This window comes from Phyllobates terribilis, unplaced genomic scaffold, assembly GCF_046119375.1.
Source record: "Phyllobates terribilis strain yellow unplaced genomic scaffold, ASM4611937v1 Scaffold_2__4_contigs__length_985480577, whole genome shotgun sequence".
NCBI lineage: Eukaryota > Metazoa > Chordata > Amphibia > Anura > Dendrobatidae > Phyllobates > Phyllobates terribilis.
The window spans coordinates 426182912-426327090 of NW_027362762.1; the positions used below are offsets into that span (position 1 = coordinate 426182912).

Genomic DNA, 144179 nt, shown 5'->3' on the forward strand with positions numbered 1-144179 from the left:
TTTTCCAAGGGGCATTGATATTGTCTTTTTATTCCACTGCAACCTCCACCATTCTTCCAAGGGGCATTAAAACCGTTTTGTTAAGCTACTGCGACCTCCACGTCTCTTCCAAGGGGCATTAAAACCATCTTGTTAAGCTACTGCGACCTCCACCACTTTTACAAGGGGCATTTATATTGTCTTTTTATTCCACTGCGACCTCCACCATTCTTCCAAGGGGCATTAAAACCATCTTGTTAAGCTACTGCGACCTCCACCACTTTTCCAAGGGGCATTAAAACCGTCTTGTTAAGCTACTGTGACCTCCACCACTTTTCCAAGGGGTATTAAAACCGTCTTGTTAAGCTACTGCGACCTCCACCACTTTTCCAAGGGGCATTGATATTGTCTTTTTATTCCACTGCGACCTCCACCATTCTTCCAAGGGGCATTAAAACAGTCTTGTTAAGCTACTGCGACCTCCACCACATTTCGAAGGGGCATTGATATTGTCTTTTTATTCCACTGCGACCTCCACCATTCTTCCCAGGGGCATTAAAACCGTCTTGTTAAGCTACTGCGACCTCCACGTCTCTTCCAAGGAGCATTAAAACTGTCTTGCTAAGCTACTGCAACCTCCACGTCTCTTCCAAGGGGCATTAAAACCATCTTGTTAAGCCACTGCGACCTCCACGTCTCTTCCAAGGGGCATTAAAACCGTCTTGTTAAGCCACTGCGACCTCCACCATTCTTCCAAGGGGCATTAAAACTGTCTTGTTAAGCTACTGCAACCTCCACCACTTTTCCAAGGGGCATTGATATTGTCTTTTTATTTCACTGTGACCTCCACCATTCTTCCAAGGGGCTTTAAAACAGTCTTGTTAAGTTACTGTGACCTCCACGTCTCTTCCAAGGGGCATTAAAACCATCTTGTTAAGCTGCTGCGACCTCCACGTCTCTTCCAAGGGGCATTAAAACCATCTTGTTAAGCTACTGCGACCTCCACCACTTTTCCAAGGGGCATTAAAACTGTCTTGTTAAGCTACTGCGACCTCCACCACTTTTCCAAGGGGCATTGATATTGTCTTTTTATTCCACTGCGACCTCCACCATTCTTCCAAAGGGCATTAAAACCGTCTTGTTAAGCTACTGCGACCTCCACGTCTCTTCCAAGGTGCATTAAAACCATCTTGTTAAACCACTCTGAACTCCACAGCTCTTCCAAGGGGCATTGAAATGTTGTTTTTAATTAACTCTAACCTCCACGTCTCTTCGATCGGGCATTGCAATTCCTCCTAATTTTAGTCAGCTTTTGCTTTTCAATGCATAGGCGAACACTAAGGGAGACCCACTCCCCAATAATGGGTAGAAGGTTTTTAGTACGCTGTAATCCACGTCTGTTTCAAGGGGCATTGCAGTTCCTAATAATTTTTGGAAAGCCTTCCATTCACTGCTTAGACCAACAGTGCACTGGAGACCCAGTTGCTATAAATGGAAGAAACGGTTTAGTTAAGGCCCTCTGACCTCCATGTCACTTCCAAGGGGCATTGGAGTGCCTCGAAATTTTTGGTAGGCATTGCACTCACTGTATGCCCTATAACTGTGTAGCCGAACCGCTCCTTTTGGTACGGAAACATATCCTGCAAGACATGTGTGGTTGACTGGCCTGATATTGATGTGAATGGTCCCTGTTCCTCCTGCTCTTTCTCCTTTGCCACCACCTCATCCATCATTCATCACCTGAAGCTTTGTTTTAATGGGAATCATAGAACTGGGATAGTAGCGGGAAAACATCCAGCAATCCTCGGAGGAGGTAGGATATGCGCCAAAACACTGACCACCTCAAGTCTAGCCGCTACTACATACATGCGCTTGCATTCCAAGAAAACAAAGAAGATGCTAACTTCTATCATCATCATCATGCTCCTCACCTTGGCACTCTCAACTCACCTGATGGAGAAGCCAGGGCCCACCGGAGGAGTCTGGTTCTCTAGTGGGCTCGTTCAATGCTGCCCTAAACCAGGCCAGGCTAAGAAAAGTGTGGGGGAAGTTGACAGGAGAAATAGAGGCGCCTGGGGACCATTCATGGACACCTGGCCGCGGGGCGGCTGGGGACCGTGTGTGGACACCCGGTCGCGGGGCGGCTGGTGACCGAGCGTGGACACCCGGCCGCCGGGCGGCTGGGGACTGAGTATGGATACCAGGCCGCCGACGCAGCCATGACATGGTGGCCGACGTCTGCCTCCACATGCCTAAAAGGCTCAATTTCAAGTGCAAACAAGCTAGCAGCATGGTATTGCAGCCTGGGGGTGGGTGGGTGGCAGGTTGCACACTTACGCTTGCATTCCAAGAAAACAAAGCAGATGCTAACTTCTATCATCATCATCATGCTCCTCACCTTGGAACTCTCAACTCCCTTGATGGAGAAGCCAGGGCCCACCGGAGGAGTCTGGTTCTCTGGTGGGCTCGTCCAATGCTGCCCTAAAGCAGGCCAGGTTAAGAAAAGTGTGGGGGAAGTTGACAGGAGAAATAGGGGCGCCTGGGGACCGTTCATGGACACCTGGCCGCGGGGCGGCTGGGGACCGTGTGTGGACACCCGGTCGCGGGGCGGCTGGTGACCAAGCGTGGACACCCAGCCGCCGGGCGGCTGGTGACTGAGTATGGATACCTCGCTGCCGAAGCAGCCATGAGGTAGTGGCCAGCTTCGGCCTCCTCCAAACTAAAAGGCACCATTTCAAGTGCAAGCTAGCAGTATGGTATTGCAGCCTGGGGGTGGGTGGGTGGCAGGCTGCATACTTGCACTTGCATTGCAAGGAATGGGGGAGGTACAATTGAACACTGCCCTGGGACAAGGACTTTCACGGGGATAGTTGCAAGTCTGCATCTTCTGATGCGGCAAGGATCACTTTTGATGGGCATACTTTTAGGCAGTGACCTGGGTGTCAGAGATGCTTCCAGGGGCCTTCCCCATGCTGTTCCCATGTCTTTTCAGCACTGTATGTATGTGTCACACAGCACATGGCCAGATAAGATTGTAAAATGTTAAAATGACATTTCCCGGTGAATGCATTTGTCACGGTTGAAAGCAATACAAAAGTGCAAAAACGCATAAAAAATGCTACTTGTGAACATAGCCCAAGGTGTGGAGGAGTATTTTTGTTTTTGATTATTTATTTTACATTATACACAAGTCTTTACCCTGGAAAGGAAGTTCCTTAACATATTTCACAGGAAAACCGTTTCAGTTTCGTTTTGGAACGTTTTATTGTGAGCCCGTAAAAGTGGTTTAATACCTCTGACCACGTTGTTGACAGCAGTGACCTAGGGAGGGGTCAGAAATGCTTCCTGGGGCGATCCCCTTGCTGTCCCCATGTGATTTGAACACTGTCACTATCGTTTTGGGCACTTTTTAGGCTTTCTACAGACTGCCGGAGGTGCCGCCGCAAAAATGCTCGGGTCTCCCATAGACTAAGGTTGGGCTCGTTGCTCGAGTCGAGCACCCGAGCATTTTAGTGCTCGCTCAACACTAAATGTAATCTAAGTAAAATTATTGGATTGTCCTTGAAATGGAAAAATACTTTAATTTGTGAATTTAAAATTATTTATAAAAATTAATACATACTGTACTTTTATTTAGGACCACATCTATTCAGTTGAATTATATCTAATTGAGAAAAGGCTGCAAATCTCATTTATTTGGTCAATAAAAGCAAAAATCATGGACTTCTAAGGGGTATTTGGCTTTTGTTGTGCCCCCTTAAATAAAGGATACAGTGGTCCTTGGTGAATGGATGATTTCTGCTGTCCCTATTTAGGGATACTGAAATTAGTTTGATGGTTATATTCCAAATGTTTGTGTGTTTGGTGGCTTCAAGCAATCACAAAAGGCAACAACTTAAGCTTCCTGCAGTTTACCTAACCTACTACCAGACTCCTCAACAACTGTTCAGGCACCAGTCTCTATGATGGCAAACTTCTTCACTCACAGGTATTGGCATACATTCTTCCTCTAGTATGGCAATCCTCATAGTAAGAAATAATCCCTTTTGCTCTCCTCTGCCAATACTAAACTTATTATATTTCACCATTATGGTGGATGCCCATGAATAAACCTCTCTGCTCCCTTCAGTGATGGATATCCTCAACCTTTCTCAGATGGAAAATACTCAAGTGGGCTGGTCTTCCTTACTTAAGACATTCATTGGGATGGCAGTACATGCTTTGTTTCTCATTGGCCTTTTAACTAACCAGGGTAGTACTCCATATATTGTGTTTGCTACTCACCCCTACTTCTAGCTATCTGTGATGCAGACACTTTCCACTGGATGGAGCAACTCTCCTTCTGCCAGACTGTCTGTCTGCATGGTTCTTCTGACCTCTACTGGAGGGAAATATGAACCTTTTGAAATCTTTCATATTACCAGGGGTAAGTGCATGTATTCTAATGTTGACCCCTTGCTGTTCTTTGTCAAGTAGGGTCAACAGCAATTAGGTGTAGCATGTTAGACGTTTAAACTGGTATCAGTAGCCTTCTCGTCTCACAATTGACCTAGGACAGGTCAACCAAATACGCTTATTTATATTCATGTCCATTTCTCTAAATTATGACACAACGTTATGAAAATGATGCTGCACATCTGTTGCATCTAAGTCACAATGCCGCTCATTACACAGCAGAAATAAACAATGCAATATACAATATCATACAGAAAATATTTATATACATTGGACGAAACATGCAGATGTAACGGTAATATCCATTTCAATAATGAACAACTACCTAAGAGCTTAAACAGGCCCAATATTAGGTCACACATTGCCTGGCTATGAGTCCACAGCAGGGGAGTACACAAAATAAATAAATTAACATTATAATGCCAAATGTTGCCTAGACTGCAACAGGGTCAACTACACTGTGTGCACAATTATAAGGCAAGTGACTATTTGGTCATATCATCATTTTTATAAAGACTTTCCAACTTCAAGCTGTATAAACTTAAATACTTATTGGATGAAGCAGATCAGGTGTTATGTATTTGTGTAATGAGGAAGGGTGAGGCCTAAGGATATCATCACCCGTTATCAAGATGTGCAGAATTATAGGCAGATAGTTTTCTTCTGGCAAAATGGGTCAAAAAAGAGATTTAATTGACTCTGAAAAGTCTTACAATTGCAGCATTCTTGAAATTGCTAAGATATTGGTGTGTGATTACAGAACCATCAAAAGTTTTGTTGCAAATAGTGAACAGGGTTGCAAAAAATGTGTTGAGGTAAAAAGAAAGTCTATATTAGCTGCCAAATATTTGGGAAGAATCAAACGTGAAGCTACCAGGAACCCATTATCCTCCAATGCTATCATATTCCAGAACTGCAACCTCCCTAAAGTGCCCAGAACTACAGTCATGGCCAAAAGTATTGAGAATGAGACAAATAGTAATTTTTCCAAAGTTTACTGCTTCATTTTTTGTAATGGCAATTTGCATATACTCCTGAATGTCAAAGAGTGATCAGCTTAACAGCAATTACTGTACTTGCAAAGTCAATATTTGCCCAGAAAATAAACTTTAACCCCCAAAACACATTTCAACATCATTGCAGTCCTGCCTTAAAAGGAGCAGCTAACATCGTTTTAGTGATTGATCCATTAACACAGGTGTGGATGTTGATGAGGACAGGGCTGGCGATCAATCAGTCATGATTAAGTAAGAATGACATCACTGGACACTTTAAAAGGAGGCTGGTTCTTGGTATCATTGTTTCTCTTCAGTTAACCATGGTTATCTCTAAAGAAACACGTGCAGCCATCATTGCACTGCACAAAAATGGCCTAACAGGGAAGAGTATCGCAGCTACAAAGATTGCACCTCAGTCAACAATCTATCGCATCATCAAGAACTTCAAGGAGAGAGCTTCCATTGTTGTCAAAAAGGCTCCAGGGCGCCCAAGAAAGACCAGCAAGCGCTAGGACCGTATCTTAAAACTGTTTCAGCTGCGGGATCGGACTACCAGCAGTGCCGAGCTTGCTCAGGAATGGCAGCAGGCTGGTGTGAGTGCTTCTGCACGCACTGTGAGGCGGAGACTCTTTGAGCAAGGGCTGGTTTCAAGGAGGGCAGCAAAGAAGCCACTTCTCTCCAGAAAAAACATCAGGGACCGACTGATATTCTGCAAAAGGTACAGGGAGTGGACTGCTGAGGACTGGGGCAAAGTCATTTTCTCTGATGAATCCCCTTTTCGATTGTTTGGGACATCTGGAAAACAGCTTATTCGGAGAAGAAGAGGTGAGCGCTACCACCAGTCTTGTCTTATGCCAACTGTAAAGCATCCTGAAACCATTCATGTGTGGGGTTGCTTCTCAGCCAAGGGTATCGGCTCACTCACAGTCTTGCCTAAAAACACAGCCATGAATAAAGAATGGTACCAGAATGTCCTCCAAGAGCAACTTCTCCCAACCGCCCAAGAGCAGTTTGGCGCCCAACAATGCCTTTTTCAGCATGATGGAGCACCTTGCCATAAAGCAAAGGTGATAACTAAATGGCTCATGGAACAAAACATAGAGATTTTGGGTCCATGGCCTGGAAACTCCCCAGATCTTAATCCCATTGAGAACTTGTGGTCAATCATCAAGAGACGGGTGGACAAACAAAAACCAACAAATTCTGGCAAAATGCAAGCATTGATTATGCAAGAATGGACTGCTATCAGTCAGGATTTGGTCCAAAAGTTGATTGAGAGCATGCCAGGGAGAATTACAGAGGTCTTGAAGAAGAAGGGGCAACACTGCAAATATTGACTTGCTGCATTAACTCATTCTAACTGTCAGTATAACCTATTGGTACTCATAATATGATTGCAATTATATTTCTGTATGTGATATAAACATCAGACAAACACTAATAAAAACCAGAGGCCAGCAGATCATGTGAAAATATAATTTTGGTGTCATTCTCAAAACTTTTGGCCATGACTGTACAATGTGTTCAGTGCTCAGAGACCTGACCAAGGTAAGGGAGGCTGAAACCCGACCAGGACTGAGCAAGTTTCATAAGTTCATGAAGTTGAAAAGTCAAGACTGGGAAATTAAATATCTGAAAACAAATTTTTGAAAAGTTTTACACACTGATGAGATGAGAGTGACTCTTTATGGACCAGATAGATGGGTCTGTGGCTGGATCAATAGCAGGCATAGACATCCACTTTCGATTCAGATATCAACAAGGTGGAGGTAGGGTCCTGGCTGGTATTATTAAAGATGAAGCTAGTTGGACCTTTTTGGTTTGAAGATGGACTCAAAATCATCTCCCAAACCTACTGCCAGTCTTTAGAAGACACTTTCTTCAAGTGGTGGTACAGGAAAAAGTCTACATCTTTCAAGACAGGCAAGATTTTTATGCAGGACAATTCTTCATCGTATGCATAAAAGTTGCCACTGCTTGGCTAGCCAGTAAAGGCCTTTAAGATGAAAGAATAGTGACATTCCTCATCTCACCTGACCTAAACTCTACTCTATTTCTTTATTTACGGTGAAGGAAAACAGTACACCTCTCTGAACAGTGTCTCGGAGGCTATAGTTGGTATTGCCCAAAAAGTTGAATGTCAAAAGAAAGAAACTGACAGATTCCATGTTTGGAAGGCTTTTGACTGAAAAGAAACGTGGCTGTATTGGTCACTGATATTTTTTTAAATGTATGAAATTTATTTTTGTACATTTTGAGTGGCTTGATGATTCTCACATTAATAGATGGAAATAAACAATTGAGATGGTAAAGTGTACATTTTTGTACATTTTTCATTCAGTTCTATAATATTTCTACACATTAACAGTGTCCAATAATAATGTACACAGACTGTACATACAGTTGTGCTCAAAAGTTTACATTCCTCGGCAGAATTTTTCCTTTCTTGGCCTTGTTTCAGAGAGTATGAATGATAACAAAAAAACTTTCTCCACTCATGGTTATTGGTTGGGTGAAGCCATTTATTGTCAATCTACTGTGTTTTCTCTTTTTAAATCTTAATGACAACCAAAAACATCCAAATGACCCTGATCAGAGTCCTGAATTTCAGCTGATGTTATTTGTGGGTTTTTCTTTGCAGCCCAAACAATTTTCCTAGCAGTTGTGGCCGAAATTTTTGTTGACCGTGGTTTGGTTTTTACAGAGCCCCTGATTTTCCATTTGTTAATCACAGTTTGAATGCTGCTGACTGGCATTATCAATTCCTTGTATTTTTTTTTGTATCCCTTTCCTGTGCTATACAGTTTAACTACCTTTTCCCGTAGATCCTTTGACAATTCTTTTGCTTTCCCCATGACTCACAATCCAGCAACGTCAGTGGCTGGATGAAAGATGCAAGAGTCTGTCTGGATCCCAGAAACTCACTCAGCTTTTATGGTCTAAGGGGTAGCGTTTCTCCTTATGGATAGTGACACACCAGCTCTGGGTTGATTGTGACTTGTAGGATTGCTACTTCCAATAGGTGGCGCTATAGAGTACAAGTCCTCTTTTTCTCTGAAGAGGCCATTTGCATATCAGCTTTTATGCACACTCACTGTTTACAAGCAAACAGGTCACAGGTGAGGATGTTACCTTTAGTAGCCATTCAAACCCATTTGTGTCAAATTCTGTGCATGTTATCAGGCCAAAATCACCAGGGTATGTGAACTTTTGATCAGGGTCATTTGGATGTTTTTGGTTGTCATTAAGATTTAAAAAGAGAAAACACAGTAGATTGACAATAAATGGCTTCACCCAACCAATAACCATGAGTGGAGAAAAAGTTTTTTTGTTATCATTCATATTCTCTGAAACAAGACCAAGAAGGAAAAATTCTGCCGGGGTATGTAAACTTTTGAGCACAGCTGTATCTCCTAAGAAAGACAAAACCTCACTTTTACTTTCTTAAATATTCAAGTTTCAGATTTATTAACCTTTTGGATTAACCAACAGCTCAGTAGTAGTTGAACAATAAAATGGAAATTCAAAAATTCAAACTGCCTAATAATTGGGCACAAAGTGTATAACGTATGGCAACAGCAAAGGGCATGTGAGTATTTGACAATCCATAACATATGACCTGGGTTTGGGTAGCACAAGACGGGACTCCAAAATTTAATGATATGTAATGCTCTGAATAATATTAACTATATTTACTGTTAGCTGTAAAATTGTGATAATTACAATTATATAAAACCTGCATGACCTCCCCAAGTTCCCAAAAAATATTTTTGTTTCAATTTTTATTCTGGACAATGTTCTTGTGCTGCATTTGCATTGCTGTTGACTAATGCTAACTGTATAATTTGATAGGAAATTTGGACTTCACGCAGTATAGATGTTGTCTTTTGTCAAGAACCCCTGTCCACATGGCTTTTAAGGACACAATAGAGGCAGGTCCCCTGCTTGGAGGGCTGCTATATAAGAGAGAGGGGCTTCCCGCCTGGCAATCCTATATATGTTACATGTTCGGCCATTTTTTGGAGTAGCTGCTGCAGAAGAAAAGTATAGGCTCATGTACTATGCACCAATAATTTGTCCCAAATCTTGATCCGCCATCAAAGATACCGCCACTTTAAAGTGGATTATCATAAATAAAATGCTGATTTTAATGACAGTGCGGTTTTGTAAAAAACATTTGGCCATTACCAATAAACGGTTAATTTACATTCAGTTCAAACAGTTTGAAAGTTCCCGTGACTTTTATGACAAAAGAGCATCGTGCATCATTGCAGTGACATGCAACATGATGATCCTATATTGATCCAAGGAAGACCCTATATTAAGTAGTTAAATCCTGAAGAAGGAAAGCAACTACTTTCTGCATCAAATGCTTTATTGGTCACAACAATGCCTTAAAACTCTGGAAACATTTGTGCAAAAATATTGAAAATAATGAGAGATTGGCTGAAATATGTTTTGTTAGTCCCTTATCTTTTCCTTATCCTGTTACTCCCTGTTTCTTGTAGATATGTGCCATACCATGGGTAGGAGGCGAAAGACTTTTGTCAAGCTTATTTCAATACAGTATTATAGTTAACTGATTATCTGTAAAACACAGGGTCAGTCATAATGGAAATTTCATGGAAACAATACTATATTTAGAATATATGAGATATTTGTAAGAATGGAACTATTTTAAACCATATTTGCTGTAATTACCAAGTACTAACTTCACGAAAGCTCAGGCTCACACATGTGTCACATCACTGCTATATAGACACATATATTAAAACAAACAAACAAACATTGCAACCAAAAAGTTTGTGTGAAAGGATTAATGAGTTATTTATAAAAAAAAATCCCCAAAAACTAATTATCCTCTATCCTTTGTACAGGAGATAACTTGTTTAATCACTGAGGTTCTTCTACAGCCTCATCTTGAATGAAGCAGAGGTGTGCATGCTCGGCCTCAGCTCCATTCATTGTCTGTGGGATTGCTCAGCTATTTCTGGCAGTCTCATAGACAATGAATAGAGTAGCGTGTCCTCAATTCAGGACAGGCCTCAGAGCCTAGGAGTTTGAGAGCTCCAATCTTGGGATTGCTGTGGGTCCCAGACGTTGGAACCCCAGTAATCTGCAACTAGATAGGGGATGATTTTTTTGGGGGGATGACCTTTTAAGGAATGATGTTTTTCCTTTCCTTATAGAGTTCAAAATATCTACTTATACTTATGCTTAGTGGTTGTACGGTTAATTATTACCAATACATTATATATTAGTAACAGTTACAATATAATAGGACAACCTTCACTACTTCACTATAATAGTGGTGGTTTTTAACAATTCCTCTTTATTAAGATTTAATACACATTACATTTTCAAAGTGGACCTAGGTGTTATGTAGACTAGGTTTTTTTTGTTGTATTATAGCCATTTTTGTGCTTTTTGAACGTTTTTAACTCTTTTTGTGGCGTGTCTTGTTTTTGATAAAGTAAAAATTTATGGGAGGTGATCACTATTGTCTACATATCTCTTGTCATCTTTTTTGCTCAAATGACTTCCCCATTGCTGACGTGACGTCAGTACTAGTGTTGAGCCACCCCCGTAGTGTTCGAGTTCGGTTCGGTTCGTCGAACACCCGTGTGTTCGCCGAACTGTTCGTCGAACTGTTCGTCGAACACCTTCGAACACCGTTAAAACCAATGGCAGGCAAACAAAAACACATAGAAACACATAGAAAACACCTTCAAAGGTGTCCAAAAGCTGACAAACTGCTCAGAAGACACAACTAACACATGGAAAAGTGACAAGTACATATAGTCATGCGAAAATAAAAGAGGTGGAGGAGTAAAAGGAGGGGGAGACACAGATATAGGCATGTCATGCCCTTCTAAAATCCAAAAAGTGAGAAGCCGACACGGCCAGTCCGCTCCTGCCCGTGCCACCTCCGTGTCGCCGGGTTTGTGCCAGAGCCGCGGTGAACCCTGACGGCCAGCCCCCCTCTCCCAATACTGGTGCCTGTCCGCTGGTGGGTCGAGAGAGCCCCCCTGTGGTGGAGGCAGCTCTAAGCTTTTTAATTTAAATTGTCTCTCTAATTTGAATGAATACACTTTAAATCCATTTACAAGGATCTATTGGAGGGCAAGTCTCATGCCAGCAGCCGCGGTAATTCCAGCTCCAGTAGCGTCCACTAAAGCTGCTGCAGTTAAAAAGCTTTTATAAGGATCGAGCTCGGCTGTCCACCGCAAGGCATCCTACTGCCAGTCCCAGCCCCTATGCCTTGGGGTGCCTCCTGATGCTCTTCACTAAGTATCCCATGGTCCCGAAGCATTTCCTTTGAAAAAATTAAGTGTCTAAACTACAGGTGGTGCAGCTTGCTTAACGGCCGGGATAATCCGCTCACTAGCAGACACTGCTATTAGGCACAAAGTATTTCCTGGGCTAGATGCAGTTAAAAATTTGTAATTAGATACTCTCGTTGGATGCTGATGTAGCACCCTGAGGATTCGGCTGCTACAGGGGTATTGCACCTCAACCCAGAGGTGTGATATTCCACTCCCGGGTAAGGATGGAGTGTGGAACTGAGCTCAGATAGACTGCATGCACTACATACATCCCATTCCAGAGGAGCAGGCCGACGGCACTCCCACTTAGAAATGTGCAGGTGCGACCGAGCCTGTTCCTGGCTGGAGTGGGAGGGGGGAGGAACATCCCATGTAGTGTAGGGGCAGATAGGGGGAGCAGTCTGGGTAGTGGTAGGAGCTCATTGGGTGCTGGTCACCTGAGCTCACACATAGAGGGATATATAAGGAGGGCACCAACTTAGAATCAGGGTCAGACGCAGAGAGCCTGTCAGACGCAGAGAGCCTGTCAGATGAGGAGGAGCGGAAGCTGGCAGAGGAGCAGCTGAAAGAAAGAGAGGCCCTGAAGAGAGAGAGTGGAGTGAAGAAAGACCCAGAGGGGGGACAAAGAAGGGACCCAAGAACCCAAATAAGAACACCGGGTGAGGAGTCAGCAGAAGGGTACCGGAACCCAAGCTGGTGGGGGCAAAGACATTCCCCAGCCAGAGACCGGAGACCGTGGGCAGTGTCTGTCACGGTCACCCACTACATTCACCCTGAAGGCACACCACAGGAAGGGTCAGGGAACCTTAGGCCAAAGGTTGCCCAACAGAAGGCCCGAGGGAGCTGGACTTAGGTGAATCACTGGTGGGGACGGCTGAAGTAAGGACAGAGGGAGAGCTCAGGGCCACGCTCCGGACTTGTTTGGGGGTTGGCCGGATCCAGGACCTGGTGGACGCAGCACGGCTCGGGAGGTCACTTGGAGCTAGAGTGACCAGGAACATCTGCAGTAAGTAAAGACCCTTAACTGCACTACCCGAGTCTGTCATCATTACCGGCTGCACCGCACCACCACAACCCCCATCCTCTGCGCCTGTCCCCTCTGAGGCTATACCCCTCCCGTTGGGGGTTATCCCACCAAGCTGCGCATCCACCATCAGCCTCAGCGGACCCTGCTGCAGCGGCGGCCACAGTGACCGCATCACAACGGGTGGCGTAGTCGACACAACGAACTTTAATAACACATAACCCTGAGCTTGACGCCCTGGGCACGGGACCGGGTCACAGCCGCTCGGAGACTACAACCCCCCATCTGATCCGGTGCCGGGTATTCCCCTCAAAAAGGAATATGTCCCAGGGGGCGCGTCAACTTTGGCGTAGTCGGCAGGATTACGTGCCCGCAACACCCGGGTACTGCGTGCCTGAAGAAAAGTGCAAGTTTACCTCAGAAAGAAGTCTCCTGCCGGTTCCGGAGGGTCCACGCCATCGGACTCCATCACCAGTCGTTTCCCGCCGATTGTCCGCCATTTCCAGCTTGTTCCCGCCATCTGCAGAGTTTCCCGCCACTGGGCGACGCTTCCCGCCAAAACCGCAGATTTCCCGCCTTGGAAGAGCAGCGGACGCCATTATGGGCGTGCCAAAGGAGGGCAAGAGGCCACCTCCCATCGTGGGCCGGGACAGAAAATGGCGCCAAAAGTGGAAACCGCCCCCACCAACAGAGACTGTGATGTTGGAGGTGTCTGTCAGCGTGAAAGAACTACCCCTGGAGCTGACAGTCACCGAGTTGCCCCGGGACCGCCCTCGGAGGGGGAGGAGACGAAAGAGAAGAGAAAAGATGGGTGTCGCTTGGAGCAGTCTAGAACGAGCGCACCCGGAGGCAAGGTGTCCAGAGCGAGAGCACCCGGAGTCGAGGAGAGGAAGAGTAGACCCGGGAATGGAGCGAGAGCAGCGCAGCACCGGCCCGCTGGCCAGGAGCCTGCAGAAGGAAGAAGGAGGAGAGCAGAGCAGCACCGGCCCGCTGGCCAGGAGCCTGCCGGAAGCAGAGCAGAGCAGCACCGACCCGATGGTCAGGAGCCTGCTGGAGTCAACAACCCCGCTAGGCTTAGCGGAGATCCTGGCGCAGCTTCCCCGAGATCGGGAGTGCGCGCGGAGTGCCCTGGAGGGCCTCGCGGGAAGGATGGCCCGAGTGCAGAGGGAGATCCTGGCGGAGTGGGGCCGGGAGATGGCCCAGCAAGCTGGAATCCGTCCACGGAACCCGCTCCCTTGGAAGAAGACACCGACTACCTCTGCGGATGACGCGGGAGGACCCAAGGCCGGAGACGGCGCAGAAGAGGGAGCGAGACGTATGGCAGCAGGTAAGGGGGACGCCTATACCCCATACCGGAAGACCGCCCACCTGCCCCAGCTCCCCGTCGCAGAGCCCGAAAGTCCCCCTGCCGTACCCGAGACCGCCATGACACCGCCACCGACTAGGCCCCGACCGGAAGCCGCCGTCGCGACCCCAGTGACGTCACGCGTCATGACCCGGAGCGTGGCGAAGGAAGGGAAGCCTCCGGCCTGGTCGCAAGGCCTAGCGTTTCCGGGCGCCGCATCCCCAGCAGAGCCATCTACCTCCGCGGAGCCTCCGGCCTGGTCGCAAGGCCAGGTGGCCCAGGGTGCCGCCGTGTTAACAGTTCCATTTACCTTCCAGATGCCCCCGGCCTGGCCGCAAGGCCTGGGTAACCTGGGCGCCCCCACCATCGCGCCCGCACCCGTAACATCAAGGGTGCCAAATCTGGGAGAGGACCCCTTCAGCCAGCTAGCGTGGCCGGACGGGCGGCCTTTCATCTGGCCCAAAGAATTCTTGGAACTGGAGCGACAAAAGAAGTTAGGTCCCCTGTGTGAGCCCCTGATCCCGGCTCCAAAGCCCGTGACTCGGGTCTCGCCTCCACTCGAGGAAGCCCAGTTCGTGTGGGACCCCACGGGAGAAGATTTGATGGGGTTCACCGGAGAGACTCGGGCAGCTGCAGCAGAGCGTACCGAGTGTTGCCGTCAACAGCTGGCAGAGTTCAAGAGAGAGCGGGAGGAGAGGCGGGCCAGAGAGCAATGGGCCCGGACCCGCAGCGCGGAGCAAAAGAGTCGGACCAGAAGGGACCCCTATGCAGCAGATCGTCCCCGTACCATCGGGACGGTAATAAAGTTTAATGCGCAGCATGGGTGGGGCTTCATAAAGGACCGGAACACCATGGGTGACGTCTTCGTTACCCGACGGGATGTCGAGTCTCACCTGCCAGAGGGTCACAAAGGCCGTGACCTCTACGTCGGTGACGAGGTAACGTTCACCCGGCACAAGTGTGCCAAGGGACCTTACGCCCTCCACGTGCATCGCCTGACAGAGGAGGAGTTGCGGTGTAGGGAGGAGGAGCCAGAAGACCCGGACGGGTTCAAGGCTAGAAGGTACTATGACTGAAATAGTACAAAGGAGATGTAAATAGTTACCCGTCGGGGTACCCAAGTAACCGTGGCTGCTTTAAAGTTTAGTCCCCGTTGGGACCAGTGAACAGTTTAACCCGTGTGTCCCCTACCCAAACCAGGCTGAGGACTGTGAGCAGCCATCCCATTCCCTTTACTTGGCCGGGGACTGAGAACGGCCAAAACTTCCCTGTACATAGTTGCGCTTCCTAAGGCGCCCCCTACTGGTTTTATGAGAAACTGCTTATCAAAAGACTGTCGCACTTTACCTGGTCACGAGTTGCACGGTGACCAGAGGAGGAAGAAAGAAAGAGACGACGAGAATGTTATAATGATGTCTATATGAAAAAGTTATATATATATAATATTTTATATGTTTTATATGTTTATAAAAATTTGTATGTTTTGGTGTTTTTGTCTTTGCAGCCCGAGGACGTGCTGTGATTTACCAGGGGGGAATGTAGCACCCTGAGGATTCGGCTGCTACAGGGGTATTGCACCTCAACCCAGAGGTGTGATATTCCACTCCCGGGTAAGGATGGAGTGTGGAACTGAGCTCAGATAGACTGCATGCACTACATACATCCCATTCCAGAGGAGCAGGCCGACGGCACTCCCACTTAGAAATGTGCAGGTGCGACCGAGCCTGTTCCTGGCTGGAGTGGGAGGGGGGAGGAACATCCCATGTAGTGTAGGGGCAGATAGGGGGAGCAGTCTGGGTAGTGGTAGGAGCTCATTGGGTGCTGGTCACCTGAGCTCACACATAGAGGGATATATAAGGAGGGCACCAACTTAGAATCAGGGTCAGACGCAGAGAGCCTGTCAGACGCAGAGAGCCTGTCAGATGAGGAGGAGCGGAAGCTGGCAGAGGAGCAGCTGAAAGAAAGAGAGGCCCTGAAGAGAGAGAGTGGAGTGAAGAAAGACCCAGAGGGGGGACAAAGAAGGGACCCAAGAACCCAAATAAGAACACCGGGTGAGGAGTCAGCAGAAGGGTACCGGAACCCAAGCTGGTGGGGGCAAAGACATTCCCCAGCCAGAGACCGGAGACCGTGGGCAGTGTCTGTCACGGTCACCCACTACATTCACCCTGAAGGCACACCACAGGAAGGGTCAGGGAACCTTAGGCCAAAGGTTGCCCAACAGAAGGCCCGAGGGAGCTGGACTTAGGTGAATCACTGGTGGGGACGGCTGAAGTAAGGACAGAGGGAGAGCTCAGGGCCACGCTCCGGACTTGTTTGGGGGTTGGCCGGATCCAGGACCTGGTGGACGCAGCACGGCTCGGGAGGTCACTTGGAGCTAGAGTGACCAGGAACATCTGCAGTAAGTAAAGACCCTTAACTGCACTACCCGAGTCTGTCATCATTACTGGCTGCACCGCACCACCACAACCCCCATCCTCTGCGCCTGTCCCCTCTGAGGCTATACCCCTCCCGTTGGGGGTTATCCCACCAAGCTGCGCATCCACCATCAGCCTCAGCGGACCCTGCTGCAGCGGCGGCCACAGTGACCGCATCACAACGGGTGGCGTAGTCGACACAACGAACTTTAATAACACATAACCCTGAGCTTGACGCCCTGGGCACGGGACCGGGTCACAGCCGCTCGGAGACTACAACCCCCCATCTGATCCGGTGCCGGGTATTCCCCTCAAAAAGGAATATGTCCCAGGGGGCGCGTCAACTTTGGCGTAGTCGGCAGGATTACGTGCCCGCAACACCCGGGTACTGCGTGCCTGAAGAAAAGTGCAAGTTTACCTCAGAAAGAAGTCTCCTGCCGGTTCCGGAGGGTCCACGCCATCGGACTCCATCACCAGTCGTTTCCCGCCGATTGTCCGCCATTTCCAGCTTGTTCCCGCCATCTGCAGAGTTTCCCGCCACTGGGCGACGCTTCCCGCCAAAACCGCAGATTTCCCGCCTTGGAAGAGCAGCGGACGCCATTATGGGCGTGCCAAAGGAGGGCAAGAGGCCACCTCCCATCGTGGGCCGGGACAGAAAATGGCGCCAAAAGTGGAAACCGCCCCCACCAACAGAGACTGTGATGTTGGAGGTGTCTGTCAGCGTGAAAGAACTACCCCTGGAGCTGACAGTCACCGAGTTGCCCCGGGACCGCCCTCGGAGGGGGAGGAGACGAAAGAGAAGAGAAAAGATGGGTGTCGCTTGGAGCAGTCTAGAACGAGCGCACCCGGAGGCAAGGTGTCCAGAGCGAGAGCACCCGGAGTCGAGGAGAGGAAGAGTAGACCCGGGAATGGAGCGAGAGCAGCGCAGCACCGGCCCGCTGGCCAGGAGCCTGCAGAAGGAAGAAGGAGGAGAGCAGAGCAGCACCGGCCCGCTGGCCAGGAGCCTGCCGGAAGCAGAGCAGAGCAGCACCGACCCGATGGTCAGGAGCCTGCTGGAGTCAACAACCCCGCTAGGCTTAGCGGAGATCCTGGCGCAGCTTCCCCGAGATCGGGAGTGCGCGCGGAGTGCCCTGGAGGGCCTCGCGGGAAGGATGGCCCGAGTGCAGAGGGAGATCCTGGCGGAGTGGGGCCGGGAGATGGCCCAGCAAGCTGGAATCCGTCCACGGAACCCGCTCCCTTGGAAGAAGACACCGACTACCTCTGCGGATGACGCGGGAGGACCCAAGGCCGGAGACGGCGCAGAAGAGGGAGCGAGACGTATGGCAGCAGGTAAGGGGGACGCCTATACCCCATACCGGAAGACCGCCCACCTGCCCCAGCTCCCCGTCGCAGAGCCCGAAAGTCCCCCTGCCGTACCCGAGACCGCCATGACACCGCCACCGACTAGGCCCCGACCGGAAGCCGCCGTCGCGACCCCAGTGACGTCACGCGTCATGACCCGGAGCGTGGCGAAGGAAGGGAAGCCTCCGGCCTGGTCGCAAGGCCTAGCGTTTCCGGGCGCCGCATCCCCAGCAGAGCCATCTACCTCCGCGGAGCCTCCGGCCTGGTCGCAAGGCCAGGTGGCCCAGGGTGCCGCCGTGTTAACAGTTCCATTTACCTTCCAGATGCCCCCGGCCTGGCCGCAAGGCCTGGGTAACCTGGGCGCCCCCACCATCGCGCCCGCACCCGTAACATCAAGGGTGCCAAATCTGGGAGAGGACCCCTTCAGCCAGCTAGCGTGGCCGGACGGGCGGCCTTTCATCTGGCCCAAAGAATTCTTGGAACTGGAGCGACAAAAGAAGTTAGGTCCCCTGTGTGAGCCCCTGATCCCGGCTCCAAAGCCCGTGACTCGGGTCTCGCCTCCACTCGAGGAAGCCCAGTTCGTGTGGGACCCCACGGGAGAAGATTTGATGGGGTTCACCGGAGAGACTCGGGCAGCTGCAGCAGAGCGTACCGAGTGTTGCCGTCAACAGCTGGCAGAGTTCAAGAGAGAGCGGGAGGAGAGGCGGGCCAGAGAGCAATGGGCCCGGACCCGCAGCGCGGAGCAAAAGAGTCGGACCAGAAGGGACCCCTATGCAGCAGATCGTCCCCGTACCATCGGGACGGTAATAAAGTTTAATGCGCAGCATGGGTGGGGCTTCATAAAGGACCGGAACACCATGGGTGACGTCTTCGTTACCCGACGGGATGTCGAGTCTCACCTGCCAGAGGGTCACAAAGGCCGTGACCTCTACGTCGGTGACGAGGTAACGTTCACCCGGCACAAGTGTGCCAAGGGACCTTACGCCCTCCACGTGCATCGCCTGACAGAGGAGGAGTTGCGGTGTAGGGAGGAGGAGCCAGAAGACCCGGACGGGTTCAAGGCTAGAAGGTACTATGACTGAAATAGTACAAAGGAGATGTAAATAGTTACCCGTCGGGGTACCCAAGTAACCGTGGCTGCTTTAAAGTTTAGTCCCCGTTGGGACCAGTGAACAGTTTAACCCGTGTGTCCCCTACCCAAACCAGGCTGAGGACTGTGAGCAGCCATCCCATTCCCTTTACTTGGCCGGGGACTGAGAACGGCCAAAACTTCCCTGTACATAGTTGCGCTTCCTAAGGCGCCCCCTACTGGTTTTATGAGAAACTGCTTATCAAAAGACTGTCGCACTTTACCTGGTCACGAGTTGCACGGTGACCAGAGGAGGAAGAAAGAAAGAGACGACGAGAATGTTATAATGATGTCTATATGAAAAAGTTATATATATATAATATTTTATATGTTTTATATGTTTATAAAAATTTGTATGTTTTGGTGTTTTTGTCTTTGCAGCCCGAGGACGTGCTGTGATTTACCAGGGGGGAATGTAGCACCCTGAGGATTCGGCTGCTACAGGGGTATTGCACCTCAACCCAGAGGTGTGATATTCCACTCCCGGGTAAGGATGGAGTGTGGAACTGAGCTCAGATAGACTGCATGCACTACATACATCCCATTCCAGAGGAGCAGGCCGACGGCACTCCCACTTAGAAATGTGCAGGTGCGACCGAGCCTGTTCCTGGCTGGAGTGGGAGGGGGGAGGAACATCCCATGTAGTGTAGGGGCAGATAGGGGGAGCAGTCTGGGTAGTGGTAGGAGCTCATTGGGTGCTGGTCACCTGAGCTCACACATAGAGGGATATATAAGGAGGGCACCAACTTAGAATCAGGGTCAGACGCAGAGAGCCTGTCAGACGCAGAGAGCCTGTCAGATGAGGAGGAGCGGAAGCTGGCAGAGGAGCAGCTGAAAGAAAGAGAGGCCCTGAAGAGAGAGAGTGGAGTGAAGAAAGACCCAGAGGGGGGACAAAGAAGGGACCCAAGAACCCAAATAAGAACACCGGGTGAGGAGTCAGCAGAAGGGTACCGGAACCCAAGCTGGTGGGGGCAAAGACATTCCCCAGCCAGAGACCGGAGACCGTGGGCAGTGTCTGTCACGGTCACCCACTACATTCACCCTGAAGGCACACCACAGGAAGGGTCAGGGAACCTTAGGCCAAAGGTTGCCCAACAGAAGGCCCGAGGGAGCTGGACTTAGGTGAATCACTGGTGGGGACGGCTGAAGTAAGGACAGAGGGAGAGCTCAGGGCCACGCTCCGGACTTGTTTGGGGGTTGGCCGGATCCAGGACCTGGTGGACGCAGCACGGCTCGGGAGGTCACTTGGAGCTAGAGTGACCAGGAACATCTGCAGTAAGTAAAGACCCTTAACTGCACTACCCGAGTCTGTCATCATTACCGGCTGCACCGCACCACCACAACCCCCATCCTCTGCGCCTGTCCCCTCTGAGGCTATACCCCTCCCGTTGGGGGTTATCCCACCAAGCTGCGCATCCACCATCAGCCTCAGCGGACCCTGCTGCAGCGGCGGCCACAGTGACCGCATCACAACGGGTGGCGTAGTCGACACAACGAACTTTAATAACATCAGTAAAGACTGCCACATAACCCTGAGCTTGACGCCCTGGGCACGGGACCGGGTCACAGCCGCTCGGAGACTACAACCCCCCATCTGATCCGGTGCCGGGTATTCCCCTCAAAAAGGAATATGTCCCAGGGGGCGCGTCACTGAGAAAGCATTCCATAGAGTCTCCTGGCACGCCATATATGATTCTCTTAAAAAGCTTGGGGTAGGGGTCTAGGGGACCCTTTTATAGCCAAAATCACGGCCCTGTATCGCAATACGTCACCTAGGCTGAAGATAAATGGAACTGTAGCACCCTGAGGGCTCGGTTGCTACAGACGTATTGCACCTCACCCAGAGGTGTGATATCTCACTCTCAGGTAAGGATGGAGTGTGGATCAGGACCCGACACCTGCATGCATTACACCACATTGCTGTGGGGCAGGGCGACCAATATGCCCCTGAGATGGCCACGACAGTCCCTGTCCCTGGCTGGAGTGGGGGGAGGGAACACTGAGGAAGGGGAACCCTGTAGTGCATGAGCAGGGAGGAAGCAGTTCCTGGGTGCATTGAGAAGGGAGTATAAAAGGTGGGCACCATCTTAGTTCAGTGCAGAGAAGTCTGAGCAGAAGTGGCAGGGAGCAGGGGCTCTGCATGAGCTCTGCTCCGGAGGCGGGCCTAGTAACAGAGGCCCAGGCCTGGAAGAGGGAGAAGGAAGGAAGAGGAGCGGAGAAGGCTCCAGGAACAAGGAATGAAGGGATCCCAGGGGTGCGGACGGGCGAGTCGCCACCGCACGCCCGAATCCACCTGCGTGGAGGGGTCAGGCCAAAGGGGGAGACCGGTCCCCGAACTAGTGGAGGCAGGAAACGACCCTCAGCTAGAAACCGGAGGCTCTGACATTTTATGTGGCGCAGCCCCTCGCTACACCCGCTAGGAAGGCACCACATAGGGTCAGGGAAACTGGCGCCAAGTTTACCAAGAGGAGGCCCGAGGCAGCCGGACAGAAGTGTTGGTAAGAGAGGCCAGACAAAGGACACACAAAGGGGGTCCTGTGAAGTGCTCCAAAGTTATCTGGGAGTTGTCTGAGCCCCTCACCTGGTGAGCACAGTACGACGTGGGCAGCCGTTACCTGCAGACGTGGTCTGGATAATAAGAACTGTGAGTAAAGGCCCTGAACTGCATCACTGACTCCGTGTCGTTACTGCTGCTGCCCTGCACCATCACCCCCATCCTCCGCATACACTGCCCTGAGGCTATACTCCTTCAGTGGGGAGTTATGCTACGCTCTGCTGCACCCACAACACCAGCCTCAGTGGTCTGCCCTGTAGCGGCGGTTCACTCTGACCGCAATCCACGGGTGGCGTAGTCGGACATTTAAACATGAAAACCACATAAATAGTTCCGCCACTGGTTTGACCGCCCTGAGCCACGGAACTGGGTCGCCGCCACGAAGACTACAACCACCAGCATCCACCAAAAAGGGTCCGGCTCCGGGTGTCCCAAGGCCCAGGGGGTGCGTCAGAACATTTTCATCACCTTTCACAATCACCAATGGGACAAGGCAGTGATGTCCTCTGTCCCCTCTCTTATACATCCTAGTGACGGAGCACCTGCTCTCATCAATTCGCCATAACCCCAATATTAGGTGGATTGAGGTGGGAGGCACCGAGTACAAGTGCTCTCTATTTGCTGATGATGTCCTAGTATATATCACTCAATCACATATATCCATCCATGCTGTTATGGCTGAAATAGATCACTTTGTTACATGGTAAAATTTTAAAATCAATGCAGCGAAGTCTGAGGCCCTCGATGTCTCCCTCCCCAAATCCATATAGGATTCCATCCAGTCCAACTTTCCCTTTGCCTGGCCCTCACAGGGTATCAAATACTTAGGAATTCCTATTCATAGAGACCTCTCCCATCTATGTTATCTTAATTTTGGGCCCTTTATTGAACAACTCCATACAGACCACGGTTGGCAAGTTAGAACTGTAAGATTCACTACGTGAACCACTGGTGTTTTGTGGAAAAGCACATGTACACTGCGTTCCAAATTATTATACAAAAAGTGTTTAGGAGTGATAAGGGAAGAATTTGTTTGTTTGTCAGTTAAACTCATTGATGGTGATGTGTGTCAGGGCTCTTTATATCACTGTAAGCAATTGCAGACACCTGTGCTAATTAGTTTGGCAGGTGTGTCCAATGAAAGGCAAGACTACTTAAGAAGGCTCTCTCACATTATTAAGCAGCCTACATTTTCTGCCAAAATGGGAAAGAAAAAGGATGTGTCGGCTGCTGAGAAGCAACAAATTGTGGAGTGTTTAGGTCAAGGCATGACTACAATCAACATTGTGCGATGATCAGGATGAAGTGTCTTGGCAATCAAGAAGTATGTAGCTGATTCACAGTACACACGTGTGCGTGCTGATAAGGGCAAATTGAGGACTCTTTCCTACAGGCAATTACGTCAGGTTGAAAGAGCAGCGGCAAAAAAGCCTTGTCATAGCAGCAGACAAGTTTTTGAAGCTGCTTGTGCCTCCAACGTCCCCCGAACAACAAGATGCAGGGTCCTTCAGAGGTTTGCAGCTGTGCATGCGCCATCCTGTCGACCTCCTCTATCCACTTCACACAAGCAGAAACGGCTCCAGTGGGCCAAACATTACATGAAGACTGATTTCAAAACTGTTTTGTTCACGGATGAGTGCCGTGCAGCGCTCGATGGTCCAGATGGATGGAGTGGAGGATGGCTGGTTGATGGACACCCCACGCAAACACGGCTACAGCGCCAACAAGGAGGAGGTGGAGTAATGTTTTGGGCTGGAATCATGGGGAGAGAGATTGTCGGCCCCTTTAGGATCCCTGAAGGCGCTAAAGATGAACTCCATAGTGTATGTGGATTTTCTCAAGCAGCACTTCCTGCCATGGTTCAAGAAGAAGAACCGTGTATTTCACAGCAAGATCATTTTTCTGCATGATAATGCACCATCTCATGCTGCACATAAAACATCTGCATCTCTGGCTGATATGGGCATAAAAGGGGACAAACTTATGGTGTGACCCCCATGCTCCCCTGACCTCTACCCCATTCAGAACCTTTGGAGCATCATTAAAAGGAGTGTCTATGATGGCGGGAGGCAGTTCACATCTAAGCAACAGCTCTGGGAGGGTATTCTGTCCTCATGCAAAACAATTGAAGCAGAAACCATCCAAAACCTGACAAATTCAATGGACGAGAGAGTTCAGAAGCTCCTTTCGAACAAGGGGTCCTATGTGAAAATGTAACATCACCTAGAATAAAGTTTTGAGTTGAAAACTGTTTGATTTCAGTTTCTAACAACCTGCTAATGCTTATAATTTCAAAAATGACCATTTTTTTGGTCTTTATTAAAATGAAAAGGTTGATCGAAAAGTTTGGGGGATCTAAGAGTGTGGCAACCCAGTAGTCACGATTACTTCGAATTCTGACAATATGAGGGTCATGCTGCAGGTAGTGCAGCAAGAAGGCACTTATGTGCCTTGCGCATCTCGGAGCCCCAAAATTATTTTCCGGGCTAGATGCAGCTAAAAATTATTTTTAATTTTAAATCTGGTGAAGCTTTAGTATAGATGGCCTAATAGGATCAGTGCTGCACACTGCTACAAAGCCCAAATTATTTTCCAGTCAAGATGCAGATAAACATGATTAGTAATTTGAAAGCTTAAAACGGTTGGTAGGGTGATTTTAACCAATCATCAAGCTTTTACTCTCCCCAGGATGACACAGGGGTAGAAAAGTCATTTCGGATCCATGATTTGTTCATCTTTATGAACGTGAGTCTGTCTACATTATCAGTGGAGAGCCGCGTGCGCTTATCTGTCAGCACACCACCAGCAGCGCTGAACACACGTTCAGACAGAACGCTGGCTGCGGGGCATGACAAGATCTCCAAGGCGTAAGTGGCTAGCTCCGGCCATTTATCCAGATTGGAAGCCCAAAAAGAGCAAGGGTCCAGTGACACAGTCGTGGCTTTAATGTTTACTTGGAGATACTCCTGTACCATCGTCTCTAGGCGTTGACTATGTGTCAGACTTCTTGTCTCCTGTGGCCTTGCAAAGGATGGGCTAAAAAAGTGGTGAAATGATTCCGCAAAATTGATGTTACCAGCAGATACTGTGGTTCTGTTACGGTTTGAGTGCTGAACACTTGACGGTCCCACGGTTGGCAAGTTGGAACTGTGAGATTCACTACGTGCACCACTGGTATTTTGTGGAAAAGCACATGTAAGATTCTGCAACAGTCTCTGCTGATACTCCTGCATGCGTGCATCCCTTTCTATGGCAGGAATAATTTCTGCAAATTTACTTTTGTACCGGGGATCTAACAGTGTGGCAACCCAGTAGTCAGGATTATTTCTAATTCTCACAATTCGAGGGTCATGTTGCAGGTAGTGCAGCAAGAAGGCACTCATGTGTGTTGCGCATCCAGGAGCACCAAGTCCCTGTTGTGTTGGTGGCGAGGTAACAATCATGCTTTCTTCCTCTGTCCTCTCCCCCCAACCTCGCACAACAGAAATGTGATCAAGGTCTCCCTCATCTGATGAGTCTTCCATCAGTTCATCCTCCACTTCTTCCTGGGCTCCTGCACCTTCCTCACTAGTTTGGCTGCTACCATGCGCCCTGGTAAAACCATCTCCCCCACCCTCACATGCCTGCCGCCTTGGTGCTGCCGACCGTCTGGACCTTGCAGATGTTAGCCCTTCCGCATACAACTCCTCCTCCTCTACTTCCTCCACCTCCTCTTGTGCCACCACCTGACTCCGAATTCTGTTTAACATGTGCTCCAGCATGTAAATCACCGGAATAGTCATGCTGATAATGGCATCGTCAGCACTAAACATCTTCGTCGCCATTTCAAAACTGTGCAGAAGGGTGCATAGGTCCCTGATCTGAGACCACTCCTCCAGCGTGATTTGCCCCACCTCTGAATCTCGTTGGCCCAGGCTATACGTCAGAACGTATTGCACCAGGGCTTGTCGGTGCTGCCACAGTCGCTGCAACATGTGCAGAGTTGAATTCCACCGGGTAGGCACATCGCATTTTAGCCGGTGAAGTGGCAGGCCCAACGACTTCTGTAGAGATGTAAGTCGCTGAGCTGCGGGATGCGAACGGCGGAAGTGAGCACACAGCGACCGTGCCCTCTGCAGAAGGCCATCTAGTCTGGGATAGTGGGCTAAAAATTGCTGGACAACCAGGTTCAACACGTGAGCCATACAAGGCACGTGTGTGACATTGCCCCGGCGAAGGGCCGCACCCAGGTTTGCAGCATTGTCGCACACGGCCTTCCCTAGTTTCAGGTCCAGTGGAGACAACCATTCATGAAATTGGTTCTCCAGAGCTGACCACAACTCCTCAGCTGTGTGACTCACATTTCCCAGACATTTCAATGTAAAAACCGCCTGATGACGTTGAGCCCTACTGCCAGCATAGTAAGGAGGTGTGCAGGATCCCTTCTGCGCAGTTAGAAAGCTTGTGGCATGACCAGACAGGCTTTGGGTGCAGGTGGAAGACCGAGAGGAGGTTGAGGAGGCAGAAGCAGTGGAGGAACTTTGACATAAAGAGGATTGACGCACAACTCGTGGGGACGGCAAGACTTGGACAGCAGCCCCTTGTCCTGCTGTCACCATAGTTACCCAGTGCCCAGTCAGCGACATGTAACGCCCCTGTCCATGCCTACTCGTCCAAGTGTCTGTGGTGAAATGCACCCTGTCACACACAGAGTTTCTCAAAGAAGCGGTGATGTTGTGTGCGACATGCTGGTGGAGCGCAGGCACACCTTTCTTTGAGAAGTAGTGCCGACTGGGCATCTGGTACTGGGGCACTGCGACGGACATAAGGTCTCGAAAATCCTCTGTGTCCACCAGGCGGAAAGGCAGCATTTCTGTAGCCAAGAGCTTGCAGATGGTGAAATTCAACCTCTTAGCTTTCTCATGGCTAGGAGGAAATGGTCTTTTACTTGTCCACATCTGAGGGACCGAGGGCTGGCTATTGTGCTTAGACGGGGTTGATAAGGGTGTCCCCGGCAAACTGCCGGTCTGTGAGGAAGATGCAGGCGGACATGTTAGGTTGCCTTGATCCAAAGGTGGTGCTATCGATGTCGGACAGCGCTCAACACCAGCTGGTGTTACCACCTCCAAAGAAAATGATGACCTGCCAATCACGCTGGCTGTTGCGGGTAAAGAGGTGGCAGGTCTGCGCCCCAAAACAGGTGTGACTGCTGTCCCCCCAGTCACAGAGGATGAAGAGGCCGCGGATGCACAAGATATGGCAGACGGTGATTGGCCCGGCCGGCTAGGCCGCATTGTAGCACACTGAGCTTCCCACTGCAACTTATTCTTCATGTCCATGTGCCGGTTCATGCATGAAGTACTCAAACTATGTATTTTTTGGCCTCTACTTAGCTTTTGCTGACAAATGTTACAGATAACACGAGTTGGGTCATCTTTATCGATCTGAAAAAATGCCCAGGCTATGCAAGGCTTAGCACCCATGCGACCTGAAGAGCCACCACGACTTGTGGTGAGAGGCAGAGTTGTGTTTGAGGATGCAGTTGTTGACGTGCTTCCAGTACTACGTCTCTGTCCAGGAAGGCGCAACCTGACCTCGTCGTCACTAGCATCTTCCTCCACCTCCTCTGCTGACCTCATCTCTTGGCTGACTGTGGGTTGACAGTAAGTGGGATCTCCGACCTCATCATCATCACCCTGTGCGTTATCACACCCGTCGTCCTCAGAGCCAACCTGTTCCTGCCCTGACAAAAAACTAAAGTTGTCGCTCCAATCAGGTATTTGAGTCTTATCATCGTCTTCCTCATTGTCTCCACCAACAGGAGTTACAGTTTGGGAATGAGGGTCTACATTATGGTCAGAACCTTCTGCGTCTGGTCCTGGATCCGACTCATAAAGATTCTGGGCATCAGTGCAGATCATTTCCTCGTCTGGATTCACAGAAGCGCTGGAGTCGACCTCTGATTCCCAGGCTATAGTATGAGTAAACAGCTCTGCAGACTCAACCATCTGTTCTACCTCATACTCAGACGGGCAGCTGGAGATTTGGGAGCTGTGAGGAAGCAAGTGCGATTTGGGTGACACCTTTGAGGACTGGAGTATTTGTGATGTTGAAGTTGATGTGGAGGAGAGCCCACTTAAAGGAGCACTTGATATCCGTTGAAGCACCTGCTGTTTTTGTGCCTCATCTGGAATTTGTAGCGATTGGCGTGGCCGTAAGAAAGGGATCTTATCACATTGTCCGCTAAAAGAAGTAGACATTTTAGTTTGGCTGGAAGATGGTCTTTCTTCTGCAGATGTTACTGTTGCTTTAACACCTACCCCACGGACACAACCTTTTTTCCCCTTCCCAACACGCCTATTCCCCTTTCCACCAGCAGCAGGCCTTTTTCCACTCATTTTGGTGGTTAACTAATTCACAACTCTGGAGTTGTTTGCACAAAAAAACAATGGATGGTAACCGAGCAGAGCTGAGTGGCCAAACTGTGGTATTAGGCCAAAACTATTGGCTGGGTTAGATGCAGAAAAAAATTATTTTGAATTTGCAACCTGATGGAGGTCAGTATAGATGGACTAATACAAATAGTCCCACACACTGCTAGAAGCCCAAATATTTTTTCAGAGGTACTGTAGATGCAGATAAAAATTATTTTTAATTTGCAACCTGATGGAGGTCAGTATAGATGAACTAATAGACCAAGTCCCACACACTGCTAGAAGCCCAAATATTTTTTCAGAGCTAGATGCAGAAAAAAATTATTTTTAATTTGCAACCTGATGGAGGTCAGTATAGATGGACTAATAGACCAAGTCCCACACACCGCTAGAAGCCCAACTATTTTTTCAGAGCTAGATGCAGAAAAAAATTATTTTTAATTTGCAACCTGATGGAGGTCAGTATAGATGGACTAATAGACCAAGTCCCACACACCGCTAGAAGCCCAACTATTTTTTCAGAGCTAGATGCAGAAAAAAATTATATTCAATTTGCAACCTGCTGGAGGTCAGTATAGAAGGACTAATAGAACAAGTCCCACACACTGCTAGAAGCCCAAATATTTTTTCAGAGCTAAATGAAGAAAAAAAATATTTTTAATTTGCAACCTGATGGAGGTCAGTATAGATGGACTAATAGACCAAGTCCCACACACCGCTAGAAGCCCAAATATTTTTTCAGAGCTAGATGCAGAAAAAAATTATTTTTAATTTGCAACCTGATGGAGGTCAGTATAGATGGACTAATAGACCAAGTCCCACACACCGCTAGAAGCCCAAATATTTTTTCAGAGCTAGATGCAGAAAAAAATTATTTTTAATTTGCAACCTGATGGAGGTCAGTATAGATGGACTAATAGACCAAGTCCCACACACTGCTAGAAGCCCAAATATTTTTTCAGAGCTAGATGCAGAAAAAAATTATTTTTAATTTGCAACCTGATGGAGGTCAGTATAGATGGACTAATAGACCAAGTCCCACACACCGCTAGAAGCCCAAATATTTTTTCAGAGCTAGATGCAGAAAAAAATTATTTTTAATTTGCAACCTGATGGAGGTCAGTATAGATGGACTAATAGACCAAGTCCCACACACTGCTAGAAGCCCAAATATTTTTTCAGAGCTAGATGCAGAAAAAAATTATTTTTAATTTGCAACCTGATGGAGGTCAGTATAGATGGACTAATAGACCAAGTCCCACACACCGCTAGAAGCCCAACTATTTTTTCAGAGCTAGATGCAGAAAAAAATTATATTCAATTTGCAACCTGCTGGAGGTCAGTATAGAAGGACTAATAGAACAAGTCCCACACACTGCTAGAAGCCCAGATATTTTTTCAGAGCTAAATGAAGAAAAAAATTATTTTTAATTTGCAACCTGATGGAGGTCAGTATAGATGGACTAATAGACCAAGTCCCACACACTGCTAGAAGCCCAAATATTTTTTCAGAGCTAAATGAAGAAAAAAATTATTTTTAATTTGCAACCTGATGGAGGTCAGTATAGATGGACTAATAGACCAAGTCCCACACACTGCTAGAAGCCCAAATATTTTTTCAGAGCTAGATGCAGAAAAAAATTATATTCAGTTTGCAACCTGATGGAGGTCAGTATAGATGGACTAATAGAATGATGCTATGCCCAAAAGATTTTACTTCACTAGGTGCAGTAAAAAAATTGGTATTCTATACACAGGTGTTATATCTTGCAACACAGATAGGCTACTCCACTGACTAACACACTCTGCAATAGGCCAAAAAGGATTAGCTTTGCTAGATTCAGCCAAATGCTGTGAAAAAAACTTGCACAGCACTGGCACAGACCTGCCTGGCAAAAACTGATAGAAACTCATGTAACCTAGTCCTGAAAAGGACTCCAATTACAATTAGTCTTTACTCCCACAACCTATCTATTTAAGAGCACAGACCTCCCTGATAAAAGTCGTAGGAAATGCTGTAACCTAGTCCTTAAAAGGACTGCAATCACAACTATTCCCTACTCCCAAGCTATCTGTATATTTGTGCGAAAATTGGCTTGAAATTAACAAGGTATAGCGCACACAGCAACAGCGGTGCCGTCTAACACGCAGCTGCAGCAGTGAGAAAATGGTGGCGACGGGGAAAATGGCTTGGTCTTATAGGGCAAGGACATGTGACATACATTGCCAATGACACATGCCCTTGCTTGTGTGAAAAAAAGCACTTCGCTCCGTGTGTGCGCTGCTGATAGGCTGACAGATTGCACCTCCCCACTGTAAATGCGGGAAAGAGAAAAAAAAATGGAGATCTTCATTGTTCCTGCAGAGATCCATCCCCTGCCCCTCCCCCCACCCCGCTGTACACTCAAACTGCGTATTAACATTAATTTTCATCATTACTGAGAAAAAATCCAGTTATGATTTTGGTGCACGAACAGTTATCGAACATAACCTCGAACAGCCGAATTTTTCTCAAATTGTTCGTGTTCGCCGAACGGCTCGAACACCGCCCAAAACAGCTCGAATTTGAGATTGGCGAACAGTTCGAGTAGAACAACGCTCATCTCTAGTCAGTACTGCAGCCAATTCCAGGCATTGGGAGCAGCAGCCGAAACTCAATGGTGGACCCTGGACAGTGAGTATAGGTTGTTTTTTTAATACCACCCTTCGCCAGAAGGATGAAGAAGATTTCTTGAAAGGGGACAGCTCCTTTAAGTGGTCCCTTGTTTTTGGCTCTAATCTTTTTATCATCTTACTAAGGGCACATGTTGTTTAACAGAGTATACACCATTGCTATATAGTTGGCAAACAATTTATTTATTTTCTAGGGTAAGCCAAGCCACTCTGATTCTCTGTAACCTGGATACACCTATTTAGTTAAGGTGAGGCAAACAATACTTAACAAGTGACTATACAGAAACACACAGTTATAAATACCAATAGTTTATATTAAATACATAAGCAAAGAGAAAGTCTCATTTCTAAAAAGAAAAGAGTAGTTTTAATCAGAATAATACATTTTAATTTTTATATTACTTTTTCACAAATGATTGGATTGGTAACTTTATTTTTGTTTTAATAAATGTGGTGGGTACTTGGTTTTCTGGCATTAAGTAATTTATAAATGTTAGAGATTTAGTGCTGATCTCTTTTGCAAAATGCTTCTCGACTGTTAGTGACACGTTTCTCACAGACAGCAAATCACTCCTGCTTTCCAAATGGTTTCTGGTGGAGGAGCAGGTGAACAGACATATATAGTGGACCCCGACCCCTCCTTTAAAGGGGCATTCATGTCAACAAAAATGATCACCTAATCATTGAAAAGATCAAAGTGATGGGACTCCCACTAATTGCTAGAAGAGTAGAACTTTGACCCTCACCATGCTATTACCACTTACTAAGTCAATATGTGACATTTATGTAGACCTTTAACATACATACTATACTATCTATATACTAGTTTCAGGTGCCACAGCTTTTTATGTTCTAAATCTCAAAAAAGCAATGTTGTATAAACAACATTTTGATACCTGATCCTCATTGTTTTAGGCCTCCTTCACACGTCCTGGTGATTCCTGTACAGGAAAAACCAATACTGGTGAGATCCATGGTCTGTGTCCATATACCATCCGAATGTCCTTTTCTGACATCCATGTGGCATATGTGTGACATCTGTGTGTCCGTATGCCCATGTGACACATCTGTGTGTCGTCTTTGTGTCTGTGCTGATCCCAGGTACCGGCTGCTCAAGGCAGCTCTCATCATTGTCCTCTAATCCCGCTGAGATCAGTGCCCGCCGAGTACATCCATTGTAAAATGAAGAACTAAATAAAAAAAATGGCGCAGGCTCCTGCGTCATTTTCATAATCAGCAGAGGGAAAGCCGACCACTGGGAGCTGATATTGCTAGCCAGGGAAGGGGCCATTAGGCCAACATGTTCCCTGGCTATTAATAACAGCTCACAGCTGTTTGATTAGAATTACAGGGGAACCCTAGAAAAAAATTGACGTAGGGTCCCTCTATAAATTCTAAATAGCAAAGGCTAAATAGACAGCTGTGAGCTGATATTAATAGCCAGGAAAGGGACCATGGATACTGGCCCCTTCTGAAGCTAATAGCATCAGCCCTTAGCGGCCACAGAAATGGCGCATCAGGAAGATGCGCCAAATCCGGCGCTTGGCCGTGGCTCATACCACTTGTCTGGGGTAGTGGCACGTGGGGTAATAGGGTTGGGGTTCATGTCAGCCTTGTACTGGCAGCTGACATGAAGCCCAGGGGTTAGAAATGGAGAGGTGTCTATAAGACACCCCCATTACTAACCCTATAGTAAAAGATGGGAAATAAACACACAGCCTGAATAAAATCCTTTATTTGAGATAAAAGTCCACGCTGTTTTACACAATTATTTAAAAAATTTTTTAAAAAAATTAAAAACTCACCTTATGCCTATTCCTCTGAAGCTTGTGTCCCCTGTAAAAGACAGAAAATAATAAACAACAAAAATGATCACCTTACACCTAACCAATAAAACTCTTGTAGCCTGTAAAAAAAACAAACAAACAAAAAAACCAGCCATATCCTTCACCTGTCCGACATATTGTCCCATGCCGTAATCCATCTGTGCTATATTTGGTTTACAACCTGAGCAGTAGCATGATGTTACCTTCCAGGCTACACACCATAAGACAATGAGCTGCTGTGAGTGCAGCTTCAGTGATTAACGGTGACATTATAGAGAGTACAGCCAGTCACTGAAGCTGCGTTCCCACGAGCAGTTCACTGCGAGCCGGGACGATGAAATGCAGAGAACTCAGTGAGATCACCGCTAGCACCGTGAGAAAATTCTCACGGTGCTCGTGGTGATCTCATTGAGTTGACAATGATGAGAGCTGCCTCCAGCAGCAGGCGCCGGGGATCAGCACGAACAGTACCGCTGATTTTCAGGCGCCGGTACGTGTCATGCTGATGACACATGGATGTCATCCGTGTGTCATGAGTGTGCACGTGTGCAGCATGCATTTTGTGCATGTTACGCAAAAAAACTGACATGTCTGCGGGTTTTTCACATGACATGACATGTGCGCACACTAATTGAGTACAATGGGTGTGCTTATGTCCGTATCTGCGGTCCTTAAAAATCAGACCGCATACAGACATACAAAACGGACGTGTGAAGGGGGCTTTAAATATTTTTAATATTCTGAGATACGCATGCCTGGTTCATGTATGCTCCTGATCTAGTTATCTGTATATTTTCATTGGTTCTGTTTAAAGGCTATGCCAACCTTCACACATAATTTTTTTAGTTGTTCATTTGCTTCCTAAATGCAAAGTGAAAGGGCTGTTCTGATCTATTTACTGGAGCATTTCAGAGAAAAATATACTTGGCTGCAGTTGTGCAGCCAGGCTCTGATTCGTGCTGTCTGTGGTTTAACCAGCATGAATCAGCTGACAGCTTCCCTTTAATCAATGTGTTTAAAAGTGCATGTACATCCAATACTGGAGTTTTTTTTTTACATGGAACAACAGTGGTGCTGAATTCACAACATTATCCCATCCTTTGATGAAGCCGTGTATTCCGTGAAACATGTCAGGGGGACATGTGCTTTATGTTTACGGTTTAGCCAATCAATATTTGCCTCTCTATCTTTGAATGACACTCCAGAGTGACATCAATAATTTCATAATAGGGCAAATATTTAGTATTTTATCCTCACCCCATTGAATAACATATATGTTTTAGCAAAATGGAATAAAAGATACATTTTAGAACTTGTTAGTGAGGGTTAATATCTAGTGGGGCTTTGCCCTTTTAGGCAATTGAAATATGTTAATCACACAATTAACTAATTTAAGAATCTATATCAAATACCAAAAAGGGGCCATAACTCAAAAAAATTCACAGAGCCTAACCACGGGCACTCAAAGAAGCCCAAAGAACCAGAGTATATTTTGACCAAAATACTTTATTAATCACATATAGAAACACATTAAAATATTTAAAAAAAAAAAAAACACATAGTACTACTAAAAAATGAGGATATATAATCCATATAACATGATTACACTAGTTAAAATTACCTATATGCTAGGTTATTCATAAACAAAATTGCAGTGACAAGTACAAAACACTACCAACTGATATTAAATGATTACACTACCCCAAACTCATTATCAACAATCTATAAAGTGGAAAGTGCATGCAAATAGAACTAAATATAAGTGAGCCTAGATTTTAATCCAAGTGAATATTTAAACCAAAAGTTTATGAACAAGCACCATTGACTATTAAGACAATTGTGTAACAGAGGGGGTTAGTTAAATAGAATTTCAATGGGCATAAGCAAGAGAAAAATATAATTAATGCGAAAATCGCAAGATCTCCAACCCATACACAACTAAATCAATTAACTGTTAGAAATTAATGCACTTATATGTATGTGTACAGCATGGAGTGAAATCCCTCGCCCCAACGCACGTTTCACCCTTTCTTCGTCAGGGGGCGTGTTTTAGGGAACAGGAGGGCTCATTTAAATAGGGCAAGCCGTCCAATAGCGGTAACGATCTAATAACCACCCCGGTGTGTTGTGTGTCGTGCCGAAATATGTATTTCATGAGGCACCTGTTATAAATGGAGCATGTGTCGTTGCGGCCAGTCTCCCATAGGGACACTTCCGCCGGCCGACCGTGGACCGCAAGCCAGCCAAAGGTCCGGAGATGCCGGAAGCAGGCATGCACACTGACCAGCGCGCTGATAGCAGATGGAAGTATGAAGTGTCAGCTAAGTTAGATCGCATCTAATATAGATCATGCTGTGATTGCCAAATAAGGTGAATCTATGGGACTGTTCAATGGAATGTATGAAATAATCAAGTAAGTATAGAATGAAGAGATATAAAGTGCAATGTAAAAGGTGCAAGTGCCTAAAATACTTGATGTGCATTGTAAGTAATAATAATATTTATCTACAAGTGCAACGTTAGCAATTTAAAAAATAAATAAAATCCATACATAAATTGTTAATGTCAAGTGCAGTATGTGAATAAACTGCACTAAAAACAGTAATCCATCAAAGTATAAATGGTGATTCTAATCATTAAAAATTAGACAATGTGAGAAAATGACAATTGAAAACTTATAATAAAATCATATAGTTAAACTAGGACTAGTAGATAAAATAATTCAAACATGATAGTGATCAAATAATTTTTCCACTTATATATTAATAGACTATTTTCTTAATTATTTCATAGAACAAAATATCAATATAGTTTATCAATCAATCTCGCAAAATTACTACAAAATAAATTTTCAATCCAGAATTAATCCAGTAATTCAATTATTACGTCAACATAGTCCATAACTTTGTTCCGAACACCTAGATAGTGTTTACCAATCTTCTCTGTGTTATAAATAATGATAGTTTGTGTATATTTATCCCACTAGGAGACAAACTGAAGATTGGAGCATCAGACACCATATGGCTCGATCCTGGGCACTTGGAAGGTAAGAACTTGTAAGTCATACACACTCCACATCAAAGCAGATGTGAGAAGAGTTTCTGGTAATAGGAATATGTCAGGAGATAAGCATATTCATTGTAACCGGGATGAAAAGATCTAAAAAATAAATAAATGCAAGAAAAATATTAATCACTGTTAAAATCACAACCCTAATTAAAGACAACACTTAAGGAACCCATAAAAAGTGCCCACACATCTATAAGAAAGACCCGAAACCAAAGTTTTCATTGAGGCCAAAGGGAACTATGGTATTGAGCTTGTAAATCCAATGGCTCTCTACCTGTGATTGGATCTTAAATAGATCACCATCTCTCTAATCCAGCAATACCTGGTCGATTGCATTGATTTTCAGAAGTCTTACATCAGAGTTATGGAAGTTCTTGAAGTGCCTTGGAAAGGTTTTCAACTCTCCATCATCATGTATATCTCTGGATTTTTCAATATCCCTTATATGTTCCCTTACTCTGATCCTAAGCTCACGGGTAATCATGCCACTGTATATTTTCTGACATGGACATTCGGCGGAATAAATCACTCCCTTTGAGAAACAAGTAAGAAATCGTTTTAGTGTAAATTCCTTGGTTTTGTCAAATTTATGAAATTTTTTACCCTTGGTTAGATTCACACAGGCCTTGCAATGCCTGCAGGGGCAGAATTCTTGAATATTATTAACAAAAGAATTATCTTTATTCCTATGTGCCTGGTAGTGATTTCGAACCAGTAGGTACTTAAAATTTTTAGATCTTTTTGCCATAATGCAAGGTTGATCCTTAAGTATCTTGCTAAGAATTTAATCTGTTCGAAGTACACCCCAGTGCTTGCGTATAATGTTGGTAAATTTTTTTCACTGATTATTGAAGGGTGTAATTAGACGTACTTGGTCAGGTTCTTCCATCTTCTTCTCTTTGTTGTTGCTATATAGCAATTGATCTTTGGATACATTTTTAGCCCTTCTATACCCTCTTCTAATTGTTCTGTGCCCTTATCCTCTGTCCCTGAATCTCAAATAGAGATCAGTGGCTTGTTGTTCAAAGGCTTCTTATGTAGAGCATATTCTTCTAGCCCGCAGGTATTGACCCATCGGGATTCCCCGAATCATCGAAGGGAGATGTGAGGAGTCAGCATGTAAGCTAGAATTGGTAGCAGTGGGTTTATGACATATATCAGTTGTTATCAACCCATCGGTGGTCATTTCAAGATCTACAGGGTGGGCCATTTATATGTATACACCTAAATTAAATGGGAATGGTTGGTGATATCAACTTCCTGTTTGTGGCACATTAGTATATGGGAGAGGGAAAACTTTTCCAGATGGGGGGTGACCATGGCGGCCATTTTGAAGTTGGCCATTTTAGATCCAACTTTATTTTTTGTGTGTCAAGAGTGAGAGAAGAGGGTTGCATTGACAATCCAACACAATGGGCAGCACTTTGAACATATTTTATAAGTGGTAATAAACTTGTAAAAAACTCATGAAAGAATTAAGTTACATTAAAACCAAGCACACCATTGTTTTTCTTATGAAATTCTCAATAAGTTTGATGTGTCACATGACCCTCTTTCCACTGAAAAAAATAAAGTTGGATCCAAAATGGCCGACTTCAAAATGGCCGACATGGTCATCACCCATCTGGAAAATTTTTCCCCCTCCAATATACTAATGTGCCACAAACAGGAAGTTGATATCACCAACCATTCCCATTTAATTTAGGTGTATCCATATAAATGGCCCACCCTGTATATCGAGAAAGCTTAGTTTTAAACCACTTGTATGCGTCAGCCTGATATTAATGTCATTATTATTAAAAAATCAACATAAGTTGGCTTAGTTCTTCACTTGATCCACCCCAAATAAACAGTATGTCATCAATATAGAGCATCCAGTTGTGGACCCTGTTAAAGCCCACAACTGGAGCGCTTTGAAAGATCTCCCTCTCCCATGCGCCCAAAAAAAGGTTTGCATAGGAGGGGGCACATGCCACCCCCATTGCAGTTCCCTGTATCTGAATGAACACCTGGTCATTAAAGATAAAACAATTATGGGTCAGAATGAACTCCAAAAATATCATACTGACCTCAATAAGAGGGGGATCCAAATTACTGTTTGTCAAAAACCTACAGGTCGCTTTCAGTCCATCAGTATGCTTTATTGATGTGTATTAAGGATTCCACATTGGCTGTGACTAAAATCATCTCATCCTCCAAGTGTAGTTGGTCCAATCTTTTTAAAACAGCTGTTATATCTTGAATATGAGATGATCTGTGGATACGATTGGCTTTAAGAAATAATCAATCATCTGACAAAATGTTTCGCAGAGGCCTCCATTCCCGGACACAATGGGGCATCCAGGTGGATCAGTCATATGTTTATGAATCTTCGGAATGAGGTAGACCGTCGGTATGCAAGGCTTCAATGTAACCATAGTATCCAAGAATTTCTTAGGGATGATGTTGCTCTCATAAGCTCTCTGTAATATCTCAATTAATTCATTTTGGAATTTGGTTAATGGGTTATGCAATAATTTACCATAACAATTTTTATCCATCAATGATTTATATGCTTGCTTTTCATATAAAACACGAGGCCATATCATAAGTTTTCCTCCCAAATCAGCCATCTTAATAACTACATAATTCCAAGAATGCATTTCCTGTATTGCCTGCATCTCCTGTCTATTGATTTTGTTAGGGAATTTTGTATGTTTTAATTTTTCTACGTCAGTTGTGACCAGTTTGACAAACATATCAACTGCAGGACATGTAACTATGCTGGGAAATTTCTTGGATTTGTTACAAAGATGGACTGGAAACTTACCATTTTAACAAGTTCTTCCTCAGCGCTAGATTCCTCAGCTATAGATTCAAGGATAGCCAATGCCGCTTTTTCTTCCTCAGTGTCCAGTTTTGGGCCCATATTGTTTTTCTCATGGAACATTTTTAAAATCAATTTTCTGGCGAATAGGTATATGTCCTTTATGGCCGTGAAGGTATCTATAAGTTGGGTAAGAGAGAATGTTAAACCTTTCTCAAGGATATTGATTTGCGATTGAGCAAGACTATGAGACGATAGTTTGGTTACTTTGGGTTGGTCATGGCACCCCCTCCCATAATTCCCCTTCATTGGACCATGGTATTTTCTTTTTACACCATATCTGGTTCTTATTTGGCCAGAATTTTGAGGTACTTGATCAAAATTGGTAGGTGCATTGTTGGACACTGAAGATAATGATGTAGTCGATGGATTTTTATTGATCAGTTTATTCTTATTCTTAGGTTTATATTCCTATCGAAAAATTCTCTTTGATTCATAGTCATTGACATCTCTTACATACTTTTTCTTTTTGTCAGCACTGATATCCTGCTCCCATTTTTCCATATCTAGTTCTAAATCCTTATAAAATTTCTCTAGTTGTTCAGCCTGCATATCCTGAGTCATCTGAATTTGCAATACATTGATCTCTTCATCCAATTCGTCCCGTAAGCAGGTATTATTTTCATTGATGATTTCAATGAAAGTTAGTGAACATGGGGTGGCCACTATTTCGCATTTAAGTATCAGGTTGGGGTCCTCCAGATCAAAAGTTGGATAAAGTTGAACTCTAAGGCCTCTTGGTATACTCCTTTGTTAACTATGATTTTCTAATGACGCTTTCGTCCACCATATTCGGGTTTATCTTTGCAACAAGTTTTTATACTTTCGCATTAATTCTCTGTTGTACGTGTGAGTACTATTAAAACCATTAGCAGTACTTTGTTGTAAAAGATCAGAGACCTTCTCCTGCCAGGTTTTTTCCCTAGCTTTTAAGTCCACAATGAGTGGAAGAATAGTCTGTTGTAAAATAGAAACAGCATTAATCACACAATTAACTCATTTAAGGATCTATATCAAATACAAAAAAGGGGCCATAACAAAAAAAAATCGAATATGTTAGTATACCCCTCCCAGGTTAGTGAATCTCTCTAGGGTATTTATAGTCTTAAAAGGGTTGTTATTATTATTATTTATTATTATAGCACCATTTATTCCATGGTGCTTTACATGTGAAAGACGTATACATAGCAAAAACAATTACAATTACAATAATTTTGAACAATACACATCAGCGACTGGTACAGGAGGAGAGGAACCTACCCACGAGGGCTCACAGTCTACAAGAGATGGGTGAGGATACAGTAGGTGAGGGTAGAGCTGGTCATGCAGCGGTATGGTGGAGCGGCGGTTACTGCAGGTTGTATGTGTAGCACCCTGAGGATTCGGCTGCTACAGGGGTATTACACCTCAAGCCAGAGGTGTGGTATTCCACTCCCGGGTAAGGATGGAGTGTGGAGCTGAGCTCAGTAGGCTGCATGCACTACATACATCCCATTTCCGGGGGACAGAACTACGGTACTCCCACCAAGTATATGTGCAGGTACGACAGCGTCTGTCCCTGGCTGGAGTGGGAGGGGGGTGGAACATCCCAGTAGTGTAGGGGCAGATAGGGGGAGTACTCTGGGTAAAGCTAGGAGCTCATTGGGTGCTAGTCACCTGAGCTCACACATAGAGGGAGTATATATGGTGGGCACCATCTTAGGACAGGGTCTTTTTAGCCTGAGAAGCAGAGCAGAGGAGTTCAGCCAGGAGGGCTGACAGGGAGCTGTGGCTCCGGCTGGGCCCAGCTCCAGAGCCAAGCCTGCAGAGGGAGAGAGGAGAAAAGAAGGACCCAGAGAGAAAGACAAGAAGGGAACCCCAAGACCCCAGAATAAAGACAAAAGGGTGAAGGGTTGGCGGACAAGGGTACCGGATCCCAAGCTGGCAGAGGCCAAAACAAACCTTAGCCAGGAACCGGAGGTCGTGGGCAGGATCTGACACGACCCTCACCAAATCCACCAGAATGGCACACCGAGCATAGGGTCAGGGAAGCCAGGGAAGGTTCAACCAACAAGAGACCCGAGGGAGCCGGACACAGGTGGATCCCTGGTGGGAACGGCCAGAGAGAGAGAGAGAGAGTCAGAAGGGAGCTCAGGACCACGCTCTGGAATCGCCTGGGGGTTAGCCGAGTCCAGGACCTGGTGGACGCAGCACGGCTCGGGTGGTCACTCAAGGCCAGAGTGACCAAAAGAACACCAGTAAGTAAAAACCCTGAACTGCATCTCCTGACTCTGAGACTTCTTTCTGCATCATCACAACCCCCATCATCCACACCTGCTGCCCTGAGGCCATACCCCTCCCGTTGGGGGTTATACCATCACTGCTGCACATATACCACCGGCCTCAGCGGACTGCTCTGCAGCGGCGGCGTCAAAGCCGCACTCAACGGGTGGCGTAGTCGACAATCAAGTTAACATCTACTGCCATAGACTGCCACTTAGTTTGACACCCTGGGCACGGACCGGGTCACCGCCACAAGGACTACTACCCCTATCCAGATCCGGCTCCGGGTATCCCTTGCACATGGCCCAGGGGGTGCGTCAACTTTGGCGTAGTCGGCAGGATAACGTGCCCGCAACCACCGGGTACTGCGTGCCTGAAGAAAAGTTTATCTGTACCGTAAAAAGAAGTCTCCCGCCAATTCCGGAGGGTCCCCGCCATCGGACGCCATCACGGGTCGTTTCCCGCCGGTTGCCCGCCATCTGCAGCTTTTTCCCGCCATCCACGGAGTTTCCCGCCACTGGGAGACGATTCCCGCCATCTGAGAAGATTTCCCGCCCTGGCAGAGCGGACGCCATTATGGGCGTGCCAGAGGGTGGTAAGAGACGACCTCCCATCGTGGGCCAGGACCAAGAATGGCGCCAAAAACGAAGACCGCCCCCACCAGCAGAGACTGCAATGATTGAGATGTCCATCAGCGTGGGGGGTCTGCCCCTGGAACTGACAATCACCAAGTTGCCCAAGGACCGCCCTCAATGTGGGCGGAGACAGAACAAAAGAGAGAAGATGGGAGCAGCTTGGAGAAGTCTGGAGGAGCCGTACCCGGAGATGGAGGGAGAGGCAGGCAGCACCGACCCTGTGGTCAGGAGCCTGATGCAAGCAACCACCCCACAAGACCTGGTGGAGATCCTGGCACAGCTTCCCCGAGACCGGGAGCGTGCACAGACCGCGCTGGAGGGCCTCGCACGGAGGATGGCCCAAGTGCAGCGAGAAACGCTGATGGAGTGGAGCAGGGAGATGGCCCAGCAGGCTGGAACCCGCCAGCGGAGCACACCACCCGCAACGAGGAGCACGCCTGCCCCTGAAGAGGATGCAGAAGGGACGGAGGCCGGAGACGACGCCGCAGAGGGAGCTGAAGAGACGGAGGCAAGTAAAGGGGACGTTACTACCCCGAGCCCAGCCACCGTAAGCCTACCCCCGCTCCCCGTCGCAGAGCCCGAAGTCCCACTGATCGTGCCCGTTGCCGCACCGCTACCGCTCCAGACTAGGCCCCAAGCAGGAGCCGCGATCACGCCCCCTGTGACGTTACGCGCCTCAGCCCTGAGCGCGGCCAAGCAGGAGACGCCACCGGCCTGGTCGCAAGGCCGAGTGCCCCCGGGCGCCGCCGTCTTCACGGTGCCCTTTACCTTCAGGGTACCCCAAGCCTGGTCGCAAGGCCTAGTGATCCCGGGCGCCGCTGCCACCACCGCGCCCTCAACTTCCACTGTGCCGCACCTGGGTGAAGACTTGTTTGCCCAGCACACTTGCCCAGATGGGCAGCCCTTTGCGTGGCCACCGGAGTACCACCATCCCCGACTCCGGAAAGAAAGACCCCTGGATGAGCCCCTAATCCCGGTTCCGGCGCCCGTCAAGATGACCCCGCTCTCGTTAGAGGAGGCGCAGTTTGAGTGGGACCCCGCAGGAGGAGACCTCATCGGGTTCACTCAAGAGACCCGAGCGGCTGCAACTGAGCGTGCGGAGTGCTGCCGCCAGCAGTTGGAAGTCTTTGAGCGAGAACGGAGAGAGAGACGGGTCCGCGAGGAGCGGCTGCAAGTAAAGAGTGCAGAACAAAAGAGCCGGACCCGAAGGAACCCCCGTGCAGCCCACGGTCCCCGTGCCACCGGGACTGTAATCAAATTCCAACTGCAGCACGGTTGGGGCTTCATCAGAGATCATCACACCCCCGGCGACGTCTTCGTGACCAGAAGAGATGTCGAGTCCCACCTACCGGAGGGACACAGAGGTCGTGACCTTTACCTGGGTGATGAGGTCACCTTCACCCGGCACCAATGTGCCAAAGGACCCTATGCCCTTCATGTACACCGACTGACAGAGAAAGAGCTGAGGTGTCAGGAGGAGCAAGAGGACCCGGATGGGTCTGAAGGGTACAGGGAGGAAGCATCAGGAGGACGCCGCTACTAAAGTACGGTAAATGGAACTGTAAAATAGTTACCCGTTAGGGTACAATAACTGTTACCATTATAGTCCCCGTTGGGACCAGTGAACTGTTCCAGTGTGTCCCATCTCCCCACAGGCTGAGGACTGTGAGCAGCCATCCCTTTTCCCCACTGGCCGAGGACTGAGAGCGGCCATATCCCTTGTATATAGTTGCGCTTCCTAAAGTGCCCCCTACCGGTTTTATAGGAAACTGTTTTTTTTTTTTTCTACCAGAGACTGTGGCACTTACCTGGTCACAATTTGCACAAGTGGCCAGAGGTCAAAAATGTTTTATATGAAGAGTATTATGCTGCTGATATATATATAGTGTTTTATATGTTTATGATGTTTTTGCAAAAATTTTGTATGTTTTTGGATATTTTGCTCTTTTACAGCCCGAGGACGTGCTGTGATTTACCAGGGGGGAATGTAGCACCCTGAGGATTCGGCTGCTACAGGGGTATTACACCTCAAGCCAGAGGTGTGGTATTCCACTCCCGGGTAAGGATGGAGTGTGGAACTGAGCTCAGTAGGCTGCATGCACTACATACATCCCATTTCCGGGGGACAGAACTACGGTACTCCCACCAAGTATATGTGCAGGTACGACAGCGTCTGTCCCTGGCTGGAGTGGGAGGGGGGTGGAACATCCCAGTAGTGTAGGGGCAGATAGGGGGAGTACTCTGGGTAAAGCTAGGAGCTCATTGGGTGCTAGTCACCTGGGCTCACACATAGAGGGAGTATATATGGTGGGCACCATCTTAGGACAGGGTCTTTTTAGCCTGAGAAGCAGAACAGAGGAGTTCAGCCAGGAGGGCTGACAGGGAGCTGTGGCTCCGGCTGGGCCCAGCTCCAGAGCCAAGCCTGCAGAGGGAGAGAGGAGAAAAGAAGGACCCAGAGAGAAAGACAAGAAGGGAACCCCAAGACCCCAGAATAAAGACAAAAGGGTGAAGGGTTGGCGGACAAGGGTACCGGATCCCAAGCTGGCAGAGGCCAAAACAAACCTTAGCCAGGAACCGGAGGTCGTGGGCAGGATCTGCCACGACCCTCACCAAATCCACCAGAATGGCACACCGAGCATAGGGTCAGGGAAGCCAGGGAAGGTTCAACCAACAAGAGACCCGAGGGAGCCGGACACAGGTGGATCCCTGGTGGGAACGGCCAGAGAGAGAGAGAGAGTCAGAAGGGAGCTCAGGACCACGCTCCGGAATCGCCTGGGGGTTAGCCGAGTCCAGGACCTGGTGGACGCAGCACGGCTCGGGTGGTCACTCAAGGCCAGAGTGACCAAAAGAACACCAGTAAGTAAAAACCCTGAACTGCATCTCCTGACTCTGAGTCTTCTTTCTGCATCATCACAACCCCCATCATCCACACCTGCTGCCCTGAGGCCATACCCCTCCCGTTGGGGGTTATACCATCACTGCTGCACATATACCACCGGCCTCAGCGGACTGCTCTGCAGCGGCGGCGTCAAAGCCGCACTCAACGGGTGGCGTAGTCGACAATCAAGTTAACATCTACTGCCATAGACTGCCACTTAGTTTGACACCCTGGGCACGGACCGGGTCACCGCCACAAGGACTACTACCCCTATCCAGATCCGGCTCCGGGTATCCCTTGCACATGGCCCAGGGGGTGCGTCATATGCTTGTCGGAAGAGGTAGATCTTCAGGTTCCTTTACAATAGAAATGTATAGAAAGAGTCTTTCAAGCATCTTTGAGTGATTTTTCAGGCATATTTATATACGATCATGGCCGAAAGTGTTGGCACTCTTGAAATTGATCCAGAAAATGAAGCATTTCTCCCCAAGAAAATATTACAAGTATACGTGTTTTATTATACACGTTTATTTCCTTTGTGTGTATTGGAACAACACAAAAAAATTTTAAACATTTTTTTAAATTGAACATCATATCACACAAAACCCTAAAAATGGGCTGGACAAAATTGTTGGCACCTTTCCAAAATTGTGGGTATACAACTTTGTTTCAAGCATGTGAAACTTGTTCAAACTCAGATGTGGCAAGTAACAGATGTGGGCAATATGAAAATCACACCTGAAACCAGATAAAAGGGGTAGAAATTGACTCAATCTTTGCATTGTGTGTCTGTGTGTGCCACACTAAGCATGAAGAACAGAAAGAGGAGAAGAGAACTGGGACCTGAGCGCCGAAATTGTTGAAAAATATCAACAATGTCAAAGTTACAAGTTCCTCTCCAAAGATCTTGATGTTCCTTTGTCCACAGTGCGCAACATAATAAAGAAGTTTACAACCAATGGCACTGTAACTAATCTCGCTGGACGTGGATGACAGAGAAAAATTGATGAAAGGTTGGAACGCAGGATAGTCCAGATGGCGGATAAGCAGTGCTAATAAAGTTACAAAGAAATTCAAGCTGTACTTCAAGCTCAATGTGCATCAGTGTCAGTGCGAACTCTCACTCGACATTTGAATGAAATGAAACGCTATGGCAGGAGACCTAGGAGGACCCCAAAAAGCTATACTGCAGTTTTCCAAAATGTATGTGTGTAAGCCAAAATCCTTCTGGGAAAGCGTCTTGTGGACAGATGAGACCAAAATAGAGCTTTTTAGCAAAGAACATCATTCTACTGTTTACTGAAAATGGAGTGATGTCTATAAAGAAAATAGCACAGTACCTACAGTCAAATATGGAGGAGGTTCAAATATATTTTGGGATTGTTTTGCTGCCTCTTGCACGGAGTGTATTGACTGTGTGCAAAGCATCATGAAATCTCAAGATTACCAAAGTATTTTGGTTTGCAATGTAGTGCCCAGTGTCAGAAAGCTGAGTTTGCTTCCTAGATCATGGGTCTTCCAGCAGGACAAGGACCCCAAACATACTTCAAGAAGCACCCAGAAGTGGATGGAAAAAAAGTGCTGGAGAGTTCTGAAGTGGCTAGCAATGAGTCCAGATCTAAATCCCATTGAACACATGAAGAGATCTTAAAATTGCAGTTGGGAGAAGGCACCCTTCAAATATGAGAGACCTGGAGCAGTTTGCAAAGGAAGAAGAGTGGTCCAAAATTTCAGTTGAGAAGTGTAAGAAGCTTGCTGATAGTTATGGGAAACAATTGATTGCAGTTATTTATTCCAAAGAGTGTACAACCATATATTAACTTGAGGGTGCCAACAATTTTGTCCAGCCCATTTTTGGGGTTTTGTGTGATATTATGTTTAATTTGCCTTTTTATCTCTGTTGCTTTTGTGCTGGTCCAATACACACAAAGGAAATAATCATCTGTATAACAAAATGTTTATTTGCAATAATTTTCTGGGAGAAATACTTTATACCTTATTTTCTGGAACAATTTCAAGGGTGCCTAAACTTTTGGCCAAGACTGTGTATATATATATATATATATATATATATATATATATATATATATATATATATATACATACATATATACAGTACAGACCAAAAGTTTGGACACACCTTCTCATTTAAAGATTTTTCTGTATTTTCATGACTTTGAAAATTGTACATTCACACTGAAGGCATCAAAACTATGAATTAACACATGTGGAATTATATACTTAACAAAAAAGTGTGAAACAACTGAAAATATGTCTTATATTCTAGGTTCTTCAAAGTAGCCACCTTTTGCTTTGATGACTGCTTTGCACACTCTTGGAATTCTCTTGATGAGCTTCAAGAGGTAGTCACCGGAAATGGTCTTCCAACAGTCTTGAAGGAGTTCCCAGAGATGCTTAGCACTTGTTGGCACTTTTGACAACATATATATATATATATATATATATATATATAGTAAAATGGCCACCGGACATGTCCTTGAGGGGAGATAGGTATCGATGAGGTTGGCGACTTCAGTGATATAAAACCAGAAAAGCATGCTCCAGCACAAGTAGTGCTGAGAGGGTTGATTAGGTGTATCGAGGCTATTTTTTTCGAGCAGTCATAAGAGATAGGGGGGATTGGCTGCTCACATATCCCCATCCCCAGGACGTGTGTATAAAATGGAGACCAAGTGTTTCATTCAGTGTCTGTGGCTGGAGGTGTGGAGACCTCCAGAGTGTTTGTGCCAAAAAGACACTGACCGTGACCGTGAGCGGGTGAACCCGCCATATTGTATTGGACTGTTTATTTTCTATTTTTTGTTACACTGTGCCAGACAAGGCTTTCTTTTGTTTACTTCTGAAAATGCGGTTTCTGCAGCATCATAAACCTGCCTTGGACATTTTAAAGAGACAGTGTCCCGTGCCTACCTCTAACACGGCTAAGTGAGTACCAAACCCCACAATATATATACAGCTGCATCTCACTAAATTAGAATATCATCAAAAAGTTAATTTATTTCAGTTTTTCAAAAAATTAAACTCATATATTATATAGAGTCATTACAAACAGAGTGATCTATTTCAAGTGTTTATTTCTGTTAATGTTGATGATTATGGCTTACAGCTAGTGATGAGCGAGTATGTTCGGTTAACCCTTTTGGCGAGTATACTCGGGCGAGTGCATAGTATCTTCAGCGTACTCGGTGATATGTTTGAATCACTCCCTTGTGCATGATTTGCGACTGTTTGACAGCTTTAATACATGTGAGGAATGCTTGTTTCTTTTGCATTCCTCACATGTATTAAAGCTGTCAAACAGTCGCAAATCATGCACACAGGAGTGATTCAAACATATCACAGAGTACGCTAAAGATACTCGGTACTCGCCCAGTATACTCGCCGAAAGGGTTAACTGAACATACTCGCTCATCACTACTTACAGCCAATGAAAACACAAAAGTCATTATCTCAGTAAATTAGAATAATTAACCAAAAACACCTGCAAAGGCTTCCTACACATTTAAAAAGGTCCCTTAGTCTGTTTCAGTAGGCTCCACAATCATGGGGAAGACTGCTGACTTGATAGATGTCCAGAAGGCAGTCATTGACACACTCTACAAGGTCCCAGAGTTCCAATTTTCATTTGGAAATCAAGGTCCCAGAGTCTGGAGGAAGAGTGAAGAGGCACACATTCCAAGCTGTTTGAGGTCTAGCGTGAAGTTTCCATAATCAGTGATGGTTTGAGGAGCCATGTCATCTGCTGGTGTAGGTCCACTGTGTTTTATCAAGACCAAAGTCAGCGCAAGCGTCTACCAGGAAATTTTAGAGCACTTCATGCTTCCATCTGCCAACAAGCTTTTTGGAGATGGAAATTTCATTCGCTAGCAGGACTTGGCACCTGTCCACACTGCCAAAAGTACCAATACCTGGTTTAAAAGCAACAGTATCACTGTGCTTGATTGGCCAGCAAACTCACCTGACCTTAAACCCATAGAGAATCTATGGGGTATTGTCAAGAGGAAGATGAGATACACCAAACCCAACAATGCAGGCTGAAGGCTGCTATCAAAACAACCTGGGCTTCCATAACACCTTAGCAGTGCCACAGACTGATCGCCTCCATGCCACGCCGCATTGATGCAGTAATTGATGTAAAAGGAGCCCCGACCAAGTATTGAGTGCTTTTACTGAACATACATTTCAGTAGGCCAACATTTCGGATTTTAAAAACATTTTTCAAGCTGTTGTTATAAAGTATTCTAATTTAATGAAATAATGACTTTGGTGTTTTCATTGGCTGTAAGCCATAATCATCAATATTAACAGAAATAAACACTTGAAATAGATCACTGTGGTTGTAATGACTCTGTATAATATATGAGTTTCACTTTTTGTATTGAAGAATTGAAATAAATTAACTTTTTGATGATATTCTAATTTAGTGAGATGCACCTGTATGTATTGTAAGAGATTGTGGTAGACACTGGTTCACATACAGGATTCCGTTTGTCGATTTAAAAAAACGGGCGGTTTATTAAATGTTCATAAACTGTCTGGTTTAACAAAATAAAACATAAAACAGCCTGTTCCGAGTACAAAAAGATATAACAGAACAAAAATGGAAAATAACCAGTCAATATAAAGCACAAGCTCAGTCGTTTAAATGTCAGTTCTTTACTCTCAGACTCCAGCAGGGTCTGAGCAGCAAATGCAAGGCCTCCTCACCTTGCACACACACAGAGTAAGACAGCACCAGCTGCCTTAAATTGGCTATCCCAAGACCTGGAATGAAGGTAAGTGAGCAGCTGATCCCACCCAGCTCTTTCAGCTGCTCGTGAAACCCGGATACATAATCCGGGCCCATTAAAACACTTCTTAGCACTTTGTGTGATGGAGCCTGCTTCTCCGAGACTTGGCACCTTGGGGACACATACCTCCCGTCCAAGACCTGTCCAGCTGCCACCTTACAATATGTGTATATATACACATACATATATATACATATATATATATATATATGTATGTATACACTGCTCAAAAAAATAAAGGGTACACTCAAATAACACAGCCTAGATCTGAATGAATGAGATATTCTCATTGAATACTTTGTTCTGTACAAACTTGAATGTGCTGACAACAAAATCACACAAAAATCATCAATGGAAATCAAATTTATTAACCAATGGAGGCCTGGATTTGGAGTCACCCCCAAAATTTAAGTGGAAAAACACACTACAGGCTGATCCAACTTTGATGTAACGTCCTTAAAACAAGTCCAAATGAGACTCAGTATTGTGTGTGGCCTCCACGTGCCTGTATGACCTCCCTACAATGCCTGGGCATGCTCCTGATGAGGTTGCGGATGGTTTCCTGTGGGATCTCCTCCCAGACCTGGACTATAGCATCCGCCAATTCCTGGACAGTCTGTGGTGCAACGTGCTGTTTGTGGATGGAGCGAGACATGATGTCCCAGATGTGCTCAATCGGATTCAGGTCTGGGGAACGGGTGGGCCAGTCCAAGCGTCAATGCCTTCATCTTGCAGGAACTGCTGACACACTCCAGCCACATGAGGTCTGGCATTGTCTTGCATTAGGAGAAACCCAGGGCCAACCGCACCAGCATATGGTCTCACAAGGGGTCTGAGGATTTCATCTCGGTGCCTAATGGTAGTCAGGATACCTCTCGCGAGCACATGGAGGGCTGTGCAGCCCTACAAAGAAATGCCACCCCACACCATTACTGACCCACTGCCAAACCGGTCATGCTGAAGGATGTTGCAGGCAGTAGATCGCTCTCCACGGCGTCTCCAGACTCTCTCACGTCTGTCACATGTGCTCAGTGTGAACCTGCTTTCATCTGTGAAGAGCACAGGGCGCCAGTGGCGACTTTGCCAATCCTGGTGTTCTGTGGCAAATGCCAAGCGTCCTGCACGGTGTTGGGCTTTGAGCACAACCCCCATCTGTGGACGTCGGGCCCTCATACCACCCTCATGGAGTCGGCTTCTAACCGCTTGTGCAGACACATGCACATTTGTGGCCTGCTGGAGGTCATTTTGCAGGGCTCTGGCAGTGCTCCTCCTGTTCCTCCTTGCACAAAGGTGGAGGTAGTGGTCCTGCTGCTGGGTTGTTGCCCTCCTACGACCCTCTCCACATCTCCTGGTATACTGGCCTATCTCCTGGTAGCGCCTCCAGCCTCTGGACACTACACTGACAGACACAGCAAACCTTCTTGCCACAGCTCGCATTGATGTGCCATCCTGGATGAGCTGCACTACCTGAGCAACTTCTGTGGGTTGTAGAGTCCGTCTCATGCTACCACGAGTGTGAAAGCACAACCAACATTAAAAAGTGACCAAAACATCAGCCAGAAAGAATTGGTACTGAGATGTGGTCTGTGGTCCCCACCTGCAAAATCACTCCTTTATTGAGTGTGTCTTGATAATTGTCAATAATTTCCATCTATTGTCTATTCCATTTGCACAACAGCATGTGAAATTGATTGTCAATCAGTGTTGCTTCCTAAGTGGACAGTTTGATTTCACAGAAGTTTGATTTACTTGGAGTTATATTCTGTTGTTTAAGTGTTCCCTTTATTTTTTTGAGCAGTGTATATACACTGCTCAAAAAAATAAAGGGAATACTTAAACAACACTATCTGACTCCAAGTCAATCACACTTCTGTTAAATCAACCTGTCAAATTATGAAGCAACACTGATTGTGGATCAATTTCTCCAACTGTTGTGCAAATGGAACAGACAACAGGTAGAAATGATAGGCAATTAGCTATAAAGGAGTGGTTCTGCAGGTGGTGACCACAGACTATTTCTCTGTTCTCATCCTTTTTGGCCATTGGTTTGGTCTCTTTCGCATTTTGTCATTGCTCTCACCCCTAGAGATACAGTAACATGAGGCGGTGTCTACAGTACAACCCACAGAAGTTGCTTAGGTAGTGCAGCTCATCCAGGATGGCACATCAATGCGAGCTGTGGCAAGAAGGGTAGCTGTGTCTGTCAGCACAGTGTCTAGAGAATATAGCAGATACCAGGAGACAGGCCAGTACACCAGGAGGCGTGGAGGGGGCCGTAGTAGGGCAACAACCCAGCAGCAGGACTGCTACCTCCTCCATTGTGCAAGGAGGAACAGGAGGAGCAGTGCCAGACCCTGCAAAATGACCTCCAGCAAGCGACTAACATCCATGTGTCTGCTCAAACAGTCAGAAACAGACACCATGAGGATGGTATGAGGGCCTGACGTCCACAAGTGAGTGTTGGGCTTACAGCCTAAAGCCATGTAGGGCGATTGGCATTTGCCAGACAACACCAAGATTGGCAAATTCGATATTCGCGTCCTGTGCTCTTCACGGATGAGAGCAGGTTCACACTGAGCACATGTGACAGACGTGACAGAATCTGAAAACGCCAAGCTTAATGTACTGCTGCCTGCAACATCCTCCAGCAGGACCAGTTTGGCATAGGTCAGTAATGGTGTGGGGAGGCATTTCTTTGGAGGGCCGCACAGCCCTCCATGTGCTAGCAAGAGGTACCCTGACTGCCATTAGGTACCGGGATGAGATCCTCAGACCGATTATGAGACCATATGCAGGTGCGGTTGGCCCTGGGTTCCTCCTAATGCAGGACAATGCCAGACCTCATGTGGCTGGAGTGTGTGGCATTGTAGGGAGGTCTGATGCATGACAATGTTAGGCCTCATATGGCTGAAGTATGTCAGTCGTTCCTGCATGATGGAGGCATTGATGCTTTGGACTGGCCTGCCCGTTCCCCAGACCTGAATCCAATCGAGAACATCTGGGACATCATGTCTCGTTCCATCTACCAACGCCACGTTGCACAACAGACTTCTAGGAGTTGACTGATGCTTTAATCCAGGACTGGGAGGAGATCCCACAGGACAACATCGGCTGCCTCATCAGGAGCATGCCCAGGCGTTGTAGGGAGGTCATACAGGCATGTGGAGGCCACACACACTACTGAGCATCATGTCCTTGTCTTGAGGCATTTCCACTGAAGTTCCCTCTAATTTGATTTTACACTTTGATTTTGATGTAATGGATACAAATTTGAAACTAGAATATTTCATTCAGTGATATCTAGAATGTGGTATTTTAGTGTTCCCTCTATTTTTTTGAGCAGTGTATATATATACGGTAAAGTAGCAGTTGGACACTATATATACATTTATGTATATATATATATATATATATATATATATATATGTATATACAGTTATATGAAAAAGTTTGGGCACCCCTATTAATCTTAAGCTTAATGTTTTATAAAAATTGGTGTTTTTGCAACAGCTATTTCAGTTTGATATATGTAATAACTGTTGGACACAGTAATGTTTCTGCCTTGAAATAAGGTTTATTGTACTAACAGAAAATGTGCAATCTGCATTCAAACTAAATTTGACAGGTGCATAAGTATGGGCACCTCACCAGAAAAGTGACATAAATATTTAGTAGATCCTCCTTTTGCAAATATAACAGCCTCTAGTCGCTTCCTGTAGCTTTTAATGATTTCCTGGATCCTGGATGAAGGTATTTTTGACCATTCCTCTTTACAAAACAATTCCAGTTCAGTTAAGTTTGATGGTCACCGAGCATGGACAGCCCTCTTCAAATGATCCCACAGATGTTCAATGATATTCAGGTCTGGGGACTGGGATGGCCATTCCAGAACATTGTAATTGTTCCTCTGCATGAATGCCTGAGTAGATTTGGAGCGGTGTTTTGGATCATTGTCTTGCTGAAAGATCCATCCCCTGCGTAACTTCAACTTTGTCACTGATTCTTGAACATTATTGTCAAGAATCTGCTGATACTGAGTGGAATCCATGCGTCCCTCAACTTTAACAAGATTCCCGGTGCCGGCATTGGCCACACAGCCCCAAAGCATGATGGAACCTCCACCAAATTTTACTGTGGGTAGCAAGTGTTTTTCTTGGAGTGCTGTGTTTTTTTGCCGCCATGCATAACGCCTTTTTGTATGACCAAACAACTCAATCTTGGTTTCATCAGTCCACAGGACCTTCTTCCAAAAAGAAATTGGCTTCTCCAAATGTGCTTTTGTATACCTCAGCCGACTCTGTTTGTGGCGTGCTTGCAGAAACGGCTTCTTTCACATCACTCTCCCATACAACTTCTCCTTGTGCAAAGTGCGTTGTATAGTTGACCGATGCACAGTGACACCATCTGCAGCAAGTTGATGCTGCAGCTCTCTGGAGGTGGTCTGAGGATTGTCCTTGACTGATCTTACCATTCTTCTTCTCTGCCTTCCTGATGTTTTTCTTGGCCTGCCACTTCTGGCCTTAACAAGAACTGTCCCTGTGTTCTTCCAATTCCTTACTATGTTCCTCACAGTGGAAACTGACAGGTTAAATCTCTGAGACAGCTTTTTGTATCCTTCCCCTGAACAACTATGTTGAATAATCTTTGTTTTCAGATCATTTGACAGTTGTTTTGAGGAGCCCATGATGCCACTCTTCAGAGGAGATTCAAACAGGAGAACAACTTGCAAGTGGCCACTTTAAGTAGCTTTTCTCATGATTGCATACACCTGGCTATGAAGTTCAAAGCTCAATGAGGTTGCAAAACCAAAAAAAGTGCTTTAGTAAGTCAGTAAAAAGTAGGTAGGAGTATTTAAAACAAGAAAATGATAAGGGTGCCCATACTTATGCACCTGTCAAATTTTGTTTGAATGCAGATTGCACATTTTCTGTTAGTACAATAAACCTCATTTCAAGGCAGAAACATTACTGTGTCCAACAGTTATTACATATATCAAACTGAAATAGCTGTTGCAAAAACACCAATTTTTATAAAACATTAGGCTTAAGATTAATAGGGGTGCCCAAACTTTTTCATATAACTATATATATATATATATATATATATATATATATATATATATAATATATATATACACTACCGTTCAAAAGTTTGGGGTCACCCAGACAATTTTGTGTTTTCCATGAAAACTCATACTTTTATTTATCAAGTGAGTTGCAAAATGAATCGAAAATATAGTCCAGACATTGACAAGGTTAGAAATAATGATTTTTATTTGAAATAATAATTTTCTCCTTCAAACTTTGCTTTTGTCAAAGAATGCTCCTTTGCAGCAATTCCAGCATTGCCGACCTTTGGCATTCTAGCTGTTAATTTGCTGAGGTAATCTGAAGAAATTTCACTCCATGCTTCCTGAAGCCCCTCCCACAAGTTGGATTGGCTTGATTGGCACTTTTTGCGTACCTAACGGTCAAGCTGCTCCCACAACAGCTCAATGGGGTTGAGATCTGGTGACTGTGCTGGCCACTCCATTACAGATAGAATACCAGCTGCCTGCTTCTTCCCTAAATAGTTCATGCATAATTTGGAGGTGTACTTTGGGTCATTGTCCTATTTTAGGATGAAATTGGCTCCAATCAAGCGCTGTCCACTGGGTATGACATGGCGTTGCAAAATGGAGTGTTAGCCTTCCTTTTTAAAAATCCCATTTACCTTGTACAAATCTCCCACTTTACCAGCACCAAAGCAACCCCAGACCATCACATTACCTCCACCATGCTTGACAGATGGCGTCAGGCACTCTTCTAGCATCTTTTCAGTTGTTCTGCGTCTCACAAATGTTCTTCTGTGTGATCCAAACACCTCAAACTTTGATTCGTCTGTCCATAAAACTTTTTTCCAATCTTCCTCTGTCCAATGTCTGTGTTAAATTGCCCATATTAATCTTTTCCTTTTATTAGCCAGTCTCAGATATGGCTTTTTCTTTGCCACTTTGCTCTGAAGGCCAGCATCCCGGAGTTGCCTCTTCACTATAGACGTTAACACTGGCGTTTTGCGTGTACTATTTAATGAAGCTGGCAGTTGAGGAGCTGTGAGGCATCGATTTCTCAAACTAGAGACTCTAATGTACTTGTCTTGTTGCTCAGTTGTGCAGCGGGGCCTCCCACTTCTCTTTCTACTCTGGTTAGAGCCTGTTTGTGCTCTCCTCTGAAGGGAGTAGTACACACCGTTGTAGGATATCTTCAGTTTCTTGGCAATTTCTTGCATGGAATAGCCTTCATTTCTAAGAACAAGAATAGACTGTCGAGTTTCACATGAAAGTTCTCAATATCTGGCCATTTTGAGAGTTTCATAGAACAAACAAATGTAATGATCCAGATTCTCAACTAGCTCAAAGGAAGGTCAATTTTATAGCTTCTCAAATCAGCCAAACCGTTTTCAGCTGGGCTAACATACTTGTGCAAGGGTTTTCTAGGGTTTTCTAAACATCCATTAGCCTTCTTACACAGTTAGCAAACATAATGTACCATTAAAACACTGGAGTGGTGGTTGTTGGAAATGGGCCTCTATACACCTATGTAGATATTACAATAAAAACAAGACGTTTGCAGCTAGAATAGTCATTTAGCACATTAACAATGAATAGAGTGTATTTCTGATTCATTTAATGTTAGCTTCATTGAAAAAAAATGTGCTTTTCTTTCAAAAAGAATGAAATTTCTAAATGACCCCAAACTTTTGAACGGTAGTGTATATATAGTGTATATATATAGTGTATATATATAGTATATTGAACTTTGTCCAGATCTTCCAAACTTCACTCTTTATTGTACCCAATATGCTCAATAACCATCACAGTATAGACGTACAGAACACAAAGCAGTCTTGTGGCTCTTCCCTCATAACTGACTGTACATTTTCCCTTAATTATGATGCACTACTTTCAAATTGTTTAAATGTCTCCAGTCTTGATTTTTACAAATAATTATCAAATGTTTATGGAAAATTAAACATTTTAAGGAATGACAGATACTGTAGTCAAACAATATTCCTACCATAAAAGGACGGGCGTTATAAAATTAAATGTATATTGATAACAACATTATGTCAAGTCAATTGAGTTGGTTGCTGAAAAAACTCAATATTATCCTATTTCTTTGGGGTTATCTATCAGAGAATCTCAAATTTGGTCAGCAATGCACAGCGATCTATGCAATCAGAACTGGCAGCATTCCTAGCATATGATGCAATGGAAAGTTGAGATAACTGCCTGTCTGCCAAAGCTAATAAAATACTTTAGGAATTGATACGCAATGTTGGAAGTAAAAATTATGTAGTTTGAATTAAATATATGTTTTAAAAATGCCCTGCAGTTATAGTTAGACATTTTAAATACTGTGCTTGCAACAATGATCATGTAAAGTTTCCACACTTCATCTGTAGAAAATGATGTACAGTGATTAGTACCTACCATAAGTGGCCCACGAAAGTGCTATTGCTGAACCAGCAAACAGGGTCATGGGCATCCAAGGCTTGTTTATGCACATAAGAAGCAAATGTTACTCCCTATGGCCTAATCCATGGGAAGATCTACTGCAGCACAAATTGCTGAAAAGTGCCTTTCGTTAACATTCCTTTTTTAGACTTTAGAATAGTGAAGTCATTGGAACTAAGTAGTGATGCAAATAAAACTAGACAGTGACTGAATAAGGTAATAGAATTCAACATTTTCTTCTATTTTCTATTATTTAAACTGGTACCTTTTCCCTTGATAATAGCTCAGCATACTCTTAGCATTCCATCAAGCAACTTGATGATGTAACCATCAAGTATGTTTTTTTTCAATATAGTTCTCATGTAAATCTGATGTTTTCACTTGACTACACAGTCCAACTCATCCCAAAACATCTCTATTGAGTTATGGTTGGGGGGAATATGTGAAGGACATCAGAAACAACACTACATCACCCTCAATTTTTGTCCAGCCGTTCCTACGTTGCCTATAAGTGTTGATGTGCATTTGTAAAAAATATAAAAGTTCAAATCACCCACTTTTGCCCCATTCAAAATAAAACAATAATAAAAAAAATACACATATGGTATCGCCGCATTCAGAATCATCCGATCTATCAAAATATAAAAATAATTAATCCGATCGATATACAGCGTAACGAGAAAAAAAATCAAAAAAACAAAATTACTTTATTTCTTTTTCACCACAACATTGCAATATAATGCAATAACAGACAATCAAAACATCGTATCTATACCAAAATGGTATCAATAAAAACATCAGCTCAACGAGCAAAAAATAAGCCCTCATTCAGCCTCAGATTCCGAAGAATGGACACACTACAGGTCTCGGAAAATGGCGCCCTTTTTTTTTAACAAATTTTGGATATTTTTTCACAACTTAAATAAAAAAAAACCTATACATGTTTGGTATCTGCGAACTTGTAATGATCTGTAGAATTATAATGGCAGGTCAGTTTTAGGATTTAGTGAACATGGTAAAAAAAAAAAAAAAACAATTATGGAATTGCACTTTTTTTGCAATTTCACCGCACTTTGAATTTTTTTTCCCATTTTCCAGTACACGATATAGTAAAACCAATGGAGTCGTTCAAAAGTACAACTTGTCCGGCAAAAAACAAGCCCTCACATGGCTATATTATCTCGATTCCACCTGCGGCTGTTAGGGGATCATATCAGCTTTCATATGCCTGAAAAGATGCTGGCTCATAACATATCCATACGTCATATGTCGTAAAGGGGTTAACAATCTTTCATATTGGAGTGCAGTCAAATTCTTGCAGAGGCGTAGGTGGGGGTTCAGCTCGGGGGGTGTGAAACATCTGAGTGAGCCCCTAACCAGGTAACCGTGATTACAACTAAGGTGGCGCACTGATATTACTGCTATATGGTGACATATAGTGGTAGACATCAGTTCTGCAGAACAGAGATGAGCAGAGCGGAACTTCAAACTTCTAGAAGTCCATTTTACAGTTCGGGGAGGAGAGAGAAAGAAAGAGAGAGAAAGAAAGAGATATTTTCCAGCTCCAAAGTTTGATTTCTATGGGGTTCAGGTTCAGGTTCGGGTACCCGAACTAAACTTTGGACTAAAGTTCGGTCAAACCAGACTAACTCGAACTTTCACGGGTTTGCTCATCCCTACTGGCAGTCTCTCTTTTTCTTTGCACCACATCTGAGATTTATTTATCCCAGTGCAGGACATTACTTCTTGGACTACGCCATGGAATTGTGAGCTGTTTCTATATAAACCTGTTTGTTTTTTTCATATAGGTTTATTCAAACTTTTGACTGGTGTTATACCACATTTAAAAATAAAGTAAGTACATGCCTGAAACAACTGTCTGAAATATTTAGCACTGTACATCAAAATTGATTTTTCTTCTGAAAGTTATTGTTACATTTCAAAACATGCACAAAAATAAAAAAAACTGTTGATTAAATATTTTCAAAATATAGGGGTCGTCAAGTTACAACTACTTAACAAATGGAACAGCCTTCCGCTATCTATGTTTGGTAGTATTTCAGCAATTAAAATGACCGTACTCCCCAAACTTCTATAATTACTTGAAACCTTACCCTTCACTGTCCCATATAGAGAGTTAAGAAGTTACAGTCTTCCATTATTCAATTCATCTGGGCCCACAAGTGATATAGGATTAAGAACCAAATCCTATTAGCAAGTAAAGGGAAAGGGGCACTAGGGGTGCCAGATGTGATGAAATATTACTAGACAACTCATCTCCGTCATATACCAGCTTGGTCCACCCTCAGAGCATTCTCTAGATCAGGGGTGGGGAACATTTTTTCTGCCATGGGGCATTTGAATATTTGAACCATCTTTCGGGGGCCATAAAAATTGTGTGCTAACTCCGCCCACAATTAGTTCAAACCTAGTGGGCCAAAAGCAGTATAGGGAAGGGATCCTGGACTGGAGATATAGGTCACTATTAGCAGTTTGGGATTTCCTCCCTTTTTATCCCTCAGTCATTGTTTGGCAGTTCAGCAAACTTGGAGTTAATCCTGGCCATACCAGCAGCTCCTTGTAAAGGGGGTGGGCGTTTTTCATATGCTTAGGCTGATCACTATCACCTATGCAGCTGCTGCCTTGAGACCGCCCTTTGCTTCCCTCACTCCTCCTGTTCCCTGACCCCTCTCTTTTGTATGAAAACGCCGATGCTAGTGTTAAAACCGCTTCCCGGTCTTTTTCCCCCTCTTTTTGGGTACCCGCTGTGCAGGAGTTTCCCTCCCTCTCTTTGTTATATAATTTATAATATTTATATTAAATATATAATTAAAAAAATAAATTGGTGATTTATGTCATTCTATGGTGTTATTAGTCACGGCTGGCAGTAAAGAATTACATAGTTTGAGCTTTGGACTTGCCTGAGAGTCAGCTGGTGCATACCGTTTCAGCTCGAGTTTTGGTTAAAGAGAAATTTCAGCTTTGGTTAAATTCATAAATAAAGCTGTGGCCGACTCAGTCCACAAAAGGAATTTCATGTGTCATTGGTTTCTTCCATAAAAAGGGGAGTTATGTTCATGGGTTCCATGTTTCATATCAACAGTCTTACCCTTCACTGTTCCATATAGAGAGTTTAGAAGTTTACAGTCTTCAATTATTCAATTCATCTGGGCCCACAAGTGATATAGGATTAAGAACCAAATCTTATTAGCAAGTAAAGTGAAAGGGGGACTAGAGGTGCCAGACGTGATGAAATATTACTAGGCAACTCATCTCCGTCATATACCAGCTTGGTCCACCCTCAGAGCATTCTCTAGATCAGGGGTGGGGAACATTTTTTCTGCCAAGGGCCATTTGGATATTTAAACCATCTTTTGGGGCCGTAATAATTGTGTGCTAACTTCGTGCATGTGCCTCAGTGTTCAGTTGTGAACGCTGCATGCGTGTGCTCACAGAGCAAGAAAAAGTAAAAGGCCGGTAGCCATTAAAACACAGCTGCTGGTCCAAGCACTGTGGTCCCCAGGTATCTGCAAGGGGCCAGAGAAAAGGTCATCGCGGGCCGTAAATGCCCCCCCCCCCGGCCTGAGGTTCCCCACCCCTTCTCTAGATGGATGGAAATTGAAAAACTATGGTTGGTCCCAATTGACCCGAATTCATACCTTTGGGCGACCACATCAAATAAACTAGACTCCCCTATGCTGGGCCAAATAATTTTTACCAAGATGATCTGGAATATACAGTACAGACCAAAAGTTTGGACACACCTTCTCATTTAAAGATTTTTCTGTATTTTCATGACTATGAAAATTGTACATTCACACTGAAGGCATCAAAACTATGAATTAACACATGTGGAATTATATACTTAACAAAAAAGTGTCAAACAACTGAAAATATGTCTTATATTCTAGGTTCTTCAAAGTAGCCACCTTTTGCTTTGACGACTGCTTTGCACACTCTTGGCATTCTCTTGATGAGCTTCAAGAGGTAGTCACTGGAAATGGTTTTCACTTCACAGGTGTGCCCTGTCAGGTTTAATAAGTGGGATTTCTTGCCTTATAAATGGGGTTGGGACCATCAGTGGTGTTGTGCAGAAGTCAGGTAGATAGACTGTTAGGATTTGTATTATGGCAAGAAAAAAGCAGCTAAGTAAAGAAAAACGAGTGACCATCATTACTTTAAGAAATGAAGGTCAGTCAGTCCGAAAAATTGGGCAAACTTTGAAAGTGTCCCCAAGTGCAGTTGCAAAAACCATCAAGCGCTACAAAGAAACTGGCTCACATGAGGACCGCCCCAGGAAAGGAAGACCAAGAGTCACCTCTGCTTCTGAGGATAAGTTTATCCAAGTCCCCAGCCTCAGAAATCGCAGGTTAACAGCAGCTCAGATTAGAGACCAGGTCAATGCCACACAGAGTTCTAGCAGCAGACACATCTCTTCAACAACTGTTAAGAGGAGACTTTGTGCAGCACGCCTTCATGGTAAAATAGCTGCTAGGAAACCACTGCTAAGGACAGGCAACAAGTAGAAGAGACTTGTTTGGGCTAAAGAACACAAGGAATGGACATTAGACCAGTGGAAATCTGTGCTTTGGTCTGATGAGTCCAAATTTGAGATCTTTGGTTCCAACCACCGTGTCTTTGTGCGACGCAGAAAAGGTGAACAGATGGACTCTACATGTCTGGTTCCCACCGTGAAGCATGGAGGAGGAGGTGTGATGGTGTGGGGGTGCTTTGCTGGTGACACTGTTGGGGATTTATTCAAAATTGAAGGCATACTGAACCAGCATGGCTACCACAGTATCTTGCAGTGGCATGCTATTCCATCCGGTTTGCGTTTAGTTCGACCATCATTTATTTTTCAACAGTAAAATGACCCCAAACCCACCTCCAGGCTGTGTAAGGGGTTTTTGACCAAGAAGGAGAGCGATGGGGTGCTACGCCAGATGACCTGGCCTCCACAATCACCAGACCTGAACCCAATCGAGATGGTTTGGGGTGAGCTGGACCGCAGAGTGAAGGCAAAAGGACCAACAAGTGCTAAGCATCTCTGGGAACTCCTTCAAGATTGTTGGAAGACCATTTCCGGTGACTACCTCTTGAAGCTCATAGAGAGAATGCCAAGAGTGTGCAAAGCAGTCATCAAAGCAAAAGGTGGCCAGTGGCCACATGTGTTAATTCATAGTTTTGATGCCTTCAGTGTGAATGTACAATTTTCATAGTCATGAAAATACAGAAAAATCTTTAAATGAGAAGGTGTGTCCAAACTTTTGGTCTGTACTGTATGTTTCAAAAATTTCCATTACTGTCCAAACATTCCTTGATTAACTCTTTTCTATTTAACCCTGCAATACCTGATAGTTTGAAAAACATCTTCATTAGACCGTGGTTTAACAAGTAACTTTTTTTGTTTTGCAGATAGTCAACTTACACTTTAAGGTCCTGTTAACTTTTGAGACTCTACAATCCTGGTTTAACATCCTAGTAAACTCATGTTACCAATATATGCAAATTAGACACTATATTAAGGTCTCCCAACCTACATATTTCGAAAAGTTATATAGCGCGGCTTATATCTGATATCTATCGACTATTACGTAACTCATATGTAGAAGATCACACGAATCACCCATATATGAGTAAATGGGAGAGATTTCTGGGGGAAAACTTGTCACCTGATACCTTGTAGGGAGTCTGGAGGAGTGCAGCTAAGGCCTCTACATGTTTCATTTATAGGGAATATCAATATGAACTGCTCATGTTTTGGTACCATATTCCCTCGCTATTGCATAAATTTAACCCTAATGTTCCTAGTTGCTGTTAGAGATGCAGTAAAACTGAGGGGGATTTAATTCACTATTCTGGAGTTGTACGGGTATTCAGGGTTTCAGGAAATCTGTTAGAGCTCCTATTTACAAGGTAGTGGATCTTCAAATACCGCTTAATCTTAAGTTTTACTTACTCAATATCCTGTCATTTCAGTTCAACCGCAAAACTCAACAACATTTGCTTCATATGACCATGGCGGCTAGATGTTTGATAGGGTGTAAATACAACCCCTTCAAATAATGAGTTACACGCACACACATCCAAGACGTACAATGTATGGAACATCTCACAGCTCTATTGAATTACACAGTTGATCGTTTTGAAGCAGTCTGGACTCTATGGGACATACATTGGGAACAAAGAAATTTCTAACGGTCAGGGCTATATAAAGTAGGCCTGGCATTAAAGACTGAAATAGATTTACCACCTTCTCTCACCCCTCTCACGTGTCAATGTCTTTTCATTATTCAGGTACAATGTTTGATTCAGGAAATGGGTTCTTCAGTGTGACAGCACATGCAGTAGAAGTAAGTCTACGCCATGGAATTTATTTAAAGATGAATTGTGGTTTCCATTTGAGGGTACTCGTACTTATGACCTGTCTGGAAGCCATTTATGCCTTTGCACATAGTTGATAGCATCAGTCATTTTTAGCATCTAATGATATCTAGACAGTCATTGTTGTTTGTACCTGCTGCATATTACTACCATCCATTTTATGTTATTTTAAACTTTTGCTAACACCATGCACAATTTCAGGTATTAGGATTATATTATCTTCAATGGCAGTTTTTGACATTTATTTATAAGCACTTGCACTTTATTAACTATTATACTTTTGTGGTATATTTACCCACATTATTAACCTCAAGGATATGCTGTAACTAATACTGTTTTATCATTGTGATAATTACCATCATATCACATACTCCTTTCTGGTGCCCCTCTATTGCTACACTTTATTTATCCCTTTATCTGTGATTCACATTTGCCCTTATTATGAATAATAAATAAATATCTGTTATTTCATTTAATATCATGTATTTTTGCTCGAAGTATGTTTCTCTCGTTCTTTAGAAAGCAAATAGAAAATAGGCAAGAGAAGTTGTGGCTGACTGTGACCGTCAAATTCGTCATAACTTACATCACCAAAATGCAAATAACCTGTATGGTAAACACCTTAACCACTTCGCGCCAGAGCCTGTTTTTGCCTTCGTGACCGGGCCAATTTTTTCAATTCTGACCACTGTCACTTTATGAGGTAATTACTCTGGAACGCTTCAACGGATTCCTCTGATTCTGAGATTGTTTTTTCGTGACATATTGTACTTCATGATAGTGGTAAAATTTCTCCGATATCACTTGCGTTTATTTGTGAAAAAATTGGAAATTTGGCAAACATTTTGAAAATTTTGCAATTTTCAAACTTTGAATTTTCATGCCCTTAAATCAGAGCGATATGTCACACAAAATAGTTAATAAATAACATTTCCCACATGTCTACTTCACATCAGCACAATTTTGGAACCAAAATTTTTTTTTGTTATGAAGTTATAAGGGTTAAAAGTTGACCAGCGATTTCTCATTTTTACAACAAAATTTACAAAAACATTTTTTTAGGGACCACATCTTATTTGAAGTGACTTTGAGGGGCCTTTATGACAGACAATACCCAAAAGTGATACCATTCTAAAAACTTCACCCCTCAAGGTGCTCAAAACCACATTCAAGAAGTTTATTAACCCTTCAGGTGCTTCACAGGAATTTTTGGAATGTGGAAGAAAACAATGAACATTTAACTTTTTTTCACAAAACTGCTACTTTAACCTCAAATTTTAAATTTTCACAAGGGCAGCAAGAAAAAATGGACCCCAAAATGTGTTGTGCAATTTCTCCTGAGCACATTGATACCCCATATGTGGTGCAAAGCCACTGTTTGGGCGCACGGCATGGCTTGGAAGGTAAGGAGCGCCATTTGACTTTTGGAATGGAAATTTGACTGGAATCGATAGCGGACACCATGTTGCATTTGGAGAGCCCCTGAGGTGCCTAAACAGAGGAAACCCCCAATAAGTGACCCCATTTTGGAAACTAGACCCCTCAAGGAACTTATCTAGATGTGTGGTGAGCACCTTGAACCCCCAGGGGCTTCACAGAATTTTATAATGTTGAAGTGTGAAAATAAAAAAACACATTTTTAACACAAAACTGCTACTTTAGCCTCAAATTTTTAATTTTCACAAGGGCAGCCAGAAAAAATGGACCCCAAAATGTGTTGTGAAATTTCTCCTGAGCACGCTGATACCCCATATGTGGTGCAAAGCCACTGTTTGGGCGCACGGCATGGCTTGGAAGGTAAGGAGCGCCATTTGACTTTTGGAATGGAAATTTGACTGGAATCGATAGCGGATGCCATGTTGCATTTGGAGAGCCCCTGAGGTGACTAAACAGAGGAAACCCCCAACAAGTGACCCCATTTTGGAAATGACACCCCTCTGGGAATTCATCTATGGGTTTAGTGACCATTTTAACTCAATGGATGATTTCCAGAAACAAGCACGCAATGGAAGGTTTAGATTCTGGAGAACCCCCCCTGGAAATTAAGTGAGCTCTACTCGAATGTGTCATTCACTAAATGAACCAAATGTTTGAATGACAAATTGGGATACATTTTTACAGTTTAAAAACGTGGTTCTGTGTGGAAGATTTTAAAGCAGTCAGTGACGCATAAGGCTGGCAATGATGGGCATTGTGGGCAATAGTAGCGGGTATCACACCTCATTCCTCTCTTAGTACATACACGACATCTTTTCTGGGGGTTCCTTCTTGTTTCCGTTGCTGGAATAAGTGCAATAAAATGTCGCTCAGTGAGTCTTTTCACATCCTCAGATTCTAATGGATGAGCGGGGCTAACACTTTGAAAGGCAAGATTTTCAATTACCTTTTCTTGATAATCAAGAAAAGAATCTGAATTTCCTGCTTTTTTGTACAACACAAAAGAATTGTATGTGGCCACCTGAAACAAATAAATAACCAACTTTTTATACCAGGTATAGGACTTTCTTGATACCTGGTATGGCTGTAGAACCTGGTCTGCAAGGTCCACACCCCCCATGTGTTTGTTGTAGTCAATGACTGACACAGGTTTTTGCTTCGGAGTGGTGGATCTTAGTTCTACAATGGCCCTTGTGGCATCTGTGTGGATCGAGCTGAGGACAAAAATATCCCTCTTATCCCTATATTTCAGGGCAAGCAGCTCTCCGTTGCGTACAGCCCCTGACTGCCCCTTTTGGAACTTTTGGTTGACCAATGGCTGTGGAAACCCCTGACGGTTTTTACGAATGGTCCCACAAGCCCCGATGTTGTGTTCAACCAGACTTTTAAATAGGGGTATGCTGGTGTAATAATTGTCCACATATAGATTGTAGCCTTTTTGAAAAAATGGACTTATCAGCTCCCAAACAATTTTTCCAAATGTCCCCAGATAAGTAGGGCATCCTGGTGGGTTTAGTTGGCTATCTTTCCCCTCGTATATGCAAAAAGTGGATGTGTATCCGGTTGAACTTTCGCACATTTTATAGATCTTTATTCCAAACCTTGCCCTTTTAGATGGGATAAATTGCTTGAGGTGCAGTCTTCCTTTGAATTTTACAAGGGACTCATCTATAGAAATATTTTGTGTTGGGGTGTAGAGCCTTAAGAATTTTTGCGACAAATTTTCAATGATGGGTCTAATTTTATATAACCTGTCATGTTCTGGGGCATTTCTGGGCAGGCATTGACTATTGTCATTAAAATGCCAAAAGCGCATGAGCATTTCATAACGGGTCCTAGGCAGAACGACTGAAAACATAGGGGTGGCTTGAACAGGGTGGTTGGACCAGTAGGATCGAATGCTCGGTTTTTTAACAAGCCCCATGGCAAATGTAAGTCCTAAAAATTTTTTTATTTCCGGGACATTAGTTGGTATCCATAAATTTGCCCTAGCATAGTAAGATCGGGGATTCTGGCTTATGAATTGGGATGCATATAAATTTGTTTGCACGACAATATGCTCTAGCAAGCTGTCTGTAAAAAACAAATTAAAAAAATGAATTGGTCCAAAATCTTCCACCTCCACATTTATACCAGGAGTGGCGTTGAAATCAGGGCTGAATGGAGCAGCCAAATCCGAAGCCTCCCATCTGGGAAATGCTAGATCATGTGGCAAAGCCCCTTGTACACTGGCGTGCGCCAATTCACTAGTAGCAGGGACAGCGCTTGTACTGGGCAGTGTTCCCTGATTTGGAGACGTTTCTCCAGTAGCGCTATTTGCCCCTATTGCTGTACTGGTCCTTGGGCTTGAGGATGGACCAGAATCACTGCTCATTTCTGAGCTCTCAGTGTCACCGCTACTAAAGCCCTCAAAATCCATATCTCCATCTGAGATTGCACTGTCATCACTATCAGAACACAGCAGGGCATACACCTCTTCTGCAGTATAAGTCTGACGGGCCATTTTATTTTTATATTTTTTGACTGGACTGAACGGACCGGACTGAACGGACGGGACCGGACTGGACTGACCGGACTGACTGACTGACAGGACTGACTGACTGACAGAACTGACTGATCTGACAGGACTGACTGACTGGACAGACTGATCTGACAGGACTGACTGATCTGACAGGACTGACTGACAGGACAGACTGATCTGACAGGACTGACTGATCTGACAGGACTGACTGACTGACTGATCTGACAGGACTGACTGATCTGACAGGACTGACTGACTGACTGATCTGACAGGACTGACTGACTGATCTGACAGGACTGACTGACTGACTGATCTGACAGGACTGACTGATCTGACAGGACTGACTGACTGACAGGACTAACTGATCTGACAGGACTGACTGACTGACTGACCTGACAGGACTGACTGACTGACTGATCTGACAGGACTGACTGATCTGACAGGACTGACTGACTGACAGGACTGACTGATCTGACAGGACTGACTGACTGACAGGACTAACTGATCTGACAGGACTGACTGATCTGACAGGACTGACTGACTGACAGGACTGACTGATCTGACAGGACTGACTGATCTGACAGGACTGACTAACCCTAACTCTTACTTTCTTTTTTACTTTATTTTTTTCACTTTTACAGTGGCAAGGCTGACAGCTCTTGTCACACTGTTTCTCCTCTGCTCTCTCACTGAGATCGGAGGAGAAACAGTGTTTTATCAGCCAGATCGCCCGGGAAAGTTTGTTGCTAAAACAAACTTCCCTGGTGATCTCTCTGATTGGCTGGTGTGACGCTGACATCATCGAGACCTGAGCCAATCAGGTCTCGATGATGTCAGAGGTCACAGCACCGGGATCCCCGCCGCTCCTGAGGTATGTGGGGGGTCCCGATCGCCGACCACTGGCTGTCACTATCTTTTAAATGCCGCGATCGCTATGGATCGCGGCATCTAGAAGATAGGAACAGGTTAACATCATGGGGACCTGATCCAATCTGGTCCCCATGATGCCACATGTCAGAGCTATCGCTCTGAACCGGTACCGCAGCGCTAGCAGGACCCCTGAGCGCTGCGGGACCACCCACCGTTTTTAAACGTCGGCGCTGCACAGAGCCCAGCAAGCGCCGACGTTTATGTAGAGTGGGCGGTCGGGAACCGGTTAAACAAAAAAACAGTAGTATGGTGTTTTTTGGTCTCCACATCACCCTAAAAATATGCTATAAAAAGCTATTAAGACATTGTATTTTCCCAAAAATATCAGGTTGCCACACAAAAAATACAAGCTCCATCTATGGAAAAATAAAAGAATTTTGAGTCTCAAAAAATCTCGACACAAATAAAATATTTTTATGTCTACAAATGTCAGAATTTTTTTTTACTACTAGAATTAAAAATACTATATAAGTTTGGTATCACCATATTCACACTGACTTTGAAAATAACGATGCCATTTCATGACACGTTTTTTTTTTTCCTTTTTTTGGTACATTGTATGGTAAACTGAGTGGTCTAATTTAATACTACAACTCGTCTTTCAAAAAACAAGCCCCCATTCATATGTCTATGGAAAAATAAAAGTTATGGCTCTAGAAAGAAAAGGAGGGAAAAACTAAAGAGGAAAAATAAAGATTGGACAGAAAAGGGTTAGAGTAATCTTGTTGATATATATATGTATATAATATATACAGTATATATATATATATATATATATATATATATATATACAGGTTCATCTCACTAAATTAGAATATCATCAAAAAGTTAATTTATTTCAATTCTTCAGTGCAAAAAAGTGAAACTCATATTATATAGAGTCATTACAAACAGAGTGATCTACTGTATTTCAAGTGTTTATATCTGTTAATGTTGATGATTATGGCTTACAGCCAATGAAAACACAAATGTCATTATCTCAGTACATTAGAATACTTTATAACAACAGGTTGAAAAAATGTTTTTAAAATCTGAAATGTTGGCCTATTGAAATGTATGTTCAGTAAATGCACTCAATACTCGGTCAGGGCTCCTTTTGCATCAATTACTGCATCAATGCGGCGTGGCATGGAGGCGATCAGCCTGTGGCACTGCTGAGGCGTTATGGAAGCCCAGGTTGCTTTGATAGCAGCCTTCAGCTCGTCTGCATTGTTGGGTCTGGTGTCTCTCATCTTCCTCTTGACAATACCCCATGGATTCTCTATGGGGTTAAGGTCAGGAGAGTTTGCTGGCCAATCAAGCACAGTGATACTGTTGTTTTTAAACCAGATATTAGTACTTTTGGCAGTGTGGACAGGTGCCAAGTCCTGCTGGAGAATGAAATTTCCATCTCCAAAAAGCTTGTCAGCAGAGGGAGGCATGAAGTGCTCTAAAATTTCCTGGTAGACGGCTGCACTGACTTTGGTCTTGATAAAACACAGTGGACCTACACCAGCAAATGACATGGCTCCCCAAACCATCACTGATTGTGGAAACTTCACACTAGACCTCAAGCAGCTTGGATTCTGTGCCTCTCCACTCTTCCTCCAGACTCTGGGACCTTGATTTCCAAATGAAATGCAAAATTTACTTTGCATTTACTTAGCTTGTCACTGACTGCTTTCTGAGCATCTGCCAAGTCAGCAGTCTTCCCCATGATTGTGGAGCCTACTGAAACAGACTAAGGGACCTTTTAAAACGCTTAGGAAGCCTTTGCAGGTGTTTTTTGTTAATTATTCTAATTTACTGAGATAATGACTTTTGTGTTTTCATTGGCTGTAAGCCATAATCATCAATATTAACAGAAAAAAACACTTTAAATAGATCACTCTGTTCGTAATGACTCTATATGTGAGTTTCACTTTTTGTATTGAACAACTGAAATAAATTAACTTTTTGATGATATTCTAATTTAGTGAGATGCACCTGTGACACATACACACTTCTCAGCACGTGACGTGGAGTGCGCCTGCATGGGTTAATTTATCTGCTCTCACTCCAGCTCTCAACCTCTGTTTTAAGCTATAAATTGAGCATAAATCACACCCCGACACATTCAGCACACCCCGATTTCTTAACTCAGTCACCACTCATCAATCACCTGGGGTGATGAGTCCCCGAAATCTATGCTACTGTCAAACAATCAAAAAGGTCACACACTCTCTTATTAAAGGTTTTAAGCTTTAATCTTATTAAAGGTTTTAAGCTTTAATATAAAAATATATAATGCTTACAATAAATATATAAAAAGGTAAAAAGTAAAATGACACACAAATATGCTAAACAGTTATGAAACAAAAAGGGAAAAAATAACATAGATACCTAAACGGTTCCGTCTGCAGTTATAGCCTGTTTTCCTGAGGGAAGGATAGTGAATCATGGAGCACATCAGCCTTTAAGCTGCCCCACATGTGAACACTTCTCTTTGTGTCACCCAGCTTTTTATAGTCCTGACCATAGCCTCATATTTCATGACCTGGATGGGCTCAATGAGTTTTGATGCTGTCTGTGAATGGACGATGAGCCAAGCTGTGGCATTTCAAATATCCTGTGTCTCCCTATACAGACAATAAGACATATTCTGCCTAGTATAGACCATTTGCTAACCCCCTTTAAGCTCAGGGTTCACAGCTAAGGTGCCGAATTTGACACCTCCAGATAAAGCCCCTTTGTGCTTACAATACTGGTATATCCAGTTTCACCCCTTTGTCAACTAAATGTAACTGTACTGCTGTTATTCTTTTTCCCTTATTGATTACCGGTATATATTTTCCTTCACAATATGATATATATATTTTTTTTTCTTTGTTTTTCTGCCATAAATAAATATCACAATTTAAGATAAAAAAAACCTTTGCAATATAACGTTTTACAGAAAAATTACTATTTACCCTTCTTGACTGATGAATTACTGTAAATTCACTTTTATAATGTGTCCTCAGTGAAAACAGATTTTCAATTCACTGATGGGTGAGATGACAGTTGCTATCTATAAGTTGGGGGTAGGAATGAGAAGCAAGGGGCAGACACAGATATTCTGCTGCAAGTTCACTTGAAACAACAGTTACACTTTAAAAGAGTTTTCTATATTCATAATTACTTAAAATATGAGGGTGATTCAAAAAGAGAGATTCAAAGTGATTTCCATAGGTGACACGGTAAATGTCTGGGCGGTAGTTTAGTTTTATCCAGATGCGTGCCAGCACATCCTCATGTATGGACTTCGCTGTTTCAGATCCTGTAGCTGGAGAGGGGCAATACACTACTTGATGTAGCCCCACAGAAAGAAGTCGCCGGGAGTTACATCTGGCGATCAGGGAGGCCAACATAACATTGGTTAATCAACCTGTATAAATTCAAACTAGGTAACTGATATTCACATTACTGCAGATGCTATAGATAACAGTTGTGTTTGAACCTTCATGTCCCTTAAATCCACAATCTGATTGGAGCTAGCTACACTAAAGTATAAGTGACTTTCTAGTATTTGCTCTTTAATCTCTATATAGTTATTTGGGGCATCAGAGCAGTGTACAGGAAATGTAGTCGGTGGGCTAGCCAGAGCCTTTCCACAGACAGTCAATACATAAGTGAAACTTCAAGAGAACGCAAGCTCAGCAGCTAGCCAAAGTCAATACTAGAGAAGAAATACAACAAACAAATGTCAACACAAAGGATAAAGTGAGGGAAGGATCACAATACTGTACTAGCTTAGATCAGCAACAAGTACAATAGCAAAGATATAGTGCAAACAATAACACAACCTACATGGAAAATACCTTTATTGTTAGGCAGTGGGAGAAAGGTTTGACTGAGCATATATATAGTTTTGGTAACACCTGAGATATAAAAGAAAAATAGAACATCATAGAAACCTGCAGATATCTATAATATAACCGGAGATGCGTCCCTCTGTCTGAAGCCTTTATAGACTGCGCAAGCGCGACACTCCTGCGCAGTCTGGCACAAGACAGAAGAACGGAGTCAGAATCGGCGCATAGCGCTATCCGGCGCCATTTTACTGAAGACACATTTGGAGTGTGTCTTCAGCAAAATGGCGCTGGACAGCGCGGTATAGGCACGCGCGTACTTCGGCACCCCACACTCCTCCCCCGGCCTCTGGCAGAACGGGACGCAGCGCTGGAGCACAGGGAAGAAAGGTGAGTATAAGTGTTTATTTTTTTGTATGTGTGCATCATGAAAGGTGCATACCAGGATTGGGGAATGAGGGGGTACCATGCATACCAGGATTGGGGGTGAGGGGACTATGCATACCAGGATAGGGATGATGGGGTACCATGCATACGAGGATTGGGGGTGAGGGGACTATGTATACCAGAATTGGGGGGTGAGGGGACCATGCATACCAGGATTGGGGGGGTGAGGGGGTACCATGCATACCAGGTTAGGGATGAGGGGGTACCATGCATACCAGGATTGGGGGGTGAGGGGACCATGCATACCAAAATTGGGGGGTGAGGGGACCATGCATACCAGGATTGGGGGGTGAGGGGTACTATACATACCAGGATTGGGGGGTGAGGGGGCCATGCATACCAGCATTGGGGCGTGAGGGGACCATGCATACCAGGATTGGGGGGTGAGGGGACTCTGAGGGGTACCATGTATACTAGGATAGGGATGAGGGGTACCTTGTATACCAGGATGAGGGGTGCCATGCATACCAGGATTGGATGGGGGCAGTACATAACAGGATGGGGGAACAGGATTAGGGAGCACAAATACCAGGATGGGGGCAGCACAAATACCAGGATGGGGGCAGCACTGACCAGGATGGGAGACTATATAACAATAAAAATGCTCACCACCTGGGCATAGAACGAGTTCTAGTACAGTATACAAAGATATAAAATAAATAGTCAGTGCAGGCAGAAGCCGTTACAGTTAAGAGGAGTGTGTATGGCGCCGTAGATCGCGGTATGCATAGACACTGAACGCGTACAGCGATCTCTGGTGCCATACTTACATACTTACCTGACCGGGAGGAGCGTTGCCGCGGTGCCTCTCTTCTGGCCGGGGACCGGGGGCAGAGTGCGGTATCGGAATCAGCATACCATGCATACCAGGATTGGGGGGTGAGGGAACCATGCATACCAGGATTGGGGGGTGAGGGGACCATGCATACCAGGATTGGGGGGGTGAGGGGACCATGCATACCAGGATTGGGGGGTGAGGGGACCATGCATACCAGGATTGGGGGTTGAGTGGACCATTCATACCAGGATTGGGGTGCGAGGGGGTACCATGCATACCAGGATTGGGGGGTGAGGGGACCATTCATATCAGGATTGGGGGGTGAGGGGTGCCATACATACCAGGATTGGGGGATGAGGGGACCATGCATACCAGGATAGGGTTGAGGGGGTACCATGCATAACAGGATTGGGGGGGGTGAGGGGACCATGCATACCAGGATTGGGGGGTGAGGGGACCATGCATACCAGCATTGGGGGCTGAGGGGACCATGCATCCCCGGATTGGGGGGTGAGGGGACTGTGAGGGGTACCATGTACACCAGGATAGGGATGAGGGGTACCATGCATACCAGGATGAGGGATGGGGTGCCATGCATACCAGGATGAGGGGTACCATACATACCAGGATAGGGATGAAGGCTACCATGCATACTAGGATAGGGATGAGGGGTGCCATGCATACCAGGATAGGGATGAGGGGTACCTTGCATACCAGGATGAGGGATGGAGTGCCATGCATACCAGGATGAGGGGTACCATACATGCCAGGATAGGGATGAAGGCTACCATGCATACCAGGATAGGGATGAGGGGTGCCATGCGTACCAGGACTGAGGATGAGGCGTGCCATGCGTACCAGCATTGAGGGTGAGGGGTGCCATGTGTACAAGGATAGGGATGAGGGGTGCCATGCATACCAGGATAGGATGGGGGCAGCACATAACAGGATGGGGGAACAGGATTAGGGATCACAAATACCAGAATGGGGGTAGCACAAATACCAGGATGGGGGCAGCACAAATACCAGGATGGGGGCAGCACAAATACCAGGATGGGGGCAGCATTGACCAGGATGGGAGACCATATAACAATAAAAATGCTCACCACCCTGCCATAGAACGGGTTCAATAACTAGTACAGTATACAAAGATATAAAATATGTAATCAAATGTTAAAATTGAAAACAAATGCCCATAATATTTACATTTTATTTTGATCATTGATGTAATGAGATTAAAGGGAATCTGTCAGTAGGATCAACCCTCTTACGTCATCTATATGGGCATGTAGGTCATAGGAAGCTGAATAAAATGATACCTTGATAGCTGCCATCTGATGTCTTATTAAAAAAAATCCACATTTTTTTTAATATGTAAATGTGCTGTTAATATCTATGGGCCGGACACTGATCTCCTCAAGAATCAGCATCCTGTGGATTTATCTGGAATAAGACATTGAATCGCAAATATTAGGATATCATACTATTCAATTTCTATGACCTGCATACCCATATACACATCTTAGGAGGATTGATCCTACTGACAGAGTCCCCTTAAAGAGACCCTGTCAGCTGATACATGCTGCCCAAACCGTGGGCAGCATGTATCAGCCACTGGCTGTAGTATCCCTGCCATGTATGCTGCAGCGTTTCAGGGAGAAAGACACTTTTAATATGATGTATTATGTAATGCGCGTATAGGCAGAGGCTTGTCAGTCACTGTCAGTGGGCGGGAAAAGCCGCCAGGGACCCGCCTGTAAAACTAGTCAATAGCGCAGCTCGGTTCCCGGCGGCTGTTAAAAGTGTAATATAATACATTATATTAAAAGGGTATTTCTCACTGAAGCACTGCAGCATTTCAGAGACAAATATACATGGCTGGGATCCTAGAGCCAGGGGCTGATACATGCTGCCCACGTATCAGCCACTGGTGCCATACATCAGCCACTGGTTTCATGGTTTGGGCAGCATGTATCAGCTGACAGGTTCCCTTTAGAGTATCCACAAAACTTAGCAGTTATCATTCTCATTCCCTTCTTATTTTAGCATACTATGGTGAGCAGGAGAGTTCCTTCCTGCACATCTTCTAAGCTGGCTAACCGTAGAAATAATTTTTTGCCTTGGCAAATTTAAATTTAATCATTATTATAAATAAAACCACTTTTCTCTAAGACTAAGGCCAGATGGAGACTACTCCATAGTCCAGTTGCGGCATGGTTTTCACTGATTAATACAACATTTTTCATAGGGCAGTGGCTTAGTGGTTAGCACTTTTGTAGTGCAGCAATGGGGTCCAGGGTTCAAATCCCACCAAGGACAACATCTGCAAGGAGTTTGTATGTTCTCTCCTTGTTTGCGTGGGTTTCCTCCCACGTTCCAAATACGCACTAATTGTGAGTTTAGATTGTGAGGCCCAATGGGGGCTACAGAATATGATGGCGCTATATAGGCAAAAGCATGATAATAACAACATTTGGTCATGTAAGGCTTACATACAGCTGCTCGGCCATGGAAACCCATGCTGCAAAGCTCCTGGTGCCCACTTTTTTACCTGATGTCAATGCCAGAAGAGGTATAGAAATCTGTAGCTATGGAGGCAGCAGAGCGTTGGTGGCTTGGACATTTATGCACCATCCACCTCAGCACTTAGTGACCCTAATCTATAACTTTACATGGTCTCTACTTCGTGGCTGAGTTGCTGTGGTTCCTAAACTCTTCCACGTCTCAATAATACCAGTCACCATCGATGGTAGAATAGTTAGGAGAGATGAAGTTTGTGAACTGACTTCTTATAACAGTGACAATTTATTACAGTATCATGCTTGACTTTGGTGATCTCTTTATAATGACCCATCCGTTCTCAAATAGTAAAAAACGCAGTTTGCATGTCTGGGGGCTGGATTCTATACACTTGAAGCAATGGGGCTGAATAAAAAACCTAAATTCAATAATTAACAAGTGTGTCCCAGTACTTCCTGCCATATAGTGGATTACATTACATAGAGTCAGCCAGGAGCAGTTAACTCATGCCGTAAATATAGTAATAAACCTGTTTAATTTGGCCCATAGAGTACTAATAAAGCGCTGCATTATAAAATATGACACAAACCTAGTCATTGCATATTTAGACTGCTTCATTTACAAAATGAGTGGCCATCCATATCAGTAGAGCTAAACCAGTTTATTTTCTGAGACACAAATGCCTGCCTGCTTTTAACACTGTTTTCCTTGAAATACAAAAAAGAAAAATGTTTCCATGGAAACTGTCATACAAGATTGTAGTTATGTTTAGAAATGTGCGGGTGTTAAAAAAGTTGCTAACCTCATCTTCAGACTATGGTTTGCCAAGACACTTAGGTGCTTGTTAACCCCTTTGGTGTTTGTGACCAAAATTGTCTAGTGGTCACAGCAGTGATTGTAAATGAAAATATGAAGTACCGCTATAAATGATATATATAGATATATACTGTAGATGATGAATGCACACACTGTAAAAACACACAACCTCATCTTTAACCAGTTGTGCCACACACATATATACAGAATTCATTAAAAAAAACTAATAGTAGTTTCTGTATATACATATTTAGGAAAAATACGGAAGTCTAGCTAGTTAGTAAGTAATTGCGTTGCGTGTCACAATACAGTTGTGCTCAAAAGTTTACATACCCCGCAGAATTTTTTCTTTCTTGGCCTTGTTTCAGAGACTATGAATGATAACAAGAAGACTTTTTCTCCACTCATGGTTATTGATTCGGTGAAGCCATTTATTGTCAAAATACTGTGGTTTCTCTTTTTAAATGTTAATGACAACAAAAAACATCCAAATGACCCTGATCAAAGTTCACATACCCTGGTGATTTTGGCCTGATAACATGCACAGAATTTGACACAAATGGGTTTGAATGGCTACTAAAGGTAACTGTAACATACCTGGCTGCGTCCTTGCATGGTGGTCCATCTCCCACTGTGCAAGAGGGCGCACTTGATCTCCTGTCCAGAATGTCTCTCTGGCTTCCCTCCATGCTGTCTGTTTGTGTCTGTTTCTGCTGCTTAAGGGCGGCGCCCGATCACTTCCTGCTTTTTGTACCTGCTGTGGGTCACACCCCTTGTGCGTCCTCAGCCTATTGCTGTCTAACACTTGGTATATAGCTCAGCAGCTCCCTTCTATCCCTGCCTGAGCAAAGTGTTTTCCTTCAGTGTGTGCTTGCACTCTGAAGGTGCCAGGTCCCGTCTTTGTTTCCTTGTCTGCCTTTCCTGGAGGCTGTATTTCCAGGCCTGTCTGAACTGAGTCCTGTATGTCTCCTGCTTTTTGTATCAGTTCCCGTGTCTGAACTGAGTCCTGTATGTCTCCTGCTTTTTGTATCAGTTCCCGTGTCTGAACTGAGTCCTGTATGTCTCCTGCTTTGCGGTATCAGCTCCCGTGTCTGAACTGTGTCCTGTACGTCTCCTGCTTTGCGGTATTAGTTCCCGTGTCTGAACTAAGTCCTGTTTGTCTCCTGCTTTGCGGTATTAGTTCCCGTGTCTGAACTGAGTCCTTTCCTGTATCTTGTCTGACCTGTCTGAACTCGCTCCTAGCCTGTTCCTCTCGCCTTCTAGTGGCCGTTTTCCTAGACCCGCTCCTGTGTCTGGTCTGTCCTGTCTGAACACGCTCCTTGCCTGTTCGTTCCGCCTCTCTGGGGGCCGTATTCCCAGACCCGCTCCTGTATCCCTCTGCAGTGTCGGTCTCCTCCGTACACTCAGTTCCAGTCTGAACTCTCTCCTGTCCTTTACCTGTTTTGCCTCTATGTCCGTTCCCTTCCTTTTTCTGCAGAGTCTGAACTCGTACCTAACTCCTGCTTGTTGTCTCTGCAAGTACTGTGTGAGTATCTGGCTCTGTCTTTCCCTTCCTGTCTGTTCCGTGTGAACAGAGCCCTGTCCTCCCTGCTCAGCCTTGTCTGCACTCTAGCTGTGCTTGCCTGTAACCCTCTGCCTGTATTGTTCCTGAGTCCCGGTGTGTACTGGGTCCTATCCCGCCTGTGTTCCTACCTGCTAGTGCCTCCCTGTCTGCACTCTAGCTGTGCTTGTCTTTACCCCCCTGCCTGCATACCCGCCTGCCTGCATACCAGTCGTGCCTGCCTATACCCTCCAGTCTGTGTGCCAGCCTACCAGCCTGTTCCTGTATTCCCCTGTGTGGGTCAACAGCCGTGTCCGGGGTCTGTCCTGGAGTAGCACCTGGTCCCTCTGCTCGGTTCCTCCTTGGTGCACTGGCGTCGTATGCCGTCGTGCGACCCTGGTCGGATCGGGTGAATACTTAGTCACGCCCCTCCAGGCATTCACTCTCCGGCACGGTCCAGTGGAATCACTACCAATCACACGCACACGCCGCTTAGCCCGGGCGTGTGCATAACAGCATGCTCAGGCCATGGTTCCCGTTGAGCCCCACGGCCTTCGCCCTCTGAGAAGTTTTCCAGCGAATATATGCATTAAAATAAATAAATAAATTTTTTTTTCCCTTAGCTGAGTTCCAGGCGAATTACGCACCGTCCAGATGGATCTATCAGCTCTCGTTCCTGCGGATCCGCCACGTTACTATGGGGATCCAAGACAGTGTCGTGCATTTGTGGAGCAATGCATGCTACACTTTAAGGCCTACCCTCTTTATTTTCCTTCCGATTGGGCTAAAGTGGCCTTTATGATGTCTTACCTGGCGGGTGATGCCTTGGAATGGATCAACCCCCTATATGAAACACAGGATCCGATCCTCCGGGACCTAATGGCCTTCCTGGTGGCCTTTCTAATGGTCTTCGATGATCCTAACCCGGAGGCTCCTGCTGAAGCTTCACCTCCCAATATCCCGGAGCAGCCCCGATGGGTAATGTGTGTGGGTAGCGCAATAGTCCTCCAGCCCAATGAGACTACTGCCCACCCAGAATCCTCACAGGGTGACTACGCTTTCCGGAATACTTCTCTCAACCTCAAGAGGCAGTCCAGACGTGCTAGACGTAGAGGCAAGCCGTCACGCCAGGGTCTGTCCTCCCTGAGACCTCCTGACCCCAACCTTGAAGTCCCTACTGAAGCTTCATCTCCCTGTATCCCGGAGAAACCCCAATGGGTAATGTGCGTGGGTAGTGCACCAGTTCTCCTGCCCGAAGAGACTTCTGCCCATCCAGACTCCACACAGGAGAACTTCCTGCACCCGGCATCAGATGCTTCTCTCTCTTTAACCGGTGTGCATGTCCAAGGATGCTCCAAAGCTGTGGTTACCTCTGAGTCTGTGCACCTCTACTACCTGGCGGAGGATCCCCTGTTGCCTCCTGAACCCTTCGGGGTGCTACCTGGTAACTAAAGGACAGAGACTCTCCTATACTCTGTACCTGATACCTCGCTCGCTTCGTCCAGTGAGTCCAACCTAGTGTACTCCGAAGCAGAAGTTACTCCCGAGTCTCTACACCCCTCCGACCAGGCGGAGGACCTCCAGTTGTGTTCAGAACCCTTCGGGGTGCCACCTGGTGGTGAATGGACAGAGACTTTCCTATACTCGGTACCCGATACCTCGCCTGCTTCCTCCAGTGAGTCCAACCTAGTGTACTCCGAAGCAGAGGTTACTCCCGAGTCTCTACACCCCTCCGACCAGGCGGAGGACCTCCAGTTGTGTTCAGAACCCTTCGGGGTGCCACCTGGTGGTGAATGGACAGAGACTTTCCTATACTCGGTACCCGATACCTCGCCTGCTTCCTCCAGTGAGTCCGACCTAGTGTACTCTGAAGCAGTTGTTTTCTCTGAGCCTCTGCACTCTTCTGACCCGGCGGAGGACCTCCAGTTGTTTCCTGAATCCTCCGGGATACCACCAGATAACAAAGAGACAGTGACTTTTCCTCATTATGTACCTGATAACCCGTCTATTTCTTCCTGTGAGCTTGACAAGATGTACCTCGAAGCAGAGATTACCCTTAAGTCTCTGTCCCCCTCCAACCCAGTGAACGACTGGCCCTCGAATTCCCTGCGGAAGATTCTGGCAGGCCTGAAGAAGAGGGGGCGTAAGGGGGGAGGTACTGTAACATACCTGGCGGCGTCCTTGCATGGTGGTCCATCTCCCACTGTGCAAGAGGGCGCACTTGATCTCCTGTCCAGAATGTCTCTCTGGCTTCCCTCCATGCTGTCTGTTTGTGTCTGTTTCTGCTGCTTAAGGGCGGCGCCCGATCACTTCCTGCTTTTTGTACCTGCTGTGGGTCACACCCCTTGTGCGTCCTCAGCCTATTGCTGTCTAACACTTGGTATATAGCTCAGCAGCTCCCTTCTATCCCTGCCTGAGCAAAGTGTTTTCCTTCAGTGTGTGCTTGCACTCTGAAGGTGCCAGGTCCCGTCTTTGTTTCCTTGTCTGCCTTTCCTGGAGGCTGTATTTCCAGGCCTGTCTGAACTGAGTCCTGTATGTCTCCTGCTTTTTGTATCAGTTCCCGTGTCTGAACTGAGTCCTGTATGTCTCCTGCTTTTTGTATCAGTTCCCGTGTCTGAACTGAGTCCTGTATGTCTCCTGCTTTGCGGTATCAGCTCCCGTGTCTGAACTGTGTCCTGTACGTCTCCTGCTTTGCGGTATTAGTTCCCGTGTCTGAACTAAGTCCTGTTTGTCTCCTGCTTTGCGGTATTAGTTCCCGTGTCTGAACTGAGTCCTTTCCTGTATCTTGTCTGACCTGTCTGAACTCGCTCCTAGCCTGTTCCTCTCGCCTTCTAGTGGCCGTTTTCCTAGACCCGCTCCTGTGTCTGGTCTGTCCTGTCTGAACACGCTCCTTGCCTGTTCGTTCCGCCTCTCTGGGGGCCGTATTCCCAGACCCGCTCCTGTATCCCTCTGCAGTGTCGGTCTCCTCCGTACACTCAGTTCCAGTCTGAACTCTCTCCTGTCCTTTACCTGTTTTGCCTCTATGTCCGTTCCCTTCCTTTTTCTGCAGAGTCTGAACTCGTACCTAACTCCTGCTTGTTGTCTCTGCAAGTACTGTGTGAGTATCTGGCTCTGTCTTTCCCTTCCTGTCTGTTCCGTGTGAACAGAGCCCTGTCCTCCCTGCTCAGCCTTGTCTGCACTCTAGCTGTGCTTGCCTGTAACCCTCTGCCTGTATTGTTCCTGAGTCCCGGTGTGTACTGGGTCCTATCCCGCCTGTGTTCCTACCTGCTAGTGCCTCCCTGTCTGCACTCTAGCTGTGCTTGTCTTTACCCCCCTGCCTGCATACCCACCTGCCTGCATACCAGTCGTGCCTGCCTATACCCTCCAGTCTGTGTGCCAGCCTACCAGCCTGTTCCTGTATTCCCCTGTGTGGGTCAACAGCCGTGTCCGGGGTCTGTCCTGGAGTAGCACCTGGTCCCTCTGCTCGGTTCCTCCTTGGTGCACTGGCGTCGTATGCCGTCGTGCGACCCTGGTCGGATCGGGTGAATACTTAGTCACGCCCCTCCAGGCATTCACTCTCCGGCACGGTCCAGTGGAATCACTACCAATCACACGCACACGCCGCTTAGCCCGGGCGTGTGCATAACAGTAACATCATCACCTTAGACCTGTTTGCTTGTAATCAGTGTGTGAGTGCATAAAAGCTGAGTGAGTTGCTGGGATCCAGACAGACTCTTGCATCTTTCATCCAGCACTGATGTTTCTGGATTGTGAGTGATGGGGAAAGCAAAAGAATTGTCAACGGATCTACGGGAAAAGGTAGTTGAACTGTATAACACAGGAAAGGGATACAAAACGATATCCAAAGAATTAATAATGCCAGTCAGCAGCATTCAAACTGTGATTAACAAATGGAAAATCAGGGGCTCTATAAAAACCAAACCACGGTCAGGTAGACCAACAAAAGTTTCGGCCACAACTGCCAGGAAAATTGTTAGGGATGCAAAGAAAAACCCACAAATAACATGAGCTGAAATTCAGGACTCTCTGAAAACTAGCGGTGTGGCTGCTTCAAGATGCACAATAAGGAGGCACTTGAAGAAAAATGGGCTGCATGGTCGAGTCGCCAGAAGAAAGCCATTACTGTGCAAATGCCACAAAGTATGTCACCTACAATACGCCAAACAGCACAGATACAAGCCTCAAAACTTCTGAAACAAGGTAATTTGGAGTGATGAGACCAAAATTTAACTTTTTGGCCACAACCATTAACATTACATTTGGAGAGAGGTCAACAAGTCCTATGATGAAAGGAACACCATTCCCACTGTAAAGCACGGAGGTGGATCGCTGATGTTTTGGGGATGTGTGGGCTACAAAGGCACAGGAAACTTGGTAAAAGTTGAAGGAACATGAATTCAGCACGTTATCAGCAAATACTGGAGGCAAATTTGCACTCATTAGCCAGGAAGCTGCGTATGGGACATACTTGGACGTTCCAACATGACAACGATCCAAAACACAAGGCCAAGTCGACTTGTCATTGGCTACAGCAGAGCAAAGTGAAGGTTCTGGAGTGGCCATCTCAGTCTCCTGACCTCAATATCATTAAACCACTCTGGGGAAATCTCAAGCGAGCAGTTCATGCTAGACAGCCCAGGAATTTACAGGAACTGGAGGCTTTTTTTGCCAAGAAGAATGGGCAGATTTACCATCTGAGAAAATAAAGAACCTCATCCACAACTACCACAAAAGACTTCAAGCTGTCATTGAGGGGGCAATAAACGGTATTAAGAACTGGGGTATGTGAACTTTGGATCAGGGTCATTTGGATGTTTTAGGTTGTCATTAAGATTTAAAAAGAGAAAACACAGTAGTTTGACAATAAATGGCTTCACCCAACCAAAAACCATGAGTGGAGAAAAAGTTTTTTTGTTATCATTCATATTCTCTGAAACAAGGCCAAGAAAGCAAAAAATCTGCTGGGTTTTGTAAACTTTTGAGCACAACTGTATGAATTGGTTTATTTGAGGTGGAAATTAGTATATAAGCAAGTCAGACACATAGCTGGTGAAACACAGAAAGGGCCATGCTAGTTAAAAGGGCATCTCTCAGCAGCATTAACCCTCCTAAACCGTCTATATGGACGTGTAGGTCATAGAAAGATAAATAAAATTATACCTTGATGATTGCGATCCGATGTCTTGTTACAGAGAAATCCACTTCTTTCTTACTAAGTAAATGAGGTATTGAGATCTATGGGCGGGGCATAGATCTCCCAGAGCATTTGCCTCCAGTGGTTATTTTAAATGAAAGGAGCCATTACCTGTGTAAGACATGTAGATCAGAAGAGCAGCCTGTCAATCATTACATGGTTCACACCTTTTGTGCCCAACTCTGTGGAGGGGCCCAATTCTGTAAGGGTCCTATCAAACTACAGTAATTGATGCACACAAAATACTAATTTATACTAAAAATTAGGATAATAGTAAAGAAAATTGTAGTTATGAAATCCATTGTTAACCAGTAACCACCTGTCTTGGTCCTGCCAGGCTTTGGCCACAACTTCTTTGCCCGCTGCCCTGTGCTTCAGTCCTCATCGGGTTTTACAAGTGGCCCAGCATGTCGCCATGATATCAATTTACCTAGTCCTTTTAAGAGCTGTTTGGATACACCCATGTTTGGGCGTCAATCCAGAACTACGTCCAACAGATGTGTGTATTTAGTTTGACTATATCCAAATCCTAGGTTCACGATATCTCTTTAGAGTTCTGTGATCTTTGCACAAAACCTGCTGGTTAACTCATCCATTGCTGTAAACATCTTCAACTGTTATTGGAGCCTGCTGCGAACATCCTGAACTGTTATTAGCAGGGCCAAACATAAAGAAAAGAGGGCAGTCCAATGATCTGTCTCTGACAGAAGCCACTTGCTGCTTTGGAAGTGAAAGTGGGTCCCCTTAGCTCCTGTGCCCCTGTGCGGCTGCACATGTTACATTCAGGTGCATCTCACAAAATTAGAATATTTAACGCTTAGGAAGCCTTTGCAGGTGTTTTTTGTTAATTATTTTAATTTACTGAGATAATGACTTTTGTGTTTTCATTGGCTGTAAGCCATAATCATCAACAGTAACAGAAATGTGTTATGAGTTTCACTTTTTGCATTGAAGAACTGAAATAAATTAACTTTTTGATGATATTCTAACTTAGTGAGATGCACCTGTAAATGGTATGTCTGTGATGCGCCCCCTGGGGTCGTGGGGTACTCGGTAGCCGGGCCGGTCCTGTATTGGGGTAGTCACAGTGGTAGTGACCTGGTCCGTGGCCCAGGGCGGTCAAATAAATAAAAGGGAAAGTCAATTTGGGGAATAAAGTATGTGACGCCACCCGTGGTATGCGGCTATATGTGGCCGCCGCTGCTATTCAGATCCACTGGGGCTAGTGGTGACGCAGCAAAGATGGTTCAGCTCTCCACGGACAGAGCTAAGCTCCAGGGCAGTGTATAGTGATTTATGATGCAGATGTTGTTGGTGTTGTGCAAGGCTGGTGGCGCAGTAAGTAAGTCAAGGACACGGTGGGATGCAGTCTTCAAGTATTTGCTTACAGCTATCAAGATGCTCCAGGTTACAATGGCCAGATTATAACTGCCCACGTCGTCTTGTGTCCTCCAGGGAAGTGATCCAGCCAACTCTCAGATAACTTAGAAGCACTTGAACGGGACCCCTTTCTGTGTACCTCTCCAGGTCGTCTCTCTGCCCTGGCTCTCTCCCTCCTGCCCTGCGCCTCACACAGTGTCCCGAGCCAGTGGCCGCGGGCCTTGTCGGGCGACATCCTCTTGGTCCTATATGGCCACCTTTTCAGCGATTATATGTGGATTTTGGCTACGGCACATGAAGATGCCGCAACCTCCGGTTTGCTAGCTGTGCCTTAAAGTACTCCACTAGTCTGGGTTCGGTCCCCTCCTGCGGCCTTGATCCCTCCGCGATCAGCGTGAACTCGGGCGGCATCCCGCACTCGCCGTGACCCTAAGATGCTTTCTATCTCTGGAACCCCTTTCACTGCTCCGGTGTTCTCTCCTCACTCTCCTCCTGGGCCCCTTGACTGGACCCCTCGCCGTCAGGACCGTCCTGACTCACTGAACTCACTCCTCAGAACCCCTTCAATATGTTTCTACACTTCCTTTTATACTCTTCTTTCAGTGCTCACCTAAACTACTTCCTCCACCCACCTCCTCTACTTAATTCCACCTTCTTGACGGAGCAGGCCTGTGCTCTCCCTTAGGAGCTATCTGAACCTTCCCTAAGGAGTGGTGTGTGTTGGATGTGAGTGGGTGGGTCCTGGGTAGTGCTCCCTCCTTACCTGAGAGTGGGGTACCACACCTCTGGATGAGATGTAGTACCTCTGTGGCAACTGGACCCGCAGGGGCGCCACATCTGCCCCTGGTTATTAGAGTCTGTTCACATTAGCTACACCTTTGTGCCTGCCTTCAGGCCTGCTGTTTCCTACATCTGCCCTCCTGGTTTTGTGGTTTCCAGTTCGTCCAGCATTGCCTGTTTGCCTTGAGTCCAGCATAGCCAGTTATCCAAGTCCTAAAAAAGTATCATGTGCCTCGCAGCCTACTGTGCCAATGACCTGGCTCCATGTGCTCACCCTGATCTGGGGCTTCCTGGATCAACCTCACCAGTTGAGACCCTAAAACCCATGAATTTGTGTTTGTAAACTTTTTTCACTTTGTGCGCACGATGAAATTGAGGATGCGCGCCATGCAGTGAGTATGTGTTACTTTGCCCATACATGTGCCAGCAGGCTCAGACTGGCCTACAAGAGAACAAGAAAATCCCCCTGTGAGCCTCTGTGCAAGAGTTAGCCATTCTCACCTACTGTATATGAGCAATACTTGGCGCAATGCCCTTGATTCTCTATGTACGAACAAAGGTAGAATCTCATCATTCATTTGGCAAACTACCCAGTTTATTATTACTGTATTTTTCGGACTATAAGATGCAGTTTTTCTTACCCCAAATTTTGGAGGAAAAAGGGGGTGCATCTTATATTCCGAATGTACCTGTTATAATGCTGACTGTGGTGTGTTGTGGGGCAGCGGCGGCGATGGAGTAAGGTCACGTGGCAGAAAGGGGAGCAACACACAAGAGCACAGTGCACAGTCTCCCCCGGCATTGCTGGCCCACTTCCTCCTGTCCAGTGCGGCTGTAGTGAATTTGTGGCGGCGCCGCTAATCCTTGCCATATGACCCCGCTCCCTGCCGTGTGACCCCGCTCCCTGCCTAGCGCGGGTCCAGAAAGGAGAGGCAAGCATACAGTAGTTTAAGTGAAACAAAGCACATATGATAAAACACTATACAACTGTGGTGAACTATAACTCCCAGCATGCCATAGGAACTGCGAGACATGCTAAGAGTAATAGTTCTCCTCAGGGCAACCACATGACATAAATGTGGTGAATTATAACTCCCAGCATGCCATATGAGCTGCAGGACATGCTAGGAGTTATAGTTCTTCTCAGGGCAAGCACATGAAATGTGGTGAACTATAACTCCCAACATTCCATAGGAGCTGCAGGATATGGTAGGAACCATGCGTACCAGGATGGGGATGGGGCCACGTATAACAGGAAGGGGAGGCAATATATACAAGGATGGGGGCATATATATACCAGGAAGGGGGATATTAGTACAGAATTGGGGGACATTACCCTATAACAGTGTCAGCAGCAGACCCCCCCCCATAACTGTGTATCATGATCACATTTTTTGCTTCATTTTTTTTTCTATTTTCTCCTCTAAAACCTAGGTGCGTCTTATGGTCCGGTGCGTCTTATAGTCCAAAAATACGGTATATAAATTTGTGAATGAGGGTAATGTAATATTTGCATGCAGTTGGACAGTGGACCTTCAGAGTCGAAATTACTGGTGGGCCCTTGGCATCCCAGTCCAGCACTGCATGGCATCCATGATGTTTCTGGCATTGCCGCTTGCAAAGTTGTACAGTTGTAGTTGACAAGAAGCCATCCAGTGTGACATTTGATACAATGTTCTGCTCTGCTGCTGTTGGTGAAGGGGAGATGTCTATTTAGGAGAATGTGGAGGAGGAGCATAAGCATCGCCAGATGTGGTGATGTTACCAGTAAATATCTTGCCTGTTTGTGGTAGTGCATCGCTGCCATTTTAAACATTTACTCTATGGAAGTACAGAAAGCAGTAGATAAGGATGATGATGGAGATGATGACAACAGCCAGGTTCTACTTGGATGTAGGATGCGGCCTGACAACCAGAGAGATGAACATGAGGAGAAGGAGGAGGAGCCGCGATCATATTGAGTTTGCTTTTCACATGTGAGCATGTGATGCCGCTTCATGTTCTGATGTTGAGCCATGGTTTGTAGTTAATTTGCGCTGTGACATTCACTGTCTATTTTCCTGCTGCAGAACCTGAACACTGCAATTGATTGGTTTTCTCGATATGGAAAAGAGTTCCCACACCCAAGATGCCCACACGTAGGACTCACCACCACCATGACTTTGATCGGGACCACCGCTTTCAGATGCTGTTGAGCCTTTTGCACCAACAAGAGGAAAGTCAACATCCACGGAACATCTGTGGTTAGTTCTCCAAGATTTTTGAAACTGCCTCTCTGCTGAGTTCCTTCAATCTCTATGTGCAAGTACACCTAGGAGAATTCATACTGTTTTGAAGGTAAAGGTTGGTCACTCCAAATAAAGATTTAACTTAGATTTCTCTTTTGTTCGTTTTTGACACTTCTATGTTTGAAAGCATTCTTACTTTTGCAGGATTTTTCACCACACCTGCTTAAAACTTTTGCACAATACTGTATAGGCATGAGTATGTGCATATTTTATATACAGGATATGCATTAGTATATGTATCTGTTTATCAGGCGGATGGGCATGAGGGGACGGAAGCCCACACACATATCCTGCACAGGGAATCTTTGTGGTAAGTGTATACTCTTGATGACTTACTGCTCCCCCCCCCAAAAAAAAACCAGTGTAACAAGATACTAGTTGCTTGAAAAACCGCTAAAGGTTTTTTCATTGTTGGAGTTACAAAAACGACTGAAAAACGCCAGTAAACAGTTGCCCAAAAAAAAGCTAAATAAGACGCTTCAGGAAAAAATGCCAATTTTTTTTTGAAGCATCTTCTTGAAAAACTCTGACATGACCTTAGTGATCAGCTAAATTTTATGCTGGATTGACCATTACCATATGGCCATTATTAGGTTTTACCTGGCTTGTACATACCTCCTCCTAAATGTAGCTAATAAAGCTGTAACTTACTACTAATATATTGATTTGAGATGTATATTTACTAACTGAGGTCGTCAAGATTTTTAAGCGATGCTCATTTTCTGTGCTACTGGTCATTGTAAGCACATTACTTTGCACTCTGTATTTACCAGTTACAGAACTTAGGCTACGGTCCCACGACGAGCTTTTCGTTCATTTTAAAGAGGCTTGTTTTTACTGCATCAAAAACGCAGCGTCTTGGAGTTCCAGCAAAGTGGATGGGATTTATAGAAATCTCCTGCCCATTGAGCTTCTATTTAAAACAGCGTAAACTGACCTCCGCTGCGTGTTTCGAATCCTCAACATGTCAATTTCTCTTGTGGTTACGCTAAGTTATCTGTGCGGATTTTCCCCATAACCTTACATTACATGCGCAAAATCCACAGCAAAAAAATGCATGTAATCCACACCTAGGTATAGCAATAATGTTTGTCCAGGCAAAAAATCAAGAAATATCAAAATCAAAGCAGCTTTATTTAAAGCATGACACACCAAAAACACAGCACCAAAAACGTGATGAAAATGCATGCTAAAAAAACGCACACAAAAACACAATGAAAAAATGCAAATACCGTATATACTCGAGTATAAGCCGATCCGTGTATAAGCCGAGGAACCTAATTTTATCACAAAAAACTGGGAAAACTTATTGACTCGAGTATAAGCCTAGGGTGGGAAATGCAGCAGCTACCGGTAAATTTCCCCATCCTGGTAAATATTGCCCACTCATCCCCAATCCTGTGTTTTTCCTGCCAAGAGATGCAGAAATTTCTGCAATCAAATCCTGAACGTGCGCACAATACCCTAAAGATTATGATTGTGAAAAATTTTTTGGAGGTAAATCTGTAGAAGTAAATTGAACAGCAATTAGTTACAGGTAACTGAAATGCATTGAAAAGTCAGAAAATTTGTATATTCCATTTACCAAGTGCATTAAGTTTGTGACCTGCTGTCTGCACTTTATGCTTATTTTTTCATATATGCAAGAGACTAGAAGTGAGAAGAGAGATTTTCCATTTAATCTTGATAGAATCACAGCCAAAATTGACTAGAATTAATTTTAACCTGTGTATCTCAGGAGCCATAAGCTATATATTTAATTAACACTTAAAGACTATGTGAACTAGTTCCAGACATCATGAGCCTGCGAGGCATTTTCATGAGCAGTATTTTACAGAGACGTTTATAGAAAACTCCATGGGAATGATAAAAGATATGTACACTAACGTGTAATAGAAAAAGGAAGGAAATATGATTTCATCTCCAAGGCTTTAAGGAAAGTCAGCCAAACAAGGCATGTTTTAACACATTTTAAATTAACTGGAAAATTTTAAGCCATTTGGCAGAGTCTGATGCTGCAGAGTTACATGTAAGTCACTGCATTAAAAACCATGCCACATAAATGATGAAAGGGAACCTGTCGACTTGGAAGACCCCATTTACCTGCAGATATAGGATTAATCTACAAGTAAACAGCTTTTCAATGTTGCCTGGCTGCCTTATTGAAAGTGCGGATACAAGGAGAAAAAGAACTTATTTCTTCCCGAGAGCCGCCGGCTTTCAGCCATGGGGTCGTGCACGGAGCAGCAACCTTCACCGCTCACTGTGAGCCCACCCCGTCACTTTGATTGACAGCAGGCTCTACAGCACATATGTGCAGAGCAAGCTGTGTTGGCCGTGCTTACAACTGCCACTCACAGTATAGCAATGAATGTAGCTGCTCTGTGCATACTCCCATGACTGAAAGCCAGTGGCTCCCAGGAGGAAATAGTTCATTTTCTCCCAGTAGCTGCACTTTCAGTAAGGTGGTGTGGCAGCATTGTAACACTATTTACCGGCAGATTGACCGTATATCCATGGGTAAATAGCATTTTCCAAGGTTATAGGTTCTCTTTAAATACTACAAGTACAATGGTACATAGTGATGAATAAAAATGTGAATTATATATACAAGTACTGGTTTAATTTGTATTTTTGGGTATATTTGTGAAGAACTAAACAGGCTACTGGATTATAATTTTGATTTCATTTTCTTGATTTCAGAATTAGATTTCGGTAAAAACTGAAAGAAGGAACAGAATGCTTTTGTACAGATATTTATAAAGATTTTGCCCTGTACCTACGTTAGATGGACAAGTGTTGGCAGATTTGGACATATAACTGCACTACACCCTTTTCTACACTGTATAAACTAATGATTATAAGCACCTATCTTCTTATAATATTTTGTGTAACCTTAACTTACAAAGTAAAGCAAATAACAGATACCAGGCAAAGCTTTTGACATCCCCTGGATTGTATATTACACTGTGGTACAGAACTGCTTTCCATATGTTTGTTTGATGGCATTGTAGTTGCTAGCATTCGTAAGGGTCGTCCATCATTTCTTACTGCATTCTCATTCTCAAATATGTGCAATAAAATGCAGGCTATTGTTTATGGGAGCCTACAGTTCGATGATGTGGTTATCAGATCATATACAATCAAAACCATTGATATCGTGCTCCAGCAAACAGTGGTATTACAGAGATATTGATTGTAGCGAAAAATACCTCTGCAATATGATGCTGCACAGAAGCAATAAAAAGTTATTACAGAAATGCCGTGACTCTGCCTTTTACAGGCTCAAGGCTCTGCGTGTGTATGAGGAAATCCTGAAAAGATATTTCAGAACCAAATATAGTGATTTGAAATCTAAACCCTTGAACATAGATATTCACTTACCTCTAGCTCAGATCCAGGTCTAGAGAGTGCTCAGTGGAGGTTTGGTCAACTACCACAATGCTGATGCAAACTCCAAACGGTCATGTCCATACTAGGACATTCTTGGATGTCAGAGTCAAACATTTCAGTTGATATGCTTGAGGAAACTTCTCACTCTGATACCTGACTCTCAAATAGACCCTGACACTTGAACCTGACTTTGACATTAGATTTTGTCACCTGGCGTTTACTCCTGCCTTTGATAAGTGACTCTGACAACTGACAAACGACTCTGACTTGTATTGTTATTTATTAATTAATTAGATTAAGTATATACTTTATTATATTTACTAATAATTAATATTGGTTATGTAAGTAATACTATCCCTACTCAAAGACGAAAAATGTTAGCCTCTGCAGAGACTCCAAAGTCAACAGCTGATCTTGGGTTTAGGACACCAATTTGTCTTCAATAAAAACAGAAAACTGCTAAAACTTCTTAAAAACAATGTTAAAAGGTCCATCTAGCTTTTATATAGTGTAAGAAATGAACGTAATTCTCCTGAGCATTTGTACTAGATGTTGCTGTGTATAAAAGTATAAAATACACTGAATGAAATGTTTGATTTCTACATCTGACAATCATTACTGGTCAGTACTCAGCATAAGTATTAGATACACAATATGGACAAAAGTATTGGAGCACCTACACATTACACCTACAGGAAGTTTTACAGCTATAATAACTTCCACTCTTCTGGGGAGGCTTTCTACAAGATTTTGGAGTGTGTCTATGGGGACTTTTGTTCAAACCAAAATACATTTCCAATATTGCCAAAGTCAGTGATTTCGGACTTACAAAAGAAGCATCTGCAACACAAGACACCAGCAAATTGGCTGTGAAGTGGACATCACCCGAGGCTCTGCGAGAGAAGAATTTTTCAGCAAAGTCGGATGTATGGAGTTTTTGAATACTGTTGTGGGAAATCTACTCATTTGGGCGAGTGCCTTTTCCGCGCATTGCCCTTAAAGATGTTGTCCCTCGGGTGGAGGAAGGATACAAGATGGACTCACCAGAACTTTTCCTACAAAGATGGAAGCATAGAATTGTCCAAAATTTTATGCTGATGCATTAAGATGTATCAGACGACCATATAGAGAAGCATGATTTGTCACTACCCAGAATTTATTTACACTGCTCCAGAAGCATAATTTAAGTCCAATGCTTTACACCACTCCATCTGATGCTTGGCATTGTGTTTGGTGATGTAAGGCTTGCATGCCACTGCTCGGCTATGAAAATCTATGTCATGGAGCTCCTGATGCACAGTTTTTTTGATGATTTAATAGCAGAGGAGGTTTGTAAATCTGCAGTTACTGAGTCAGCACAGCATTGGTCACTTTTATGCACTATGCGCCTCAGCACTCGGTGACGTAAACATTTCCACTTTTCAAAAAAACAACTCAAAAATGATTGTGGAATATGTACAAGGGAAGAAATTTCTTGTTGCAGTGGTGTCAACCTATTATAGTACAACACTTGAATTCAGTAAGTTTTTTGGAATGACCCAATAAATAATAAATAATGAATCAGGGCCAATGTTTCTAATGCTCATTATGACTCTGACCAGTGAAGAAAATCAGAGGTCAAAGACATAATTTGCATTTATAGCATCTCATTAAAATAAAAAAAAAGATTTTGGTATCAAAAGGTATCATAACTATAAGATTATTGTTTTGTTTCTCCCACTGAGAGCAATCAATCTTTGTAGCATCTCACACATAGTTCTACATATTTCAAATCAACCCCCAAGTAACACAACAAGTAAAAAATAAGCAGAATTATGTGATTCTTTCACACCTACAATCAGGGCCAAAAGTGTTGGCATCCTTGAAATTGTTCCAGAAAATGCAGTATTTGTCCCTGAAAATTATTGCAATTACACAAGTTTTGTTATACACATGTTTCTTTCCTTTGTGTGTATTGGAACAACACAAAAAAAATGAGAAAAAGGCAAATTGGACATAATTTTACACAAAACCCCAAAAATGTGCCAGACAAAATTGTTGGCACCTTTCCAAAATTGTGGGTAAATAACTTTGTTTCAAGCATGTGATGCTTGTTCAAACTCAGCTGTGGCAAGAAACAGGTGTGAACAATATGAAAATCACACCTGAAACCAGATAGAAAGGGGAGAAGTTGACTCAATATTTGCATTGTGTGTCTGTGTGTGCCACACTAAGCATTGAGAGCAAAAAGAGGAGGAGAGAACTGTCTGAGGCCTTGAGAACCAAAATTGTTGAACAATATCAACAATGTCAAGGTTACAAGTCCATCTCCAAAGATCTTGATGTTCCTTTGTCCAAGGTTGCACAAAATAATGAAGAAGCTTATAACCCATGGGACTGTAGTTAATCCGCTGGATGTGGAAGGCAGAGAAAAATTGATGAAAGGTTGCAACGCAGGACAGTCCGGATGGTGGATAAGCAGCCCCAATGCCCCAATAAAGTTCCAAAGAAATTCAAGCTGTCCTGCAGGCTCAGGGTGCATCAATGTCAGCGTCAACTATCCGTTGACATTTGAATCAAATGAAACACTGTGGCAGGAGACCCACGAGGACCCCACTACTGACATAGAGACATAAAAAAGCTAGACTACAGTTTGCCAAAATGTACGTGAGTAAGCCAAAATGCTTCTGAGAATACGTCTTGTGGACAGATGAGACCTTTTTGGTAAAGCACATCATTCTACTGTTTACCGAAAACAGAATGAGGCCTACAAAGAAAATAACACAGTCCCTTTAGTCAAATATGGTGCAGATTCAAAGATGCTTTGGGGTTCTTTTGCTGCCTCTGGCACTGGGTGCCTTGACTGTGTGCAAGGCATCATGAAATCTGAAGATTACCAAAAGATTTTGTATCGCTGCGTAGTGCTCAGTGTCAGAAAACTGGGTTTGCATCCTAGGTCATGGGTCTTCCAGCAGGACAATGACCCCAAACATACTTCAAGAATCACCCAAATGGATGGAAACAAAGTGCTGGAGAGTTCTGAAGTGGCCAGCAATGAGTCCAGATCTAAATCCCATTGAACACGTGGAGAGATCTTAAAATTGCAATTTGGAGAAGACACCCTTCAAATATGAGAGACCTGGAGCAGTCTGCAAAGGAAGAGTGGTCAAAAATTCCAGTTGAGAGGTGTAAGAAGCTTGTTAATGGTTATGGAAGTAAGTGATTACAGTTATTTATTCCAAAGGGTGTGCAAGCAAATATTAAGTTGAGGGTGCCAACAATTTTATTCAGACCATTTTTGAGGTTTTATGTGAAATTATGTTCAATTTGCCTTTTTTTCTCTGTTTTTTTGTGTTGCTCCAATACACACATAGGAAATAAACATGTATAATAAAACATGTGTAATTGCAATAATTTTCTGGGAGAAATACCTAATTTTCTGGAACAATTTCAAGGGTGCCAACACTTTTGGCCATGCCTGTATATAAATGCTAGATGGATCAACATTTTTAAGACGTTACAGTAATTGGCGCTATTTTTCAAAATAATTGATGTCGGGCTGGCGCCCTGAACTCCAGATAAGTTGGTATCATATGGTAAAGCTGCTGCTGGCCATATATTTCTTCTATGAGTAGAAATGACATTATTTACATAATCAATATTGCTAATTTGTTTAGATATTCAGGCAACCAATAAAAATACGTTTCTAGGAGTATCTAACCTTATGTGCTAATAATAAATAGTATCAGAGATATCAGAATCAGTTGTCGTGTCAAAGTCAAGTGTTAGAGTAAGAGATTTGGCTCAAGCTTGCATAAAAATGATAGTTGACTCTGGCATCTTAATACAGATGTCATGGGTGACCAGCAGACTCCGCCAGTCTCACCCCCTCCCAACCCAAAATACCTGAACTACTTGATTAAGAAGACTTCTAGAATTAAATATGAAATCATAAATATTTAAATAAAACACCTGTCATATCATGTGAGAGACATTTTTCTTGCTTTGTTAGGATGTAAAAATAGATTATATTGTCCCCCACCCCTCCATCCCCAAAGCTGTTACGTTTGTTAGGCCACGGCCCCACTATCAGTATTCGGTCAGTATTTTTTCTCGGGAGTGGGAGCCAAAACCAGGAGTGGATGATAAATGCAGAATTGGTGACTTGTTTCTATTATACAGGTGCTTCTACAAATTAGAATATCATCAAAAAGTTAATTTGTTTTAGTTCTTCAATACAAAAAGTGAAACTCATATATTATATAGCGTCATTACAAACAGAGTGATCTATTTCAAGTGTTTATTTAGATTAACGTTGATGATTATGGATTACAGCCACACAAAACTCATCTCATTAAATTAGAATACTTTATAACACCAGCTTGAAAAATTATTTTAAAATCTGAAATATTGGCCTACTGAAATGTATGTTCAGTAAATGCACTCAATGCTTGGTCGGGGCTCCTTTTGCATCAATTACTGCAGCAATGCAGCGTGGCATGGAGGCGATCAGCCTGTGGCACTGCTGAGGTGTTATGGAAGGCCAGGTTGTTTTGATAGCAGCCTTCAGCTTGTCTGCATTGTTGGATCTGGTGTCTCTCATCTTCCTCTTGACAATACTCCATAGATTCTCTATGGGGTTTAGGTCAGGCGAGTTTGCTGGCCAATCAAGCACAGTGATACTGATGTTTTTAAACCAGGTATTGGTACTTTTGGCAGTGTGGACAGGTGCCAAGTCCTGCTGGAGAATGAAATTTCCATCTCCAAAAAGCTCATCAGCAGAGGGAAGCATGAAGTGCTTTAAAATTTCGTGGTAGACGGCTGCGCTGACTTTGGTCTTGATAAAACATAGTGGACCTACACCAGCAGATGACATGGCTCCCCAAACCATCACTGATTGTGGAAACTTCACACTAGACCTTAAGCAGCTTGGATTGTGGCCTCTTCACTCTTTCTCCAGACTCTGGGACCTTGATTTCCAAATGAAATGCAAAATTTAGTTTGCATTTACTTAGTGTGTTAATAACTGCCTTTCGGACATTTGTCAAGTCAACCATCTTCCCCATGATTGTGGAGCCTACTGAAACAGACTAAGGGACCTTTTTAAACGTTTAGGAAGCCTTTGCAGGTGTTTTTTGTTAATTATTCTACTTTACTGTGATAATGACTTTTGTGTTTTCATTGGCTGTAAGCCATAATCATCAACATTAACAGAAATAAACACTTGAAATAGATCACTCTGTTTGTAATGACTCTATATAATATATGAGTTTCACTTTTTGTTTTGAAGAAAGGAAATAAATTAACTTTTTGATGATATTCTAATTTAGTGAGATGCACCTGTACCTTTTCTCTGATTGTTCCTCACCTGTTTATGGCTCCCACTCCTGAGAAAAAATACTGACCGGATACTGACCAAATACTGATAGTGGGGCCATGGCCTTAAGGGAAGAAAATCAGCAGATAACATTAGCACAATGTGAGAACCTTTCCAAACTACTGTTATCTCAACTTAGTGAATCACATTTAGTTTAGTGTGGGGGTGAAATAGCAACTGGTAGTAGCTGCAGTCATGCCTGAAATTTTAGATTTTTAGAATATAACTCATTAGGCTAAATTGTCTAATGTGCATGGCTCTGTTGAACGCTGCTAAAAGGGAATCTGTCATTTCAGATGTGACATGTGGGAGTTCAGTACATTTGAAAGGCCTGGACTATTCAGAGAGGAAAGGAACTGCAATTCACACTCATTACTGTAATTTTACAGACATAGTTATTAGTAAAGAGTTTTTCATACATCTATAATCATCTAACAATGACTGTGTAGTATAAGTCTGAATCATAATTTAGTAAAGTTATCATGCGAAAATAAATGGGAAAGTGCTGATGGTTTAAAACTCACAACTCATGAGGCTAATTACAGATGTCACTGACTGAATATATACAAATCCTGTAAGGTATAACATATTAAAATCTCAATTATATTTAAGGGATATCTACACCTTTGGGGGCAATTTTTATGTTACTTAAATACATGTAATTTGGCTAAAAATCATTTTTGCAATTAGGCTGTAGAACTAGTGGGCTTCTACATCTTTTATGATTCACAGTACAAGCGTGGGCCATTTATATGGATACACCTAAATAAAATGGGAATGGTTGGTGATATCCACTTCCTGTTTGTGGCTCATTAATATATGGGAGGGGGAAAACTTTTCCAAATGGGTGGTGACCATGGCGGCCATTTTGAAGTCGGCCATTTTGGATCCAACTTTATTTTTTTCAATGGGAAGAGGGTCATGTGACCCATCAAACTTATTGAGAATTTCATAAGAAAAACAATGGCGTGCTTGGTTTTAACGTAACTTTATTCTTTCATGAGTTATTTACAAGTTTCTCTTTGTTTACAGCCATTGGCATGTCGCAGAGGTTAACACATGAGGAGCGGATACAAATTGTATTGATGTTTGGTGAACACAGTACCTGGGTCATTGCAAGACACCCTACGAGACCACCCATCTCCCATGCTACAGTTAGCAAACTGCTTGCCAAATTTCGTGAAACAGGTTCAGTGCCAAAATGTGGACGCAAGAAAACTGTCACTAATGAAGAAACATCAGTGGCTGTCCTAGCTTCATTCACCAAGAGCCCACAGTGTAGCACTCACCGCTTGTCACCGGAGAGTGGCATCAGTCAAACATCCCTTAGGCGGATAGTAGCTACTCACAAATGGCACTATTACAAAATCCAGCTGCTGCAGCATCTCAACGAGGATGACCCAGATCAGCGCACTGAATTTGCAGAATGGGCAAAACAAAAATTGGAACAGGACCATCACTTTACACAGAACATTATGGTCAGTGATTAGGCAAACTTTTTTGTGAATGGTGAAGTTAACAAACAAAACTACCGCTATTGGTATGACACTAACCCACAGTGGATAGATCCCTCCAAGACTGTTGGAACACAAAAATTGATGGTATGGTGTGGTATATGGAGTGCAAAGATAGTGGGGCCCTTCTTCATCAATGGAAACCCCAATGCCACTGGATATCTGAAATTGCTACATGATGATGTGTTGCCCTCTTTATGCACTGAAGATGGCACGTTCCCTGAGTTTTTCCAACAAGATGGTGCACCACCACATTGTGGGTGTCAGGTCCGAGCATTCCTACATGAACAGTTTCCTGGAAAGTAGATTGGTCGTTGTGGGCCAGTTGAATGGCCACCAAGGTCTCCCGATCTGACCCCCTTAGACTTTTATCTTTGGGGTCATCTGAAGGCAATTTTCTATGCTGTGAAGATACGAGATGTGCAGCATCTGAAACAACGGATACTGGAAGCCTGTGCTAGCATTTCTTCTGCGGTGTTGCTATCAGTGTGTCAAGAGTGGGAGAAGAGGGTTGCATTGACAATCCAACACAATGGGCAGCACTTTGAACACATTTTCTAAGTGGTCATAAACTTGTAAATAACTCATGAAAGAATAAAGTTACGTTAAAACCAAGCACACCATTCAATAAGTTTGATGCGTCACATGACCCTCTTCCCATTGAAAAAAATAAAGTTGGATCCAAAATGGCCGACTTCAAAATGGCCGCAATGGTCACCCCGCATTTGGAAAAGTTTTCCCCCTCCCATATACTATTGTGCCACAAACAGGAAGTTGATATCAACAACCATTCCCATTTTATTTAGGTGTATCCATATAAATGGCTCACGCTTGTACATGGCTGCAAAATTAATTAGCAATGAATCTGTCAGTGAGTTGATTATGATGATGAAGTTTTTAACTGTCATTTTCTTTTTTTGAAATCTTCCAATCAGATTTATGACTGCATCAAAGTTCAGCATTACTTTCATGAATTAGATTAGAAGAGTTAAGGAGAAGATAGATAAGAGTTAAAAATTTTACTGTAAACAGGAACTGTCACATTCACTCTTAGGCCACATTCACACGTTCAGTATTTGGTCAGTATTTTACCTCAGTATTTGTAAGCCAAAACCAGGAGTGGGTGATAAATACAGAAGCAGTGACGTGTTTCTATTATACTTTTCCTCTGATTGTCCCACACCTAATTTTGGCTTACAAATAAAGATAAAAAATGTGGTACTCAGTAAGGGTAATTTTTTTCAGACCAAACAAAGGGAAAAAATTATGGAATCACTCAATTCTGAGGAAAAAATTATGGAATCATGGAAAACAAACACACAAAAGAATACTCCAATACATCACTAGTATTTTGTTGCACCACCTCTGGCTTTAATAACAGTTTGCAGTCTCTGAGGCATGGACTTAATGAGTGACAAACAGTACTCTTCATCAATCTGGCTCCAACTTTCTCTGATTGCTGTTGCCAGATCAGCTTTGCAGGTTGGAGCCTTGTCATAGACCATTTTCTTCAACTTCCACCAAAGATTTTCAGTTGGATTGAGATCCAGACTATTTGCAGGCCATGACATTGACCTTATGGGTCTTCTTTCAAGGAATGTTTTCACAGTTTTTGCTCTATGGCAGGATGCATTATCATCTTGAAAAATGATGTCATCATCCCCAAACATCCTTTCAATTGATGGGATAAGAAAACTGTCCAAAATATCAATGTAAACCTGGGCATTTATTGAAGATGTAATGACAGCCATCTCCCCAGTGCCTTTACCTGACATGCAGCCCCATATCATCAATGACTGTGGAAATTTGCATGTTCTCTTCATGCAGTCATCTTTATAAATCTCATTGGAACGGCACCAAACAAAAGTTCCAGCATCATCACCTTGCCCAATGCAGATTCGTGATTCATCACTGAATATGACTTTCATCCAGTCACCCACAGTCCACGATTGCTTTTTCTTAGCCCATTGTAACCTTGTTTTTTTCTGTTTAGGTGTTAATGATGACTTACGTTTAGCTTTTCTGTATGTAAATCCCATTTCCTTTAGGCGGTTTCTTACAGCTCGGTCACAGACATTGACTCCAGTTTCCTCCCATTCGTTCCCCATTTGTTTTGTTGTGCATTTCCTGTTTTTGAGACATATTGCTCTAAGTTTCCGGTCTTGATGCTTTGATGTCTTCCTTGGTCTACCAGTATGTTTGCCTTTAACAACCTTCCCATGTTGTTTATATTTGGTCCAGATTTTAGACACAGCTTACTGTGCACAACCAACATCTTTTGCCACATTGCGTGATGATTTACCTTCTTTTAAGAGTTTGATAATCCTCTCCTTTGTTTCAATTGACATCTCTCGTGTTGGAGCTATGATTCATGTCAGTCCACTTGGTGCAACAACTCTCCAAGGTGTGATCACTCCTTTTTAGATGCAGACTAACGAACAGATCTAATTTAATGCAGTCATGTTAGTCATGTTAGTTTTGGAAATGAAAATTTACAGGGTAATTCCATAATTTTTTCCTCAGAATTGAGTGATTCCATAATTTTTTCCCTCTGCTTGGTCTGAAAAAAATTACCCTTACTGAGTACCACATTTTTAATCTTGATTTCTTTTAGTGTTTTTTAAAGCCCTAAAGTTGCCATTTGAAATGACTTTAGTTTTGTGCCATGTCTGTGATCTGCTTTTTTTCAACAACATTAAACAACTGAATGAACATCCTCCGAGCCCGGTGATTCCATAATTTTTGCCAGGGGTTGTATCACCTCACCACAAAAAATGCATTAAGATTTCTCCTGTTTTGTCTAAGCCTAAGGTTTATACATATTCTTTTGCAGGCGATGAAGGAGCAAAATAGCAGATTGCTGAAAAAAAAAGCAACAAAAGAAATTGATAATGTGTAAAAAATCAACAGATGGAGTAAGGTCACAAATAAAGATCTTGACTACATATGTTACTGCCTGACTACATACAAATTCTGCCAGAAATAACATGATCTAATCCCATTCGATTTTTGAAAGCTAAAATATCCTACTAGTACAATTAGTGCCGGGTCTTCAAACTTCTAAGTTGCATGTGAAGTATATTTGCACTTGTACCATATATGCATGCAACATCTTAAACATTGCGAATGCCTTTCCTTTTCTAATACAGTAATAGAAAGTTATATTTTGAATATGAAACCTTCCATTCATTTTTTTTTCACACTTGTTGCCCATAGTGACTGCCCCGTGGGCAAAATATATGAACAATTCTTGGAACATATTTTCTGGTAGATGAGGAACACAGATTGTGTCTTGTCAATGATAATAACCATGATGTACACTAAAAGATAGTAAGCAGAAAGCTTTGCAACATTATTGTAAAGAAACATTAAGGTCTAGTCTGTGAATATATAATTTCAGCAAAATATTTTTTTTATGCATACAGGTTTGAATATTTGTGAACATTCAAAGAATATTGACAATTCTCCAATATACTGTATTATATGTATTTCAGTAGGTTTTACTGAGTGAATTAAAGGTGTTTTTATAATGATATAAACAATGTATATGCCAATTCATCCCATGACAATAGTTTTTATGTATGATTTTTTTTTTACATACTATGGGATAGAAAAGTATTATAAAGACATTAACGTCTTGATAGGGCGCAGGTATTGGTACATAGAACATAATAGCTCAGACAGCAGAACACATGGAGGGTGGAAGCAGCTTGCTGCACCTGTTCTTACATCCACATTCCGAGACAAACAGGTTTATCAAGAGAACACAATTGTTTCTTTTTTCCAGAGCCTTTTTAATTTTATGAAACACTGTTTTTTTTTAGTTAGGAAGGTAATTCTTCATTCTCTGCTTGAGAAGTATACTCAAAATTGTTTTAGATTGTTAAAAAATGTACATTTTATTTATAGGGGGTAAGTCATGGCATTTAACTACTATATGAAATCAATAGGTGGAATCACCATCACACCTTTGAACAAGGGCGCTGTGGTTACTTTAGATATTTCTATTAAAGAGGAGCGCTACCGACCAGGTGCTATGAATTGAAGATTCACATCATATGGCCAGATTGACCAAAATATGGCTCTTGAACCTCTCGAGGCTTGCAGGCTTCAATTGTTTGGCTTCTGAATCCACCTTCAACAAACAAAAACCCATTACTTAGTAAGAAAGTTCCAAATTTTTGACCGTAGAATTCTCCAGTGCTGATATCTGTGAATGGATTTCTCCAGTGCTGAACTTTAAGCTCAAGTCATCAGACTTAGTATATAAGTTCCTAACTTACCGTATTTTTCGGACTATAAGACGCACCGGACCATAAGACGCATCTAGGTTTTAGAGGAGGAAAATAAAAATAAAAAATGTAAGCAAAAAATGTGTTCATGATGCACTTTTAAGGGGAAGGGGTCTTCTTCTGACACAGGTATAGGGGTAATATCCCCCAATTCTGACAATATCCCCTATCCTGGTATATATGCCCCCCCCTTCCTTTTATACGTAGTCCCATCCCCATCCTGGCATGCCTGGCATCCCTACAACCTGGTAGGCATGGAACCCCTCCATCCTGGTATGCATGGCACCCCTCATCCCTATCCTGGTATGCATGGCACCCCTCATCCCTGTCCTGGTATGCATGGCACCCCTCATCCCTATCCTGGTATGCATGGCACCCCTAATCCCTATCCTGGTATGCATGGTACCCCTAATCCCTGTCCTGGTATGCATGGCACCCCTAATCCCTATCCTGGTATGCATGGCACCCCTAATCCCTATCCTGGTATGCATGGCACCCCTCATCCCTGTCCTGGTATGCATGGCACCCCTCATCCCTATCCTGGTATGCATGGCACAGCAATCCCCATCCTGGTATGCATGGCACAGCAATCCCCATCCTGGTATGAATGGCACCCCTCATCCCTATCCTGATATGCATGGCACCCCTCATCCCTGTCCTGGTATGCATGGCCCCCTCATCCCTGTCCTTGCATGCATGGCACCCCTCATCCCCGTCCTGGTATGCATGGCACCCCTCATCCCCATCCTGGTATGCATGGCATCCCTAATCCCTATCCTGGTATGCATGGCACCCCTAATCCCTATTCTGGTATGCATGGCCCCCTCATCCCTGTCCTGGTATGCATGGCACCCCTAATCCCCATCCTGGTATGCATGGCACCCTTCATCCCCATCCTGGTATGCATGCCACCCCTAATCCCTATCCTGGTATGCATGGCACCCCTAATCCCTATCCTGGTATGCATGGCACCCCTCATCCCTGTCCTGGTATGCATGGCACCCCTCATCCCCGTCCTGGTATGCATGGCACCCCTCATCCCCATCCTGGTATGCATGGCACCCCTAATCCCTATCCTGGTATGCATGGCACCCCTAATCCCTATCCTGGTATGAATGGCACCCCTCATCCCTGTCCTGGTATGCATGACACCCCTCATCTCTATCCTGGTATGTATGGCACCCCTAATCCCTATCCTGGTATGCATGGCACCCCTAATCCCTATCCTGGTATGCATGGCACCCCTAATCCCTATTCTGGTATGCATGGCACCCCTCATCCCTATCCTGGTATGCATGGCACAGTAATCCCCATCCTGGTATGCATGGCACAGAAATCCCCATCCTGGTATGCATGGCGCCCCTCATCCCTATCTTGATATGCATGGCACCCCTCATCCCTGTCCTGGTATGCATGGCCCCCTCATCCCTGTCCTGGTCTGCATGGCACCCCTCATCCCCATTTTGGTATGCATGGCACCCCTCATCCCTATCCTGGTATGCATGGCACCCCTAATCCCTATCCTGGTATGCATGGCACCCCCCATCCTTATCCTGGTATGTATGGCCCCCTCATCTTTATCCTGTTATGTATGCCCCCCTCAGAGTTATCCTGGTATGTATGGCCCCCTCATCTTTATCTTGTTACGTATGGCCCCCTCATCTTTATCCTGTTATGTATGGCCTCCTCATCCTTACCCTGGTATGTATGGTCCAATCATCCTTACCCTGGTATGTATGGCCCCCTCATCCTTATCCTAGTATGCATGGTCCCCCTAATCCCCATCAGGCTGCACATAAAAAAATAAACACTCATACTCACCTTTCTTCTCTCTCTGCGTCCGGTGTGCTCGCACTGATCTCTCCATGTGAGCCACGCATGACGTCACTGCCATGAGCGGCTCACATGGAGAGATCAGCTGCCGGAAGTCACTTCTCCCCACGCCGGGAATGTGTGCGCGGGGAGCAGTGACTTCATGCTCCTTCATAGCCAGCACACAGAGTAGCCGCAGCGTGGGGAGCAGTGAATATTCATTTTCTTTAACAGCACGGACAGTGTAGGCTGTAGCTGGCGGCTGCTGCCTCCTGTGCCCCGCTCCTCCACGCTACCGCTCCCCCCACATATATATACACCCCCCCAACATTCGGACTATAAGACGCACCCCCCATTTTCCTTCAAAATTTTGCGTCTTATAGTCCGAAAAATACGGTCGTTTCTGCTTTTCAGCCAATTCTATCAATGTTATACAATAACATATGAAAAAAATATGGTAAAGTTCATTCTAGTAGGTAGTTTTGCTGAACCAGATGTGGATATTGTGTCAATGACATGCAATTTTTGTTTATATTACACTTTTATATACTGTGGTGCTTTACAATGGAGGATATAAAAAATAAGTGAAATGACAAGCCATGCAAACAAATTACTAATCAATGAGACAAAAGAACATGGTACATGCAGTAAGTGTTTTTTTTTCTAAAAGATCAGAGGGACAGTAACTTGTGGAGGCAAGCGGATTATAAGTAACGCTAAATTAACTTATCCCCAGCTATTGAGCCAATATGGATATAAATTGTACAATGGTATAACAACGGTAGCCAATTGGGGAAAGGATGGACTGGGGATATTTGTAATATGGTAGGTATTTGTAAAATGGTCAGGTTTGTGTACGGTCCATAGATAATAGGTATGTCACATCAGTGACCTAGTGTGGTTTGTAAGCGCATGGGGCTATGCAAGTATTCTGCACTGCTAACCTGTCTCGATTCCCTTCCACCAGTCCAGTATTTGAACCCCTTAGTCTCCATGAACATGTATTGTATTTTAAGAAAATACTGATTTAATTAAAGTAAGGCTATGTTCACATTTCTGTACATTCCATTTGCCAGTCCCATTTAGAGGAAGAAATGGAATTCATGTGCAAAAGCATCCATTTTCATCACTTGTGCAAAGAAAAGCTGAAAGACTCCAGTGATTATATTCTACATATTTTCAAAAGTTGTCAGGTTTAGTTACAAGAAACAAACCATTATTTCCAGCCATTTAGAAACAAGCCATTTCATAATGATTTTAACCTCCTGAATTTAAATCTGACAATGACAATTTTTAGTTGGCTCTTGTCACTATGATGTCAAAGAGTTTTCATTTTGCTGCTAGTAATTAATGCGTAAAAGTTTCAGTACTTTGAAACATTATTATTTTTACAAAAAAAAAGATTCAGTATATTTTGTTATGCTAATTTTCTGATATTTATTTAGAGGAAACTACAACAATTCAAATTATTAAAACATGTCTAAACACTTTTGCGAATTTTAAATAGTTACAGAAATTGCACTACAAAATTTGGTCCTCATTTAGTGACAACTCTTTTTTGCTTGTCTCTTGTACTCCTGAATTGGATCATCTCTTTCAATTGTCTAACAGAAATCTGAAAGCATTGATGAATTCCATTTTCCTTGATATCTTTTGTCCATAGCTGCAATATCTTGGTGAAATTTCTCACCATGCTCGTTGCTCACTGCTCCACAGTTTAGTGAAAAAAAAGTCTAAGTCTTACTAAGGACATGTTACAGTTGAGTAGATTTTCTACCAGCTCTTAATAGTTATCTGCTCTTATGTTTCCCAAAAATATAGTTACCACTCATGCGAATGTTACTCATGCAGCCTTTTCCCTGCCCTGCAAAAAATGGAGAAACTCCTCATCTTGAAGGAGCTTACGAATCTGAGGTCCAATAAAGACTCTTTCCTTTACCTTTGCTTCACTCAACCTTGGAAATTTGTCAATGAGATACATGAATGCTTGAATGCTTTTGCATTATTATTCAGTGCCTTAACAAAGTTCTTCATTAGGCCCAAAGGTGGTAACAAAATCTTATGTCTGTCAACAAATGCTGTATGCCGGTCATTTTTATTCCCTGGCTGAAGGGAATTTCGGAGAGGCCAGTCTCTTTTATTTTAGTGATATTCTCTTGCATGACTATCCCACTCACACAGAAAGCAGCAGTACATTGTGTATCCATGCTGGAGACTAAGTAAGAGGGCAACCATATTTAAGTCACAGCAGGGGAGCCACAAATGTTGTTCATAGTTCAGGCATCTCAACAGTTGCTTCATGTTGTCATAGGCTTCTTTCATGTGGACTGCATGACCAACTGGAATTGAAGGTAGCGCATTGCCATTATGCAGCAAGATGGCTTTTAAGCTAGTTTTGGATGAATCAATGAAGAGCCTCCATTCCTCTGGATTATGACATATCTTCAGAGCTTCCATTACACTGTTGACGTTATTGCCTGCCACAGGATCGCCCTCCATGAAGAAGTATTGGACAAAATCTTGATCACGTTTGCGGAGCAAAAAATTCTGAACATTGCCCACTAGGAGATTCCATTGTTGTAGCCTGGAACCTAAGAGCCCAGCCTTACTTTTGGGCCAATCCAAATCTCCAATGAGATCGTTCAGTTCACTTTGTGTTGTAAGGTGTGGTCCAGTTGAGATTGCTGACTGAAAGTCTGGTTCGTGAGAAGAAGATGCTTCATGACACCAAGCGCCCTCTTCTTCCTCACTTGACTGAAAATGTTTCTGATGCTTTTAGCATCGGCAGTTCTTCTGTATGTGGTACTGGGTGTATTGCAGATGGATTGTTTGGGTACTGTGAAGTCCACTTCTTCTTTATTGAAACTCCTTTCCTAATGGGGGACCACATGCAGAAATAGCAATTGATAGTGTGATCAGTTGGCTCTCTCCAGATCATTGGGACTGCAAAGGCATAGATTGCCTCTTCCCATGAAACGACTGGGTAAGATGTGATGCACATCTATTACATCATATGAGTGGAGCCTAACTCTTGTCCTGATCTCCTATTCTGCAGAAAAAGTACAAGTGGTAGGTTTTCCCTTTTCTTTATCATGGTAGTCAAGTTTCACCGTTGTGATGCAAAAGTGACTTCTCCGCATTTGTAGCAAAAACTATCCGCTTTGTTAATGCAAGAACAAGGCATATCTGAAAAAACATAGAAACATGTCAATATGCAGAGCATTTATAATAGTAGGTGATGAAAACTGTAATTAGGATTACATAATTCGAGCTGAAATGGCAGTTTTTGAGTGGTCATCCCAAGACGACAAAATACCGAGGGCTCAATAGACTAAATAATGTAATAGACTAATTACTAGCAATGCAATAATGATGCTGAATTAATAACAACGTAATGTTTCTATAAGCCTGCATGAAAGGTGTCATAAATAATTACAACATCCTCTGGATCTTGAAAATTGGAGCCAATCAGCAAATTTAAGCATCATATTCATTTTCAGCAACACAAAAGTAGTTAAGTTTAACTATTTTAGTTTCTAAACAATTTGATTACTATTATTATTGGTATCACATGATGGCCTTGACATTTTTTTTTTCTAGTTCTTCTATTGGCGTATATGAAGGGAAATGCCAACCTCTGCCGCGCCATTGTGCCAGACTGGGAGTGAACAACAACCAAGGGATCAACATATTTAACTATCAAGTAGCTACTAAACAGCTTCTGTTTTGACTTTTAGGCAAGTTATACGAATACTCAAAGGAATACTATCAGGTTAAACCTGTGGTCCATTTTTCATACATTTACTTAAGTATCTTTTTCTTTCCCCAGATATGTTAACTCAGGACACTGGACATGTTTGGCATCGTACTGATGAGCAGATTCATATTCTGAAGTCATCTTTGCCACAAAATATACAGGGTAAAAACAATTCCCAAAAGACAATGTCAGAATTGAGTTTTTTTCACAATTTCTCCCTGCTTGGAATTTTTTATCCTGTTTTTCTGTACACTATGTGGTAAAATTAATGGTGTCATCCAAATGTACATCTCAGGCTGCAAAAAACAAGCCCTCATATGTCTATGTGGACAGAAAAATAGAAAAGTTATGAGTCTGGGAAAAGGGGAGGAAGAAATGAAGACGCAAAAATATAAATAGACCACATTATTAAAGGGTTAAATAATGACTTTACAGGAAGCAAGAAAGCAGGTGACAATTATTCTCTTGCTCCATATACATTGGAGGGTCTAGTGAGCATGTTATACATCCCACTTCTCTCATCACATGACTTTAGTGTCACCATTATTGCATGCGGCTTTCACTGCTGCCATTTCCCAAACATCAGTTAATCTGAAAGCCTGGCAGAATAGGGCAAGCTGAGGGAATAACATGACAACTTCCCCAAATAACACTAATAGGAATAAAGAGGAAAACTACTAAGATGGAAATAAAAGTAATACATTGTATCTCCTAATAATATTATAAGCATGCACTTTACCTTTAAATTTATCACCGCATGCATCATCATGGCATGTGCCACAACCATCAACCAATAGAATCGCAGGATTGGAATTCAAAGCAAGAAAAAAAACGTCAGTTGGTGCCAGTCTGCGATAGCTCTTTTAGAGATAGGACCGGCTCCTTATTGATCTATAGAAGCGACACTTTTTGGATTTATATTTGGATCGTTACCTTCTGATTGATTTACACCCGGATTGTTACCTGCTGATTGATTGACAGCCGCTGCCTGCCGCCCTACAGAGGTGAGTATCATTGTGTGATAAAGAAACTGATTTATTTCCTCCCGAATACAGACAGGTGGGCTCTATACTGAAAGCAACCGGATATAAAAGAGCAAATGATTTCACCATAAGACCAAAGTACAGATAACGGGGTGATTATGGATAAAGAGGGTAAAATTTAGTGACTTTAAATAAATATTTAAATTGTGGATAATGATGTGTAAATATAAGAGAGCACTGGGCCACATATTTCTCCTAGAAATTCCCCGATCTAATATATAGAAGTGCATGGTCATTATTAGCCTGTATGTAATAGTTATATCATACGTACATATAGTGGAGATATGAAGAATATTGTACTGGATCATCAGTTACTATACGTGGAGGGACCGGATATATACAGAGGTTTCTATGGCGAGTCACAGTACAGTCAGTATAATGTAGATATGTGTAGGCTTTTCTTATCATAGGACATAAAATCAATCTGGGTAGACATAGATGACCAGTTAAATTTTTTTATTTATTTTTTTAAGCGCCACTCCAGCATTTATTTTTATTTCACCGCTGTAGTGGTGCTTTAAATGTAATTCCCCTGCCCCTGTCTCATAGTCAACTGCCGCCACCTTCATCCTTTTCCAGCGTCACTCCTATTGGTCTCCGGTGAAAAGTGACCTGTCGGCAGCTCCAGTGTTTCTTGGAGTGGCGCGGAGGTCACTTTTCAATACATCTCTGAGAGACTCGTTCTGTCTCTCATAGACTTGCATTGACTTGTGACTTAACTTCTAACTTCTGGCCAGTTAGAAGTTACGGGAACAAGATGACACTGCGGGACCGGAGTGGCGTTGGTAAAATGTAAAGCCGCCGGAATTTGAGTAGAACAGGGGCAGAGGTCTTACATTTACGCGCCACTCCAGCGCTAATAAAAAAACAAAACTTTGGAGTGGTGCTTTAAGTAGAAAATAGGGTTTGTTTTGTTTACTAGCTGCAGCGCCACTTCTGTCAATGGGTCATGTTGAGCAATACAACTAAGTACCAATCAAGTCAATAAAGCTGCAATACTACAACACATGTAATGCAGGATATGCTAGTTACGTGTTGGGTTACACATTAGGTTAGTAGTATTACTCTACTAGGGAGTCTTTAGAAAGAGTCATGCTCTGCATATTCATGTTTTACTTGTTCTATATGTTAGTTTCCAGGAAGAAGAGGAAGAATGGCCATGAGGAAGCGGAAGAGAGAACTGATCGCCCAGTATGAAGAGGAGTGGTAAGTAGATGAGGTTACATCACTGCAGCCATCACCCTCCATACACTGACACCAGCAGATCCATAGTGACCATTACACGCCACCACTACACTTATTTATACCAGTTACAGCACAGAACTAATATCAGATCCCCCATGAGGAGATCACCCATCAGAATGTAACTGCTGGACTGCTGGTATGGAGATGCTCACGCTCGCTTTTCTGCTGGATATTTTGGATAGAACAGCTCTCTATGGAGTTGGAGAAGTAGTAGCTGCTATTTTCGTAGAGCGGCCGTTCCCATACAATTTTAAAATTCACTGTTCTGCTCTAATTGCACAGCAGGGGTATGTTGGCGGCTGCTACATTTGTAAATTATGATCATAAATAATCAGTCAGCACAAACTGCTATGAATGTGCATTAGTAATCAAAAGACCCCTGTAATAAAGCACAAGTGTGAATGAACCCAAAATACATAGGAATCAATGAGAAATTCCCACTCAGTCATGAATACACAGAGGCAGAAGTACAAGATGGGCCCATAGATTTCTACTATGGCTCCTTACAGCTCAGAAATGATGTGTAGCCATAGTACGACCGTGTGCATGAGGCCAAATACTATAACATCTATCTCTTTTATCACAGTTCACGGTCTGCCACCCAGGAAGAGACCAAGAGGAGGAAGACAGAAGATGACATCCCGCAGCCAGAAGAGCGGGCAGCTTTCACCACACTCCTTGGTAAGACTCATTGCACCTTACAAGGTTTTCAGATGCAAAGTATTAGATTATGTGACAGGTATTTCTACATTAATCTATTTTATCTGAAAATTCTTCAATATCTGATCAGAGGGTGTCGGGTGTCAAATCTCCACCAATCTGATATTGATGAGCTATCCTGAGGATAAGCCATTTATTAGGTGCTATACAACCCTTTAATTTAAGATTAATAGCATTAAAAAGATCATAGTGAAATAATTCTATTTTTCTCATTTCTGTAGAAGAAGAATACATCAGGTGTTTTCTAGCAAGGGACAGCTGTCTTAAGATTTCCGACAAGGTATTATTGTAGTGAAGGATAAGAAATCATCCAGATTTGAGAAAATCCTAGGGAAATAAAGGGCTTATTCTTATGTAATAGTGGACAGATATTACCAAACATAGGAATATATTGATATATATGTTCTGTACTATATATACCCACTAACTCTGCTTTTCATCCCTCTAGTATCTCCTCGCCATGGTCATCGCTTACTTTAGGAGAGCCGGACTGCGATCTTCAGAATACAGAACCTTCTTCTTTCCAGCTCTGTGAGTCTCTTTTATTATTACACATTTATGTCTATGAATAACTTTTGTTTATTTCATTGTAAAACCAAAATATCTCTTCCACCACTCAGCTAAATACATGATAATTGCATTTGTTGCTTTTTATCTCTCTGTATTTTCTTCTGAAGTGTACTATAATTTATTTGGTTTCGTTTCTGTTCCTTCCAGGTTTTTAGCCAACCAATTTGAAGAAGACGTGCCATATCAAAGGGAGATCTACCGCTGGGCCCTCGGATGGACGTGGAGCATGAAGAAGGACCGACTACTACAATTACGCGATGTACTGTTCACCAGGATGGGATTTCGGGCTTGGGTGGATCGGGCCACCTGTGATCTGGTTAGCAACATAAAGCAACAATAATATAAAGCTGACCTGTAAATAGATATCACAATATAAACAGTACACATACATAAATCCCTTAGACCTGATGGAGCAGTTGTATTTACTTTGAAAAGCCAAGTTAAAATGGTTATGTAGTTCTGATATTAGGTTGAGCATTTTATTAGTGCAGCCAGAGCAGGACTCATGCAATGCTCGCTTTATTATCAAGCAGGAAAACTTTAATAAGTGATTATACAGTCATTCTGTCATGGATTTTCAAAGTCATCATACCAGCATCATCAGGTCTAAAATATATGCAAACTGGTGACATATTCCCTTTAAACATTGATTATAATTACTTTTTCCATTCTAGATCATGGCACAAGACCCTGACTATTGGGCATGGAAGAGAGAGAGGAACGTCCATCACAGCTGGGCAGTACGCTGGTTCAGGAGGAATAATGCCCTATCCTGCTCTCTGTGTAACATCATTACATGCAAGAGGGAAGAGGCTGAGAACATCTAATGCTGGACAGAGACAACGGAGGAAATCAAAACAACAGATTCATACTCATCATACATAGCTGCTGGACCTACAAGGAGAAGAACATTGCCGGACGGGAACATAGCTGCTGGACCTACAAGAAGAAGAACATTGCTGGACAGGGAACATAGCTGCTGGACTACAAAGGTAGAACATTGCTGGACAGGGAACATAGCTGCTGGACCTACAAGGAGAAGAACATTGCTGGACAGGGAACATAGCTGCTGGACTACAAAGGTAGAACATTGCTGGACAGGGAATGTAGCTGCTGGACTACAAAGGTAGAATATTGCCGGACGGGGAACGTAGCTGCTGGATCTGCAAGGAGAAGAACATGGCTGGACGGGGAACATAGCTGCTGGACCCACAAGGAGAACGTCTAGACGACATGACGGATGAAGAACTAGAGAAAGATGATAAGTATTCTTCATAGCCACTCACAGAAAATGCACACCCTACTGTACGCAGACAAAATACACACAGACACCCCTTATGATGTACATATATATATATATATATATATATACACACGCACACACACTATATACTGTACACACACTTGTTATTTTTTCACACTTGTATTCTATAGTGGTAACCTCCCTTAGTATGCCCGGAGGAAGGGTCTTACAGCAGCCATGGTTTCCCTACAGGTTTCCTCCACTGGGGTTTTTTCCTGTCCTGAGTGTTGCTGTACGCTCTTTGTGAGTGATGGGAGGTAACCAGCACATATAAAGCATATAATAAACTTCACACTATTTAAACTTTCCATGATGTGTCTGAGTCTTTATTTTATACTTTTATGTGTAGAAGCAAAATATTTACAATATTTTGTAAACTATAAGATTCATCAGACCATAAGAATTTTGGGGAGGAAAATAGGGAAAAAACATTTTTTTAATAAATTGGTGGGGTATCTTATAGTCCGACTTTATGGTAGCTTACAGGTGGCGGTGGAGCGGGGTCACAGAAGACAAAATTGTTCTAGATTGTTAAAAAATGCACATTTTATTTATAGGGGCTAAGTCATGGCATATAACTAGTATATGAAACCAATAGCTGAGCAGTGGGTGGAATCACCATCACTCCTTTGAACAACGGCGCTGTGGTTCTGTAAGATTTTTTTTATAGAGGAGTGCTACAGACCAGGAGCTGTGAATTGAAGATTCATATCATGTGGCCAGATTGACCAAAATATGGCTCTTGAACCACTCAAGGCTTGCAGGCTTCAGTTGTTTGGCTTCTGAATTCACCTTCAAAAACAGAAACCCATTACTTAGTAAGAAATTTCCAAATTTCTGACCCTGGAATTCTCCAGTGCTGATCTCTGTAAATGGATTCCTTCACTGCTGATCTTTAAGCTCAAGTCAACAGATTTAGTATGTAAGTTCCTGACTAAGTTCCTGCTTTTTAGTCAATTCTGTCAATGTTATACAATAGGCAAATGAAAAAAAGAAAATACTTAGAAATAAAGTTAAAATAAGTCAGAGCTGCACTGATAGTTAAACTTGTTCTAGCCATCACGGTAAAGTTCAGTCTAGTAGGTGGTTTTGCTGATCCAAATGTGGATATTATATCAATGACATGCAATTTTTATTTATATTACACTTTTATATACTGTAGTGCTTTACAATTGAGATGAAAAATAAGCGAAATAACAAGCCATACAAACAAATTACCAAACAATGAGACAAAAGAACATGGTACATCCAGTAGGTACATGGTTCGGTTCTAAAAGACCAGATGGACAACCACTTGTGGCGGCAAGGGGATTATAAATCATGCTAAATTAACTTATCAACGGCTATTGAGCCAATATGGATATAAATTGTACAATGATATAACAATGGTAGCTAATTGAGAAAAAGAAGATGGACTGGAGATATTTGTAATATGGTCAGGTTTGTGTAAGGTCCATAGATAATAGGTATGTCACTGATTTAATTAAAGTAAGGCTATGCTCATATTTCATCAAATTATTTTTATTGAGTTTTTCAAGATTATAAAGTCAAACATTTCAACCAGGGATAATAAAGCATGTGAATTAAGTGGCTAAAAGGAAAAGGGGTAGGGGAAATGTGAGGAGGGAAGAAAAGCTAACAAACTTTATTGGCCAGGATAATGGGAGTGAGATGAAAAGAGGAAAAGGAAAAGGATGGGGGAGGCTAGGTCTCCGAGCATTACTACATTATAGAAAACATGAGTTTATGCTGTAAACTCAAATTATTGTTACAAACAAATACCTGAGAAAATAAAATCAGATAAAGTTTGGTATTCAAGATTCTGACCATCTCACACAATTGTATTAGTGGTGTTATTGGTCTTGGATCGGAATTCTTTATTCCAGAGATATCATTTGACGCTATATTTTTGGAGAGTATCATTTCTAAATTGCGGAGGATAGTGCGAATGTGTTATGGGATGATATTTTATCTTTTATATCTTCAATTGAATGAATATTGGATGACTTCCAATTGGTTGCCAACAAATGTTTCGTAACCAGAAAGGTATGTATTATAATGAATCTGTAATTAGTAGGAAAGTCATCTATGTCTATTGAAAATAATAAAAGGGAGGCTTCCCAAGGAATATTAGGAATATTTATGTTGGTAATCCTCTTTAAAAGAACTAAGATATCCCACAGCTTCCTGATCTTGGGGCAATCCCAGAAAATATGATAGAGGTTAGCTCTAAGTCCATAATCTCTCCAAAATTTGTCCGAACAGTCAGAAAAACAGATTTCAACCTTAAGTTAAAAGCTTAAAGAAGGACTCATGAATAGAGATGAGCGAATATTTCAATATTCAGTTTGGATTACGATCATCGAATTTGCAATATTCGTCAATCTATTCGTCGAATATTCGTTGAACATAGCCGAACGCCATTGGATTCAATGGGGGGCAAAACCAAACTCATACACAACAAACTGGCCCAAAAGCTGCCAAAACACATCAAATTAGGGGCAGACACTAGGAAAATGCCATCAATTGACAAGTAGTATAACTATTATTATTCATTATTATAGCGCCAATTATTCCATGGTACTTTACATGGGAGAAGGGGTCACCGACTGGTACAAGAGGAGAGAGGTCCCTGTCCACGAGGGCGCACAAACAATCTACAGTGGATCGGTGAGGATACAGTAGGTCAATGTATAGCTGGTCGTGAAGCGTTATGGTGGAGCGAGGGTGGTTACTGCAGATTGTACGCTTGTCAGAAGAAGTGGGTCTTCTTTAACTTCCTTTTCAAAGTTTCCATGGCAGGCGACAGTTTGATGTGTTGGGGTACAGAATTCCACAGTAGGGGAGATGCACGGGACAAAACTTGTATGCGATTGTGACAAGAAGAGATAAAAGGGAAGTAGAGAACAAGATCTTGGAAGGATGGGAGGTTGCGCACAGGTAAGTACAGAGAAACTTGGTCACAGATGTATGGAAGAGACAGGTTTTCGATGGCTTGGTATGCCAAAGTTAAGCTGTTCAACTGGAGTTTCTGGCAACGGGGAGCAAGCGCAGGGATTGACAGAGGGGAGAAACGGGAATAGCGGGGTGACAGGTGGATTAGTCCGCCAGCACAGATTAGGATAGATTGGAGGGGTACAAGAGTGGTAGAAGGGAGGCCACAGAGCAGGAGCTTGCAGTAGTCCAGGTGGGAGATGATGAGGGCGTGCACTGGTGTTTTTATAGATTCATTAAAAAGAGAAAAAATTCCAGCTTCAAGAATAGTCTAAAAAAGAATATTTTATTCTATAAAAACAGATTCAATAATCAATTCAGATAGGTAGAGAGCAACATGTTTCGAACGCCTAGACCTGACCTGAGCTTTGACATGGAATGCAGGTCTAGGCGTTCAAAACGAGTTGTTCTCTACCTATCTGAATTGATTATGGAATCTGTTTTTATAGAATAAAATACTCTTTTTTGGACTATGCTTGAAGCTGGAATTTTTTCTCTTTTTATTGAACAATTCAAGCGAGTGGTTCCTTGTGTTCCGTGCTTCAATGACGCCTGAGTCCAATTGAGCTGGTGTCTTCTTTATATTTTGTAGATTCATGGTTGAGGAATGTGCGGATCCCGGAGATATTTTGGAGTTGGAGTCGGCAGCAAGTAGAAAGGGCTTGGATCTGACTTTGAAGGACAGATCAGAGTCAAGCTTGCGGGACTGGGGAGAGTGGGCAGCCATTGACTTTGATGGATAGGTCAGTTAGGGGGGGGGTGAATGAGATGGTGGAAAGATGATGAATTCAGTTTTATTCATGTTAAGTTTTACAAATCTAGCAGAGAAGAAAGATGAAATAGCAGACACACATTGTGGGATGCTGGTTAGTAAGAAGGTGATATTAGGTCGAGAGAGGTAGATCTGTGTGTCATTAGCATACAGGTGATACTGAAAGCAGTGAGACTCTATCAGCTGTCCCAGGCCGAAGGTGTAGATGTGTAGTAGTGGGGAAGGAAGTAGCTCCCCTTTGACACTAAAAAGGTTAAAAAGATTGTTCCCCACAGATCTCTCTGGGCTGCAGTTAGGTCCAGTTAAGGGGTTAGCTGTGATAATCCAGCCCAGTAAAGTAAAGGGGAACTCAGTGCTATGGTTGAGCATCGAATGTAATGTGGATTTGTTTCTCGTATGTTTCCTTGTGGGCTGTAGTATTAGTAACCAGCCACAAGATGCCACTTTCCCGGATGCAGATGACGGGTTAGGTCTGCCAGCAGTGTTGCAGACATTTAGGACAGTGACGGCGTTAATTGTGTGTGATGACAACGCACAGAGTGTAGGCACATTAGAAAAATCTCTGTGTGACATGCAGAAGTAGTGTTGTTGCTTTAACACAGAGCACAGGAGACAGGAAGTGTTGTGCTCCAGAAGCATCCAGCGACTAGAGGGGTTAACACAGTCACAGGACAATGAGAGTGTTTTAGCAGAGCCCCAGGGGGATTGTGGGGAAATTATTTACTGTCTGGCTGGAGCCAAAGAGAAAGGTGGTGTGTGTGTGTTCTCTATCTCCCAGAAGCGCCCCTGCAAGTGAAAAAGATTCAAGTCAGGAGTGAAGCTAAGCACAGGTCAGGTAGAGTTCCTGAACTAGCAGTGCAGGGTATTGTCAGGCAGAAAGATAAGGACTGGAAGAAATGGTGTCACAGCGATCATCTCCCTCAGCAAACCCTCCTCCATCTCACTGTGCTATAAAGAATGCTGTGTTCATTAATGTGCCTTTGCATTAGAACTGTGTTGTCCTGTACTACTGGGAAGACTGTGAACTGCTGTGCTGCTAAGGAAACTGTACTGTTTGTCACTGGAGCCTGTTGCTCATAAGATTTAATTTGAACTGGCTGTGCAGCTTCTTATTAAATGCTACTGTTCTACTGTTTAAGAGGACTCTTGTCAAGTGTGTCTGGTCAGCAAGTGAAACAACCTACGTGTCTGTGTCTAAGGGTCAATACCCCTGTGTGCCTGAGAGAAACTGCAGCACATGGTCTATGGTTGCCCTGAGTAACAGTTCCCCCAGGATTCCAAAGAATTCATGTAACTTGTCTCGCCCCTATCTGAACCTAGTGGCTTGCGTGTAACATTGGTGGCCCATACAGGGAGTCCTGGGCGGGAATTAGCGTGTTGAGGGAGAAGAGGAAAACTGTCTGGAAAAACACAGCAGCACAGCACCTCAACTCAACTCTGTAACACCAGTTAAAGGGGACCAGCCCTAAAGAAAACTCACTAGCAGCAATGGATGTGGAAGTACAAATGGATAGAATTAGTTAGCTGCTTCTTCAGTTAACCTATAAAGAATTTAGAACAGTAGCAGAACATATAAAGATGTCAGAAGAACAGATTTCTAAAGCAGACAACTGTTAGCTGCCATTAATGCAAAAATGGATGAGCTGGGGGAGAAAGAAGCTGAAGACGTCATGGGGACGTTCCTCCAGGAGCTAACACAGTTTCTAACCAGGTTGAAATTGGAGGATGGAGGGGCGGCACCAATTACCAAAAGTGGCAGGGCCGGCTCCAGGTTTTTGTGGGCCCTGGGCGAAAGAGTCTCAGTGGGCCCCTTTAACACATACCACGATTCATGATGCACAGATACCGCAGAGAAATATATATATAGTAAAAGGCCAAAGATTTCACTTCTTACATTACATGAGCGATATATATTGTAAATTTCACAATAGCTCAGAAACCGGCGAATCGCTCCATACAGAATACTGGTCCCCATAAAATGCTCCATACAGGATACTGGCCCCCATATAACTCTCCATACAGAATATTGACCCCCTTATAACGCTCCATACAGGATACTAGCCCCCATATAATGCTCCATACACAATCCTGTACCCCACATAATGCTCAATGCAGGCTGTGCTCCCATATAATGCTCCATGCAGGTTGCTCCCCCCACATAATGCCCCACGCAGGCTGTTCCCCGCTTATAATGCCCCACGCAGGCTGTTCTCCCCATAAAATTCCCCATGCAGGCTGTTCCCCCCCATATAATGCCCCATGCAGGATGTCAACCTCCCTTATAGTGCCGCATGCAGGATGTCATCCCCCCTTATAATGCCTCATGCAAGATTTCATCCCCTCTTATGATGCCCCATGCAGGATGTCACTTCCTCCCCTTTTAATGCCCCATGCAGGATGTCACCCCCCTCCCTTATAATGCTTCATGCAGGATGTCACCCCACCTCCCTTATAATACCCCATGCCTCCATACATTAAAAAAAAATCAAATACTCACCTCACTTCTTTCCTGCAGCCGCTGCTCAGCTCTGGACTCCAACGTCGCTAGCGTCTTCCCGCTCTGCACTGTGACGGCTCAGGAGAGGGCGCGCTGGAAAGACGTCACCGCACCCTCTGACCTGAGATGTCACAGTCAGAGGATGTGGAAGAGACCGGAGCTGCTGCGGAGGCAAAGGGAGGGGTAAGTATTGTACCGGCTTCCGAGACCCTGAGCAAGCGGGGGGGGGAGCGGGCGCTGACACTGCTCTCCTCTGCTCACGGGTCCCATAGCGTGATATGGTGCCCGATGGCGAGTGGGCCCCCCGCCTGATCAGGGCCCCAACACTTGCCCGTGTGCGCCGGGTGCTGGCGCCGGGCCTGAAAAGCGTGAATCTCCATCCGCAGTCTGAACTACAGAAATTGAAAGAACAACTCAAAGCCCTAACAACAGCCCTGCAGGAATCGACCAAAACCTCTGAACGGGTGACAGACTCAGACAGAACCTTTAACCTGCTCGGGTTAGATAAATCAGGAAGACAGTCCTCTCTAACACCAAAAATCACCATAAGGAAAGAATTCAAGATCCTGTGACAGATTGGAGAGTGTGAACAAAAAGACAAACTGTCTTATATGAACTTGTTGCACCAGATCGATGCAGGCTTACAGAAAGGCTACCAGCCAGATAAAATCGTTGAGAGGGTGGTGAAAGCGATGAGCCCAGGATTGAACCTCCGTAGTATGCTAGAAATGAAGAGTTAATTGACCTTGCAACAGCTGAAGATGATTTTAAAAGGGCACTATAAAGAAGAGAGTACTTCAGAATTGTTCTGCCGACTCATTAACCTCTCACAGAAAAATAATGAATCACCACAAAGTTTCTTGTTGAGAGCAATTGAACTGAAGGATAGACTGTTGTTTGCATCCAGAGATGTAGAATCAAGTTGCAGCTGAAACAGTGCCTAGAATATCCTGCCATTCTGGACGAAGTCCTAATTGAAAAAGTGAATGAGTCAGAGAGCGAACAAAAGTTAAAGAAAGGCTCTGCTCTTAAAATCACCAAAATGAATCAGCTGAAGTTGGAGACCCCCAGTGGCCAGTCTAAAGATAATCATGGAGACCCTCCAGTGCCACCTCCGAGAGGGAACCTTAAAGCACCAACAAAAGAGAGGACCGCCAGCGTTGACTGGGAAGAAGTAATAGGAGAACTGCGAGCTGAGTTGATTGAGGTTAAAAAGTTGATTCGTTTAAGGCCAGAATCTGTATCCCTCAGACCCAGGAGTGGGTTCCAAAACAGAATATAGCGTTGCCGTTCATCAAATCAGACTACGGTGGGTGTCCACGGTCTAAGATGTGGTGAGGAAGGACATTATGCCAAGGAATGCCAATGGTCAAGGTCGCTTGGGTTAAAAGAAAGGAGGTTGCCAGTGCAGGGCGACTGGTAACCGCGACACGGAGGAGGCCCTAGAAGAAAATCCAAATCTCACCAAACCCCAGAACGGCGCATGAGGTAAAATGGCTGCATAAGTACTATCCCCAACTGTGTTCCCGTCTACAACAGCTGCAAGAGAGACAGGGGCATCAGTTACTTAATGGCCAGTGCGGAGGTCAAACGATGTTCTTCTGGGAGGAGGATTCCTTGGTCAGTAAAGACAGCCTCATCAGCCTAATCAGTGAAAGGTGCTTTATACAGTGCCAGCTAGATGTACTCCTGGTAAAAGCACTGTGGGACACACGAGCCCAATCGAGCCTTTTAAATGAAGGATGGAGAAGGCGCTACCTGCCACATACCTGCCTTCGGTCGCTAAAAGAACTCTTAGGACCATTGGAACTCAACGGCAAAGCTGTCAACCAGACCTAAATCCCTTTTAATGGGCTGGGTGGAAGTGAATTTCCAACTGATGGTCACGAAGAACAACAACACCATTGAGCTTTTGGTACCTTTTTCGTGACCAGTGATCAGAACGTGGCAGAGGATCCTATCCTGGGTTATAATGTAATCAGTGAGGTCATCACAAAACACAAGTCAGGGACGCTGGTGGTGGATGCAATTGACACATCACTTATCATACCCAACGCCGTGGCGGAAAATGTGATTCATAGAGTAAAGAAAGCACAGAATACAATGGACCTAAAAGAAGTCAAGGTAGGCTGGCGCCCAACCATCATCCCTGCAAACCAAATGGTGGGGGTGAGGTGTGGAGTCCGGGTAGAACCGGGAAGAAAAATCCAGAAAAGACTGTTCGTGTCAAAAGACTCCTCAGAACTTCCGGAAGGCCTAGTTCAAGGTGAGACTGTGTTTACGATTGCTACTGGTGGGTTTGCTCAAGTGACAGTACCGGTGATGAATACTACGAAACACGAAATTAGACTGGATCCAAAGACTGTGTTAGGTCACATTGAAAACATTAAAACGGTATATCCAGCCAGTGAGAGATCCGCCCAGGGGTCTACCGTGAATTCAGTCTCCCCACCAAGGAACAGGAGTTGCCCAGTGGAGGAAATTGCATGACCGACCTCCGGGTCCTGGGATCCCCCAGTACCCCTGGAACACTTGTGTGCTGAAGATTGAGCGGTAGCAAAACAGATGCTGAGAGAAGAGTGTCATGCATTCTCCAAAGATGACTCTGATATAGGCTGCATTCTGTCGTTGCAGTTGAAAATCAATTTGAAAGACACGACCACAGTAACCAGAAGTTACATGTCTGTGCTGAAACCATTACACCGTGAAGTGAAAGAGTATTTACAAGACCTAATCAACAGAGTTTGGGTCCAAAAGTCGAAGTCGTCTTATTCCTCTTCTATTGTTTCTGTTAGGAAGAAGGACGGTACGTTGAGACTCTGCTGTGATTACCGGGAACTAAACCAAAAGTCAGTACCTGATCGGCACCCGATACCAAAGATTCAAGATATGCTGGATAGCCTATCCGTACCTAGTTCTCTGTTCTTGATCAGGGTAATGCATACCATCAAGGGTTTGTTAAAGAGTCTAGTAGACCTTTGACAGCATTCATCACGCCGTGGGGGTTATACGAGTGGATCCGCATACCGTTTGGGCTCAGTTCAGCTCCAGCAGAATTCCAGAGGAGCATGGAGACATGTCCAGAAGGATTGAGGGATGATATCTGTCAGCCGTACTTGGATGACAATGTGGTACACAGCAAAACCTTTCGGGAGCATGTTGAACATGTGAGGACCGTATTATAGTGGTATCAAGTTGACCCCAAAGAAGTGTGAACTGTTCAAAAGGCAAGTCCGATTTCTAGGGAAAATTGTGTCCAGAGAAAGCTATACCATGGACAAAGCAGAAATCGCTCCGATACTGGCCTTAAAAGACAAGCGGCCCTCTACTGTCAGAGAGTTGAGGCAGATCTTAGGATTCCTCTCCTACTATCGTACTTACGTTCGGAACTTCTCCAGGATTGCCGCCCCACTACAGCTCCTCTAGGGGGGATGACAGGGACAACAACACCCACGGAGAAAAAGAAGAACGACGGTAGGACAGGCTTAAAAGAAACAACGCAGTCTCGTCACAATAGCCCATTCTCTGGACACCAGACCACCAGGAGGTATTGGAAGAACTAGTAGACTACCTGGTAAAACCACCCATCTTGGGATATCCTGATTTCAATTTACCATTTGTTCTTCATTGTGACTAGTGTTGAGCGAGTATGTTCGGTTAACCCTTTCGCCAAGTATACTCGGCTGAGCACCGAGTATTTATAGAATGCTCATGCTTTAAGTTTTCGTCGCTCCGTGAACATGATTTTCAACTGTTTGACAGATTTAATACATGTGAGGAATGCCTGTTTTTCCAGCATTCCTCACATGTATTAAATCTGTCAAACAGTTGCAAATCATTCTATAAATACTCGGTGCTCGGCCGAGTATACTCGGCGAAAAGGTTAACCGAACATACTCGCTCAACACTAATTGTGACGCTTCTCAAGTTGGACTGAGAGCTGTCCTGTATCAGTATCAAGATTGAAAATTGAGGGTCATCGGTTATGGTTCTAGAACGTTGACAGACGCCGAGAAGAATTACCATCTACATTCCGGAAAATTGGAGTTCCTGGCATTGAAATGGGCTATCTGTGAACGATTATCTTTACTACAGCAAAGAGTTTGAGGTATACACTGACAACAACCCTTTGACCTATGTCCTCACTACAGCCAAACTGAATGCAACTGGTCAAAGATGGGTCGTTGAACTAGCTGACTTCAATTTCAGCATCAAGTACAGGCCAGGAAAATGCAATGCGGATGCTGACGGATTGTCAAGAATGCCACTAGAGCCTGAGGAGTTCATGCAAGAATGCTTGGAGGAAGTCAGTCTGGAAGCAATTGAGAGCACTTCCCGATCAGTACAAACTTATCAGGAGGAAGACACACCATTGTGGTGTCCATTGACGGTGGAAACCACCATAAAAGCGAGAGAACAAGATTACCCCCGGTCTATTCAACAACTACCAAAAGGGAAAATCTGTAGAGCACAACAGGAAGATCAGATAATTGGTAGAATACTACTTTATGTGGACCAAAATCAGTTGCCAAGTAAATGGGAGAGAGACAATGAGTCACCAGCAGTATCTGTTTCAATTAAAGAATGGACAAAGCTCTACCACAGTGAATCCGGCATCCGGCATCGTAAAGGAGGACAAAACCGGCAGTTGGTATTACCCAGAGTATTCCGTAGGTTAGTCTTTAAAGAACTACATGAAAACATGGGACACCTAGGAGTGGAAAGGACAACAAATCTGATCCGTGAACGTTTCTTCTGGCCGTACATGCAGAGAGATATTGAGAGGTACGTGACCAGAAAGTGTGGGTGTCTGAAAAATAAACGTCCCAACACATCAACCCGGGCACCTATGGGCAACATCCAAACTACGTATCCGTTTGAGATGGTCTCAATAGACTTTCTACATTTCGAGACGTGCAAGGGTGGTTACGAATACATCTTAGTGGTGATGGACCATTTCACTCGATTTGCTCAAGCATATGCCTCCACCAATAAATCGTGTCGAACAGTGGCAGAGAAAATCTTCAATGATTTTGCTTTGAGGTTTGGGTTCCCTACGAGGTTACACCACGACCAAAGAAGAGATTTTGAGAACCAGCTCTTTGTCAAGCTAGGAAAGTACTGTAGAATTCAGAGATCCCAAACAACGCCCTATCACCCAGAGGGTAATGGACAAGTGGAACGTTTTAACCGGACATTATTGTCGATGTTGTGTACTTTAACAGCCGATGAGAAGAAAGACTGGAAGAGTTCTCTGTCAAAAGTGGTACATGCCTATAACTGTACAAAGAGCGATGCAATGGTTTACTCACCCTTTTTCCTATTGTATGGACGATCGCCATGACTGCCAACTAGCATCATGTTCGATACTCCGGTGTCAGAGACTTACAGAACGCATCCGGAGTAAGTTCGGAATTGGAAGGAACGGATGGCAGAGGCATACAACATAGTGTCCACAGTGGTTACGCAAGGACAGAGCAAGAGTAAGGAGTACTATGATCGAAAATGTTATAGAGCAGAATTGGCACCGGGAAGCCGGGTGCTATTCAAGAAAGTATGTGAGAAAGGCGGTCCAGGAAAACTTTGTTCGTACTGGGAAGACAAGGTGTATGTGGTCGTAAGGAGGAAAGCTGATGACAGCCCAGTGTATGAAATCCGATTGGAAACGGGAGACAAGAAAACCAGAATAGTCCATTGGAATTTACTACTACCCTGTGATTATCTTCCACCACAACAAGACTTCCCAGAAGTAGACCGACATCGTCCGAGATCGACTAAGGGCCAACCACAGACTGAAGCTGCGGAGGTGGATAGTGACCTTGAAAGTTCTGATGGAGAAGAACACATCGTTGTATTTCTTGGACCAGCAAGGAGAGGGATGTACCATCCTCAGGAGAGTGAACTAAGTCCTGAGGCTCCAGAGTTCATACCAAGGAGTACAGATGAATTCCAATTCAGATCTGATGATCGAACACCGGCCCCTGAAGAGACCGATCTACACTTAGGAGGAGCAGAATTACTAGACGGTGCGGAAACAAGCGACTCAGGAGAAGTACAGGAGCTTACAGAGGCAGCTCCAAGAGCATCTGAGGAGGCATGGGAAATGAGTGCAGCGGAAGAAACTTCTGTGACCAAAGTGGTCTCTGAGGAACAACCCACCAGGAGGATGTCAACTCGAGAAGTGAGGAGGCCCGTGATGCTGACATATGAAACACTAGGCAGGCAGGGTATATAGCAGACTGCAGTGCACATAGCAAGAAGATCCATTCCAGTTCTGACTGCTAGTGCTTTTACAGATATTTGTAGAAATAGCCCCAGGTATCAGGGGCCAGGAATAATTTTTTTTTTATCTTAATCCTGATTATTTGCTTAAAAAGCAATCCAGAGAACACAGTTTTTCTGCGCCATTTGCTTGTTGGCACTGCAGAATACAGCCAGGTCCTTTCCATATTACTGCGCTAAAAATCCAGCTATTTAAAACTGTGGTTTGTCCGTCACATGGATCACATATGATTGCGCTGAAAATATTGCCATTTCTGGCTTCCATTGAAATTTTGTTGCAGTGTGTCAGTGGACTTATTGACACGAGGTCGGCGCTGTTATAAATAGTTACCTACAGGCCAGCTATTTAAAACTGTGGTTTATCCATCACACGGATCACATATAAGTTTGTTGAAAATTCTGCCATATCTAGCCTCCATTAAAATTTTGTTTCAGTGTGTCAGTGAAGTTATTGACACCATTTTGCTGTTAAAAATAGTTACCTACAGGCCAGCTATTTAAAACTGTGGTTTGTCCATCACACGGATCACATATAATAGCACTGAAAATTCTGCCATTTCTGGCATCCATTAAAATTTCGTTTCAGTGTGTCAGCGAAGTTATTGACACCAGTTTGCTGTTAAAAATAGTTACCTACAAGCCAGCTATTTAAAACTGTGGTTTGTCCGTCACACGGATCACATATAAGTTCGCTCCAAATTCAGCCATTTGTAGTGAGCGTGGAAGATATTGTCCTCCATTTAAAATGGGCAAGGCAAGTGGCAAGGGACGGGGAACTGGACGTGATGGTGATGGTGCATGCAGAGGCCGAGGCCGCGGGCAAGCTGAAATTGTGCCACAACAAACACCCACATCTTCTTTCTCGACCTTCCTGTCCCAATTAATAGGGGACCGCAGAACACCACTATTGAGCACAAAGCAATGTGAAAAGGTTATTGGTTGGATAGCAGATAATGCTTCCAGTCACTTAGCCACCACCACCAACCTGTCTTCCACACGGTCAAGTCTCAGTAGCCGTGAGTCTGAACCACATATTCTTCACCCTGATCCTCCTTCCTCCCACCATGCAGAGTGCTCAGAGACAACTGATCCCACACTTGGACACTCCAAAGAGCTGTTCACTTTCCCATTTATAGATTCAGGCCTCTTGCCTGGTCCACTTGAAGCGGAGCAAGAGGAGATCGCATGTAGCGATGCACAAATATTTGAGCAGCCACGGTCATATGAAGGCGACGGTGGAAAAGTGTCACAAGAGGTGGACGATGATGAGACACAATTGCCATAAAGTCAGGAGGAGGACCAGGGTGCGGAAGTGGGAGACGAGGTGGTGGATGATATAGTTACTGACCCAACCTGGCAGGAGGAGATGCAGAGCAAGAACAGCAGCACACAGGGGGAGGGAGCCAGAGCACTCCAAGAGGCAGGAAGAAGCAGTGCAGTGGCCGCAGACAGAAGGCGGGCAACTGTTTCCCGTAACACCAACATGACGAAAGTTGCCAGTACAACTGTTAGGTCTTATCGAGTCTGGTTGTTTTTTAAAGACTCTGCAGATAACCCCAAAAAGGCCATTTGCACCACCTGCCAGGCCAGCATCAGCAGGGGTAGCAAAACTACCAGCCTTACCACCACCAGCATGATCAGGCACAAGGCAGCAAAGCATCCGCCTTTGTGCGCCGAACCTCAGGGTCCAGGAACAGTGTCTGCGGGTGACACCACTGCTTCTTCCGCTGTTGTGCATGTAAGCCAATCCTCTGTCCATAGTAAATGTGAAGATGCCTCCCGCCCTGCACCTGTCGTTGCACACTCTCAACTAACACCATCAGCAAGCACATCCTTGTCCCAGCACAGCGTTCAGTTGTCCATACCCCAGTCCTTGGAACGCAAACGCAAATACGCAGCCAACGCCCCACAGGCCACACTAGTAAATTCCCACATTTCGTGACTGCTTGCACTCGAAATGTTGCCTTTAAGGAGACGGAAGCTTTCCGCAACATGATAGTGGCAGCCGTCCCTCGGTACTCAGTCCCCAGCTGCCACTATTTCTCCAGGTGTGCTGTCCCCGCATTATATAAGCACGTATTTCACAACATTAGCCGTGCCTTCAACAATGCAGTTACTGGGAAAGTCCACCTAACTACGGACACGTGGACAAGTGCATGTGGGCAGGGACGGTACATCTCTCTGACGGCACACTGGGTTAACATAGTGGAAGCCGGGACCCAGTCGGACCTTGGGACAGAACACATCCTCCCGACGCCGAGGATTGCGGGCCCTTGGTCAATCAAGGTTGCCCCCACAGTCTACAGCTCCTGCACCTTATCCTCCTCAGCCTCCTCCTCCTCTTCAGCCCCCATCTCCGAAATGACCACATCAGTCACAAGCTGGAAGCACTGCAGCACTGCCTCAGCCAAGCAGGACACAGGCTGTGCTGAAGCTAATATGCTTAGGTGACAAACCGCACAATGCTGAAGAGTTGTGGACAGCTCTGAAAGAGCAGGCAGATCCGTGGCTCACACCGCTGAATCTACAGCCAGGCATGGTCGTGTGTGACAATGGCTGGAACCTGGTGGCGGCTCTGAGGCCAAGCGAGCTCACACATGTACTATGCCTGGCCCATGTGCTTAACCTCGTGGTTCAGCGGTTTCTCAAAACCTACCCGGAGCTGCCAGATATGCTTGTCAAAGTACGCCGCCTGTGTGCATATTTTAGAAAGTCAGCTACAGCTTCCGCCATCCTTGCCGTGCTTCAGCAGCGTTTACAGCTTCTGGCTCACCGACTGGTGTGTGATGTCCCCACGTGTTGGAAATTTACACTGCAGATGTTGGGAAGGATTTGTGAGCAGAAGAGGGCAGTTGTTGACTACCAGCATCAACAAGGCTGTCGGTATTCAGTTCAGACTCCACACATAAGACCTCAGGAGTGTACATGGATGTCAGACATATGTACCATCCTCCAAAACTTTGAGGACTCCACCAAGATGGTGAGCGGCGATGACTCCATAATTAGCGTCACCATCCCACTTCTCTGTCTTCTGAAACGCTCTTCTCACAATCAAAGAGGATGCATTGCAGGCGGAGCACGATGGAATGGAGCAAAGAACCATACAAGGTGATTACACACAGCCCAGCCTCATCTCATCCCAACGTGGAATGGGTGACAATTAGGAAGAGGAGGAGGAAGAAAAGGAGCTAGTTTCATGCGCAATAGACGGTACTACCTGCACAACTGTCATACCGTCTTTTCAGCGTGGATGGCCTGAGGACACAGAGGAGGATGAGGTAGAGGAGGAGAGGAGAGCATGGTCAGTCATCCTCTTGGTGAGGACACGGAAGTCTTGCCTGTTAGCAGTCTGGCACGCATGGCTGAGTTTATGTTGCGCTGCCTTTCCCGTGACCCTCGCATTCTCAAAATATTAGGTGACAGTCATTACTGGTTGGTGACACTTCTAGACCCAAGCTACAAGGAGAACTTTATATTTCTTATTCCTGAGGCGGACAGGTCTACAAAAATGGGGCAGTACCAGAAGGCCCTTGTTGCAGAACTATTAAAAAAATTCCCATGAAAAAAAACACTGGCGGCAGAGGTCACTGTTCGTTGGACAACCAAGGAGTACAGGTGAGAGAGACACAACTCCAATCCAGCAGAGGCAGGGGAACACTGTCAAAGTTCTGGAAGAGTTTTCTCAGCCCCTCCCATCGCACAGGCCCTGAGGCGGGGTACTCTCACAAGGAGTGCAAAGTTTGGGAAGATGCTGAGGGAGTACCTTGCTGACCTTACCAACATTCTCCATGATTCCTCTGTGCCTTATAATTATTAGGTATAAAAGCTGGACATGTGGCATCAACTGGCTCTCTACGCCTTGGAGGTCCTGGCCTGCCCTGCCGCTAGCGTTTTATCAGAGCGGGTTTTTAGTGCCGCTGGTGGAATTATAACTGATAAGCGCATCCGCCTATCAACTGAAAATGCTGACAGGCTGACTCTTATAAAAATGAACAAGGGCTGGATTGGGCCAGGCTTCTCAACACCACCGAATGATAGCAGCGTAACATAATCTCAAATCCAGTGTCTTTTTTTGGGAGGTGTATTCCCATGCACCTTTTCACACCCACACATGGATATACGCTTCCTGATTTTGGCTATTTACTCTTTTCCTCCTCCTTCTCCTCATCTTCATTCTCCACCACCATATCACCAGGGTGACCGTGGTCCGTGATGCAACACCCACATCATTTTTTTCAAGGGTGTTTGTGATGCCCATAAAAATTTTTTTTATACAGTATGCTCATGTATACCCCCCAGGGGTAAATGTTTGTCAGCCCATACACTTAATGCATGGGCATTACAAGTATAGGAGACCCACCCCTTTCTAATGGGAACATTTTTTCATGAGGCCCTCTACGTCTCTTCCAAGGGGCATTGGAGTGTCTCCAAATTTTTGGCAACCCTTGCGTTCACTGCATAGGCAAACATAATGAGAGACCCACTTCCTAATAATGGGAACATTTTTTCATGAGGCCCACTACGTCTCTTCCAAGGGGCATTGGAGTGCCTCCCAATTTTTGGCAACCCTTGCATTCACTGCATAGGCCAACACTATGGGAGACCCACTTCCTAATAATGGGAACATTTTTTCATGAGGCCCTCTACATCTCTTCCAAGGGGCATTGGAGTGCCTCCCAATTTTTTAAAGCCCTTGCATTCACTGCATAGGCCAACACTATGGGAGACCCACTTTCAAATACTGGGAACATTTTTTCATGAGGCCCTCTACGTCTCTTCCAAGGGGCATTGGAATGCCTCCCAATTTTTGGCAGCCCTTGCATTCACTGAATAGGCCAACACTATGGGAGACCCATTTCCTAATAATGGGAACATTTTTTCATGAGGCCCTCTATGTGTCTTCCAAGGGGCATTGGAGTGCCTCCAAATTTTTGGCAACCCTTGCATTCACTGCATAGGCAAACATAATGAGAGACCCACTTCCTAACAATGAGAATATTGTTTTAGGGAGGCCCTCTCACCTCCACGACTCTTCCAAGGGGCATTGGAATGCCTCCAAATAATTTTTGGCAACCCTTGCTTTCACTGCATAGGCAAACACAATGGGAGACCCACTTCCTACTAATGGGAACATTTTTTTTCAGGAGGCCCTCCTCTACGTCTCTTCCAAGAGGCATTGGAGTAGGTCCAAAATTTTGTCAGCTCTTGCAATTCACTGCATAGGCAAACAGTATGGGAGACCCATTTCCTAAAAATGGGAACATTGTTTTCAGGAGGCCCTCTTCTAAGTCTCTTCAAAGGGGTATTGGGGTGCGTACAAATTTTGGGTAGAACTGCCACTCACCGCATACGCAATAACAGTAGAGGAGACCCACTCTTTAGTAATGGGAACAACAAAGCATAGCCGGCTGATGGCTTTCTAAGAATAGCGAGGGTCAACTGCTGTCCCTTTAAGAATAGTAAAGGCCACCTGATGGCCCTATAAAAATAGGCTTTGTGACTTTCAGAGTCCCTCCTTCATAAATGAAACAGGATGTGTCTGATCATGTCTCACACACCACATGGCCAGATAAGGCTGTAAAATGTTAAAATGACATTTCCCTGAGAATGCATTTGTCACTAGAGATGAGCGGTGTTCGAATCGAACTATTCGCCAATTTCAAATTCAAGCTGTTTTGGGCGGTGTTTGAGCCGTTCGACGAACCCGAACGATTTGAAAAAAATCTGGCTGTTCGAGGTTATGTTTGATAACTGTTCGTGCCCCAAAATCGTAACTGGATTTTTTCACAGTAATGCTGATAATCAATGTTAATACACAGTTTGAGTGTACAGTGGGGCGGGGGGAGGGGCATGGGATGGATCTCTGCAGAAATAATGATCTCCATTTTTTTTCTCTTTTGCCGCATTTACAGTGGGGAGGTGCAGTCTGTCAGCCTATCAGCAGCGCACACACGGAGCGAAGTGCTTTTTTTCACACAAGCAAGGGCATGTGTCATTGGCTGTGCATGTCAAATGTCCTTGCCCTATAAGACCCAGCCATTTTCCTCGTCGCCACCATTTTCTCACTGCTGCAGCTGAGTGTTAGACGGCACTGCTGCTGCTGTTAGCGCTATATTGTGTAACTGTGAATTGCAAGCGAATTTTCTCTTAAATAGACAGAAAGATTTAGGGAGTAGAGACTTGTTTGTAATTGCAGCCCTTTTGAGGGCTAGGTTACAGCAGTTCCTAGCACTTTTAGCAGGCAGGTCTGTGCTCTTAAACAGACAGATAGGTTGGGAGTAGTGACTAGTTGTAATTCCAGCCCTTTTGAGGGCTAGGTTACATCAGTTCCTATCACTTTTTGCCAGGCAGGTCTGTTTTAGTGATGTGCAAGTGTTTTTCACAGCATTTGGCTAAATCTAGCTAAGCAATTCCTTTTGGGCCTCTTGCAGTGTGTGTTCCTCAGTGGAGTAGCCTATCTGTGTTGCAAGCTACACCACCTGTGTATGTAATACAAATTTTTTACTGCACCTACCAAGTAAAACCTTTTGGGCATATTAGAAGTGTGTGTTAGTCAGTGGAGTAGCCTATCTGTGTTGCAAGCTACACCACCTGTGCATGTAATACAAATTTTTTACTGCACCTAGCCAAGTAAAACCTTTTGGCCATATTAGCAGTGTGTGGTACTCATTCTATTAGGCCATCTATACTAAGCTTCACCAGCTTTCAAATTACTAATAATTTTTAGCTGCATCTTTCCTGGGAAATAATTTTGGGCATAGTAGCAGTGTGTGGTACTCATTCTATTAGGCCATCTATACTAAGCTCCACCAGCTTTCAAATTACTAAGAATTTTTAGCTGCATCTTGCCTGTAAAATAATTTTGGGCATAGTAGCAGTGTGTGGTACTCATTCTATTAGGCCATCTATACTAAGCTCCACCAGCTTTCAAATTACTAATAATTTTTAGCTGCATCTTGCCGGGAAAATAATTTTGGGCATAGTAGCAGTGTGTGGTACTCATTCTATTAGGCCATCTATACTAAGCTCCACCAGCTTTCAAATTACTAAGAATTTTTAGCTGCATCTTGCCTGGAAAATAGTTTTGGGCATAGTAGCAGTGTGTGATACTCATTCTATTAGGCCATCTATACTAAGCTCCACCAGCTTTCAAATTACTAATAATTTTTAGCTGCATCTTGCCTGGAAAATAATTTTGGGCCTGTAGCAGTGTGTGGTAATCATTCTATTAGGCCATCTATACTAAGCTCCACCAGCTTTCAAATTAATAATAATTTTTAGCTGCATCTTGTCTGGAAAATAATTTTGGGCATAGTAGCAGTGTGTGGTACTCATTCTATTAGGCCATCTATACTAAGCTCCACCAGCTTTCAAATTAATAATAATTTTTAGCTGCATCTTGCCTGGAAAATAATTTTGGGCCTGTAGCAGTGTGTGGTAATCATTCTATTAGGCCATCTATACTAAGCTCCACCAGCTTTCAAATTAATAATAATTTTTAGCTGCATCTTGTCTGGAAAATAATTTTGGGCATAGTAGCAGTGTGTGGTACTCATTCGATTAGGCCATCTATACTAAGCTCCACCAGCTTTCAAATTAATAATAATTTTTGTTCTCTCTGAACGTGTGTTCAGCGCTGCTGGTGGTGTGCTGACAGATAAGCGCACGCGGCTGTCCACTGACAATGTAGACAGACTCACGTTCATAAAGATGAACAAATCATGGATCCGCAAGGACTTTTCTACCCCTGTGTCATCCTGGGGAAATTAAAAGCTTGAGGATTTGTTAAAATCACCTCACCAACAATTTTAAGCAATTGATGCCACTTAAGTGGTGTCTGTGCCCCAAATTTTTGGAAAAAATGGAAACTCTTTTTGGAGTCCCCTTGCTGTGTTTTACCGTTGGCATCGTCAATTACAGGTGGGTTGGGTCTCCCCCCCCCTACCTTTTAACCGTAAGAAACTACATACACTATGGCTTGGGGTAACACAGATGGTTGAGTCTGAAGAGCTGTTTACTCAGAGGTCTGCTCCAAAGCTTCATTGTCTGCTAGTCAGCATAGTAACCCAGCTGCGAAGCAAGCTGCACCGCCTGTGTATCTAATAATGATTTTTAACTGCATTTAGCCTAGGCAGACTGTGGTGACCCCCAACCAAACCCAGACGCTCAGCCCCCTACCGCCTCCCTTTCATTGACAATGCAATCATGTAACTCTTACAACTGAATGGGTGAGATCGGTCACAGCTTTATTAACTGTTTATACTCATTACATTAGAAAGGCACTTTATTTCTAAAATAATTCAGCTTGTTGCAGCATGCCCTGTGTCTCCAGTCTCCACAACGGCAAGTTGGCCAACAAGTGTAACTCTCCAACATGTCCTTTCTATTTCCAGGCCACGGAGGATCCTGCGTACTCGTATGCAGGACTCTGACCTCCATCCATCACTCTTAACGCTTGTTCCACTCTGTCCTGGAGTCCTGACAGGAATATGTCTAGTCCAATATCCATTAAGTAAACACAGTCGGGCCGTATGAGGCCTGCTTTATCTCCTTCCAGTTGTCCGCCTCTGTCTCTTATAAATTTTGGCATCCAAATATTTATTAGCCGCCTTGTCCGTTAAATGGCCGTGATGTCTCGGGCACCTTGCCGTACCGCGCTTGGCACAATCTCTGACTATTTTTGTGAAAAATTCTCTGAAGCGCTCAGTGTCTAGTTTCATTATTGCCATTAGTTATGTGCTCTTGTGATAACCTAGGTCGTTTCCCCCGGCCTGTATAACTAAGATGACCGGACCTCTTGCCTCTCTCCCTACCTTGACTACCTCCATTAGTACCTGTGGCCATTGCAGGCCTCTAATACCTCTCCAGTTCAAGTATGTGTTATGAAACTCTAATTTCCTCCCGCCTGGGCGGACTTTCGCCCTTTTTTCTGCCCAATATATATACGAGTGGCCTATCACCCACACTGTTGGCTTAGCGTCACCTGTAAAAGAAACAAACCACGTTAGGATAACAAGTCCGGTCTTATGTATCTCGCCAAACACGTGGATCGCCATCTCCCTATCCTCTGAACTTCCGTTTGTGACAGTCCTGCTCTTGCTGCTTCCGTGGCCACTCCTATGCGGAATGAGTGTGTCCCATAATCTTTGGGGTGGTTCCCTGCCGATGTTATGCATTTATTAAATATAGCTTGGAACTGGTATCTTGATAATGGCGTTCCATCAATGTGTGATAGGAAGAAATTACTTTGTGATCTGATGGTTATATATGTTTTTACTATTGTTATCCGACTCAGCGTACCATTTGTGGGTTGTAGAAGTACCCAAGTGCCCCTGCCCGCTGGAACTGTTTTCGATTTGCGTATGTGTCGACGTATTGCATTATAGGCTATGACTACGTCCTGGTGTAATAAGCCTCCACTGGTGTTAATTTTGAATTGAGGGACTAATTCGCTTATGCATAGCGCCCAGAAGAAGGCGATTTCAAATACAGTAGACAGTAGTGTTGCTTCGAATTGTGAGTATCATGTTAATGGTGTTAGGGATATGATGTGAGAAATCAGTTTTAGTGACACGGGACGGAACGTCTACACTCCTGACTTGGCTGACCCCTTTTCCACCCTTTTATGGATTGTCTGATGAGGAATCTCTTTGTCACATGTCCCCAATTCAGTAGTTGGAAGTGAAATGCTACTCTGGTCAGCCACCGCTGCGCTGACGCCCCTGATATGCCCCTCATCATTAGCTGGTGGGGAAATTCTATGCTGACTTGTAATCTGGCTTGTTCACATGGTCAACCCGTCTGCCTGCTACTAGTCGTGTTCACTATTCCCATGCCTTACCGTATGCTTGCCACATCGACGGGGCAACTGACGCTCTGATTAATGGCATCAACTATTCTCCACTAGATCCCATAGGGAGGGTGGGCAACTGTTGCCCGATGGGTGGGCGTTGGGGAGGAGCTCTGTGAAAATCTGCCAATTGAATTGTGATAAAGCGTTAGCAGCAGCGTTAGACCCTTCAGCATCGTGGCTAGCGGGGACCCATACATTGTGTTTTAGGCACAGGAATGCTAGCCGGCGTAGTAGGCCTAGCACTGGGAGAGACGATGATGCCATATTATTAATGAAGTGCGCTAGGCTGGTGTTTTTTGTTATGAAGAGTATATTTTTGTTAGCCAGGCGCGCGCCCCATATTTCTATTGCTACCACTATTGGAAACAGTTCCAGGACTGTCTATGTTTTTGTCAGCACTTGTTCTGCCCAATACGGAGGCCATAAGCTTGTGCACCATTGGTTATTTAGTATCGCTGCATATCCGCCTGATTCTGCCGCCCCGGTGAATAATCTTAGTTGAATGTTGGACTGTTCTGCTGACATAAATAACGTGTGACCGTTGAATGATTATAAGAAGGTTTTCCACACCTCTAAGTCCGCCCGTAGCTGCCTGCTGATTCTGATTGTATGACTCGGTTTAGATGCCCCTTTTGTTGCGGGCGATAAATGAAGAGAAAAAACCCTTCCGACTGGCATTACCCGGCTCGCAAACACGAAGAGACCTAGTAATTCTTGCATCTGCTGTAGTGTTACTTTCCATACTGCGCAAAAAACCTAGATCAGGTGTAATGTTTTGGTATTTTTTCCCATGGGAGGCGGAACAACCTTGCTGTGGTGTCGATTTCGATGCCTAAGAACGATTTTTTTTAGTTGTAGGGCCTATGTTTTTGGTTGGGCATAATGTGACTCCAAACCGACGGGAGATGTTTGTGAATTCGTTGAGTAAGGGGCAGCTCACCCACCTAGAAGATCAACACAGCACGGAGCCAGGGGTGCTACCAGACGAACATGAGGAACCAGGAAGATCCAGCTGAACAAATCTTCTAAAATCCACTTTTTATTGGGTCATACAAAAAATATTTTACAGCGAGGAAAGTGAAAAACCTGCACCACCTGTAAGCAGCTGCAATAGTCAATGCAAAGCTGAACATGTACGATGCAGGCACCTAAATAGGACTTGGTAACATATCAGGTGCAAAAGCTCATAAAAAAGTTTAAACAGTCCAAAATAACCATAAGAACGAAAAATGAGCTGCACTCACCAGTCCTTAAAAGCAGTATCTTTATTCCATGAGAATAAAAAGTCCGGCAAGCTGGGAGAGCGGGGAAGAAAAAAGCAGACAACAGCTGTTTCGCGTGAAGACGCTTCTACAGGTCTGTGTCACGCGAAACAGCTGTTGTCTGCTTTTTTCTTTCCCGCTCTCCCTGCTTGCCGGACTTTTCATTCTCATGGAATAATGATACTGCTTTTAAGGACTGGTGAGTGCAGCTCATTTTTCTTTCTTATGGTCAAAAAATATTTTAAAAGTACACCTTGGAGAAGAACAGCAAACGCGTTTCGAACTAAAGGTTCTTAATCATTGCATAGCAAAAAAACAGCAAGGAAGTGGTATTTATATGTCATGTCCTGCTATGCACCTGTTCAAGGCTGAGTTAATCAGAAATTTAAACACACATACCATGTTAAAATCGTATAGCGTAGAAACAATGCATATAAATGTAAATAATCCAAAAGAAAAAGAAAAGAAGAAAAAAGGAACATATATATAATAATAATCTATAAATAATCATCCATAATGATACATCAAATCATGTCTGATGTTTAAACCCGCTGGTACACGTGTATTTAAAGTATAAATCCACCAACTTTCTCTGTTAAGGAGCTTTCTCCTATAATCATCCACCAAATCTCCACCAATCGCCATGGCCCACGGAGGGGCCTCCAGTCAGTGAATCCTTCCTTATTTAGTATAGAGTCTACCAATACTTTGGGCGTATTAGCCCAGCTGCGAAGCAAGCTGCACCGCCTGTGTATCTAATAATAATTTTTAACTGCATCTAGCCTAGGCAGACTGTGGGGACCCCCAACCAAACCCAGATGCTCTGCATCTAACCCAGCCAATCATTTGATAGTATTGCTAGTAGCAGAGTCGCATGGGCTCTAAACCTTGCATAGCCTGTGCATTTTTTCAGATCGATAAGGATGACCCAACTCGTGTTATCTGTAACATTTGTCACCAAAAGCTAAGTAGAGGCCAAAATATCCATAGTTTGAGTACTTCATGCATGAACCGTCACATGGATATGAACCATAAGTTGCAGTGCGAAGCTCACTGTGCTACAATGCGGCCTAGGGGGCCGGGACAACCACCATCTGCCCCACCTGTGTCGTTCTACATACACTATGGCTTGGGGTAACACAGATGGTTGACTCTGAAGAGCTGTTTACTCATACTATAGACTGGGAATCAGAGGTCTGCTCCAAAGCTTCAGTGTCTGTTAGTCAGCGGAGTAGCCACCGCCTGTAGATCTAATTACAATTTTTTTTTTTCAAATTCAAGTTTATTTTTGTGTTGAAAAAGTACAGGAAAATACAATATATACTTAGTAAAAGGGGTGATATAGCTATAAATCTATGCATAACGACAGTACATTGGGGGGTACAGGGAGGGTTTTCCATCAATATCCAGATCAAGCATGTATTTTTCCATTTGAAAGATAGAGAGAGAGGGAGCGGACCACGGCAGACCACCAATTAATAGAGTGCGATTATGTTCATTGTTGTGCCGACATCACGGATAACTTTAGTTGGGGGCTAGATGGTAGGCGTCAGAGTTTTGCAAATCAATCCAATCCCTCCAAATCACACAGTATCTATCAACATCAGCAGATGAGATGGCAATCAGATGCTCCATCCTATTAAGGAGGGAGATCTCCGCAAACCATTCCTCCACAGTGGGTGGGTCTCTGCTTTTCCAGTGTCGTGGAATGACATTCTTAGCCGCCTGTATTAGGTAGCCTATTGATGACCTTTTATAACTACGTTTACTTATTGGTAACATTGATAAAAGGAGGGCTTCTCGCGTATTAGTGATAGTCAAACCAGTTATTTTCTCAATCATGGGAACCACCTTTGCCCAAAATGCATTTATTATAGGGCATGCCCACCATATGTGTGACATTGTCCCTTCCCCCTCCCCACATCTCCAACATCTATCTGAGACCACTGGATACCATCTATGAAAGACTGCTGGTACCCGGTACCATCTAGAGATAATTTTGAAGGAGGTTTCCTGAGATTTGGACCCTATCGAGGTTTTATGTGTTAGGAAGAAACATTTATCCCATTGTGAGTCAGAAAAGGACTTCCCCAGTTCCCTTTCCCATGCACCGCAGAATCCTGGCCTATTGTCAGGTACCTGGGCAATGAGGAGATTATACAGTAGGGAGATGGAGTGTGTAGGGGGTGACAATGATAGGCTCAATTTTTCAAAGTTTGTGAGATCTCCATGAAGATGTGTGCGTTTCTTCACAGTTGAATAGAAGTGTTGTAACTGGCTATATTCAAAATTAGCCTTCGGGGAAGTGGCTCTTCCCTGTAACAAGTCATTGAGGGGGAGCAGTGAAGTATTGGAGATGACATGAGAAAATAATATCGGATGGGATTTATTTGAACCGAGAAATCTATTTGCAGATAGTCCTGGTGGAAAATCTGGATTATCTGATATCGGGAGCAAGGGGCCCTGGGGGTCGATTGAGGAAAAGCTTTTTTTTGGGATCTCAAAGCCAAAGCAGTGGCATAAGTACTATATGACATGAGGCCAAGAGAGGGGACAATTAAATGGGCGCACCATGGGAGAGTGGTAAGAGCTTTAGGACAAATGGATTGAGCTATTTTGACCCACAATTTCCCCTCCGAATGATGGAAGAAGTCCAGGATTCTAGCGTGTACTGCTGCCATGTAATGCCTTCTACAATCCGGAAGGCTAAGGCCCCCCTTTTGTGTGTGTCTGATCAGAACATCCCCCCGAATGCGTGGACGCACACTTGCCCAGATAAATCTTCGAAAGCTACTGCGTAGTCTTTTCCAAAAATTTGAGGGAATTACCACGGGAATGGTTTGGAAGAGGTATAAGAGTTTAGGTAGGATGTTCATTTTTAGTATATTTATTCTGCCGAACCAAGAAAAATCCTTCACCGTCCAAGAAGTAAGATCTCTATGGAGTTGTTCAATAAAGGGCCCAAAATTAAGATAAAATAGACAGGAGAGGTCTCTATGAATACGAATTCCTAAGTATTTGATACCCTGTGAGGGCCAGGCAAAGGGAAAGTTGGACTGGATGGAATCCTGTATGGATTTGGGGAGGGAGACATCGAGGCCCTAGACTTCTCTGCATTGATTTTAAAATTTGACCATGTACCAAAGTGTTCTATTTCAGCCATAACAGCAGTGATGGATATATGTGGTTGAGTGATATACAGTTATATGAAAAAGTGTGGGCACCCCTATTAATCTTAAGCTTAATGTTTTATAAAAATTGGTGTTTTTGCAACAGATATTTCAGTTTGATATATGTAATAACTGTTGGACACAGTAATGTTTCTGCCTTGAAATGAGTTTTATTGTACTAACAGAAAATGTGCAATCTGCATTCAAACAAAATTTGACAGATGCATAAGTATGGGCACCTCACCAGAAAAGTGACATTAATATTTAGTAGATCCTCCTTTTGCAAAAATAACAGCCTCTAGTTGCTTCCTGTAGCTTTTAATGAGTTCCTGGATCCTGGATGAAGGTATTTTTGACCATTCCTCTTTACAAAACAATTCCAGTTCAGTTAAGTTTGATGGTCGCCGAGCATGGACAGCCCTCTTCAAATGATCCCACAGATGTTCAATGATATTCAGGTCTGGGGACTGGGATGGCCATTCCAGAACATTGTAATTGTTCCTCTGCATGAATGCCTGAGTAGATTTGGAGCGGTGTTTTGGATCATTGTCTTGCTGAAAGATCCATCCCCTGCGTAACTTCAACTTTATCACTGATTCTTGAACATTATTGTCAAGAATCTGCTGATACTGAGTGGAATCCATGCATCCCTCAACTTTAACAAGATTCCCGGTGCAGCCATTGGCCACACAGCCCCAAAGCATGATGGAACCTCAACCAAATTTTACTGTGGGTAGCAAGTGTTTTTCTTGGAATGCTGAGTTTTTTTGCCGCCATGCATAGCGCCTTTTTGTATGACCAAACAACTCAATCTTGGTTTCATCAGTCCACAGGACCTTCTTCCAAAAATAAATTGGCTTCTCCAAATGTGCTTTTGCATACCTCAGCCGACTCTGTTTGTGGCGTGCTTGCAGAAACGGCTTCTTTCGCATCACTCTCCCATACAGCTTCTCCTTGTGCAAAGTGCGTTGTATAGTTGACCGATGCACAGTGACACCATTTGCAGCAAGTTGATGCTGCAGCTCTCTGGAGGTGGTCTGAGGATTGTCCTTGACTGATTTCACCATTCTTCTTCTCTGCCATTCTGATGTTTTTCTTGGCCTGCCACTTCTGGCCTTAACTAGAACTGTCCCTGTGTTCTTCCATTTCCTTACTATGTTCCTCACAGTGAAAACTGACAGGTTAAATCTCTGAGACAGCTTTTTGTATCCTTCCCCTGAACAACTATGTTGAATAATCTTTGTTTTCAGATCATTTGACAGTTGTTTTGAGGAGCCCATGATGCCACTCTTCAGAGGAGATTTAAACAGGAGAACAACTTGCAAGTGGCCACTTTAAGTAGCTTTTCTCATGATTGCATACACCTGGCTATGAAGTTCAAAGCTCAATGAGGTTACAAAACCAAAAAAAGTGCTTTAGTAAGTCAGTAAAAAGTAGGTAGGAGTATTTAAAACAAGAAAATGTTAAGGGTGCCCATACTTATGCACCTGTCAAATTTTGTTTGAATGGAGATTGCACATTTTCTGTTAGTACAATAAACCTCTTTTCAAGGCAGAAACATTACTGTGTCCAACAGTTATTACATATATCAAACTGAAATAGCTGTTGCAAAAACACGAATTTTATAAAACATTAAGCTTAAGATTAATAGGGGTGCCCAAACTTTTTCATATAACTGTATACTAGGACATCATCAGCAAATGCAGAGCACTTGTACTCGGTGCCTCCCACCTCCATCCCCCTAATATTGGGGTTATCGTGAATTGATGAGAGCAGGTGCTCCATCACTAGGATGTATAAGAGAGGGGACAGAGGACATCCCTGCCTTGTCCCATTGGTGATTATGAAAGGTGATGATAATGTTCCATTTATCTTCAGCCTAGCTGACGGATTGCGATACAGGGCTATGATTTTGGCTATAAAAGGGTCCCCTACCCCAAGCTTTTTAAGAGAATAATATATGGCGTGCCAGGAGACTCTATGGAATGCTTTCTCAGCATCCAACGAGAGTATCTAATTACAAATTTTTAACTGCATCTAGCCCAAGCAATACTTTGGGCCAGTAGCAGTGTCTGCTAGTCAGCGGATTAACTCAGCTGTTAAGCAAGCTACACCACCTGTAGTTTGGACACTTAATTTTTTCAAAGGAAATGCTTCGGGCCCCCGGGTCACTCAGTGAAGAGCATCGGGGAGGCACCCCAAGGCACAGGGGCTGGGACTGGCGGTAGGACGCCTTGCGGTGGACCGCCAAGCTCGATCCTTATAAAAGCTTGTTAACTGCAGCAGGTTTAGTGGACACTACTGGAGCTGGAATTACCGCGGCTGCTGGCATGAGACTTGCCCTCCAATAGATCCTTGTAAAAGGATTTAAAGTGTACTCATTCAAATTAGAGAGACAATTTAAATTAAAAAGATTAGACCTGCCTCCACCGCAGGGGGGCTCGCTCGACCCACCAGCGGACAGGCACCAGTATTGGGAGAGGGGGGCTGGCTGTCAGGGTCCACCGCAGCTCTGGCACAAACCCGGCGACACAGAGGTCGCACGGGCAGGAATGGACTGGCCGTGTCGGCTTCGCACTTTTTTTGTTTTAGAAGGGCATGACATGCCTGTATCTGTGTCTCCCCCTCGTTTACTCCTCCACCTCTTTTCTTTTCGCATGACTATATGTACTTGTCACTTTTCCATGTGTTAGTTGTGTCTTCTGAGCAGTTTGTCAGCTTTTGGACACCTTTGAAGTGTTTTCTATGTGTTTTCTATGTGTTTCTTTGTGTTTTTGTTTGCCTGCTATTGGTTTTAACGGTGTTCGAAGGTGTTCGACGAACAGTTCGACAAACAGTTCGGCGAACATACGGGTGTTCGACGAACCGAACCGAACTCGAACACTACGGGGGTGGCTCAACACTATTTGTCACAGTTGAAAGCAATGCAAACGTGCATCAAAAACGCTATGTGTGAAAATAGCCCAAAGTGTGAGTATCTTTGTTTTTGGTTATTTATTTTGCCTTATATACAAGTCATTACCCGGGAAAGGATGTTCCTTAACATCTTTCCCAGGAAAATCCATTTTGGTTTCGTTTTTGTATTTTATTGTGAGTCCGTAAAAGTGGCTTAATACCTCTGATAACGTAGTTGACAGCAGTGACCCGGGAGTCAGAAATGCTTCAAGGAGTCTTCCCCATGCTGTTCCCATGTCATTTGAGCACTGTTCACATCGATTTGGGCAATTTTTAGGGCCTCTGCAGACCGCCAGGGGGAGCAGCCTGAAAAATGCTCCAGTTTCCCATAGACTTACATTGGGCTCGTTGTTCGGGTCGAGCACCCGAGCATTCCAATTTGCTCGACCCGAGCATCGAGCACCCGAGCATTTTAGTGCTCGCCCATCACTAGTTGTTATCAATGTTTATGAACGTTATACCAATTTCACAATGTCAATTTCTATATAAAGTTATCCAACTTTCACCACTGTCTCAGAATTGGTCAGATTGACCAATTAAGACAAATGTCGAGGACGACATTCAAAAAGGAGGGAAGAGTGTGACATGCAGAAGTAGTGCTGTTGCTTTAAAAGCATTCAGCAACTATTTGAAGTAACCCAAGCATAGGAGACAGAAAGTGTTGTGCTCCAGAAGCATCCAGCAACTAGAGGGGTTAACACAGTCACAGGACAATGGGAGTGTTTTAGCAGAGCCCCAGGGGGATTGTGGGGAAGTTGTTTACTGTCTGGCTGGAGCCGAAGAGAAAGGTGGTGTGTGTGTTCCGTATCTCCCAGAAGCGCCCCTGCAAGTGAAAAGGATTCAAGTCAGGAGTGAAGCTAAGCACAGGTCAGGTAGAGTTCCTGAACTAGCAATGCAATGTATTGTCAAAGATAAGGACTGGAAGAAATGGTGTCATAGGAATCATCTCCCTCAGCAAACCCTCCCCCCGTCCTCCATCTCACTGTGCTATAAAGAATGCTGTCTTCATTAATGTGCCTTTGCATTAGAACTGTGTTGTCCTGTACTACTGGGAAGACTGTGAACTGCTGTGCTGCTAAGGAAACTGTACTGTTTGTCACTGGAGCCTGTTGCTCATAAGATTTAATGTGCACTGGCTGTGCAGCTTCTTATTAAATGCTACTGTTCTACCATTTATGAGGACTCTTATTAAGTGTGTCTGGTCAGCAAGTGAAACATCCTACGTGTCTGTGCCTGAGAATCAATACCCCTGTGTGCCTGAGAGAAGCTGCAGCACATGGTCTATGGGTGCCCTGAATAACAGTTCTTCCAGGATTCCAAAGAATTCATGTAACCTGTGTCACCCCTATCTGAACCTAGTGGCATGCGTGTAACATCTGGTTAGGTTCCAGAAGCAGGAAGTGAGAAGTCAGTGTGAGTTAGTACTTGGATCAGTATGGGCAGCCTGAGTATAGTGGCTGCTAGGGCAGATGTAAGCCCCATATCCCAGACAGTTGGATCACCAGAGCGAAGATTCCCTACACAAGAGTCCCCTTAGCCAGCCGGAGAAACTCAACAGAGTCATTGAGGACCCGGGGGTACATTCTGTCTGCAGGCTGCAGAAGAAGCTAGGACTCAAGTCTAGGACATGTGTAAAACTAGGATCCGGATATACTGTCTTTGGTGTGGAAGAGCGTCTAGGGCTAGAGAACAGAGCAACAGAGATGCTTCACTTAAAGAGGGAGGGTCTGTAGTAAGTGCAAAGCACCACATACACCGCGGCACACCAGAGGGAGGACACACCTTGTCTGTAGGGTGCCAGAGCTAGCAGGGGCCACATCTCACCCATGACTACCTCGCTGGGTCCTAGAACTCCAGTAGATGACAAGCGCTGCATCAAGTGGCCTCTGCTCCTGTTCCTCCACCTTAACATCACACACAGTACAGTCCTCAGAGGTGGCACCCCAATTACCCTTGTTTTCCCCGGCGCCACAACTCTCAAACTGCCCAACTGACTGTGGGGAACCACAGATGGGTGAGTCTGCAAAGCTGTTCACAAATTCTATTTCGGGGCATCAGAGGTCTGATCCAAA

General features: G+C 44.2%; 1 long non-coding RNA gene across 1 annotated transcript; it reads right to left on the reverse strand.

Moving 5' to 3' along the window:
* Nucleotides 1–38383: 38383 nt before the first annotated feature.
* LOC141252650 (uncharacterized) lies at nucleotides 38384–83316 on the reverse strand. Its single transcript, XR_012314035.1, has 3 exons — nucleotides 83189–83316; nucleotides 82836–82980; nucleotides 38384–38531 (listed from the first exon to the last, which is right to left on the reverse strand). It is a non-coding gene; the product is annotated as an uncharacterized lncRNA (long non-coding RNA).
* Between the last annotated feature and the right edge of the window lie 60863 nt (nucleotides 83317–144179).